At 44.8% G+C, this 106658-nt stretch overlaps 1 protein-coding gene across 3 annotated transcripts; it reads left to right on the forward strand.

The window, feature by feature from the left end:
* The first annotated feature begins 13073 nt into the window (after positions 1-13073).
* On the forward strand, positions 13074-102874 carry RALY (RALY heterogeneous nuclear ribonucleoprotein). Of its 3 annotated transcripts, none has more exons than XM_055544800.1 (10): positions 13074-13209; positions 53690-53772; positions 94760-95024; positions 96355-96427; positions 96616-96663; positions 98622-98788; positions 99474-99587; positions 99793-99989; positions 101216-101264; positions 102522-102874. In XM_055544800.1, the coding sequence occupies exons 3-9, from the start codon at positions 94769-94771 to the stop codon at positions 101258-101260; spliced, it is 900 nt and encodes a 299-aa protein (XP_055400775.1). In that variant the 5' UTR covers positions 13074-13209; positions 53690-53772; positions 94760-94768; the 3' UTR covers positions 101261-101264; positions 102522-102874. The 3 variants fall into 3 exon arrangements, with proteins under 3 accessions (XP_055400775.1, XP_055400777.1, XP_055400776.1); XM_055544801.1 differs by lacking the exon at positions 13074-13209 and adding an exon at positions 48735-48894; XM_055544802.1 differs by lacking the exon at positions 96616-96663.
* The last annotated feature ends 3784 nt before the right edge of the window (positions 102875-106658 follow it).

The following is a 106658-nucleotide window of genomic DNA, read 5'->3' on the forward strand; positions in this document are numbered from 1 at the left end:
GGATCTTTGTTGCATCATGCAGGACCTTCTCTTACAGTGCCTGGACTCTCTAGTTGAGGCACATGGGCTCATAATTTCAGCTCATAAACTTCGTTATTCCTTGCAATGTGGAATCTTAGTTACCTGACCAGGTATCAAAATTGCATCCCCTGCATTCCTGCTGCTGCTGCTGTAAAGTTGCTTCAGTTGTGTCCGACTCTGTGCAACCCCATAGACGACAGCCCACCAGGCTCCCCCGTCCATGGGATTCTCCAGGTAAGAACACTGGAGTGGGTTGCCACTTCCTTCTCCAATGCATGAAAGTGAAAAGTGAAAGTGAAGTCTCTCAGTCGTGTCCAACTCTTCTTGACCCCTTGGACTGCAGCCTACCAGGCTCCTCTGTCCATGGGATTTTCCAGGTAAGAGTACTGGAGTGGGTTGCCATTGCCTGCATTCCTAGGCAGATTCTTAAGCCCTGGACTACTAGAGAAGAGCCTCTTGATGAGAGTGAAAGAGGAGGGTGGAAAAAGTTGGCTTACAGCTCAACATTCAGAAAACTAAGATCATGGCATCTGGTCCCATCACCTCATGGCAAATAGATAGGGAAACAGTGGAAACAGTGTCAGACTTTATTTTTCTGGGCTCCAAAATCACTGCAGATGGTGATTGCAGCCATGAAATTAAAAGACGCTTGCTCCTTGGAAGAAAAGCTATGACCAACCTAGACAGCATATTAAAAAGCAGAGACATTACTTTGCCAACAAAGGTCTGTCTAGTCAAGGCTATGGTTTTTCCAGTGGTCATGTATGGATGTGAGAGTTGGACTATAAAGAAAGTTGAGCGCCGAAGAATTGATGTTTTGAACTGTGGTGTTGGAGAAGACCCTTGAGAGTCCCTTGGACCGCAAGGAGATTCAACCAGTCCATCCTAAAGGAGATCAGTCCTGGGTGTTCATTGGAAGGACTGATATTGAAGCTGAAACTCCAATACTTTGGCCACCTGATGCGAAGGGCTGACTCATTGGAAAAGACTCTGATGCTGGGAGGGATTGGGGGCAGGAGGAGAAGGGGATGACAGAGGATAAGATGGTTGGATGGCATCACCGACTCAATGGACATGGGTTTGGGTGGACTCCAGGAGTTGGTGATGGATAGAGAAGCATGGCGTGCTGCGGTTCATGGGGTCACAAAGAGTCGGATATGACTGAGCAACTGAACTGAACTGAACCAGAGAAGTCCCTGTAGTCCTTTTTTTTTTTTTTTTTTTAATTAAACACACATACACATGCCAGACACAGTCCCAAGACTGTAGAGTTCAAGTCCTGAATCTAGAGCTTTCTAGGTATATGACCTTGCAAATCATTTCACCTCTCTGAATCTGTTTCCTCATCTTTTAAGTGGGAATAAAAGTGTTTTTGTCCAGGGTTGCTGTAAGAAGTAACTGAGTTAAGATATGTGAAACAGTTAGAACTGTGCTAGCAACATAGCTAGCAAGGATAAATGTTTGCTGTTATTATGGCTGCCCATCTCGTTGAAACTTTACAACCCACTCTGGGAAGAAGTTTGACTTCCTCCACTTCTAAACTAAGGGTGATAACACCCACAGCACAATCACCCACTCATGGTTATGATTATGGAAAGTAACACAGGCAAAATAACAATAGCTAATATTTATTGAGTATTACAGATATTATATTGTATGAGTCAGAAATGTGCTTGGCAGCAAGTAGCACAGATGAAAATTAACAGTGGTGCATACTTTTTATGGAACTTTTTTCATCTCACATAAGAAGTCTGGAGGAATCCAGGCTCTTTCTTCTTTAACATTCTTATCAAGTCAATTTTTGTTCCCAAGATTTCAAGAAGGCTGCTGTGCCTCTGTCCATCACATCTGTGTTCCAGGCAGAACATGAAGGTAAGTGCAAAAGGCTGAAGAATATCAGCTGAGTCTGTCTCTTTAAAAAAAAAAAAGAAGAATTTTTCTGGTAGGTAACATCAAGAGACTCCCTCTTGCATATTATTAGCCAGAACTCTATCACCTGCCAAAGACTGGCAGGCTCTGGTAAGGAAGGCACTGGGAGGGAAGATGTGCAATGATTTACTCCCTACTTAAAGGCCATATTTTAAAGAGGCCAGCCTGTCTACTGTTTTGTTAAAAACAAAAACAAAAACAAAAAACACTAATTTGGGGATTTCCCTGGTGGTCCAGTGACTAAGACTAAGGTCCCACATGCCACAACTAAGACTCAGCACATCCAAATAAACATTTTTTAAAAACCTAGTTTGGAGACCAAGTAGTAAGGTAGAGAGTAGAGACAAGGCTCTGAGGGCTGAGCCAGTGAGAAAGGAGACACATACAACCTTGCAGTGACCTTCGAGAGCTTCCTCCATAACCTAGAGCTGTCGGGAGCAAGTGTTCCAAACCTGCCGTCTACTGTCGTGGGAGTCTCCTCATTCTGTCACATGCGCTTCCTTCCCTCTCAGCTAGCATGTCTCAAAGCTGGTGGTCTCACACCAGTGTGTGTGACCTGAGTTCAGCAGGGCAGTGGGCTGGAGCAGTCTGGAGTAGGGGAAACAGAGCAAGGTTCAGGGACAGGCAGAGACAGTCACAGCCTGCCAACTCTTCTTCTTTCTCTTCCTAACAAAGGGATTTCCTTTTTTCCCTTCCAAAGGGAATTTGCTCTGGATAGAGAAGATACGGAATCATGTCTTCCAAGAGACCAACCTCAGGGATGATTCTCTTCCCTTTGAGAAGAAGGGCTCTTGTTTCTCATTTTCTTTGTCATCAATAACAATCATTAGAAGACATTACCATTTCTTGAGGAACTTCCATGTGTTGGGGACAATATATACATTATTTCTAGTCTTCCCAGCAAGTGTCAAGGTAAATATAACTTATGCCCATTTTATAGAGGTGCAATTTGGGATTTAGCTTCAGGAGCTTGTTCAGTAAGAGACAGGTTTGGGGTTGGAACTGAGTCCTGATTATTAGATTTCTGGTTCTGATGACTGAATACTTGGGAGGTCCAGCCTCCTAAGATTTGCCAGCAGGTGCATCCAAAATGAGAAATGTCTTCTCTTCAGGTCTCAGACGCCCATATGGGCAAGGATTAAACTTACACAGTTTTAACCTGTACTAGAGTAGAAATCAAGGTAAGAGGGCTCCAGCCCTAGTTCGGCAACTTTCCTCCTTTCAGTGTACGTGATGTGTGCGGTCCCCTCTCTAGCCTATTGTCCTATCTGTAAAATGGACAAGTGGGACTAAATGTCTCCAAAAGTCAGTTCAGTCCACCCTAACCTGACAGCTCACTAGGGGTTCTTGTTTGTGCTGGAAGGATGCAAAAGTGGACAAGACAGGCCTCCATCCCCTAGCCAAGCAGAACGCATGCTTTAATAGTTATAAAGAAAGGGCAACAAATGTTGGAGAGTGAATCATTTCGTTTATGCTTAGCAAACGGCAAGTGTATCTGGCAAAGGAGATAAGATAGGCTTCTTGGAGGAGGGAAATTCTTCTTCCCTTCTCTGACCATATGGTTCCAACGGGCATTGCTATCTCCTTATTCACGCCACCTCCCTATTTATGATAATTGGTTAAAGAGTAGGCACCTGGCTCAAGGTGGGCCAGTCATAGTACCTGGCCCTGCACCCATGCTGCTGCTACTGCTAAGTCACTTCAGTCATCTCCAACTCTTAGTGACCCCATGGACTGCAGCCCACCAGGCTCCTCCGTCCATGGGATTCTCCAGGCAAGAGTACTGGAGTGGGGTGCCATTGCCCTTCTCTGCCTGCACCCATAGATAACTGGTAAAGGGATGAGCACCCATTCATGTTGGACCAATCCAAGTCCTTCCCTTAAGGAAGGCTTAAAATCCTGTCAAGAGCAGAAGCAGAAAGCTTTGGTCTCACTAGTGGAGCAGCTGAGAGTTCTGAGGGCTGAGAACTGCTGCAGCCAACTGTCCAGCTTTGAGGAGGAAAGCTCACACACAGACAAGGACTGAGGAAAGAGTCCTAGTAATATCCAAGTCCCTGATCCCATCATTTCAATTCTCTGAGCTTGGTTGTCCAGCCTTCCCATCAGTTCTGGGAGCTCCTTGATAACGCTCTTGATAAATTCGTTTTCTCTTTCTGTTAGCCTGAGAACTGAGAACCCTGGCTATATCCTGGGGCTCTGGGGCAATGTGAGTGGGGCTACTCCTCACCTGAGAGGGTTCATTCTCAAGCAGGTGGACCAGAAGGAGAGTGTCATTCCAGTTGAGAAGTGCATTAGCCTGGGAAGCAGGAATCCCTCCCCGTTACTGAATCTTGGGCAAATCATTGTACCTTTCTGAACTTCAGTTTTCTTCTTTGTGAAATGGACCTGGCATAGAATAGGCACGTGTGTGCTAAGCCATTTGTCGTGTCTGACTCTGTGCAACGCTATGGACTGCATCCTGCCAGGATCCTCTATCCATGGGATTCTCCAGGCAAGAATACTGGAATAGGTTGCCATGCCCTCCTCCAGGGGATCTTTCTGACCCAGGGCTCGAACCCATGCCTCTTATGTCTCCTGCATTGGCAAGTTCTTCACCACTAGCACCACCTGGCATAGAATGATGATTCTCAAAGTTGGTTCTGCAACACCCTGTGGAGCAACCACTGTTTAAGGAGGACGGTTGGTGGTTGGGGCGGGGAAGCCTAGAAGGCAGCACTCTGGGTTCCCTGCCCAAACTTCAAACAAAGCCAACTCCTCTCTCATCCATTTATGCGTTGCGTTTCTGTGAAAGGTCTGGCTTAACAGAGGGCTCTGTAGCTTAACAGGTTTAAAGACCCCTGGATAAGATGTCTTTGGAGATCTTTCCTGTTCTACTAGTTTGTGAGTTTATGAGTTATAGGAGAAAGAATAACTTTCACACTGATGATAAAACCATTCTGGGTGTTTTGCTCTATGTGAGGCACTGAATGCTAAGTGCTCTACATACATTTATCTTGTTTAAAAAAAATCAGTATAGCAACCCTATAGTGTGGGGAATTTTAAAAAATTATTTACTTGGCTGCACTGGGTCTTAATTGCAGCATGTGGGATCTTTGATCTTTGTTGCAGCATGCAGGATTTTGTTCCTTGATCAGGCATTGAATCCATGCCCCCTGCATTGGGAGCTCAGAGCCTTGGGCACTGGACCACCAGGGAAGTCCAGGATGTAGGGAATTAATTATCCCCATTTTGCAGATAAGACCCTGGGACTTATTGGTGCAGCCATTATGAAAAACAGTATGGAGTTTCCTCAAAAAACTAAAAACAGGGTTGCCACATGATTCAGCAATCTCACTCCTGGGCATATATCCAGAGAAAACTACAATTTGAAAAGTTATATGCACCCCTATGTTCATAGTAGCACTATTCACAATAGCCAAGACCTGGAAAGAAACTAAATGTCCATTAAGAGATAAATGGATAAAGAAGATGTGAGATTTTATATATATTAAAATGTAAAGGCATCACTTTGCTGACAAAGGTCTGTCTAGTCAAAGTAATGGTTTTCCAGTAGTCATATATGGATGTGAGTTTGGGACGTAAAGAAGGCTGAGTGCCGAAGAACTGATACCTTTGAATTGTGATGCTGGAGAAGATTCTTGAGAGTTCCTTGGACAGCAAAGAGATCAAACCAGTCAATCTTAAAGAAAATCAATCCTGAATATTCATTGGAAGAATTGATGCTGAAGTGAAGCTCCAATACTTTGGCCACCTGATGTGAAGATCCACTGGAGAAGACCCTGATTCTGGGCAAGACTGAAAGCAAAAGGAGAAGAGGGCAGCAGAGGATGAGATGGTTAGATAGCATCACTGACTCAATGGACATGAGTCTGAGCTAACTCTGGTACATAGTGAAGGACAGGGAAGCCTGGTGTGCTGCAGTCCATGCAGTCACAGAGTCAGACATGCTTTAGTGACTGAACAACAACAACAACATATATATATGTGAAGGAATATTACTCAGCCATAAAAAGGAATGAAATAATGCTATTTGCAGCAATATAGATGGACCTAGAGATGATCATACTAAGTAAGTCATAAAGAGAAAGACAAGTACCATATGATATCGTTTATATGTAGAATTTAAAATATGAAACAGATGAACATACTTACAAAAGCGAAACAGATTCACAAATGTAAAGAACAGACTTGTGGTTGCCAATGGGGGTTGAGTTGGGGAGGGAAAGATTGGGAACTTGGGAATAGCAGATGCAAACTATTACATATAGGATGGATAAACAAGGTCCTACAGTATAGAACAGGGACCTCTTTTTAATACTCTGTGATAAACCACAATGAAAAATAGTATGAAAAAGAATCAGTCAGTCAGTTCAGTTGCTCAGTCATGTCCAACTCTTTGCGACCCCATGAATTGCAGCACGCCAGGCCTCCCTGTCCATCACCAACTCCAGGAGTTCACTCAAACTCACGCCCATCGAGTCGGTGATGCCATCCAGCCATCTCATCCTCTGTCGTCCCCTTCTCCTCCTGCCCCCAATCCCTCCCAGATCAGAGTCTTTTCCAATGAGTCAACTCTTCGCATGAGGTGGCCAAAGTACTGGAGTTTCAGCTTTAGCATCATTCCTTCCAAAGAACACCTTATATATGTATAATTGAATCTCTTTGCTGTACAGCAGAAATTAACACAACATTGTAAATCAACTATACTTAAACTTAAAAACAATTAAATTAGAGGGGAAAAAAGAACCTGGGACTTGAGAGGTGAAGTAATTTCCTCGAGAGCACACAGTATTGTTAAGTAGTGAACAGGGGGTTGGATCCAAACTGATTAGAAGGCATGAACTGGCAGCCCACAGGCCAAATTCAGCCTTAAGATATGTGTCTTTCGGCCAGCACCATGCTTTTTTTCTCTTTAAAATTTGAATTAGTTTCCAGCATTTAAAAAACAAAAGATTTTGTGTAAGAATTTGAATTTAAAACTTATTTTTCTCCTCACACCTGGCAACTGCCTACACTGGGAGCTTATACTCCTACATGAGTTGTAGGTACCTCCTTTAGAAGGGGCACGAACTCCAGGCTTGCTACAGACCCCATGACTCCCTGTTATCTTAAACCTGACCACTTTGCTTATTTATGGTACTTGCCTGGCCCTGTAGGTATCTGATCTGGCAACCCCAGTTCTAAACACAAGCCTGTTTCTGCCTTAATTTCTTCCTTCTTACATCCCTCCATTGCCATCTGTTCCTTCTCCAGGTCCTGCTGACTCTCCTCATCACTTCTCTGTCATCTGCTCCCTCCTCTTCATTCGCCTGCTTTTCTCATCTGCCTTTTTCTTTGCCTCCCACGAAGGCAGAGTTCCTCTACTCTTCCATCCCCTTGAATCCATCTTCTTAATTCAGATCTGGGTAGCTCGACCAATGTCATTGTCAAATCTCTGAAAAAGGATTCGCCCGTTCTGGGTGAGCTCAGAGGGCAGAAATTAATTCCAATGGTGGAGACAGGAGGTCATTGAAAGCATGAGTTGGGGCTCAGATGGCCCTGGGTTCAAATCTTTGTTCCTTCACCTACCATCTGTGAGACATCGGCCTGCCACATTTCCTCGTCTGTGAGATGGGGACAAAAACAGAACCTAGAGTCAAATCAGATTGCTTTCAAAAGTTCTTCCAACCTTGACACTTCACCATTTTAAAGCAACTTCTGCTCAGAACCTTTCAATTATTCCCACCTCCTACTAAGTTGAGTGGGGAAATCAGTTCCTCCAAATACTAGTTCTACCTTACTTCTTTTTAAAATTTATTTATTTGGCTGCACCAGGTCTTAGTTGCAGCCTATGGAATCTTTAGCATCTTGTGGCATGTGGCATCTAGTTCCCTGACCAGGCAGTGAACCCAGGCTGCCTGCATTGGGAGCTCATAGTCTCAGCCACTGGACCACCAGGGAAATCTAACTCAGTTTATACCTTGTGCTGCAGAAACCTCAAGCTCTTACATTCCTGCCTTCATACTTGCTATTCCCTCTGTCTGGAGTGAGACATTAATACCTCCACCTGTTGAACCCTACTCATTTGCTTCTGTTAGGAAATCTTTTTCTGTTTTAAGTTAAAAAAAAATTCCTACTCAAATTATTCAAACTCTAACGATACATTGGTGCACAGAAAAGTCCAGAGGCAGGTCAAGCTTCAGGTATGTCTTTATCAGGTCTCTGGCTCATTTTTTCCAGCAATATTTTCTCCATCCTGTCCTCTTCTGTGTGATGGGTTTTGTTCTCTATTTGGCTTCTCTCATGGTGGCTGTGATGGTTAATTTTTTAAAAAACTTAAAAAAAGCCTTTACTGAATTTGTTACAATATTGCTTCTGTTTTTTGGATGCAAGACAGGTGGGGTCTTATTGGTTCCCTGGCCAGGGATCAAACCCACACCTCCTATATTGGAAGGTGATGTCTTGACCACTGGACCACCAGGGAAGTCCCTGTGATGGTTAATTTTATGTGTTAACTTGATGGGCTAAATTATGCCCAGATAGCTGGTAAAACATTTCTGGGTGTGACTGTGAGGGTGTTTCTGGAAGAGATTAGCATTTGAATTGGTAGGCTAAGTAAAGAAGGGCAATGTGGGTGGGCATCTTACAATCTGTTGAAGCCTGAATAGAACAGAAAGACGGAAGGATGAATTTGCTCCTCTGCTTGAGCTGAGACATCCATTTTCTCTTGCCCAGGACACTGGACATTGGTGCTCTTGGCTCTTGGGCTTCTGGACTTGGACTGAATCATACCATTGACTTTCCTGGTTCTCTAGCTTGCAGATGGCAGATCATGGGACTTCTCAAGCCCACATAACTGTGAATCAATTCCTGTAATAAATCTCTTCTTCTATATATCTCAACATATCCTATTGGTTCTGTTTCTTTGGAGAACCCTAATATAGTGGCTAAGAAAAAATTCTGCCACAACTCTAGGCACCACACTGTTCAGAAGGCAAAAGTATATCTCATCTTCATGCTTCACCTTTATTAGACCAACAGTGGTAGATCTTTAATAATCAGAAGGTAGGCAGTATAGTGACTCGGTGTGAAGGTTCTAAAGTTGGACTCCACCACTTATTAACTGTGTGACCTTGGGAAAGTTAACCTTTTTGCCAGTTTCTGTACAGTAGGGATTATAATAGTAAATACCTCATAGGAAGGACTGATGCTGAAGCTGAAACTCCAATACTTTGGCCACCTGATGTGAAGAACCAACTCTTTGGAAAAGACCCTGGTGCTGGGAAAGATTAAAGGTGGGAGAAGGGGCCGACAGAGGATGAGATGGTTGGATGGCATCACTGAGGCAATGGACATGAGTTTGAGTAGGCTCCGGGAGCGGGTGATGGACAGGGAAGCCTGGCGTGCTGCAGTCCATGGGATTGCAAAGAGCTGAGTTGAGCGACTGAACTGAACTCAACATAGGGCTGTTGTGGGAACAAGCTTGAAAAGCACTTAGCAGATTGCCTGGCAACTAGTAAATGCTCCGTGTTAGCTAGTGTTGCCAGTATATTTCCTCAGAAACATCTCCCTTTATACGCTAATCTTCAGGGATTCTTCTGGATGACGCAGAGTACTCCTAGCATTTCTTTGTTGAATTCATAACCATGCATTCAACTAATATTAAATGAGGACCTACTGTTTTAGGTTCTGGGGAATGAACAAAACAGACAAAATCCTTGTGGAGATCACACTGCAGTGAAAGGTAAGGGGGTGGGAGAGACAATAAATGTAATATTTCATGTTGTGATAACTGCTACAGAGAAGAATTCACTAAAAAAGGGTGTGAGGAAGTGCAGAGGAGTAGAGTGCTGCTATTTTAAATGTGGGTCATTTCCTCAGGTTTCCCTAAGGAAGTGACATTTGAGCAGCGACCTGAAGGAGAAGCCAGCCATGCCAGTGTCTGGGAAGAGAGCATTTGAGGCAGACACAAGAGCCAGTGCAAAGGCCCTAAGATTAGCAGTGTGTTTGGCATGGCCAGAGAACAGGATGGAGACCAGTGTGGCTGGAGTAGAGTGAGATGAGGTGAGAGGAATACAATAGGGGATGAGGTCTGAAGAGTAGGAGGGGGCAGATCACACAGAACTTTATAGGCCATGATCATAATCCTCAGTGCCAGCAGGATGCCAGGAGGGAAGATGATGTCACCAGCACAGAGAAGTTTTATAATTGAGGCCGTGAATAGAAAGGGGTGAGTGCTTCAACCTTCCTGGTGGGGGCTGGTCAGAGAGGACCTCTCAGAGGAGGTCATCCCTGAGTTGAGTGTTGAACAGGAGGCATCTGGGCAGAAAGGAAAGAGCAATTCAAGTAGAGAATGTGCTATATCAGAGAGAGCTAAGAGATTGTGGTCTACTCAAACAAACATGGTAAGGCTAATACACAGAGAGGCAAGTGAGGCACCAAGGGGTAGCCAGAAACAGAGCAGAGGAGATTGGCAGGGACTAGATTCATTAACTGGTTTTTGATTGACTCATTCATTCCCTCAAGTGTTTTTTGAACACTGGGTTTATGCACTAGATCTAGTGACACAGTGATATACACAACAGTCTAAGATTCCTGACCTCATGGAACTTACCTTCCAGTGCAGAACATGGGCAAAAACATGTAAACTGATCAATAAATGACAAGACTAAGAAATGCCGTGAAAGACATGAACAAGAGGCCTGGTTTGTCAAAATAGAGAACATCTTTAAGGTGACTGTTCAGGGAAGATCTTTCTGAGGTTTTTTCCCCAAACTTTTTTTTTTGGGGGTGGGGGCTGCGCTGGGTCTTAGTCACTGCATGGGGGGTCTTTTGGTGGCAGCATGTGGGACTTAGTTCCCTGACTTGGGATCAAACTCAGGTCCCTTGCATTGGGAGCACAGAGTCTTAGTCATTGGACCAACAGGGAACTCCCAGGAGGTGATATTTAAGCAGAGACTTGAGGCATAAGAAGAAACCAGAAGTTAGAAGGGGTGGGGGAAGAACACTCTTGGCCTTGGGCTCAGTCATCACCATCTCTCTAATTTGATTTCTCTTCCTTTTGAAGCAAGATACAGAGATCATTAAACAACACAAGTGTAGCTTTAACTGCTGGTCTGGCAGATTCAGGCAGGGTTCATTTCAAACTCTGCTCTGTGCTCAGGAATCCAGTCTCTTAGGCAGGTTCTGGGAGAAGTGATGTGAAAAATCAGTTCAGTTGCTCAGTTGTGTCCAGCTCTTTGCAACCCCACAGACTGCAGCACGCCAGGCTTCCCTGGCTTCCCAGGCTTCCATCACCAATTCCCAGAGCCTAATCAAACTCATATCCATCCCATCGGTGATGCCATCCAACCATCTCATCCTCTGTTGTCTCCTTCTCCTCCTGCCTTCAGTCTTTTCCAGCATGAGGGTCTTTTCCAATGAGTGGGTTCTTTGCATCAGGTGGCCAAAGTATTGGAACTTCAGCATCAGTCCTTCCAATGAATATTCAGGACTGATTTCCTTTAGGATGGACTGGTTAGATCTCCTTGCAGACCAAGAGACTCTCAAGGGTCTTCTCCAACACCACAGTTCAAAAGCATCAATTCTTCGGCGCTCAGCTTTCTTTATAGTCCAACTCTCACATCCATACATGATTACTGAAAAAACCATAGCTTTGACTAGACAGACCTTTGCTGGTAAAGTAATGTCCCTTTTAATATGCTGTCTAGGTTGGTCATAGTTTTTCTTTCAAAGAGCAAGTGTTTTTTAATTTCATGGCTGCAGTTACTGTCTGCAGTGATTTTGGAGCCCCCCAAAATAAAGTCTCTCACTGGGATGTGAAAAATACAATCACAGAATCATGAGTCGGACGATGCATGGAGAATCTTATCTTCCCAGCCTTCAGGGAAGTCTACAGCTGAAGGGCTTACGGTCCTCACGTGCTCTGGGAACCCACCCGGCTGCTCCGTGGAGGTTGCACCACTGATTTAGGTGAGTTTTTGACAGGAGAAATATTCATGAGGCAGGACAAACATCCAGATGGAGATCTACTTATAACATTTCCTGCACCTTGGAAAGGTTCACTCTAATTTAACATTTTTTTTTCAGGTGGAAGTGGCACCTCCTCCCGCCCCTCACGGCGGAGTCTCCGCCCAGTCACAACCAACAGCGTGGACCCTGGCCCTGTCCGCGCACCAGGCTCCCTTGAAAGTGAAAGGGCCTGGCGTTCCTTCCTACTTCGTCTCTTCCGCATTTTCCCGGCACCGCCCACTGGCAACTTGTTTGGACCCCTTCTCCAGGCTCCGCCCACCTCCAGTACTACTTTCCTCCTCTTGCCCCTCCTCCATCGCCCTCCTTCCGGCTCCTCCTCAAGTGGCCACCTTTGGGTTCCCTCCTCCCGGTTCGGCTTCCGGGCCCGCCTCCTTCTGTCCTGCTTCGATCTCTCCTCCCTTTTAGGCTTTTCTTCAGACCCCGCCTCCAACACCATGCCCTAAGGGCCCCTACTTCCCCAAGCTCGCCCAGTCCTCCCTCCCTCTTGACCCCTCCTCTGAGTAGGCCCCGCCCCGCCCACTCCTCCTCTTTTTCATGCTCGCCCTTCCCGGGTCTGCGAGGCCGCCGCTGCCTTCCATACTTGTCTCGCGCGCCTCTCTTCTCGACTTAGCACCCTCTCGGCCCCGCCCCGCCTTACGCGCCGTACTGGTGTAAGAGAGCGTCTCATCCCGCCCTAGCCCCGCCTCCTTAGGCTCCCACCTCAGGCCTTCCTCCCTGTTAGGCCCCGCCCCGACCTCTCCTTTCTTTTCTCCCCGCCGAAGCTCTGGATCTTTCCAAAGCTAGGTTGAGGGGGTGGGAAGAGCAGCTGCGTCTAGGGAGCCAGGCTGTTAGGGCGGGGCTGCGGACGCCGCGCGAGCGTCGCCGGGCTCTTCTCTGGAGACCGAGGCGAGGGCAAGGGGTGGCTGGGCCCAGGCCGGAGCGTCGAGCGGGGCCGAGCTGAGAGAAGCCCCTCCGGGCACCCCCGCCGCCGCGCGCCTCAGTGGTCCGGGCCAAGGGAAGGACTCGCGGCTGCTGGGCTCGCACCGCTGTCAGTGCGGCGGGGTGCGCGAGCAGCGCGGGCGCAGGGTGGGCTGAGCTGAGAGAAGCCGAGGGGGCGACGGGGGCGACTCCCGCGCGTGTACTCAGCTCTTCACGCTGCGGCCGGGGCCGCCTTCTTCCTCCCTCCCTCGCTCCCTCCCTTCCGCCCCCGAGTGCGGCGGCACCGCCTCCTTCCGCGCCGCGCGGCTTCCTCCAGACCTCTAAGCGCGGGTGAGTGGGGGCCGTGAGCCGGGGCGTCTCCTTCAAGGTTCGGGGAGGGGGTGCTCCTGGTTCCTTTTCGGTCATCCATCTCTTCGCGCGGGCCGCTGCCTATTTTTAGAAACTCTTTTTTCCGCCCTTCTGGGAGTCTGGGGAGCCGGAGTAACTCCCAGCCCCCTTTCCCCGCACCTTCCCCTCTACTCGGCCCCGCCGCCTTGGGTCGCTGGCCGGGCCAGCCCGCGCCCGCTCCAGCTCCCGCTCCCGGCCGCCCTGGCGTTCCCTGCCCGCCTCCTCTCCGCGGGCCGGGCCTGGGCCAGGAGTTGGCGGGGTGGGCCCGCGCCCGCTCGGAAGTTGGAGTCTTTTGTGCTCGCGCCCCGCCCCGCCCGCCGAGGGGAGGAGGGGGGAGTGGAGGCCGCGCCGGGGAGGCCTCGGGCGGGCCGGGCCCCGGCTCCGGCCCAGACCTGGGGCATTTTCCGACTCTCCCTCCCGGGCTGGGTCTGCGGGATCCCCGAGGCGCGCAAAACTGGACCCGCTTGGCTCCCTAAGGACCTGAGCGCCTCCTCGGCCCCCGCCTCTCCCGGTCCTGGGCTCCTGGCACACCTTGGGCTTCTTAGAGGAACAACAGCAGGCCCTCGAGCTGGGGCCGCGCGCCGCACTTAACCCAGCCTTTTCTCGGCCGAGCCTCAGTTTGCCTTTCAGTGAACCGGGAGAAAGAAAGTCTTCTTGCAGGGTATTTTGTGGATTCAGGGAGGAAACTGATGTGTGAGAGAGAAGTGTTTAATACCAACAGGTAACATTTAACGGACTTGACGCAGAACTTCGGCAGCCTGTTTCATAGAATGCTCAAGACGGCCTTCTGAGGTTACCCCCATTTACAAAAAGAGAAATCAGGGCTCCGAGAGGTTAAAGAATGTGTTCCAAATCTCAGTGTGTAGTCACCGAAGTGTAAAGCCGTAGTGCTGGTGTCTGTTATTTATTTCTTAGTGTGAGCTTGTGTAATCTCTTAGTGCAGAACGGATTTTGAGTCCCATCATTAGATGAGAGACCTATCTCCGTCCTCTCTGGTTCACGGGCCAGTGTCCATTATGGATGAAATTCCATCCTGGATCTGTGCGAGGTCGGAGGGAAAGGAAGTAATTACAGATTTCTTGCTAATATTGCCCCTTAGAAGTGGATGGATACAGAGGACTCCAGATTTCCAGCACACTTAAGTTCCCTGGGGTTTTTGGCTCAAGGAAGGCGTAGGTCATTTAAAGCAGTGAGGTCCATCTTTTGTTTGTTTATGGCATGTTCCTCCAAATCTTGTCTATTCTGTAGTGTTTAAAGGGAGGGGGAGCAGAAAGTGGCTTAGACTTTCCTGCTTTCAACTAGAGATTTATTTTCTTATTTTCAGATAAGGCCCAGAGGGGTAAAAGTGGACTAAAATTAACTTTGGCAAGTGTTCTAGTTTTCCAGTGTGTTTGATGCCTGGTGTGTAAAGATCAGGCAGGGGTGTTCCTAGGCCAGGTCTTGAGTCTACTGATACTTGCTGTAGTTCTCTGGAGTCTGGAGGATCCGTTTTCCAAGATTGTGGATTTAAGAGTAGTGGTACATAGGACTGCCAAGGGGTCCTCTCTAGTCTTAACTTTTTCCCTTGCCTTTTCCCTCTTTCCCCTTAACCTCGGAAAGGGGAAGTAAGTTGTCTAAATTCACAGACTGCTTTAGTGACAGAATCAGAACTAGGATTTCAGTCTTCTGACTCTGAATATTTTTATTTCTACCATAGTTTGCCACCTTTTGAAAGAACACTAAACTAGTTATTCAGGCCTTAAGACCCAGACTCCGGAGTGAATGAAGTCACCAGGAAGTTATTTAGTCCCAGCATTAAAAGGAAGCCAGGTTTTGTGCGCTGCAAAACAAATCATGCAATATTTGTCCTTTTGTGACTGGCAAAGCAGGCACTCTCATAAGTTACCACTTTTGTTGCATAGTACTTTGTTTACGTTTTATAGTTCTCTCTTGTAACCATTATCTGATTTCATTTCTCATCTAGTTCTGTGAGGTAGCTTGCAGTGTTTGGTTTATATTTCCTTTTTTACAGCTCTAATTGAGAATTGAAACATAGCAAGGTTTAGGGCACTTGCCTTAGATCACCAAATTAACAAGTGGAGAGGACAGGACGTCTCTCATGGGCATAGCATTTGATTTGCTGTGGCACCATTAACTTGGCTACTCATTGTAATTCTCTGAGCCTCAGTTTCTTTATCTGTAAACTCTCACAGGGTTGTGTGGGGCCTATGAGAAATGGCTCTGAAAGTGCGTTGTGGCAGTAGGCTAACACATATTAAGTACTTTCCATGTACCCGTCACTGGATTAAGGACTTTGTGTGGTGTATCTCCTTTAGTTCTCAAGAGCTACTGTGTGAATTAGGTACTATTATTAAACCCGTTTTGCAGAAGAAACAGTTTATATGACGTGCTCAGCGTCATGTAATTGATAACTGCAGACAATATAATTTTAAAGCTGGTATGCTTTTTTTTGTAAAGGTACACATAAGATAAAATTTTACCATTTTAACCACTTTTACATGTACAGTTCTGTGTCATGGCATATATTTACATTGTTGTGCAACTATCACCATTTGTGTCTAGAACTTTTTCATCTTCTTCAGCTGAAACTACATATAAACACTTATTTTCCATTCCTTTCTCCCTCCTAGCAACTATCAATTCTATTTTCTGTCTCTGTGAATTTGACTACTCTTGGTGCTTCATATAAATGGAATCATGCAATATTTGTCCTTTTGTGACTGGAAAGCAGGCACTCTTAGTGCCTCCCTTAAGCCCAGAGTGCTCTGTAAATGCAAAATGATGATTAGGCCTCATCTGCAGTAGGGTGTGGCATGCAGTTCCCCCACAAGGACCCAGGCCTGCTTATACCCCTTTGGTTAAGCTTCCCTACCCCTTTCCCCCAACTCTGCAGATTAAAGTTCCTTATCACTGAGGCCTTTTTTTGAAGATTTCTGCTTGCCCCTTCTGTGTCTTCTAAAGGGAACTCCTGCTCTTGAGATAGAACCCAGGGGACTTCCCAGCTTCTCCTTGTTTGCATCTTCCTTTCTGGCCATCCTGGGTTTGGGCGTATGGGGCTACAGTGATCAAGAATAGCAGTGCTATGACAGCAGCTCAGATCAGAACTGCTCGGGATGATTAAATGGATTACCTTTATGAAATGCTCCCTCTCCGTGCCCTCCTCTTTCCATAAAGGCACACAAGAGGGATTAGTTTTTGGGTTTCTAGGGTATTTACAGAGAAGACAGTGGCACCCCACTCCAGTACTTTTGCCTGGGAAATCCCATGGACAGAGGAGCCTGCTAGGCTGCAGTCCATGGGGTCGCTAGAGTTGGACACGACTGAGTGACTTCACTTTCACTTTTCACTTTGATGCATTGGAGAAGGAAATGGCAACCCACTCCCATGTTCTTGCCTGGAGAATCCCAGGGACGGGGAAGCCTGGTGGGCTGCCGTCTATGGTGTTGCACAGAGTTGGACACGACTGAAGCGACTTAGCAGCAGCAGCAGCAGAGGGTATTTATGGATCCTCGTTGCTTGCAGGTGGTTAAGATGGAATTAAATGCTGCATTTAGTTTTTCAAAATTCCCTTTGGTTTGACTGCTTCTGTGTCTTTGTGTGCTTTGGGGGGTGTGGTGGTAGCATGTGGTGTTTATGTTTGTGAAGTGTAGTTGGAATTTTGTCTTGAAGCCAACAGAGGGTTAGGTTGGGAGGTGTTCCAAAGATGGATAATAGGGCAACAAAAACAGATTTGATCATGTTGCACTTGCCTTAAAAATCTGATGGCCCAATATTGCTTACATATTAAAGCCCAAACCCCTGAGTATGATAATAAAGTCAGAAAGTACTGAATTGTTTATTGGAGAGAATCTTTTATAGTTAAGGGACTTAAAGTCATAGACCAGCTGGCCACCTGGCCAACATTTGAGTAGGCTACCTGTTGAGATTCTGTTTCATTGGGAACCTCATTATTGGAAAGTTTTCCATTTACAGAACAGTTATTAAGCATCTGCCACACATAGCACTAAGCTTGGGAATTTGGGTATCTCGGGGAAGACAGACAAAGAAACAGGCAGTGTGAGAAGTGTTGTGACGGGAACAAGCACTGTCAGAGAATGGAGGAAGGAAACTAACCCATCCGTGGATGGTAAGGGTGGGAGTTCCTTGTAGAAATTGTTTAAGCCTAGACTTCAGAGAAAAGACTAAGCCAGGAGGAGAAATCTGGGGAGCTGAGGAGGAGACAGGTAAGACTGTTTTCAGTTCAGTCACTCAGTCGTGTCAGACTCTTTGCAACCCCGTGGACTGTCGTATGCCAGGCTTCCCTGGCCATCATCAACTCCCCGAGCTTGCTCAGACTCATGTTCATTGAGTCGGGTGATGCCATCCAATCATCTCATCCTCTGTCATCCCCTACTCCTGCCTTCAGTCTTTCCCAACATCAGGGTCTTTTCTAATGAGTCAGTTCTTTGAATCAGGTGACTGAAGTATTGGAGCTTTAGCGTCAGTCCTTCCAATGAGTATTTAGGACTGATTTCCTTTAGGATTGACTGGTTTGATCTTCTTGTAGTCCTGCAACACCACAGTTCAAAAGCATCAGTTCTTTGGTGCTCAGCTTTCTTTATGGTCCAGCTCTCACATCTGTACATGACTATTGGAAAAACCGTAGCTTTGACTAGAGGGACCTTTGTCGGCAAAGGGATGTCTCTGTTTTTTAATATGCTGTCTAGGTTGGTCATAGCTTTTCTTCCAAGGAGCAAGTGTCTTTTAATTTCATGGCTGCAGTCACCATCAGCAGTGATTTTGGAGCCCAAGAAAATAAAATCTCTCACTGTTTCCATTGTTTCTCCATATATTTGCCATGATGTTGATGGGACTGGATGCCACGATCTTTGTTTTTTGAATGTTGAATTTTAAGCCAGTGTATCTTTTGGAGAGGTGTTTTCTTTCTTCCGTTCTCTTCCCTCCGTCTTCCCTTACCTCCCCTTTTTTCCTTAGGCAGTGGTAGGGGTGTAGAGGTGGAGATAGGATTTTCACATGAGTGACTGAAAACCTAGTTTTAATTCAATTTTAGCTTTATATAGAAAATGTACAACTGGAGGGAGGAAAATGGCAGCAGTAGTGTTAGCCTGCTGTCCTTACAACTGCCCCCTTGGTACTGTAAGGAAAGTTTCAGATCCATGGTGGGATATAGCTCACAGACTTGGAGGACGAGAAAGAAGGGGCAGTGGGGTACCTGGGAGTCTAGTCGTGGGCCTGAAGATGTTTGGTCTAGTCCTTGGCTACTCATTCAGTGCATGGGATTGGCCAAGCCCCTTTCCTTCTTATTGCTTCATAAAATAATCAGAGGGCTGAAGGGTGAGGCCTGGTGACAGAAAAAGGATTTGACGTTCTTTTAGTGGAGAGTAACTATCAAATAACCTGAGACAGGCATCTGCTCAAGTATTGTTAGTTATCTCTTTTGTTTCTGCAGCCCTTCCATTTTCCTCAGTCTTTCTGTCACTTCATAATGGCCTCCATGTGAATAAATGTGCTGTGCCTCCGGAGGAGGGGAGGAAGGATTCAGTATTATCCTTAGGTTCTAGTCTGCATCTCCAAGAAGCCATTCAAACTGTTTGCTTCTCCTGCTCTCTATGTTGGGGTAGGGGTCGGGAGTTTGTGGTTGAATATTCAGATTTTCTTAGGCTCAGACACATGTATTTGGAGTGTTCCACTGACTGAAGTGCAAATCTGACTATTCTCCCACCATGCCCAGTGCTGTTCCGCTGGGGGAGCAGGGATAGCATTCAGTGAGCTTTCGACACTTGCCAAACTCACGTTAACTGAGTATTACCTAATACTCCCTGGATCTTAGTCTTCCTGTCTATAAAACACAAGGGTTGGACTGGACAATCTTGGATCATACTTTTACCTCTCAACAGTCTGAATGTCTGGTTTTATGGGAGTAGCTTGAGAATTTATCTCTGAAAGGAGGAAGGGCTTTGTGAGAATATTGAGAGTATCTCACAGGGTTAAATTCTGGGTTCATAGATACTTTCAGTGTATAAACAGATGGATATTGCTTTTTAGAGTGGACAAATTGCTGAAAAATTGCTTGTGAGATGAATTTACCAAATTATCTACTGAATTCCACTATAAGCTTGGAGCTGTTGTCCCATGGGGCAAACTTGAATCCCGTGACTAAAAAGTTATATTCAAAAATGTAGCAAGCTGTTTAAAATCATAGAATAGAAGGAAAGTTGAAAAAACACTGTAAGATTCCCAAACACCACTAGGACTGGAAAAACACTGGACCAGAAATTTGCATTTCCTTAGAGCTTTGGCTTTATGAGATAAAGTCTGCTGAGGTTACCTGGCCCTTAAAATGCCATCTGTAGAGACTGAATAGTTCTTTTTATTTGTCAAGGTAAGAATCATTGCTTTATTCCAAGTAAGTATTTTCATTTGGAAGGTCAGATTTAGTGTTGTTGGCCAGGTTTTCATTCTAGAGGCATTTATCTGATATTTAGCTATCTCCTGTTTGTTTGTTTTATGAAGGATTTCACTAAGCCTAGTTAAAGGTAGTGTTTGCCTAGTGTCTGTTGATCTGTTTGTCTAGTTTTCCTTCACAATTCTTCATGCTAGTGAAAGCAAATGCAGTAGTAGATTTAAAAGAATTGTCTCCATAACTCATTATTTCTCTAGGTCTGCTCTACATCTGGGTTTCCTTTCTGGAAGGTATGATCATGCTGCACTGAGAAGTCAAATGTTGTTCTCTGCTTAACACAGACCATGTTAAAAGGCCTTGAGACTTTGTTCTTCCAGATAGCAGTAAGCTGGCTCTGAGAAATGGTGCTCTCAATATAATAATGATAGCTGTGCCTGAATCACTTGAACACAAGAATAACTTTTCTTCATACCTTAAAGGCTCATCCTAAATTGATTTTCATACCAATTAAAAATAACTTTACTAAAATTAGGGTCTTGGGTAGAGTTACCATGATAAATAGGTTACCTAGCTGCTGTAGCAAGGTTATGTCAGCTGCTTTCCATCCCTAAGTCCAACTATTTGTTCCAGGAATTTGGAGTACCAACTATGAGTTCTCCTTATGGAGAACATACAAACCAAACAGGACATGATTGCTGCCTTCAAATTACATTCAGATAAATACAACAGGTCCTAGCTTATACTTACCTCTGCTACCTTGGCCTGGATATTTTGGTTGAGGGTTCAAACTGAAAATAGCAGAATTGATGGATGTAGCATTAGGCCAGGAGGCCGATTTTGAATATCTCACTTTGAGTGTTTGAATTTGTTTTTGACCTTCCCTCCCTCTCTTCCTTTCTGCCTGTTAGCTAGATTTTCTCCTCTGTTGCTGAGGTGTCTATCAGCCATTGTGTAAAGTCAAGAACCTTAGGGTAAGAGGCGAAATTGTCCTCCAGGCTTGGGGGTGCAGATGCCTGCCTAGTGCTTGCCCTGTTCTCACATCAGTTCTTTGACTGGTTTCCATAGTTGATAATGTCTAGCTTCTTATTTGAGGGCTTCCCTTGTAGCTCAGTTGGTAAAGAATCTGCCTGCAGTGCAGGAGATCCGGGTTCGATCCCTGGGTTGGGAAGATCCCCTGGAGAGGGAAATGGCAACCCACTCCAGTATCCTTGCCTGGAAAATCTCATGGACAGAGGAGCCTGGTGGGCTGCAGTCCATGGGGTCACAAAAAGTCGGGCATGACTGGATGAAGAAAATTAAGTTTCAGACTTAATTTTAAGTTTTATATGCAGTTTTAAAATAAGATAGCTCTCTGTTTTGCTTTCGCGTAGAATTGAGGTCTGGTTTCCGGCATTAGTTGTTTTTTGTGTTGATTTTGGCTGCATCATGCAGCTTGTGGGATCTTAGTTCCCTAACCAGGTATTGAACCCAGGCCTTCAGCAGTGACAGTGCAGAGTCCCCACCACCAGACTGTCAGGGAATTCCCATTTGATCGATGTTTGACTTGTTAATTACGACTAATTGGTGGTTTTTGAAACCCATTGCTACTGCCTCTGCCAGCCTTCTTTGAACACTTAGCAGCATGGAACCCTACGAAATGGAGGAAATGTTGAGCTTACCCTGTCTTGAAGGGCTCTTCCTCGTCTCTTGTCCCTTCCCTCAAAAAAGAAATGTTATTTGGGATGCTGTGTTTTGTTCATGATTTCTTCCAACAATTTAGCATTGTCCGTGAGGTCTGGAAGAAAAGGAAATATGCCTGTGTTCAGTCTCACAGTTTGGGGACAGTATTGAAATCAATCGGCCAAACTGTATGGCGCTCACTGAGTGCCTCCCTTGGTGCTGTGAGGGATGTAAATGTGTAAAACAGTCTCTTGTCTTCAGGGAACCTGTGGTCTCTGGGGAGATAAGGTAATCATGAAGTTGTAGCTGATAAGACAGTTTGGTTTAGAAGACTAAGATCTTTTGTTTCCTGGAACTAATTTGGTCGTAAAAACTGGAATAAGTCATTGTCTCCTCTGTGGAACTTCATTTTCTCATCTATTGTTGTTCAGTCGCCAAGTCGTGTCCAACTCTTTGTGACCCCATAGACTGCTTCATGCCAGGCTTCCCTGTCCTTCACTGTCTCCTGGAGCTTGCTCAAACTCACATCCATTGAGTTGGTGATGCTGTCCAACCATCTCATTCTCTGTTGCCCCCTTCTCTTCCTGCCCTCAATCTTTCAGTATCAAGGTCTTTTCCAATGAGTCAGCTCTTTGCATCAGGTGGCTAAAGTATTCAGCATCAATTGATGAATATTTAGGGTTGATTTCTTTTAGGATTAACTGCTTTGATCTTTTTGCTGTCTGAGGGACTCCCAAGAGCCTTTTCTAGCACCACAATTCAGAAGCATCTATAAAACAGGGTTAATAATCTATATCTTGCTTTCCTCACAATGTATTGTGAGGAGCAGGTTAGATGTTACTAAAACTACATTATAAAACCAGATAATACAGTTTATATATGAAGAACCCAACTTGTTTGTCGGAGTTAATAGGTAAATAGCAGAGTTTTCTATAGAAGAGGAGATCTCTTTGGGCTGGAGTGACCAGGAAGAGTGGTCTGGATCAGCCTTGGGTTGGGAGAAAGAATGCTGGAAGCATTTTAGACAGAGGCAGTGATGGAGCAAAGGACTGTGGGCAGAACTGTTAAGGGGAAACAGTGAGTGTTTTCCAACCACATAACTCAAGTCCATAGAGTTCAGCTTTAGTGGTTATTGACAGTTTTCAGAGGCACACCAGATCACACTCATCAGTTGTGCATGAGAAAATTCCTTTTGTTCCATATCCTTGTCAACACTTAGCATTATCTGTCTTTTTCATTTTTTGTTATTCTGGTTGGTGTGTAGTTACACAAGTAACTTGTAAGAACCACAGTATGAACTCTTAGCAGTACCGTAAAGGGGTAAAGTGATAGGGAAGTTCAGAGGAGGGAGGGATTGCTTCATTTGTGGTGCCTAGGGAACATTTTTGGAGAAGCGAGCATTTATACTGGGCCTTGTAGGACAAAGATAGTGACCGTGTATTATCCAGGACCATCTTAAGTTCTAATATTCCTTCTGGTTGTGCTTATAATATGAAACATCAGTGTTTCTGTGTTTGGACCAGATCTCCCAGATTACCCAGAAGGAGCACCCAGATACCTTTTCTTACGCGGTACTTCTCTCCTTTTCCCCTTTGTTTCCAGAAAGTATGGTCACAGGTGAATTAGGCTCTGGAGATGGAGAGGGGATACTGTATGCAATGGGAGCGACTTGAGCAGAAATGGAGATGTGTGACTACTCATAGATCAAGTGGCATCCATATTCCTGCTGTTGATCAGAGTGGGGAGGACATGTCCCATAATTTGGAGTGGGTGATACCCTCTCATAGTCTCCTAGAGCAGGTAGAAAAAGTAATAATATTCCTAAGCCAATTTGTACTTAAATTGATAGAAGGATTAGAATGAGCTCTTTGTCTATAATTTTATCGTTTCAAGGAAGCAGTTAATCCAGCAAACAGTCATACTTGAAGTATGTTGAAAAAGAGTTTGTCTTCTCTTAAAATATAGGGGGTAGGAAGGAGAGTGCGAAGACCTAAAGAGCTAGTCTCTCAGCACTCATCTGTTACTTGTATATTTGCTCAGGGAAAAATTGCCATTTCTTTGTCAGCTCTTATCCTGCATGGTGCACCTTAGCTGGGTGTTATTTTCTAAGGTTTTACCAAATCACTTTGAAGGCTGGTGTGAACATTGATCATGTCCTAGAGCCTTTATTCTTTGTTCTGTCAGCAGATATTAGGAAATGTATCATAAAATACCTGGTTTTGGTGAACAAGGTGGCCCTGCCTGCTTCCAGAGAAGCATGTTAAACATTAGTCAGCTCCTGATCCTGTATTAGGTTCTCTGGTATTTGTCAGGAGACACCGGGGATGTTAGAGTTGCCAGTGGGTCATTGACCTGGTCTATCAAGGAGATGTGTCAAATACTTGATTAAAAATCTGGCCTGGGTTCTAGACCTAACTCTGCCATTTATATTAACAACAGCTGCCATGATTTGGGTGCCCATTGTATTGAGACACCATATTAGTACCTTGTGTTCATACTAATAGAACTGATACTTACTGAAGGTTACTGTGTGCTGGGCCCTTTGTGTGTGTGTTACCTAGCTAATATAAATTTATATATAACTTTAGAGAATTCATGTATATAATATATTTACATATAAGATTTTAATATATTGTATATAATTTTTAGCTATAATATGTCTAAATATAAAAAAATCATTCTCATCTCAACTCTAGAAGTAGGTACTATTGTTCCTCATCATATAGATAAGAAACTGAGACATCAGTAGGTTAAGAAATAAGCCCCACAGCCACAGTGCTACTAAATGGAGTTGCCAGGATTTAAACCTAACCGAATCTTCTTCATTTTTAAATATGGAAAATTTCAAACATATGCAAAGTAGACAGAGTAGGTTAATGAAGCATGTTGTACCCATCATTCAGCTTCAGGAGTTATCTATTCATGGTCAGTATTATTTCATTTATGCCTTTATCTCTTTTCCTTATCCTGTGCTTTGAAATTTTACCATCATCATATTTTGTCCTTAAGTATTTCACAATGTATTCCTTTTTAAAAAAATTTTGAACTTTTTTTTATTGTGGTAAAAAATACATACAATATAAAAGTTACCACTTTAGCCATACAGTGCAGTGGCATTCTGTATGTTCATACCATTGTGTAGCCATCACCACTCCAGATACTTAAAAGTTCACTTTCCCCCCTTTATTTTATTCATATATCTTTGGCTGTACTGGGTGTTTATTACTGCACAGGCTTTTCTCTAGTTGCAAAGAGCGGGGGCTACTTTTTCCAGTTGCAGCACACGGGCTTCTCATTGTGGTGGCTTCTCTTGTTGCAGGGCATGGACTCTAGGGCACAGGCTCAATACTTGAGATGCATGGACTTAGTTGCCCTGCAGCATGTGGGATCTTCCCTAATCAGGGATCGAACTCATATCTCCTGCATGGCAGGTGTATTCTCTACCACTGAGCCACCTGGGAAGCCCTCCCCACTTTATTTGTGGAAGGAACTGGATTGTTTTTCCTGTAGAAATTTTGCTCATTGCCTTATCTGTGGTGTGTTTAATATGTCTCTATACTCTGTATTTCCTGTTGATTTGTGGTTGTATCTGAAAGGTTGTTGTTGAATCACGCGAATACACCGGGATTCTTGGCCCCCGGAGGAGAAGAATTCAATCCGGGGCCAGAGACGAGGCTTGATCGCTCAGAGCTTTTGTGTAATAAAGTTTTATTAAAGTATAAAGGAGATAGAGAAAGCTTCTGACATAGGCATCAGAAGGGGGCAGAAAGAGTACCCCCTTGCTAGTCTTCAGCTGGATGTTATATACTCACTAGCAGTCTGTTAATGAAAGAAAGGAATGTCTTATAATTCAGAATAGCACCAGGCCCCTCGCCCATAAGATGCATTTTGGGATAATCTTGGCACCAAATGGTTTATCTTGGGCCATAAAATAATTAACTTGAATCTTAAAGAAGGGCAGACCACCATACAAATAGTTTCATTTACATAGATTAGGGGAACAATATCTGAGTATAACATACTGGTTTGTCAAGTAGGTTTTGGGCCAAGAGGCGGAACCGACTTGGAGACCGAGTTTGGGGTAAAGGCGTAGTACATTAGCATAGCTTAAGACAAACATTTCCATAAGAAAAAGGCATTGGTTATCTCTAGGCTCAAGAATAGCTAATTTCAGGTGAAACCAGGTGTCATTATGGCAACACAGTATTTTAAGAGAAACCTCTCTTTAAATTTGTATAGAGAAGGAAAAAAATATTGCTAGTTTGTTTCCTCCTGCCGCTTAAGAGAGATAAAAATGTCTGACACTTGCAGGCTATTTCCTCCCATTTGGAGACCCCTGGCCTTCCTGCCTGTTACCCTCTCATATCTAGAGGGCAGTATCTCTTAGAATCCTCATAGCAGCCCTACAAAAATAGACTGAGAAAGGTTGGGTAATTTGCCCAAGGCCTCACAGCAGCCTTGGATTTGAACAGACCTTCTTGTCTTCAAAGCTTCTGCTCTTTCCTTTTCACTGTTCACCCATTCTGTGACTTTGAGCAAATCATTTTCACTTCTCTGAGCCTTTAGTTTCTTTGTGTGCACTGAGGGCCCTTACAGGAGTAGCATTCTATGTTCCTATGACAATTTTAGTGCCCACCATTTGACGGCATGATACTGGATGCTGTGGGTGATATTCATATGAATAACCTTGTTTTCAAGGAGCACATAGTCAGCCAGAGACTGAGCACCATAACCTGTTTCAGACATAGAGCCAGTTTTGGCCATTGTGGGGCTATAGGATCATTAATACCCCTTAGGGTTCCTAATTAACTTCCCTGCACCCTGTCTTGCCCTTTTCTAAGCCATGTTTGTCTCTGCTGTCAGGTGCGTTTTCCTAAAAAAAAATTTTTGTTGTGTTCTCCCTGCTCATAAATCCAGTTTGAGGGATCTGATAAATAAGAAACAAAGTTTTTCCAGCAATAAACCTTCCCTCCTCGGATTGAATTACTATTTCAAGGGCAGCTAGTCTTTTTTTCTTTTCTATTTGGCCAAGGTGTGTTATTGCTTTTATGGAAATAGAATCTGGAGATGATAGAATAATGATGGAGTGAAGCTTGGGGAATGCCATCCTGATTCAGAGGAGAGCATACATTGAGCATTATACTGTTTACTTCCAAGGACACCTGACTGTAATGGGGCAATAGTGCTGTTTTGCAAAGAAAAGGAACTTCTAGTTGTGGAGTCCAGAGAGAAGAGTCTTAAAGGTATCCTCTTGAGATACTTTCATCTCATTGCTGAACCTTCATCTTACTGGCTAACCACATTTTAAAATGAATGTCATATATAGGAGTAGAGTCCAGCAGAGCAGTGTTTTGGGTCTGTAGTAATTTCGGTGGCAGGCAGATGGAACAGGAGTCCAGTTTGATATACAGCTAATATAGGTAGTAAAGTCAGATTTCAGGAGAAGTATAGTTTAGGGCTTTTGTATCACTGGAGTGTCTTGAATATAATAGCTACCCAGGCAAATTTGGTCTTGGAGTACAGAATGAAGCAGGGCAAAGGCTAATAGAGTTTTGGCAAGAGAACGTACTGGTCATAGCAAACACCCTCTTCCAACAACACAAGAGAAGACTCTGCACATGGACATCACCAGATGGTCAATACCGAAATCAGATTGATTATATTCTTTGCAGCCAAAGATGGAGAAGTTCTATACAGTCAGCAAAAATAAGACTGGGAGCTGACTGTGGCACAGACCATGAACTCCTTATTGCCGAATTCAGACTGAAATTGAAGAAAGTAGGGAAAACCACTAGACCATTCAGGTATGACCTAAATCAGATACCTTAGAATTATACAGTGGAAGTGAGAAATAGATTCCTGGGATTAGATCTGATAGAGTGCCTGAAGAACTATGGACGGAGGTTCCTGACCTTGTACAGGAGGCAGGGATCAAGACCATCCCTACGGAAAACAAATGTAAAAAGGAAAATGGTTGTCTGAGGAGGCCATACAAATATCTGTGAATAGAAGAGAGTTCAGTTCAGTAGCTCAGTCGTGTCCGACTCTTTGCGACTCCATGAATCACAGCACGCCAGGCTGTCCATCACCAACTCCCGGAGTTCACCCAGATTCACGTCCATCGAGTCAGTGATGCCATCCAGCCATCTCATCCTCTGTCTTCCCCATCTCCTCCTGCCCCCAATCCCTCCCAGCATCAGAGTCTTTTCCAATGAGTCAACTCTTCACATGAGGTGGCCAAAGTACCAGAGTTTCAGCTTTAGCATCATTCCTTCCAAAGAAATCCCAGGGCTGATCTCCTTCAGAATGGACTGGTTGGATCTCCTTGCAGTCCAAGGGACTCTCAAGAGTCTTCTCCAACACCACAGTTCAAAAGCATCAGTTCTTCGGTGCTCAGCTTTCTTCACAGTCCAACTCTCACATCCATACATGACCACTGGAAAAACCATAGCCTTGACTAGATGGACCTTTGTTGGCAAAGTAATGTCTCTGCTTTTGAATATACTATCTAGGTTGGTCATAACTTTCCTTCCAAGGAGTAAGCCTCTTAATTTCATGGCTACAGTCACCATCTGCAGTGATTTTGGAGTCCCCAAAAATAAAAGTCTGTTGCTATTTCCATTGTTTCCCCATCTATTTGCCATGAAGTGATGGGACTGGATGCCATGATCTTTGTTTTCTGAATGTTGAGTTTTAAGCCAACTTTTTCACTCTTCTCTTCCACTTTCATCAAGTGGCTCTTTAGTTCTTCTTCACTTTCTGCCATAAGGGTGCTGTCATCTGCATATCTGAGGTTATTGGTATTTCTCCCGGCAATCTTGATTCCAGCTTGTGCTTCCTCCAGCCCAGCATTTCTCATGATGTACTCTGCATATAAGTTGAATAAGCAGGGTGACAATATACAGCCTTGATGTACTCCTTTTCCTGTTTGGAACCAGTCTGTTGTTCCATGTCCAGTTCTAACTTTTCTCAAGAGGCAGATCAGGTGGTCTGGTATTCCCATCTCTTTCAGAATTTTCCACAGTTTATTGTGATTCACACAGTCAAAGGCTTTAGCATAGTCAATAAAGCAAAATAGATGTTTTTTCTGGAACTCTCTTGCTTTTTCGATGATCCAGCGGATGTTGGCAATTTGATCTCTGGTTCCTCTGCCTTTTCTAAAACCAGCTTGAACATCAGGAAGTTCACGGTTTACATATTGCTGAAGTCTGGCTTGGAGAATTTTGAGCATTACTTTACTAGTGTGTGAGATGAGTGCAATTGTGTGGTAATTTGAGCATTCTTTGGCATTGCCTTTCTTTGGGATTGGAATGAAAACTGACCTTTTCCAGTCCTGTGGCCACTGCTGAGTTTTCCAAATGTGCTGACATATTGAGTGCAGCACTTTCACAGCATCATCTTTCAGGATTTGAAAGAGCTCAACTGGAATTCCATCACCTCCACTAGCTTTGTTTGTAGTGATGCTTTCTAAGGCCCACTTGACTTCGCATTCCAGGATGTCTGGCTCTAGGTCAGTGATCACACCATCGTGATTATCTGGGTCATGAAGATCTTTTTTGTATAGTTCTTCTGTGTATTCTTGCCACCTCTTCTTAATATCTTCTGCTTCTGTTAGGTCTATACCATTTAGAGTATAGACCTAACAGAAAGGTCTATAACAGATGACAGAATGATTTCTGTCATCTGTTATAAAGATGGGTCCTTTATCGAGCCCATCTTTGCATGAAATGTTCCCTTGCTATCTAATTTTCCTGAAGAGATCTCTAGTCTTTCCCATTCTATTGTTTTCCTCTATTTCTTTGCATTGATCGCTGAGGAAGGCTTTCTTATCTCTTCTTGCTATTCTTTGGAACTCTGCCTTCAGATGCTTATATCTTTCCTTTTCTCCTTTGCTTTTCGCTTCTCTTCTTTTCACAGCTATTTGTAAGGCCTCCCCAGACAGCCATTTTGCTTTTTTGCATTTCTTTTCCATGGGGATGGTCTTGATCCCTGTCTCCTGTACAATGTCACGAACTTCATTCCATAGTTCATCAGGCACTCTATCAGATCTAGTCCCTTAAATCTATTTCTCACTTCCACTGTATAATCATAAGGGATTTGATTTAGGTCATACCTGAGTGGTTTTCCCTATTTTCTTCAATTTAAGTCTGAATTTGGTAATAAGGAGTTCATGATCTGAGCTACAATCAGCTCCTGGTCTTGTTTTTGTTGACTGTATAGAGCTTCTCCACCTTTGGCTGCAAAGAATATAATCAGTCTGATTTCGGTGTTGACCATCTGGTGATGTCCATGTGTAGAGTCTTCTCTTGTGTTGTTGGAAGAGGGTGTTTGTTATGACCAGTGCATTTTCTTGGCAAAACTCTATTAGTCTTTGCCCTGCTTCATTCCGTATTCCAAGGCCAAATTTGCCTGTTGCTCCAGGTGTTTCTTGACTTCCTACTTTTGCATTCCAGTCCCCTATAATGAAAAGGACATCTTTTTTGGATGTTAGTTCTAAAAGGTCTTGTAGGTCTTCATAGAACCATTCAACTTCAGCTTCTTCAGCGTCACTGGTTGGGGCATAGACTTGGATTACTGTGATATTGAATGGTTTGCCTTGGAAACGAACAGAGATCATTCTGTCGTTTTTGAGATTGCATCCAAGTACTGCATTTCGGACTCTTTTGTTGACCATGATGGCTACTCCATTTCTTCTGAGGGATTCCTGCCCACAGTAGTAGATATAATGGTCATCTGAGTTATAAATTCACCCATTCCAGTCCATTTTAGTTCGCTGATTCCTAGAATGTCTACATTCACTCTTGCCATCTCTTGTTTGACCACTTCCAATTTGCCTTGATTCATGGACCTGACATTCCAGGTTCCTATGAATAGAAGAGAAGCGAAAGGCAAAGGAGAAAAGGGAAGCTATGCCTATCTGTATGCAGAGTTCCAAAGAATAGCAAGGAGAGATAAGAAAGCCTTCCTCAGTGATCCATGTAAAGAAATAGAGGAAAACAATAGAATGGGAAAGTTTAGAGATCTCTTCAAGAAAATGAGAGATACCAAGGGAACATTTCATGCAAAGATGGGCTTGATAAAGGTCAGAAATGGTATAGACCTGACAGAAGCAGAAGATATTAAGAAGAGGTGGCAAGAATACACAGAAGAACTATACAAAAAAGATCTTCATGACCCAGATAATCATGATGGTGTGATCACCAACCTAGAGCCAGACATCCTGGAATGTGAAGTCAAGTGGGCCTTAGAAAGCATCATTATGAACAAAGCTAGTGGAGGTGATAGAATTCCAGTTGAGCTCTTTCAAATCCTGAAAGATGATGCTGTGAAAGTGCTGCACTCAAGATGCCAGCAAATTTGGAAAACTCAGCAGTGGCCATAGGACTGGAAAAGGTTAGTTTTCATTCCAATCCCAAAGAGAGGCAATGCCAAAGAATGCTCAAACTGCTGCACAATTGCTCTCGTCTCATACACTAGTAAAATAATTCTCGAAATTCTCCAAGCAGGCTTCAACAGTACGTGAACCGTGAACTTCCAGATGTTCAAGCTGTATTTAGAAAAGGCAGAGGAGCCAGAAATGAAATTGCCAACATCCGCTGGATCATCAAAAAAGCAAGAGAGTTCCAGAAAAAACATCTGTTTTGCTTTATTGACTATACCAAAGCCTTTGACTCTGTGGATCACCACAAATTGTGGAAAATTCTGAAAGAGATGGGAATCCTAGACCACCTGACCTGCCTCTTGAGAAATCTGTATGCGGGTCAAGAAGCATCAGTTAGGACTGGACATGGAACAACAGACTGGTTCCTAATAGGGAAAGGAGTACGTCAAGACTGCATATTGTCACCCTGCTTATTTAACTTATATGCAGAGTACATCATGAGAAACGCTGGGCTGGAGGAAGCACAAGCTGGAATCAAGATTGCCGGGAGAAATACCAATAACCTCAGATATGCAGATGACAGCACCCTTATGGCAGAAAGTGAAGAAGAACTAAAGAGCCACTTGATGAAAGTGGAAGAGAAGAGTGAAAAAGTTGGCTTAAAACTCAACATTCAGAAAACAAAGATCATGGCATCCAGTCCCATCACTTCATGGCAAATAGATGGGGAAACAATGGAAATAGCAACAGACTTTTATTTTTGGGGACTCCAAAATCACTGCAGATGGTGACTGCAGCCATGAAATTAAAATATGCTTGCTCCTTGGGAGAAAAGTTATGACCAACCTAGATAGCATATTAAAAAGCAGAGACACTACTTTGCCAGCAAAGGTCTGTCTAGTCAAGGCTATGGTTTTTCCAGTAGTCATGTATGGATGTGAGAGTTGGACTATAAAGAAAGTTGAGCACCGAAGAATTGATGCTTTTGAACTGTGGTGTTGAAGAAGACTCTTGAAATCAGTCCTGAATATTCATTGGAAGGACTTAAGTTTAAGCTGAAGCTCCAGTTCTTTGGCCACCTGATGCGAAGAACCGACTCATTTGAAAAGATCCTGATGCTAGGAAAGATTGAGGGCAGGAGGAGAAGGGGATGATAGAGGATGAGATGGTTGAATGACATCACCGACTCAGTGGACATGAGTTTGAGTAAACTCTGGCAGTTGGCGATGGACAGGGTGGCCTGGTATGCTGCAGTCCATGGGGTCACAAAGAGTCTGACACAACTGAGTGAGTGAACTGAACTGAATATATTTTTTAAGTCTTTAAAGAAAATACTTTGACACTAGATCAAGCCAGAGGAATATGTGTTAGTCACTCAGTCATGTCCAACTCTTTGGGACCCCATGGACTGTAGCCCGCCAGGCTCCTCTGTCTGTGGAATTCTCCAGGCAAAAATACTTAGAGGGGGTAGCCATTTCTTCTCCAGGGGATCTTTGCAAGGCAGGGATTGAACTGTGGTTTCCTGCATTGCAAGTGGATTCTTTTCTGTCTGATCCACCAGGGATGCCCAAGCCAGAGGAGAAGGCTCTGAAGTCATGAATTGTTAAAGCTCAGGATCCAAGTGATCTAGGACCCTCGATAGCTCCTTGCAAAAAAAGAGGACTCCTAAGTCCTTTCTGTTCTAGATCTTTTCAAAGGATCTTACCTTTTGGATCAGAGTTTGCAGACTGGCAGCATCTTAGACTGTGTCTAGCCTATAGTGTACGTACTTTGAGGTGGAACCCAGCCTAGGAGTATTAGGGCTTTCAGTGGAGATAATGTGTATGAGATCACAGGCCCTGGCATGTGACTGGTTTCTCCTGAAGAGGGAGTAGGACTTTTGAGGAAGTAGCAGGGGCTGGACCCAGATGCTGACCAGGAGCATTTTCCTGTTCACACGAGTGGTAAGAGTCCTCAGCTATTCTACAAGGCTTCACTCCCTGAGCCTTCCACCAGAGGCTCCTTATGTTATAATTGGCCAGATACCATTTTGGCAGAATGCTTGAGTTTACAGAATCATGTTCTTTGTTTCTGTCTCCCTCATTCCACATTCTGCTTTCTTACTGGCTGACTCTCTTAGGTAGAGAATATTAATTCTCAAGTTTGTCAAAGCCCACACCATTTCCTGTTGTTTCTTTGCTACCCAAGTGCAGTGCTGGTTGCCATTTGTCAGAAGGCTAGCACTTTTTTCTTTGAAACACTTGGTCAGCTGTACTTTTGCTACCTGCTTGGTCCCTCTGGGCCAACTCAGCCAATTCTCTAATTTTTAAGGAACTTCACCGAGTTACAGTCTTAGTCCATGGGACTAGGTGGATTATCTTCATTTTGCTAGTAACTTTTGGTCCCCCTGATGCCTAGAAAGTCTTGTCTCCTGGGTTCTTTTAGGATTTCACAAGGACAACGAACTAATCAAGGCCCAGTGAACCTTGTCCTTGTAAAATTGGCTTTTTTTTTTTTTTTTTTTTTTGCATCTAACAACTCACAAGCTGGGATGAAATCTGTTGTCTCAAGGAAGAAACCACAACATCTAATTACAAAGCAACACTGTTTTACTTATGAATTAGTTCCTGCACCCGCCCCCCCCCCCCCCCCGCCCCCCCCACACACTGTGCTAGCTTCTATGAGAGCAGCTCCTATGTGTTGAAAGCAGGTGACTTTTTGAGTAAGTGCCTGTTCTTGCTGCCGGTTCCCTTTGGTTTCTTGTAATTACTGTAACATCATCGTCCAATATGTGGAGCACTATGGTAATTTCCATGACAACTGATCATGATTTCCCAGATAAAGGGAGGAAGCTAATAAGTGTTAGGAATTTGAAAAGGGTATTGGGCTAAGTTTTTATGATGCTAGTAGAATTTGGAGCTGGAAAGAACTTTGAGCAGCAACTGCCTAATTAAAACTTCTCCATTTATAGACAAAGAAACAGGTCTAGAGAAGTTAAACAACTTGCCTTAAGGGGTCCCTCGGTTGTGGAATATACTTGAGATCCTCAGTGTAGTGTTTCTTTGTGCCTCCTATTCTATATGGGTTCATCCCATTATATACCACTGGGCCATGAGCTCCACGAAGGGAGGATCCACACCTATCTTGTTAATTAATGTTTTCCCAGACTACGAGCAAAGCTAGTGGAGGTGATGGAATTCCAGTTGAGCTCTTTCAAATCCTGAAAGATGATGCTGTGAAAGTGCTGCACTCAATATGCCAGCACATTTGGAAAACTCAGCAGTGGCCACAGGACTGGAAAAGGTCAGTTTTCATTCCAATCACTAAGAAAAGCAATGCCAAAGAATGCTCAAACTACCTTACAATTGCACTCATCTCACACGCTAGTAAAGTAATGCTCAAAATTCTCCAAGCCAGACTTCAGCAATATGTGAACCGTGAACTTGCAGATGTTCAAGCTGGTTTTAGAAAAGGCAGAGGAACCAGAGATCAAATTGCCAACATCTGCTGGATCATCGAAAAAGCAAGAGAGTTTCAGAAAAACATCTATCTCTGCCTTATTGACTATGCCAAAGCCTTTGTGTGAATCACAATAAACTGTGGAAAATTCTTCAAGAGATGGGAATACCAGACCACCTGACCTGCCTCTTGAGAAATCTGTATGCAGGTCAGGAAGCAAAGGTTAGAACTGGACATGGACCAACAGACTGGTTCCAGATAGGAAAAGGAGTATGTCAAGACTGTATATTGTCACCCTGCTTATTTAACTTATATGCAGAGTACATCATGAGAAACGCTGGGCTGGAGGAAGCACAAGCTGGAATCAAGATTGCTAGGAGAAATATCAATAACCTCAGATATGCAGATGACAGCACCCTTACTGCAGAAAGTGAAGAACTAAAGAGCCTCTTGATGAAAATGAAAGAGGAGAGTGAAAAAGTTGGCTTAAAGTTCAACATTCAGAAAACGAAGATCATGGCATCTGGTCCCATCACTTCATGGGAAATAGATAGGGAAACAGTGGCTGACTTTATTTTTGTGGGCTCCAAAATCACTGCAGATGGTGATTACAGCCATGAAATTAAAAGACGCTTACTCCTTGGAAGGAAAGTTATGACCAACCTAGACAGCATATTAAAAAGCAGAGACATTACTTTGTCAACAAAGGTCTGTCTAGTCAAGGCTATGGTTTTTCCAGTGGTCATGTATGGATGTGAGAGTTGGACTGTAAAGAAAGCTGAGCACCGAAGAATTGATGCTTTTGAACTCTGGTGTTGGAGAAGACTCTTGAGATTCTTTGGACTGCAAGGAGATCCAACCAGTCCATCCTAAAGGAGATCAGTCCTGGGTGTTCATTGGAAGGACTGAGGTTGAAGCTGAAACTCCAGTACTTTGGCCACCTGATGGAAAGAGCTGATTCATTTTAAAAGACCCTGATGCTGGGAAAGATTGAGGGCAAGAGGAGAAGGGAACGACAGAGGATGAGATGGTTGGATGGCATCACCGACTTGATGGACATGGGTTTGGGTGAACTCCGGGAGTTGGTGATGGACAGGGAGGCCTGGTGTGCTGCGGTTCATGGGGTCGCAAAGAGTCGAACACGACTGAGCGACTGAACTGAACTGAAGTACTTACCACAGGACCTAGGTATTTTTTAAGTGAATGAATGTACTGTGTTGGAGTTCTCAGACTGGGACGCATGAAATCACAGGATAAGTTTCGGTATGCTCAAATATTTTTTTGTAGTTGGATTAGTTTAAATATTATTACGTGTAGTTTAAAAGTTTATGTTGTTATGAAATGGATGATTGTTGTTGTTTAGTCGCTAAATAGTGTCCAACACTTTAGCGACCCCGTGGACTGTAGCCTGCTAGGCTCCTCTGTTTGTGGGATTTCCCAGGCAAGAATACTGGAGTGTGTTGCCATTTCTTTCTCCAGGGGATCTTCCTGATCCAGGGATTGAACCTGTGTCTCCTATATTGGCAAGCGGATTCTTTACCACTGAGCCACCAGGGAAGCCCTAAATGGATCATAAGTTAGCATAATTTTTTTAGATTAAGTGAGAAGTCATTAAATAAATTACAGGATTATAATAGGCCCTTTGACCTTCACCACAGAGGGTCTAATTTTGCTAGATCTTTGTTATTTTTAAGAGAAGATAGAAATCTAATTAGAAAGAAAGAGATCTGATTTTAAATGTTTGCAGTTAACTCTGTTTTTTTTGTTTTGTTTTTTTAACTTGTTTGGGTCAGAGAAAACAAATTCTTGGGCCTAAGCATCTTTTTGTGACCTACGAGATAAACAGGTCTGGGCAGGAACAAGTCTTTCCGTTCAGTTCAGTCGCGTCCGACCCTTTGTGACCCCATGGACTGCAGTACGCCATGCCTCCCTGTCCATCACCAACTCCTAGAGTTTACTCTTTGAACAGGGCTGAATGGATGATACTGTCAGGGATTGCTGCCATTCTGAGTCTGGCTTCTTGGCTTCAAACTGGTCATAGCTTGGAGTAGAAAGAATGAAGTTCAGACTATCAAGTTAGGTTGGGACAATTCCTACATGAAGCATCATGCTCTGTGGGTAACAGCTTCTGTAATATCTTAGCCCTTGGAGAGCATCATGTTTACTCCCCTTGTTTTTCTGATGAGACTAAAATCTGGAGAACGTAACACAGCTTTCTGCTAGGATCCTAAGCAGCAAGGCCCCCTCTTCAAACTGCAGACCTTTGTTTGGTGCTTCCTGCCTCATTCTCTGAGAGCATGGGCTTGGGGTTTCTGGCATACTTTGGGATCGTTGGTAGAGCTGGGTGAACACCCCTACTTAGTACAGTGCTATCCTAAGCAAAGGGAGGGTTGAGGTGGCAGTTAGTAATATGCTCAGCTGCATCGTGGTGCAGAGGGTCTGTTTCTGTCACTAGCATCATGTTGACCTTATTTTTTCTACCTGGAAAGAGAAAGAGGACAACTCAGCAACAAAGAGCCTCAATGCCAAGATAGATCTGTGCCTTCGCTGCCCCTTCTCTTCTTCCTCTTTTTCTTCCCTTCCAGCTCGTTCCTCCTTGAGCCCTACTTCACACTCTACTACCTCCCTCCTGCACCCGCTTTCTTTTTCTCCAACTGTTGGCCCTTCTCCATGGGAAGTTCTTATGATGCCACTGCAATAGGCAGAGCCAGGGATTGGACTTGTTTTTTAGGAGTTTTGGGAGGACTTGCTCTAAAGTAGGGCAACTAAATAAGGGAGATTATATGTATTTAAAGTACCCCCTCTTCTTCTTCACCTCCACTCCAGGTTGGAAAGGATTACATTTCAACTATGGGCTTGGCTACAAGGCTCATCTAGTCTGGGGCCGCCTCACACTGCCTTTTGTTAGCAGCACAGTGTTTTGACACCCACTGTTTCCCTGTACGCCTGTTCAGTAGAATGACTTTGTTTTGACTGTTCCTCTCAGTAGAAACTCTTCAGCTCCTTCTCCTCTTTGCCTGACAAATTCCTACTCATTTTTTCATACCAGTTCAAATGCTGCCTCCTCAGTGAAGCTTTGCCTGGTTACTCCATAAGCAGAGTTAATTTTGATCTTTTCTGTACTTTGCTTGTACTTCCATAGTTGTCCTTCGGTGCTGTGTGACCCCTGAATCCACTCTCATTCGTGAAATTGAGACCTTGTGGGCCAAGGGACAGTGTGCTATTTATCTCTGTTTCCTTTGTGTCTCTGAAGCAGGCCTGGCACAGATAGTACTTGCGGGATGAATGACAGAAATACGCGTGCACAGATTCCTGTGGTATAAGATTGAACGTTAAATGCTGTAGGTGCAATATGACAAAGTGCTCTGGCAGTTTATGGGAGTTCTTGAGAGAGAACTTCTGAGAGAAATCTTGGAAGCCTCTAGAAGCTGGTACCATTTGACTATTTCTTTGAAGATTTAGAAGATCAGTTGGCAAAGATGGTGGGAAGAACATTCCAGATGGAGGACATGGTTAGAGGAAAACCAATGAGGAAGTGCAGAGGTCAGACCCCACTTATTAATTTACCCATGCCCAAAATTCCAGGCTAGCCTAAAAAGGAAACTCTCTTCTGCCCTCTTCTACCTTTTTTTTCTTTCTATTCTCCTTCCTTCCCTTCTCCCTCTCTCGAGATGCCCTTGTCTTTTACTTTTGGTTTCTTCTCAATCCTTTCCCTTTCATCTTCCCAATTGTCCAGTCTTTTGTTTTTTCAACTCTGCTACCTTTTTCTACCTACTTTCTTCTTTCTTGCCCTCTTCCCCAGGCAACCCAGTAAATCCAGACCTTTGGGTTGAGACCTGAATCAGCTACACAATGTTTAACTCCAAATAACACCTCCTCTTGTGAAGCTGAGAAGTAATCATGGCATAATTGCGTCTCATCTGTCTCTTATGTTTTATTGGCATTGATTTTTTTTTTTTTTAACCTCCCACGATGCTGGGGGTGGTGTTATCATTTTACTTTTTTAGTAGTTGTCAGAGTGTCAGTTTTAATGAGGATTTCTGCAGACAGGCCTGCCCTTGAGTGGTATGAGCCTTCAGGCAAAGCTCAGGCTAGATGAGTCAGAAACGCTCATGGATCTGTTTATTCATGCATACAGGTGTCTGGGTCACACAGATACACACACGTTCCCTTCTATCCCTATAGGTTTATATGCTTTGCAACACATAAACACACAATTGAGTTACAAAGGTGCACATATTTCTTCTCTTCTGTCCATATCCATACTTGCCTTCCCTTATACCTTGAGGTCATCTTACTTCCTCCTCCTGTCATGTACCCACACACTTGTCCTCCCATACCCTTGTCCCACTGTTTCCTGCCTAGATACCCAGAATTGTGTGTGCTGTGCAGATATCTGCAGACCTGTCTTACAAACACGACTCTGCCCTCTCCCTTATGTATCCACACAAATACTCCCCTGCGTACACACTGACATCTGCCCATGCCCCAGTGCCACACATTCAGCACCACACCATTTCTCACTATTTCTTCAATCTCTCTCAGTAAGTATTTCTAATTTTTATAAGAGACATGTTAGTTTCAGACTAGTTTTGAAAGGAAATGTCTTTGTTGACAGCCACGCTAGCAGACTATTAGGAAGTCAGAACCATTTATGACATGCTTTGACTAAGCCCTCTAGAGTAACTTACTATGGCGGGTGGAGGAGGGCTGGATCAAACAATAGTGGATTGCTTCTAAATGATACTGTTATGTGCCAAGGTGTATTTCAGTCTAGTTCCAAACTGGATCCTGTGATATCAGGGTTCACTTCTATTGAGAAGTGATCATATACTGGCAAAAGAGCCAGAGCCACTGTAGATGTTCCAAATTAGACTTTCTAGGGTGGGGCTGGGAGAACTGTATTTTTAATAAGTCCCCAGAGTCCTTCTGTTGTGCAGCTAGGCTGGGAAACTGATAGAGAGGAAGATCTGCATTACCTTTCTGTACCACCTTGGACAAGTTATGTTTTCTGGACATTTGCCTGTAATATAACTGTAATATAACAAAGCTCATGCTCATAGAGGATCTTTTCAGCTCTAAAATTTCCTGCTGGTTTATGATAAGTTCAATCTGGGATACTTTTCTACCACAAAAGTGTCCATTCTCTGTCCACCCTGCAGGGCATTTTGGGCTTTGGCTAGAGGCCAGCAGAGGCAGCCTAGGTCCTGACCTTCTGTCAGAAGCTCTGACACAGATCCTAATTAGAAATGGATCGATATGGGCCTGCAGCCAGGCCTGCGGAGCCTGGGAGGAAGCTGGAGGAGTGTTCTAGCTGGGGAGAATCTGATTACTGTGAAGTAGATCTGGTTATGCTTGTCGACACAAAGATCCTGCTGGTATAGCCCTTTTCCCTAGGGACCAGCAGGCAGGGCTGTCCTGAGCAAATGGGGAAATGCTTAATGTGTATCCCCCTTTGATATATTTTCCTCACCTGTATAAACTCATGTAATATAGTGCTAGGTACATAATACAGGCCCCTTCCTCAGATGGAAAAATCATTTAGTGTTAATGTTGATAAAGCCTCTTTGTATGTTCATTTCCCCTAACTCGCCGGGATAGGTTGAAAAGGAAACTGGAGCTCAGAGAAGTGAAGTGACTTGGCTGCCCTGTGTCACATAACATGTTCTCTGTTGTACTGCACTACAGTATTTTTGAGCATCTGTAGCACTGATTCCAAGTTGATGGAGTTTTTTTCCTAAACCAAGCTGATGGACTTTTTTTTTTTTTTTTTTAAACCAGGGGGGTGTCCCTTACCCTTCTGTAAACTGAACTGGAGCTGAGACCTTTTTCCTGAAACCCTTCAATTGTTGTTTAGTCAGTAAGTTGTGTGCGAATCTTTTGCAGTGCCATGGACTGTAGCCTGCCAGGCCTCCTCTGTCCATGGTATATCCCATGGACACTATCCAGGGAAGAATAGTGGAGTGGGTAGCCATTTCCTTCTCCTGGGGATCTTCCGACCCAGAGATCGAACCCAAATCTCCTGCTTGGCAAGTGGGTTCTTTAACACCGAGCCACCAGGGAAGCCAAAACCCTTCGAACAGTGGAGGAAATTGTTTAAACCAGTGGTTGAGGAGGATAAGGGGAGATGCTCTGCTTGCTTTGACTTTCTCATCGCCTTTCCAAGGTCCCTAAAGAGTGAGTAGGCTCTAATGGGAGAGATCAATCATCATTTGGGATCAGTGGGAGGGCTGAGTCAGGTTTCTGTACTAGCCCTGTGCACAGAGGGAGAAGGGACTCATGACCAGCTATTCCTGTGCATTGTAGAACCCAGGGGCTCAGTATGCTCAGCTGCTAATGTGCTCAGATCAAATTCCCCTCTCCCTGGAGTTGGTCATCCAACAAATATTTGTTAAGTATCTCCTGTGTGTCAGGGCTTGTGCTAGTGCTAAGGATTCCTAGATCAAGACCCAGTCTCTGCCCTGAAAGACCTCACAGTCTAACATCAGAGTTAGAGAAACCACAATATTCTTTGTGTGCCTTAATAGAGGCGTATCCAAAAAAAAAAAAAAAAAAAAGAGGCGTATCCAAGGTACTCTGGAATCACAGAGGCATGAAGGTAGGTTTTTTTCCGAAGGAGATAACTTTAATCTGGCTCTGAAGGAAGAGTAAGAGTAGGGGCACAAGGAGAACACTCCAGACCAGGGAACAGCACAAAGGAAACCACAAAGGTGGGTCCAGGAACAGTTGATAAGGGGGGTGGGGGTAGGCATTAGAGTAGTGCCCAACACGTAGCCAGTCAGATTGACAGCCCTGCCCCTTACTAGACTTAGGACTGTCATAGTAGCCACTCAGTGGTAGTAACACAGGAGCAGATGGGGAGAAGATGGGTGGGTTTACTAGCAGGCGCTGACTGAAACAGTTTTAGAGACGAAACTAGGGAAGAAAGCTGAAGAGCAGCAGCCTCTGCCCTCTGGGCCAAACCTGCAGAGATGCTGGGGGTTCTTGGCAGTGGTTTGAAAGCTTGTCCACCCAGGCACAGGGCTTTACTTCTCTGATGCCAAAATCCTCTGCATGCCTGCCCCTCCTTCCTGTGTTCTTTTAAAAAAAGAAATTAATGGAATCTGTTCAGAATACCCCTGAAATGAAATTACATTTTTAACTCTAATTACCCTAATTAAAACTTGACAGCTGTAATCCTGGAATGGCAGATATGCTAAGTACCCCATGCCTGTGACAAACTTACTTACCTAGATGGAATGTTCTGTTCTGGGCTTAGGAGAAAAATTCTTCTGTGTATTTGTTTTGTTTTTCCCTATCGGCCATTAGTCTTTGACCTCACAGCTTCCTCAAGCTAGGATAGTCTGTCTTGTGGGCTACAGGACCCCTGAATTTCCACAGCGGTCCCTTTGCATTCAGAGGTGTTGCTCCTGATGATTCTTACCACATACCTTTGAGTTCTCACTTCTGTTGAGGTTGGTCTGCATGCCCTGAGCCTGTCTCTGGGTGAAATCCCCTGCCTGTGGGGGACCTGCACTTTTTAGAGGGCTGTCTGCTGATCTAGGGCTACATCTGTGTCTGGGATCAGTTGATGGCTGGTATTAAGGTTACAGTTTGAGGTCAGGGACAAGGGCTCTGAAAATAGGATTCCTCTTCTCTTCACATGTATCAGCATAGGCTAGAAGCAACTTAGCGAAATGCCTGGTCTTGACCCCTGTCTTGATTAGTTACCTGGACAGACAAGGAACATGGGGAGGGAGGGAGACAGTCCTTGAAACAGCCTGAAGGCTCTGTTGATGCTGTGAGTAATCTCACAGTTCTTTTAGGACCAAAGATTCCCATGTTCTGTTACTTTCTTGTAGCCTGAAAGCCTGTTCAGTCAGTGGACACTGGGTGTTAAGTACTGCAAAGGATACAGAGTTGAATAAGACACACTCTGTGCCCCCTGAGAAGCTTAGAATTGTGGGGGGGAGTAGGGAGGCAGTAGTGGATGAAGGACAGCCATATAGTGACTAGTTACATAAGACAGAACAAGGTAAGATTTCCCACAGGTGTTAGCGTTTGAACTTGACCCGAATAGGTAATATTGGCAGAGGAATGGAGAGGGGCATTGCAGGTTTTAGGGAATAGCGTGATGGAAGATAGGAAGTTGCTAGGTGACAGTCTGCTGTGATTGGAATACAGTGAACAGGGAAGGGTACGAAAGAGTATGAGATTAGGGTTTAAACTATCCTGTAGGTAAAGGGAGTCCGTTGGGGCTATAGGACTGTGATAGGAGTATGTGTGGTGGATTGAGAGGGTGATTGGAGACAGTAGATTAGTTAGAACAGAGGTCAAGTAAACTATGGCCTATGGGCTGAATCAGTCTGCTGCCTCTTTCCATGAAGTTATACTGGAACACAGCCACACTCATTTGTTCATCTATGACTGCTTTCATATTACCTTGTGGCAGAGTCAAATACTACAGAGACTGCTGGCCCTATACAGAAAGTTTGCTGATCTTTGAGTTAGAAAGTAATTATGAAAGTTCCGTAAGAGGAGATAAATATCAGGAGTAAGCCTGAAATGAATTGGAGGTGTCAAATGAGACAGCAGAAGCTGAGACAGTATGATTTAACAGAGAACACCTGCCCTACCTACCTCTCACAACTTTGTAAGAGTCAAATTTTCTGAAGGTCACGATGTCACAAAGGACACAGGACATGGGTAAGTCCTGATTTACCCTTATTAGCTGTGACCTTGGGCAAATCACTTAACTTTCCCAAAAGTTTAGGTGAATGTGTTGAATGAAACAAAAGAACCAATCAGGTTTTTCCTCATGACACAGAACTCTTATTCTGCTACTTATCTATGCTTCACCCCCTAGGTTATGTCTGGGAAAGACAGATATCCTAGAAAACTTGGAACATAGTTTATAGTTTGAGTTGTGAAGTTGGGGACAGGTGGGCGGAGGTTGTGGGAGAGGGGCTCATGATAGTTCGAGGGCATACTGTGCCCTTCCCCTTCCCTAACTGCTGGCATTTGTTCTGGCCAGATATTTCTACCCTTCAACTTCCAGAGTATATTAGGTCCCTGCAAAACAAAAGGCTGAATTGATTTATTTCTTAGTCAGTCATCTTTCAAAGCAGGAAACGACATAAGTACCACTTGGCATCTCTTATGTTCTCCCTGCCACTACCCTGAGCCCCCAGTGCCTCACTCCCTTTTTCCTAGGACTATGTGTGTCTACCCTGGAGGACAGGAAAAATCACTAGATGGGAGACTGCAGTGGTGGGTTCCAAACTCCTTTCTCCCTTTGGCTTTCTCTGTGACCTCAGCCAATTTGTTTTGGTCTCTGGCCCTTCAGATGACTTTAGCCACCTCTTAGGATCTGGACTTTCTTCTGTAAGACTCCACCTTAGGATCACAGTCTTTTCCCTTTTTTTCCCTTTTATCCTGTGTACCGTTCTTTCAGTCTGGAGTATTTGTGTAAGTACACACCTCATTTGCTTCAAATTCACTGCCTTTGACTATGAGGAGAATAGTCATATCATTAGCTGTGTTTATTGACAAAGTTTCAGTAACTGGCACTCAGTCTAATTACTGGAGTGGAATAGACACTGGAGGTCAGGTCCAGCTGACCCTAGGGTTCAGTGAGGCATGGTGTGTCGAGGATGGGTCATCTAGTTCAGTACAGGCAAACATTTGGCCCTGACATCCTTGATAGAGTAGAGGAATAAGGGCAAGGCACTGATCCAGGCAATTTACATTTTTTGTTGTTGTTCTTTTTCATAACTCGGAGATAGGTGATATTATCACAGATAGCATTTTACAGATGTGGGAACTGAGTTTTAGAGGATCATTCAGTAGACAGTGACTGACTCATTGAGGATACAGAGGAATACCTAAATATTCCCTCTCCCCAAGTAGGGGAGAATGGTGGAAAAAACAGATATCAAAGCTCAGGAAGGCAGTTAAATAATAACGCCTAAGGATACCCAGTTTAGATGGCCAGATCCAGGGCTCAAACCCAGATCTGTATGCTTGCTGTTTCCATGCTGCCTAGGAGAGCAGGGAGGAAGGGTTGATGTCCAGGCCCTATGGGTAGGGGATGGGAATTAAGTATTTCTTGCCAGGAGTCAGAATTATTTGAGGGCTGAATTTGAGTTGCTGAATCCAACCTGAGGTGATAGAGCTAGGATAGAAGTGAGAGAGAAGGGAAGAGGTTTTAGAGACTGACAGGAGATTGTCTTCAGGTTAAAAAAAAAAATTAAAAATTTTGTTACGATTTTGTAGATTATTCCAGTTTAAAAACTTGAACCATTTTCTTCTCACCACAGCCTTTGTGAATGCTGGCTTTTTCCCCGGAGGCCCTGTCTTTCTTTTTTTCTGACCATGGCTAGGAGGCAGGTCATGGCTAGCTTTGAGCCATAGCATCTTTCAGTCTGCTGCTTCACCCTGGGTCTTTGCCTGTGATGCCTCCAATAGTGCTAGATGTGATTTCTTCATCTGTCAAATACGAGGATTGGACTAGCTGACTGAGGTCCTAGTGTTCCTTTAAAGTGGTCCTTTATCCATCAGGCCTGAAATTCATTCTTAAAGTTAGTTCTGACCCCATCCTTGGTATCTTCATGTAACTGCAGTCTTCATGTAACTACACTGAATCTCAACTAAAATTCACAGATTGTGTTTTTGCCTGACCATCTACTTGTGGCTTAAGATTTGGGGTACAATTGGCATTGTCTCTGAGGTCCTGGCCTTCCACCCCAGAGCCCCAGTCCTGGGGCTGAATCCACTTCTGCAGAGCATTGTCATTGCTTTCTAAATACCTATTTGGAAACTTATGTGTGAACTTGAAATGTGCATTTCCAGGTTCCACATTCGGACTATAGGAAGTCCGAATGATGTGGGAAGTGCTCTGGTTAGAAGTAAGGAGACTGATTTGGGGCTTGCCACTGCCTGCTTGCCTTCCACCACTTTGGACAGCTCTCTCCTCATTCTGGTCTTAACACCCCTTCTGTAAAATGGTGGGGCCTCTTCCAGCTGTGGTCTCATCAGGGACAAAAGGCCATCTTCTATACCATTCATTTGCAGCGCACTCTCTGGCCCCAGCTTTGGTTTGTTGGTTACAGATTGTAAAGCCTTAGATTCTCGCTTCCAGCTCCGGAGGGGGAAGGGGAGCCATCCAACTGTCTCATTAGCATGGAGAAAAGAAAACAGTAATTACTTGTGCCTCCCTTGATGATTCCTGCAGGGTTGGTTTTTCGGGGAAGGAAAAGGGGAAAACTGGAGACAGCTTCGACTGAGGAGGGAGAGATGCTGTTAGCTGCCCAGAAAAGCAGAGGCAAGAATGATTGTCTCGCATGTCTGTCGTATTCTCTGGACATTCCTCCAGGGAGCCTAGAGACTGCCTGGATTGAGTTTCATCTATTTATGGCATGTATAGTGTTCTCATACATGGACATGAATTGGGCTCGAGAGCCCTAACGTCACCTGTCATTAAGAAAGCAGCTGCCCTCCCAGGCCTCTCTTTGTGATATGCTGTGCATCCTGACACCTGTCTTTATTGGGGAGTAGAAGAGGGTTTTACTGAGCCATTTTGTGACTTGGCTGCATTTTTATTATGTTGTGAGGTCATCTTTTTAACCCCCACAGCAACACAGCCAGTTGGTTTATTATACCGGGGCATAGGCAACACACAAGAGAGCCAGTCAGAGTCAAGGTCAGGTATTCTTGTCTTTGGAAGGAGTTTGGAACTGCAAGACCTTGGGGTTTGGTCCAGGCTGGGAAGAGCTGACCTCACAAAGATTGAGGCAGTTAGAGTTTTGAGGCCAAGATGTTAGGGGGCAGGCTGAACAGAACTAAAATAGATTGGCAGATGTGGCTCCTGGGACAAAAACTGTATGCTCTGTGGCCAGTCTCATACTCCTTGCTGTCTGGGCAGCTGCGCACCTTCACGTGCTGATGGTAGCAGAAATGGGCCTGAGACTCCCTACAGGAGAGCCCTGCCTAACTGGACCTGGAGCTGTTAACGCTATGATTGTGTCCTGTGACTGCTCACTAGTGCCTTGGTTGTCACCCTGGAGGCCTAGAGAACTAGCTTCCATTTTCCTTCCTCTATCCCGAGGAAGATGTCACTTCAGAAACACCTTTTCAGTCTTCCTGTATTCCCTGGAGTTTGCTGTACTCTAAACAGCAGGGATTCTGTAGGGATGTTGTTCAGTCACTAAGTCATGTTTGACTCTTTGCAGCCCTGTGGACTGCAGCATGCCAGGCTCCTCTGTCCACTGTCTCCCAAAGTTTGCTCAGATTCATGTCCATTGAGTCAATGATGCTATCTAACTATCTCATTCTCTGCCCTCCCCTTCTCCTTCTGCCTTTAGTCTTTCCCAGCATCAGGGTCTTTTTCAATAAATCAGCTCTTTGCATCAGGTGGCTGAAGTATTGGAGTTTCAGCTTTAGCATCAGTCCTTTCAATGAATATTCAGGGTTGATTTCCTTTAGGATTGACTGGTTTGATCTCCTTGCTGTCCAAGGAACTCTGAAGAGTCTTCCCTAGCACCACAACTTGAAAGCATTAATTGTTTGGCACTCAAGCCTTCTTTATGGCCCAACTCTCACACCTGTACAAGACTACTGGGCCTGGCATAAGTGACTCAATGATAGGTATTTTTTTTTCCATCTAAGTACCACAAAAGATGAATCAAACAATAAAAAAGACTTAAGAGAAAGGAAAAATGTACTTTTGCTATTACTTATTATGTATCATTGGGGCTTCTCTGGTGGGTTAGACGGTAAAGAATCTGCTGACAGTGCAAGAGACCCGGGTTTGATCTCTGGATCTGGGAGATACCCTGGAGAAGGGAATGGCTGCTCCCTTCAGTATTCTGGCCTGGAGAATTACACAGACAGAGGAGCCTGGCAGGCTACAGTCCATGGGGTCAGGTCAGTTCAGTTCAGTCGCTTAGTCGTGTCCGACTCTTTGTGACCCCATGAACCACAGCACACCAGGCCTCCTTGTCCATCACCAATTCCCGGAGTCCACCCAAACCCATGTCCATTGAGTCAGTGATGTCATCCAACCATCTCATCCTCTGTCATTCCCTTCTCCTCCCACCCTCAATCTTTCCCAGCATCAGGGTCTTTTGAAATGAGTTAGCTCCCCGCATCAGGTGGCCAAAGTATTGGAGTTTCAGCTTCAACATCAGTCCTTCCAATGAACACCCAGGACTGATCTCCTTCAGAATGGACTGGTCGGATCTCCTTGCAGTCCAAGGGACTCTCAAGAGTCTTCTCCAACACCACAGTTCAAAAGCATCAATTCTTCGGCGCTCAGCTTTTTTCACAGTCCAACTCTCACATCCATACATGACCACTGGAAAAACCATAGCCTTAACTAGACGGACCTTTGCTGGCGAAGTAATGTCTCTGCTTTTTAATATGCTGTCTAGGTTGGTCATAACTTTCCTTCCAAGGAGTGAGCGTCTTGTAATTTCATGGCTGCAGTCACCATCTGCAGTGATTTTGGAGTCCCCCTAAAATAAAGTTAGCCACTGTTTCTGCTGTTTCCCCATCTATTTGCCATGAGGTGATGGGACCAGATGCCATGATCTTAGTTTTCTGAATGTTGAGCTTTAAGCCAACTTTTTCACTCTCCTCTTTCACTGTCATCAAGAGGCTCTTTAGTTCTTCTTCACTTTCTGCCATAAGGGTGGTGTTATCTGCATATCTGAGGTTATTGGTATTTCTCCCGGCAATCTTGATTTCAGCTTGTGCTTCCTCCAGCCCAGTGTTTCTCATGGTGTACTATTCTGCATATAAGTTAAATAAGCAGGGTGACAATATACAGTCTTGATGTACTCCTTTCCCTATTTGGAACCAGTCTGTTGTTGCACGTCCAGTCCTAACTGTTGCTTCCTGACCTGCGTACAGATTTCTCAAGAGGAAGGTCAGGGGGTCTGGTATTCCCATCTCTTGAAGAATTTTCCACAGTTTATGGTGATCCACCCAGTCAAAGGCTTTGGCATAGTCAATAAAGCAGAAATAGATGTTTTTTCTGGAACTCTCTTGCCTTTTCGATGATCCAGCTGCTGCTGCTGCTGCTGCTAAGTCACTTCAGTCGTGTCTGACTCTATGTGACCCCATAGACGGCAGCCCACCAGGCTCCCCCGTCCCTGGGATTCTCCAGGCAAGAACACTAGAGTGGGTTGCCATTCTCCAAAGCATGAAAGTGAAAAGTGAAAGTGAAGTCGCTTAGTTGTGTCCGACTCTTGGCGACCCCATGGACTGCAGCCTACCAGGCCCCTCCATCCATGGGATTTTCCAGGCAAAAGTACTGGAGTGGGGTGCCATTGCCTTCTCCGTGGGGTGCCATTGCCTTCTCCGGATGATGCAGCAGATGTTGTCAATTTGATCTCTGGTTCCTCTGCCTTTTCTAAAACCAGCTTGAACATCTGCAAGTTCACGGTTCACATGTTGCTGAAGCCTGGCCTGGAGAATTTTGAGCATTACTTTACAAGCATATGAGATGAGTGCAATTGTGCGGTAGTTTGAGCATTCTTTGGCATTGCTTTTCTTAGGGATTGGAATGAAGACTGACCTTTCCCAGTCTTGTGGCCACTCCTGAGTTTTCCAAATTTGCTGGCATATTGAGTGCAGCACTTTCACAGCATCATCTTTCAGGATTTGAAATAGCTCCACTGGAATTCCATCACGTCTACTAGCTTTGTTCGTAGTGATGCTTCCTAAGGCCCATTTGACTTCACATTCCAGGATGGCTTGACTCTAGGTGAGTGATCACACCATCGTGATTATCTGGGTTGTGAAGATCTTTTTGTATAGTTCTTCCCCTCCCCCTACCCCCATTCAAATCATTGGATTTTGAGGTAGAAAGAGCTCCAGAGTTTATCTGGTCTTCCTTTCATGTTGCTACATGAGTAAGGCAGATCATGAAGCAAGCACATAGACTTTGGTGTAAAGTAAAGCAGACCTAGGTTCAAATCCTAGCTCTGCTGCTTACCAGCTATTTGACTGAATGATACACTTAGCCTCCTCACCCATCTTCAGTTTTAGTCACTAAATTTTGTCCAGCTCTTTTGTGACCCCATGGCCTGTAGCCTGCCAGGCTCCTCTGTCCATGAGATCTCCCAGGCAAGAATACTGGAGTGGGTTCCTTCTCCAGGGGATCTTCCTAACCTAGGGGTTGAACCTGTGTCTCCTGCACTGGCAGGCGGATTCTTTACCACTGAGCCACCAGGGAAGACCCATATTCAGTTACCTTTGCTATAAAGTGCTTGCTTCACTTGAATCACTTGTTTCACAGGGTATTAGGATCAGGAGGGTTGCCAACATAACACCTAGTCCAGCAGTAGCCCAGGTCTTTCTGTCACCCTGCATCAAGGCCTGGCCTAAGCCGTTGCTCAAATGAAGCTTCTGAGGCCACTTCTAGTCAGACTGATTCCCACACCACCCCCCACCCCCCCACCCCCCCGCCCCCCACCACTTTTACAATACATAGCACTCTTGAAACTGTTAGGTTGTGTGTAATATTCTTTTTTTTTTTTTAAGATTTGATTTATATTTGATTTATAAGGTTGTGTTATTTTGTATTAGTTTCTGGTGTACAACAAAGTGATTCAGTTATATGAATGTGTATTTTTTGTATTCTTTTCCAATATGATTTATTGTAGGATATTGAATATAGGTTCCTATGTTATACAATAGGACCTTGTTTATTTTATATATAGTTTGTATCTGCTAATCCCAAACTCCTATTCTTCTCACATCCCCCCTTCCCCTTTGGTAACCATAAGTTTGTTTTCTTTGTCTGTGAATCTATTTCTATTTTGCAAATATTCATTTGCATCATATTTTAGATTCTACTTATAAGTGGTATCATACAGTATTTTTGTTTCTGGCTTATTTCACCTAGTATGATAATCTGGGTTCATCCATGTTGCTGCAGATGGTACTGTTTCATTCTTTTTTATGGCTGAGTAAATCACTACAGATGGTGACTGCAGCCATGAAATTAAAAGACGCTTACTCCTTGGAAGGAAAGTTATGACCAACCTAGATAGCATATTCAAAAGCAGAGACATTGTTTTGCCAACAAAGGTTCGTCTAGTCAAGGCTATGGTTTTTCCAGTGGTCATGTATGGATGCGAGAGTTGGACTGTGAAGAAGGCTGAGCGCCGAAGAATTGATGCTTTTGAACTGTGGTGTTGGAGAAGACTCTTGAGAGTCCCTTGGACTGCAAGGAGATCCAACCAGTCCATTCTGAAGGAGATCAGCCCAGGGATTTGTTTGGAAGGAATGATGCTAAAACTGAAACTCCAGTACTTTGGCCACCTCATGCGAAGAGTTGACTCATTGGAAAAGACTCTGATGCTGGGAGGGATTGGGGTCAGGAGGAGAAGGGGACGACAGAGGATGAGATGGCTGGATGGCATCACTGACTCGATGGACATGAGTCTGGGTGAACTCCGGGAGTTGGTGATGGACAGGGAGGCTGGGTGTGCCGCGATTCATGGGGTCGCAAAGAGTCGGACCCGACTGAGTGACTGATCTGATCTGATCTGATCTGAATATTCTATTGTGGTTTTATTAATCATTGTAAAGATTCAGTGTTGTCTTGTGGTGACATAGGCATATTTTCAAGAGGTGACAGAACTCACACAATGAAGACAGGTCTGGAATGAGACCATAGTGGGATGAGATCTTTCCAGTTACCTGAGTACTGCTGTACTAGGCTGTGTGTATATGGAGTTCTTCAACCGAGGCCTTCAAGGCAAGTCAGTTGTGCCATGTTGGGAGGTAGGGCAGTGGAAGCTGGATCAATGGAAAACTCAGCTAGCTATTTATGTTAGATCCAGCTTTTAAAACACAAGTCTTCCAAACTTTCTGAAGAAGGCATACTTTCTTATCTACCCTTTGGCCTTATGTCTGGCACCTGTATCCTTGATGTTTTTTTTTTTTTTGATTGTGCTGTGTCTTCGTTGCTGCATGCAGACTCTCTAGTTGCAGTGAGCAGGGGCTACTCTTCTTTGTGGTGCCTGGGCTTCTCATTGTGGTGGCTTCTCTTGTTGCAGCTCACAGGCTCAGTAGTTGTGGTGCACCGGCTTAGGTGCTCCATGGCATGTTGGATCTTCCCAGACCAGGGATCCAGCCTGTGTCATCTGCATTGGCAGGTGGATTCTTACCCAGTGTGTCACCAGGGAAGTTCTAATGATTGTTCTTTTTGACCTGTTTTGGATTTTTAAAAAAATAACAGGAAAAGCAAAAAATAAAAAAAAGTTCCCGTGTGTGTGTGTGTATACAAGCCACACCTTTCATGTCTTGGCTGTTGTAAATAGTGCTGCTATGGACATTGGGGAGTGTGTATCTTTTTGAATTAAGAGTTTTCTCTGGATATATGCCCAGGAGTGGGATCATACAGTAACTGTGTTTTAGTTTTTAAGAACCTGCATACTGTTTTCCATAGCCTGCCTAATATTCTTAGTATATTTGTAGGAAGTTGACACAGTCTTGCCCTGGACTCCTAGGAGCCCAAGGATAAGATTTGTTGTCTTTCAACCCTGCATCTGCTATAATCTCCAACCCAGAGTTGAAACTGTGGCTGACTAGACCCAGGAATTGTTTTTTGATTGATTGGATAGAAGACGGGAGGATTTGCAGCTGACAGAAAGAGCTGTTAAAGATTTGTCTGGGTCTCCCACCTTCACTCTTCCTCTTTCCTCTCCTGTTACAGTATCACATTGATTCTTAAATCCTTGTGTTGTAGACAGGATGGGAATTGTATCTCGATTTTGTAATTAAGGAATCTGAGGCTCAGATTAAAACTCAGGTCTCTTATTAGGAGATAGATCCATAGTAAGAGTAGTAGAAATTTGAACAGAAATCTTAACTGACTAGGTCTTCATCATCTAGAAGCAGTAGTAATGTTTACACGGAAGAAAAACAGAGGAACTGTTCTGAAGCCTTAGTGGATGGTGAGGACAGAGCTTTGATTGTAGTCACAGCCAGAGGTATTTTCAAGAACACAACAGAGAGGAGAGGAAGGGTTCAGGATAACTTCACCTACTTGCTAGGCCTTGAAGATTAAGATGAATTTGAATATGAATAAATGAAGAGAGTCATTCCAGGTGAGACAACAACATGGATAAAATATGGTAACTGGAAGGCCCACAGTCGTAAATGATGACCAGACCCGTGGTGTAAGAGTCTAGAGAGCAAGGCTGAGGTGATTGGGAGCCATGCCATTTTTTTGAGCAGGGGAAAGTGTGGGCTCCAATAGATCGGAGTAGAAGGCGTGGGGGAAGACTAGTGAAAGAGAGACCAGGGAAGAGGCTACTCTTAACAGCCTGTCCTTGTAATGTCAGTAAATTCTAAGAAATATTCCAGCAGTGCAGGCAGGAGATAATGAGATCCTGAAGCAATCCTTCTTGGAATGGCTGTCATTCCTTCTTGTAAATAAAATAGTACATGTAAAGTGCTTAACCCAGTACCTAGATGATTTCAAAGTGTGCGTTAAATGTTAATGGCAGTTAAATGACTGTTGTGGTGGTGGTGATTTTCATAGCTTTGTGCTCACAGAATCCTCTGGAACTACCTGGCTGAAGGACTCAGGAGTCAACTGGTGTTTAGTAAAAAGCCTGGACTGCAAGTAAATGGAGAGTATCCCAGGGTCGGGTATAAATGAGGGCTCTGAGTCATGTCAGCCAGGACTAGAGCATGCGTTTTCTGTCTTTTTTCTTCTGTTTTTTGAGAAGTGGTATAATGTGTGATTAAGAAGGCAAGCCCTGGAGGTTGAACTCAGGTTGAAGTCCCAAGTCTGCCATCTATTAGCTGTGTGACATGGGGCAAATTTACTTATCATCTCTGTATCTGTTTTCCCTTAGAAAAAGTGAAGAATGTAATATCACACCAACCTTACAAGAGTTTGTAAAGATTTAATGAGTTAATATAACCAAAGTGTTTACAACAAGGCTTGGCACTGTGCTACTATTCTCTTTACCCCAGTCATTTCTACCCCACATTCCAAGTAATATATAGGAGTTTCTCTGTCCCAACAGAGGACGGGGTAAGTGGAGAAAACTGAAGTCAGCCTCATAGTGCTTGGAAGTTTCCCCCATCTGGGTTCTAGGTTTTGGAAGCCTGGAGGGGAACCTCTTTCTTTCCATCACTACATTCTAGTTCTGTAGACTTTCTTGTTCGTAGTGTAACAAGCTTCCTCTTGCCCATTATTGCCTCAGGGCTTTTGTGTTTATTTCCCCTTTCTGAAGCTCTCTTCCTCTGATCTTTGCAGATCTCACCCCCTTACTTGGGTCTCTGTCTAGTGACTGCTTCTTGGAGAAGTCTTCTTGACTTTTATCTAAAATAGACCTCATTTCACTCATAGTCGTTCTTTCTTTCCTTGCTCTGCTTTATTTTTCTTTATAGCCCTTAGCACAACCTAAAACTGTTTATTAACCTGTTTTTTGCTAGGTTGCAAGACCTGTAAGGGCAGGAACTTCAAATGCATGCATTGACCTAAGCTCAGGCCTGTTTTGAGCAAGACCCTGACTGACTTCTCTCTGTTCTAGGTGAGCCCTCTTCCCTGAGGCAGTTGGTGCTGACCCTGTAACACAAAAGAAGAACTTGCCGGCTGAGCTCAGCCTTGATACTGGTGAGTGAGGGTACCTGGGCAAGCTTGGGCCAAGATACAGAGTGACTAGTTTGGGGCTTATTTTTACCCTTAGTACAGATAACTTACAGGTAATTACTCTCCTACTCCATGCCTAAGAGACTGTCATAGGCAGACAGTCTGGGATCACTTGCCATGAATAAAGCAAAAGCACGCTCAATTCCTTCTGGCTTCTGCCTGCTACTTTCTGCTGCGTGGTATCCTGGACCTGGCTAAACCCATTCTCCCACAAACTCTCTTAACATGACTTCATAGTCCTTCATAGACTTTTCTGATTTCAGTCTTGAGTGTGACCTACCAAGCCCAGACTCGGTTTTGGGAAATCCTGTGGTTTTTATCAGTCCTGCAGAATATGGATCATCAGTGGAGCTGGGGATGGAGAGTTAGAGTGGGGCTTTGTGAAGGGAAAGTCCAACAAAATTTAGAAGGAAGACTGCAGATGGTGAAATAAGATGGGAAATCAACATATTAAGAATCAGTTGTGTTATGGATCTCATTTATACTATATAAAATCCCATTTTATAGATGAGGAAATTGAGGCTTAGGAAACTGAAGTAATATACACAGGGTTTACGCCTGGAAATCCATAAAGCTGATCTTAGAATCCAGGTCAGTCTGTGAATACCATTCTCTCTGACTTGGCATGCTTTCCTTGGACTGCTAATTTCCTTGGAATCATGATTTTTCTTATAAAATTCAAGAAGACAGACCTTCTTAGGGGTTCAGGAAGGAGGCCTAGTTATTTGAAAGGCCCAGCAAGGCAGGCAAGAGGTGGGGGTCCCTTCTGAGCAAGGACATTTTTAGTGAGGTGGGCCAAGAGGCTGGAAGGAAGAGCCTCCAAGCAGGTGGAGACCCAGGCTTAAATATGAGTGGATGGAGAAGAAAACATCTGTAACACTTGGGACCCCATGAGCACTTGGGCTAGCATAGACAGGGACCTGGTGAGCTGACTTGTAGTTAGAAAACCTGGGGATTTATTGTCTCTCTCAATAGTTAACCTTTGGATAATCTGTTTGCCTATTTTTAAGTTGTTAGAGTGCCTCCATGTACCTTCACATGTTTATTTTGTGTATATCAACCATATAGGGTGTTGTAGAGAATCAAATGGGAAATGCAAGTTGGAAAGCTTTGCGAATTGTAAAAACTGAAGTGAGAGAAGTGAGAAGAAAGCGTTACAGGTGTCTCTGGCATCTCAGTCCCTGATCTTTAGCCACCCTGCTCCCCAAAGGCAAAAGGGAAGGCTTTGCCTTGGAAATCCACACTGTAAATTTTCTCCCATGCCCTTTTCTTCCTCTCCTCCTGCTGCATGCCCTACCAGAAAAAAGTTGAAAAGTTCCACAAATTCAGTCTTTCCAGGGCACAGAGACAGAACCAGGCAGCATTGGCAGCCATCATTTGCAGTGTGTAGTCTGCGGAGTACAGGTTTAAATGCACTCTCACAGCCTGGCTCCAAGTCCACTGCCAGTACAGATATTATGGTTGTTTTCAGGAGTCCATCCACAGCATGTGTCTGTATTCACTGACTGCTTCCACTGTGATGTTGCTTTGTTACCTTCTGTTATCTTAGACCAGGAGGGCTATTCCTATTTTGGCCCTGGGTTCCCCACCTACTGCCACCCCTCACTACTGTTAGTGAAAAACTCATGTATACTGTAGCCTCATATCCTATCAGAGGCCGTGATCATTTCACTTTTCCCACCATTTCTCTTGTCCTTGGCCAGTGATAGAGGTCTTCATACTCTCTTCGTATTCTGTAGTAAGGGACATTCTTTTCTTCCCGCTGCCCGCCTGAGGGTGCACAGAGGGATCTGTGCCCCCCACCTGAGGCTCCTGGAAATCTGCTTTGACCAACCTTCCCTCCTTTTCTAAATCTCCAGACACTTGCTGTCATCTCTTTTTGTCTTGGTTAATCTAATGTTCTTTAGCTTCTGGCCTTTACATGGCCTGGGCATCAAGCTTGGATTTTATTGTTCTTATGACAGCTGCCCTGCGAAGTAGTTCCATTGTTGATTCTTGTAAAATACGAATGCTGCTGCTAAGTCGCTTCAGTCGTGTCAGACTCTGTGCGACCCCATAGACGGCAACCTACCAGGCTCCCCCGTCCCTGGGATCCTCCAGACAAGAACACTGGAGTGGGTTGCCATTTCCTTCTCCAGTGCATGAAAGTGAAAAGTGAAAGTGAAGTTGCTCAGTCGTGTCCGACCCTCAGCGACCCCATGGACTGCAGCCTTCCAGGCTCCTCCATCCATGGAATTTTCCAGGCAAGAGTACTGGAGTGAGGTGCCGTTGCCTTCTCTGAAAATATGAATGGTTCCATGTAAAAAACTGTGTAATATACTAATACACATATAATAGCTTATTTATCTAACATCCTCAATTTTCCAGAATCCAGCTAAAAAAAAAAATGTAGCAAAGCATGTGTCATACCTTGCACAGTGCTAATTTATTCCTATTTTTATGTGTTGTTGTAACAAGCTTAACAATCTGGTTTCTGAACCCCCAGAAGATTAAGTACAGGGCATATAAAGGGGAGGAGGAGCTGCTATATTAGCAGCAGCAGAGGTGAGAGCTGAAAGCCAACTGTAAGGGAGGTATAAAAGAAGAATGATAAGGCAGAAAAGTTAAAATGGGTATGAAGGCCATACTTTAAGGGCAATAGCCCTGTAGACATCTGTACACTTCAGTAAGGTAGGGCTAGGTAATTTTTAAGGTAGTTCTTGAAGGCCAGTAGTATCAAAGAATGTTTAATTATTTGCAGTGTCTTCTATAGTATCAGATACTATATTGAATGCTCTACATAAATTGATTTTGTTTTCATCACACCTTGAAAGGTAGGTGGTGATATTCTCATTTTATAAATTATAGAGACTTAGAGAGGGACACACCCACTCCAGTGTTCTTGCCTGGAGAATCCCAGGGACGGGGGAGCCTGGTGGGCTGCCGTCTGTGGGGTCGCAGAGAGTCTGACACGACTGAAGCGACTTAGCAGCAGCAGCAGAGAGGGACACACAGGCAGTGACTGGAAGAGCTAATAAACTTAGAATTTAGAAGAATCTGGTTCTAAAAAGCCAAGTTTTTTCTATTATTCTGCACTGACTCTTCAGCCGTGGCCTAAAACCTCAGTCCTTCCCAGCCTCTTGGGACAGTTGTTCCCTCCACCCCCCGGCCCCAACCCTGCCTTTATTCATTCTCTTGAATATGAATGTCTTTTCCTTTTAAAGATATCCATTCATTCAGTGCCTATTTATTGAGTGTCCACTATGTGCCAGGCACAGTTTCAAGTGTTTGAAATGTAGCAGTGAAGAAAATAGTTTTCTCTCCTGTAGCCTAAATTCTAGTGGAATATAAACAAATGAATATGTATGAAGAAAAATAAAGCAGGAAAAGGGAATAGGGAGGGACCATGTGATGAGAGAAGGCCTCCGTGAGAAAATAAAATCTGTACAGAAATATGTACAAGATGCAGTAGTGTGAACTGTGTGTATATCTTGGGGAATAACATGCCAGGCATAGAGTTCAGTAAGTTTGGAGGCCCTGAAACAGGAGCATGCTTAATGTTTTGAGGAACAAAGGAGGCCAGTGTAGCTAGAGATGAATTGAGCAATAGGAGGAGTGGATTATGGAGAAGTCACAAGGGTAGACAAGGACTCAGATCACGTGGGGCTTTATTCTCAGCGAAACAGGAAGCTGCTGGACATTTTTGAGTAGGTGAATGACATAATCTAACATCCATTAAAAAAAAAAAAAATCCCTCTGCATGATTGTATCGGCCAGGACCTCCAATATGTTGTTGAACAGAATTGGTGAAAACACACTCTTACCTTGTTCCCAGTTTTAAAGAGAAGGGATTCAGTCTTTCTGAGTACTTAAGTGTGATACCAGTAAGTATGATGTTTGCTGAAGGGCTTTTTGGTAGACTTCTATTTATCAGGCTAAGTAAGTTCTCTATTTCTACTTTTTTCAGAGGTTTTATTATGGATGGATGTTGAATTTTGTTTGTGTGGTTTTTTATCCTTTATTCTACTAACATGGCACTATGATAATTGATTTTTGGATATTAAACCAACATCATTCCTGGAATGAATCCCACTTGGCTATAGTGTATAATCCTTTTTGTATGGTCTTGATTTGGTTTACTAATATTTTGTTGAAGATTTTTGCCTGTATTCATGAGAGATGTCGGTCACTGGTTTTCTCGTTATGTCTTTGGTTTTGGTGTCAGGGTAATACTGGTCTCTTAGGCTGGAGAGTCTTCCCTCTGTTTTCTGGGAGAGTTTGTGAAGGATTGTGATTTCTTGTTTGAATTTTTTAGAAACATATTTCTTACTTTAATTATTCTCGGCTGCGCTGGACCTTTGTCGCTGCACTTGGTCTTTCTCTAGTTGTGGTGCATGGGCTTCTCTCCTTCTGGAGCACGGGCTCTAGGCACCTGGGCTCAGTAGTTAAGGCTTATGGGCTTAGTGGCCCTGAGGCATGTGGAATCTTTCTGAACCAGGTGCTGAACTCAAGTTCCCTGCATTGACAGGCAGATTCTTAACCACTGAACAACCAGGGAAGTCTTTGATTTTAAATGTTTGATAGAATAAGCCATGTGGACCTGAACTTTTCTCTGCTGGAAGATTCTTAATTACTAATTCAAAAATTCTCATGATAGGTCTACTCAGATGTACTGTTGTTGTTTTTTTTCTTTTGTGTCGATAATTTGTGTGTGTCTAGGAATTTGTCCCCTTCATCTAAGTTGTTTAATTTTGTGGCTTAAAGTTGTTCATAGTATTGCCTTATAATCTTTTTTAACTCTAGAAGGTGATAACCCTTTTTTCATTTCTGATTTTGGCAATTTGTATTTTCTCTGTTTTTCTCTTGGTCAGCCTTACTGAAGGTTTAATTTTGTTGATTGTTTTCAAAGAACCAGCTTTTGGTTTCATTGTTTTTCTGTTCCACTGATCTCTTACTTTAATATTTGTTTTTCCTAACTTTAGCTTGCTTTGGATTTAGTTTGTTCTTTTTCTAGTTTCTCAAGTCTTAAGTTACTTTTTTAAGGCACTCGCATCCGAAATGAAACTCTTCTTCAGGCATGACTGACCTGCAGACTGTCACATGCTCCTCAGTAGTAGTCTCTGGAGAACTATCTGGAGCTTCAGGGAGGGCCTGACTCAGACACAGTGGGGGAGACAGGTGGTCCACAGTGTTGCGCCACCAGTAGGAAGAAGGGGTCTAGGGCTTGACCCATAGCACACAGCAGCCTGGATCCTGCCTGCCCCAGGTGCCCCACCACCACCTGAGATTTGTGTGGGTGGGCCTGAGATCCCTCACCCTCATACAAAGGGTGTGTGCCCCCATGCTGGCTGGGGCAGGCCTTAGATGGGGACAGTTTACTCGGTAGTGATGTGATACGTGGAAAACCAAGCTTTCTTCACTTTCCTAGGAGATTTTGCCTGATACAGAGCTAGAGGAGACCACGGCCCACCTCACAGACTTCAGAGACAGATGGCTTTGGAAGCCTTACCAGGTTTCTGTTAATGACTGAGATTCTAAGCAGAAATTTGATTGCATCAAAGATACAAGGCTTAAAGGCAGATACCAAATAAGTACGATTAAAAATGAGGGTACTTATTTGTGGCCCTTAAAAGTTTCCTCAATGTCCAGTTCAGTTCAGTTGAGTCGCTCAGTCGTGTCCAACTCTTTGCGACCCCATGGCCTGCAGCATGCCAGGCTTCCCTGCTGCTGCTGCTAAGTTGCTTCAGTCCTGTCCGACTCTGTGCGACCCCATAGATGGCAGCCCACCAGGCTCCCCCGTCCCTGGGATTCTCCAGGCAAGAACACTGGAGTGGGTTGCCATTTCCTTCTCCAGTGCATGAAAGTGAAAAAACAAAGTGAAGTTGCTCAGTTGTGTCCGACTCCTAGCGACCCCATGGACTGCAGCCCTCCAGGCCCCTCTGTCCATGGGATTTTCCAGGCAAGAGTACTGGAGTGGGGTCCAGGCTTCCCTGTCCATCACCAACTCCCGGAGTTTACTCAAACTCATGTCTGTTGAGTCGGTGATGCCATCCAACCATCTCATCCTCTGTCGTCCCCTTCTCCTCCTGGCTTCAATTTTTCCCAGCATCAGGGTCTTTTCAAATGAGTCAGTTTTTTTCACATCAGGTAGCCAAAGTATTGGAGTTTTCAGCTTCAACGTCAGTTCTTCCAGTGAATACTCAGGACTGATTTCCTTTAGGATTGACTGGTCAGATCTCCTTGCAGTCCAAGGGACTCTGAAGAGTCTTCTCCAACACCACAGTTCAAAAGCATCAGTTCTTTGGTGCTCAGCTTTCTTTATATAGTCCAACTCGCACATCCATACGTGACTACTGGAAAAACCATAGCCTTGACTAGACGGACCTTTGTTGGCAAAGTAGTGTCTTTGCTTTTTAATGCTGTCCAGGTTGGTCATAACTTTCCTTCCAAGGAGTAAGCATCTTTTAATTTCATGGCTGCAGTCACCATCTGCAGTGGTTCTGGAGCCCAGAAAAATAAAGTCAGCTACTGTTTCCCTATCTATTTCCCATGAAGTGATGGGACCAGATGCCATGATCTTCGTTTTCTGAATGTTGAGCTTTAAGTCAACTTTTTTACTCTCCTCTTTGACTTTCATCAAGAGGCTCTTTAGTTTCTCTTCACTTTCTGCCATAAGGGTGCTGTCATCTGCATATGTGAGGTTATTGATATTTCTCCCGGCAATCTTGATTCCAGCTTGTGCTTCCTTCAGCTCAGTGTTTCTCATGATGTACTCTACATATAAGTTAAATAAGCACGGTGACAATATACAGTCTTGACATACTCCTTTTCCTATTTGGAACCAGTCTGTTGGTTCATGTCTAGTCCTAACTGTTGCTTCCTGACCTGCATGCAGATTTCTCAAGAGGAAGGTCAGGTGTTCCGGGATTCCCATCTCTTGAAGAATTTTCCACAGATTATGGTGATCCACAGAGTCAAAGGCTTTGGCATAGTCAATAAAGCAGAAATAGATGTTTTTTCTGGAACTCTCTTGCTTTTTTGATGATCCAGTGGATGTTGGCAATTTGATCTCTGGTTCCTCTGCCTTTTCTGAAACCAGCTTGAACATCTGCAAGTTCACGGTTCACGTATTGTTGAAGCCTGCTTGGAGAATTTTGAGCATTACTTAACTAGCATATGAGATGAGTACAATTGTGCGGTAGTTTGAGCATTCTTTGGCATTGCCTTTCTTTGGGATTGGAATGAAAACTGACCTTTTCCAGTCTTGTGGCCACTGCTGAGTTTTCTAAATTTGCTGGCATATTGAGTGCAGCATTTTCACAGCATCATAGCATCGTCTTTTAGGATTTGAAACAGCTCAACTGGAATTCCATCACCTCCACTAGCTTTGTTCATAATGATGCTTCCTAAGGCCCACTTGACTTCGCATTCCAGGATGTCTGACTCTAGGTGAGTTATCATACCATCATGATTATCTGGGTTGGGAAGATGTTTTTTGTACAGTTCTTCTGTGTATTCTTGCCACTTCTTCTTAATATCTTCTGCTTCTGTTAGGTCTGTACTATTACTGTCCTTTATTGAGCCCATCTTTGCATGAAATGTTCCCTTGGTATCTCTTATTTTCTTGAAGAGATCTCTAGTCATTCCCATTCTATTGTTTTCTTCTATTTCTTTGCATTGATCACTGAGGAAAGCTTTCTTATCTCTCCTTGCTATTATTCTTTGGAACTCTGCATTCAAATGGGTGTATCTTTCCTTTTCTCCTTTGCTTTTCATTTCTCTTCTTTTCACAGCTATTTGTATCGCCTCTTCAGACAGCTATTTTGCTTTTTTGCATTTCTTTTACTTGGGGATGGTCTTGATCCCTGTCTCCTGTACAGTGTCACGAACCTCTATCCATAGTTCATCAGGCACTCTGTCTATCAGATCCAATCCCTTGAATCTATTTCTCACGTCCTCATCTGTAGACATGAAATAACAGTTTCTATCCAGCAGCCGTGAAAGATGCATTTCAAATAAGTGCTGTATGAAACTGTTAGATACTATATGCATGTAAGGGACTGTTAATGTTAGTAATTATGGTCCTAGGGACTGGAACAGTCTGAGAAGGGGCAGGAGCAGTGGCAGTACACTATTGCCCTTCAAGGTGTGGGTCATGAACAGTTGACCAAAGTGGATTTTGCAGCTTAATGTAAAGCGGGGGTTCATTGTCTGCCAGTGTAATTATCCAATGGCTTCCAGGGGTTTCTGTGGAGAAACTCTTGAGTGAAGCCCTGAGCGCAGTTCAGCTTAGATGCAGCTATCTCTCTTCTCTCCCCATTCAGGAATTTTGCCCACATTTTATTACTTTGGTTCCAGAGGCAGCTGGCTTTCTTGAGGGTTACTGTCATAGGAAACAGGAAGGTCAAGCTCACTTAGAGGGAAGGAGTAGTATGCAAAAGACTCTGGGTCCCGTTAGGCCCTGTGTTCCCCTCCTTCCCCAATTTTCATGAAGATTAAAGAGGATCTTTCTGTCCCGCTGGAGCAACAAACTTGACAGAGGAGGGACTGGCAGCTACTAGAGGGAAATTTTAAGGCCATTGACTGTGGCAGAGAGGTAGGATCTGAGCTTAAAAATAAGGCCAAGAGATCAAAAACTCAAGCTGGGAAATCATAAATCAGGAAGCCAAGGTCCATCAGCAGATGTGATGCCGGAATCATGAGATGAGTAGGACATGGAAAAAAGGGACTTACGACTTAATGGGGCAGATGCGGAAAAAAGCCCCTAAAGTATTCTACAAAAGATCACATTAACACAAAAGCAGAAATTGCTTCTTTTAAACTATCCATTATTTTGTGTTATCTGGGTCTCTACTGTTAACCCTCTACCTTCATCTCCCTCCCCATGCCCCCAGTTAGCATAATATGTCAAGAGTTATTTTACTTAAGTGCTTAGGGCAAGAGACAATGTTATCTACGTTATAACTGGTCTTCAGGAAATTTAATTAACTGCATCTTTCCCACCATTGTAAATCTTGAAAATCTCAGGCTACATGCTGCTGGGGAAAGAGAGGAAGCTATAAAGCCAAAGATTTGAATTTGCTGGGACATTCATTTCCTATGTGACTAACCTCTCTGAGCTGTAGTTTTCTCTTCTGCAAAATGGGAGGAATGCCTATACAGTTATTGTGGTGCTAATAGGAGATGATGAAAAAAACGCCTGGCTTGGATTGGTGTTCAAGCCACTGGTGGTTGAAATACATTCTGATATTACGTGTTGTGTCATATTGTAGTAGAAAGTGAGTATTGTGACCCAGGTTCTTATATTTCTACTAACTCAACCTTGGGAAGTATTTAATATCTCTGTACCTTAGTTTCCTCAGCTCCAAAAAGAGGGAATGAAGCAGAAAGGTGTTCTATAATTGGTGGTGTATCTCTTCCAGTTCTTTGCCTCCAAAGGCACTTGGTCTGTGGTTCAAAAAAGGAGTCGGGGGTGGGGCAAAAGGGGAGGCTCACCTTCAGTCCTGCTTAAGGCTTCAACAGGGACAGTTAGTCATTATCTGAGTATGATGAGAAGTGTCTGGGAGTTGCCTGCAGGGGCAGTAGCCTATCTCTCAACATTTGGGGGAAGTGGGGAGGGTGAAGAAAACAATGATAAAATCAGAATGGCCTAGAAGGTTGGAGACTGAGTTGTTATCAAGTATGAGAGAGACCATGAGACACAGAGCCCAGCTTATGGTCTGTTACCTGCTTTCTGGGTGTTGCCGTGAAGCTGTTTCTCTTTTTTTAGCCTCCATATCCCCATCTGTAAAATGAATTAGGCGGTGTATTCTCCAGGGGCCTTTTAGGGCTTCCTAAAATTTCATCATCTGCTCTCTTCTGGCTCTCATGTTAGTTTGTATCCAGCTTGTGCCCTGGGTGTTGAGGATTTCATTTACAGAAGGCTTCTTAACTTGCCAGGCTAGCACTAGAGTAATATTTAGAATGCTCTTGAAACCACTGTTTCAAGCCACTATGAATCATACAACTTTCAAGTCCAGAAATGCCTTGGTCCACCTGGTCTGACCCCCTCATTTAACACTGAAAGATGATGCAATAGAGTAGAAAGACTACTAAGGGACTTCCCTGACAGTTCAGTGGTTGAGAGGCCACATTCCCAATGCAGGGGGCATGAGTTTGATCTCTTGTTGGGCAACTGATATCCTGCATGCTGGCTTTGACAGCAGACTTTGACTTCAAATTCCTGCCAGTAATTAACTTAATCTCTCTGAGCCATAGTATCAGCATCTGAAAATGAGGATAGTGATAAGAGAGTAGGCACATAAAGAATTGTTATTATTTGGAAAAGAAACAAACAGGCCTGAGAGATGATATCACCTGCTCAGAGTCAAGCTCAGGCCAGAATCTCTGTCTCTTGTCCAGAGTTTTCTTGTCCTCTAGAGCCAAGGTCAGCTACGTATGTAGTAGCAAAGATTGGAACTGAAAGCATGTCAGCTTTCTTAACATCTCTGCCAACAGTCTTCTCAGTTCCCCTGGGGTGTGTGTCAATAACACAGCCTGCACTTGTTTTAGAAACAAGCTCTTCACAAGTACTCCTGTTTGATTTGCTTTGGCTGATACAGGATCCAGATGCTCTTAGAATAGCACAACAGACTCTCCAAATCAGCCCATTCCCATTCTGAGCCACTCACAGCTCTGATCTGCTGCTGGCTGGGGTTTGGCCCCTAGGTTCCCCCCACCCCCACCTGTCATGTGAATCTCTTCAGTCATCTTTTGCTATTGGTTCTTTCCCTCTTGAAGGAGGTCATGTGTATTGAGTGCCTACTATGTGCCAGGTATTGTGATAGGTGCTTTACATTAAAACTATCTTTGTTAATCTTAGTAACTCCTTAAGTTATAAATAGCCCCAGAAGGAAAAGCTGAGGCTCAGTGAAGTAAATGAACTTGTCAGAGGTCATCTACCTAGTCTGTGAAAGAGCTGGTGTTTGAACTCAGGTCCTCCTGCCTCCATAGACCCCATGCGTTTAGTACAGTAAGCTCTTTCCTGAGTATCATACTGCCTCTGGCCTCTGCCTTTCCAGGAGGGTAAAGTGTTCATGAATGCCCAGAAAAGGGGATTCGGTGGCTTTAGAAATTGGCAATTGGGAATATCTCCATGCCTTCAGTGCATTTTCCCATTAATTTCTTCTGCTCTACTTTGCCTCAGGTAGAGGCAAGGTACTCTACCAAGTTCTCTAGGATCCAAGTGTGTGGCCCAGAGGTCCGATCACTAAGTGAGAGGCCAGGTTTCCATCTTCAACATGGAATGTGGATTCTCTAGTAAGAAGTGTCCTTGTCATTTTCAAAGTGGAATGAGTGGAATACTCAAGTAATGAGCCCCTTGTATGCCCAACTCTGAAATGCAGGGGGTGTGAGTATCTCAAGTGTGATGAGCTTCCTTCAGGGACCTGGCAAGAGAGGAGGCAGAGGCATACATATATAAAAGAGTTAGGAAGATTGCTCTAATAGGTCTTGAAACCTGTCATCACTTTTCAGTTTACAAAGTGCCTTATAGAGATCCTTCCTTCCTTGTATAAGGAAACTGAAGGCATCTTCCTTTATTTGGCAGAGTCAGGGGCTAGAGTCCACATCCTTAGTCTTGATAAGGTCAGTGAGTCTAAGCCCTCCTGAAAGAGTTCTTGTCTGTGGCCTTGGGTCCCCATCAGTCTTCATTTGCAAAAGGAGGAGGTCTTTAGTCTCTGCCCTTTTCTGAGAGCCCTCCTCTGCCCACTGGTCCCCTGCCTCACTCCTTCCTACTCAGCTGCTAGGGCCTTCTTAATGAGACCCTCTTCTAAATGATACGTTTTTAAGTGTAGGCTAAGACAGGAGATATTTTCCCCAAGATCATTTGCCATAAAATGATGGGATTTTATGGCCAGTAGGAAGAGATCTTAACAGTTGCCAGTTTTTTTGAGAAGTCCTTTATTTAAACACATAGTTCAATGTCTCAAACAGAGCTGCTCTGTTAGAAGTGGTAATGGTGGCCCCAGAGGCCACTGGTCCAGCCTCCCCCTTACCCTCCTCAGAAACAGCCTTAGGCATCTGACATCAACCTGCAGGGTTGCAATAAAACAACACTGACCTCGGTCAGCTTTCCCATTTTATAATTGTGAAATTGAGGCCCAGCACAGGGCAGTAATAGGCCCAAGGTTACACAGTGAATTAGTGGCAGGTCTTACGCTCAGCCTTGTGCCCTCTTTGCAACACTGAACTTCATGTCATTTCATAAGTGAACACATGTTCCCTTTCACTAACATTCTGTACCTAGATGTCAGGTGTCTTTTGCCTCCTGGCATCTGATTCCTATGAGATAGGTGGGCAGGCCTGTGGATGTGTGTACCATGTCAGGGCATAATTCTCATCCACGTGGTGAGCGTGTGTCAAGTTGTCTTTAACTCATTGTGGGAACTAGCAGAACGAGAATTGCTGAGAAACTGGATTTATGTTGGTAGTGGAAGAAGGATTAAAATGAGGTTACTAAATGAGATCCAAAATTAATGTCCTAATGAAAACGTAACATTTCATGTTGTCTTCTATACTTAAAAAAATTGCACTTTCTCAGTTTTCTATACATTAACCTGTAACTTGGCATTGGGCCCTATTTGTGAACAGTAAGTCCAACAAAATTCTCTTCTCCAAGAGTATCGTGTGACTCTCAGATGCATACTAAAAGAAGTCCTAACATGACTGTAAGGGTCACACAGTTTTCTTTTGGCCTTACTTCCAGTTTTTGAATAATTTTCCTTAACAAAACACCGCTGAACATGATCAGAGTCTCTGGCATTAAAGCTGGTCAGAGCTCTTCCAACTCAGGAAGGCATCTTTCTGCTCAGGGCACAGACCCAACTTCTTTCCTGAAGCTTCTGCAGCTGGCAGCCATCAGCAGGACCTTAACCTGTCTCCTACAACCTTGGTCACTGGCTTGGAGTTTGACCTTTGCTAATCTTAGACTTGCTTCTTCCCCTTCACCCAGTCATGGAGACTTTTTTCCCTGTTTCTGGTTACCCCTGGGACCATCTTGGATGCAAAGAGGTCACGGAGTTCCACCCGGAGGAAGTTTGTTTTGAGCAGAGTTTTACTCGGGCAAAGTAGGCACCGGCTTTCATTATGAGTTTTTGTGTCAGCTGTTATGCTTTTCTCATCCCCAGTGCTATCATCCAAGGCCAGATTTTAATCCTCTCTCACTGACTTTTTAATTGTTAACTAATTTGCCTCCCCACTAATTTGCCTCCCTGGGTTCCCTCGTGGCTCAGTGGTAAAGAATCCACCTGCCAGTGGAGTAGACTTGGTACCTACTGCGTGGGTCAGAAAGTTCCCCTGGAGAAGGAAATGGCAACCCACTCCAGTGTTCTTGCCTGGAATATCCCACAGACAGAAGAGCCTGGCGGGCTACAGTCCATGTGGTCACAAAAGGGTGGGATACAACTTAACAACTCAACAACAACAAACTTGTCTTTGCTAGTGAAATATAACTTCCTTTTTCTGAGTAAAACTCTGCTCAAAACAAACTTCCTCCAGGTGGAACTCTGTGACCTCTTTGCATCCCAGTGGCCCCGGGGGTAACCTACCTCCAATGTTGGCCCCTGAAATATAACTTCCTTTTTTGCTCCATAGGTTTTAAGATACATATCTTTTTCCTATCAGTTTCCTGCTCATAAAACCTCTGAAATAAAATCCAGTCTCCTTAGCATAACATTCAAGGCTCTTTAAATAGTATTTCTCTTCTTTCCTTTCAGCTTCTTCTCCAGTCCCATAAGAGTTCATATTAATGGGTAGAAGTATTAGGGAAGTATTGCACAACTTCAGGACAATATGAAGGAAGACTGACCTGATCCAGTCTGCCAGTGAAGGTTAAGAAGTGTTAGTTTTGGTGCCATGTTAGCCTTCAATATGATAAGCATTTGTGCCAGGCACAGGGATAGGTCCTTAGGGATAAGGAGAAGGCAAACAACATGGTCAAGACCTTTGGAACCCATAGCTGATCAAGGAGAACAGGTAGGTAAAGTAAGTAGGTGGCAGTGATGATCACTATAATGGAAGCGTGTGGAATGCTTTGGGAATATGGGGACTAACTGCCCTGCCCTCCTGATCAAGAAAGGCTTCACAAAAGAGATGATATTTGAGTTGCATTTCAAAGATGAGATATTTGATAATCTTGAAAGATGAAGTATTTGGCAGTTGAGAAGGGTAGTCTATAGCTTCCAAGCGAAGAGACCAGTGAGGGCCAAAGTTATAGAAGCCTCCATGTATGTCTTAGAGAAGAGTAATCAGTCCAGTGTAGCCAGAGCATAGCCTTTCAGGAATGGAGTGTGGTTAGGGTTAAAGTTATCAAAGTAAGTTGAGACTAAACTGTAAGGCCTCATTTTCCACATTAAGGAAATTCTGTGTTTCATACCTAGCATTGTTGAATTCAGTGACATATAGTTGTCTATCTGTGCATGAGTGTAGTTGTGTGTTAGGATGTGATTGTTACATTTGGAGATGATTTTTGAAGACCCTGTGAGGCAAAGCAGATATCAAAAATTGGAGCCAAAAGGACAGGTTACACTTAAGTTCATCCAGGCTTGAATTTCGAGCTTCTGAGTTCTCTAAGCTCATAAGTTAATCATAGGGTGCCAAGATTGAAAGAGACCTTAGAGATCAGTAGTTCATACATTGGTCCATTCAACAAGTGCCTGCTACTTTTTTATTTAAGATTTTTTTTTTGAATATGGACCATTTTTTAAAGTCTTTATTGAATTTGTTACAATATTGCTTCTGTTTGATGTTTTGGTTTTTGGCCCCTTAGGGGTAAGGTTGGAGAGGGGACAGCTGAGGCCAGATACAGGACCCTGAGGTCCATTTGGCCTATGGGAAAATGAGGCTAATATTCAGGGACATGTAGCAAGTTAGTAGCAAGGCCAGAATGGTAACTTTCCTGGTACAGCCTCCCTTCCCTTGCCTCCCTGCTCCCGTGCAGCTATTTATCCAAGGTTAACTTGGATCCCATTTAATTCCTTTATTCTCCTCTCCCTCATTTAGCTCTTTCTCTATTGGATAAGTTAGTTGACCTCAGAGAGCAATTTTCTTATCTGTAAAATGGGGGTTTATCTTGAAATTAAAATTTTAAAAATATTTTTAAGTCACTGATCTCATTTTTTCTGTATTATTCTTGCTCTTTGCAGATACAGATACCGCGTTAAGTTTCAGTATATGCCTGTGTTACAGTTGTTGCTATTTTCTAGCTGTGTAAATTTGGACAAACTGTCTTGACCTCACTCTTAAGTGTTTTTCCCACCAGAGTCCTAAAATTCCATTTCATAACCATTTGGAAACTTGACTTGTTTACTTTCTCACCCTGGAGTATGCTGCTGTTGATGACTTGCAGTGGCAACTGGGCTGGCCCTGTGTGATTTGAAGAGGACAGTATGAGAGGCAAGACAACTGGGTACCTGGAGGGTATTAAATCAAGGATTGGCAACTCCTCGTAAGTCAAACGATTTCTGGGGACTTCCCTGGTGGTCCAGTGGTTAAGAATCTGCCTGCCAAAGCACTTAGTTGCCATGGGACAACTAAACCCATGTGCCACAACTACTCGAGCCTGTGAGCTGTAACTACTGAGCCCAAACGCTCTAAAGCCCCTGCTATGCAACAAGAGAAGCTACTGCAATGAGAAGCCACTGCACTGCACCTAGAGAGTAAACCCTGCTCATAGCAACTAGAGAAAACCCCCCTGCAGCAAAAAAGATCCAGCACAGACCAAAAAAAAAAATTTCTGGGATAGGAATCTGGGTTAGTGTCAATGGTGAATTGATTTGGATTGTGTTCTGGGAATAAGTGAGGTTGCCAGCGCCACTGAGTGGAAGAACCAGCAGTGCACAGGCACTCTTGCTTGTGCCCTGGAAAAAGACAAGTGTGTTGGTGGTAAGTGTCCAACATGACCTGACTGGCTGCCCACAGGCCATCTCTGCCATTCAGGACATCAGCCGCTGGCCCTGCCAGCCCTCTGGCAAGGTTGCTGTGATTTGATAGAAAGAGCCCAGTCTCTGGATTTGTACAAATGTGAGTTCAAATCCCTGTCTGCCAACTACTGATTGTGTTCCTTGTCTAGTTCTTCAACTAGTTCAATAGTTCTTTAAAATTCTTAGAGCCAGTGCCTCTGTCTGTAAAATAGTGTTGTTGAGGGAATTCCTTGGTTGCCTAGTGGTGAGGATTCTTGGCTTCCACTGCCATGGCCTGGGTTCAGTCCCTGGTCAGGGAGCTGAGATCCCATCCTACAAGCCTCACGGCATGGCCATAAAAAGAAAATAGTGCCTTTGATACCTACTTTGGGGGTTGTTGTGAGGATTCAAAAATACCTTAGACAAATAGGTCTCACACAATACCTGATACTTAGTTGGATGAATAGCAAGTTGATCTACTGCTGTTAGCTCTTTGAAGACCAGTATCCTTGGGATGTGACATTCAAGTCAGTGCTGCTCTGATTCCCTCACTACCTCCCCACTCACCCCCAGAAGTCGACTTGACTTCTCCTTTCCTTCCTCAAGTTCAGACCCCAGAAATATGAGGCAGTCTGTCTCACCAGGTGGCATATCTATGAGTAAGCAAGATTGTTACACAGCAGACATACAGGGCCAGGGCAAGTAGCTCAGGCAGCAGCTGATGAACAAAAGGCTTCTCTCTGTTCCCAATAAATTGGTCCTTGGGGATCCTAGCTTTGAAATTCTAATTGACACAGGAAGGAAAAGATTCATTAGGCTCTGGACTCATTAAAATGCTCTGCTGCTCACCTACGATTTATTCTTGGCACTTCATCAGGAGGAATTAAGTAAACCAACAGGCTGGGAGGCTGCTGACAGTACAGTTCATATACTTTGCTGGTGCTGCTCATGGGGTGTGGATATGGGGCCTCCCGTACTCTGGAGGACACAGCTGGCCTCAGAGGTTTCTCACCGTTAGGACCTAGCATGAGTCTAAGTCTCATCTATTGTCAGTTCTGAGAGGACCTTTTGAGATCATTCATAGATAGTAGCTCATTCATAGATGGTCCACAGAAGAAGAGGGGCTTGCCTGAAATCACTGAACCACAGCAGTGATGGAGCTAGAATTAGAAACACTCAGTCCTCCTGACTTCCAGGCCAGGAGTCTTTCCCCTGCATCACCTTTGGATTTCTAGATCCAGTATTTCATTCATTCAGCCATCAACAGATACATATTATGTGCCAGGATTCTATGATAAAACAGATGGGGGGTGGGAAGAGGGGTGGAGAGGGAATACCTGAACCAGTATTATGGGTGACTAGAAAGGCCTCCATATCTGAGGGGTGAATAGGAATTAGCTTGGCAAAAAAACATATGAAGAGTAATCAAGCCTGAGGGATCACTGCCTACAGAGGCTGGGAGACTCTTCAGTAATGGAAAGTCTTGTTAGGGTGGAGGAATTGAAGAAGGGATGAGAAGATGAGTCACCCTATGAGGTTGGAGTCACTTTCTCTTAGAACTCTATACCTGGAATTAGGAGTCCTGGATGTTCTAGATGTGTTTCTGCTGCCAGTATTTATTTAGCGTCTTTTTGGTGTGCCAGTGTTGGACACTGAGATACAAAAATGCATAAAATATATGTAGCTGTATCCCCTGAGATCTGTTAGTTTAATGAGGCTAACAAACTAATAAATAACTCCTATAATAAATGAAAGGAGTAATTACCTTTGTTGGAGGAAGTCAGAGTTGAGCTGTGTTACCATCAGGATTTTCTCTGAGTTTGATGATCTCACCTGTCAATTTAGTGATAACCATTGTCCTGTGTTGCTAATGAGCTGATGGGAAGACAGCTCTGTAATGACTGGTGTTTGTGTGGTATTTGTGAGTTACAAAACACTCTTTCATCATTAATTGAATCTTAACCCTAACCTTATAACTTGGGAAATTTCTCGGCAATTTACAGATGAGAAAACTTAAGGCTGAAAGAGGTTGAGGCTTGTTTATGGTTTTATAGCTTTTGATTAAGAAAAGGTAGGGATTAGAAACCCAGATCTTGTGCTCTCTTTTGTAGTACAGTGGCTCTGAACAGATATTGAACAGTAGAAAATTGGCAGCTTTTCTGTTGCATACTTGTAAGCCTGGTTTCCCTTTCCCTTCACTTGAAATGCAAAGAATGACTTCACTATGAGAAAAAGCGACTTAAATTGGCTGGGAAGAAAGAAAAAGAGCTTATTTCAAGTCTTCCTCAGATTGGGCTCTGAACTTTTAAAATGACATGTTCCAATGTTCTTATTGGCTCCCACTATTCCATCTCATGCCATTTACAGAGTGCTGTCTTAGCTACTATGTCATTGGCTACAAAAGGCAATTTGTGGGGTAGACAGAACCTGCTTTACAGGTGTGTAAACTGAGGCCCACAGAAATGAAACATTTTACCCAGAGTCACTGAATTATTCATGCCAGAATGTGGATGGACACCACAGGTGCTCCTAAGTCATAGAAGAAAGCTCCTCTGATTCATTCATTTCACACAATTCTTGAATATACCCTATGAGCCAGAAATTTTATTTTACGAGAGAACCTCTGGTTAGGCTCAAACTATCTTGATGCAGTGCCTTCCTCTAAGAGCAGGGACTTTTGCTATTTATTTATCTGTCCCCAGCCAAGGCCTGGTTCCAAGAATGCTTTGCTGTTGTTTTTGGCCTTATTCCACCAGAAGCTGAAGGGAGCAGATGGCCACAGCATTGTGGATTATAAGGGTGTGATCGCATTCTGGGCTAGAGGATGAGTGAAGAGCCCTGCACCCGTCTACTGCTGTCTATGCTCAGGTCCCTGCCAAGGTATTTTCCATCCCAGAACAAGTGAAGCTGGCTAATCCTGCCCCTTCCTCCCTCTGTGTACAACATCCTTACTGATCTTCTGGATAGATTTCATGCAAAGGATTCTATGATCTGTCCCAAATGATTCTTTGGACCTATTTCCCAGGCATGTTTGACGTTTTACGGGGAATCTGGCATCGCCTTTATCTACAGATCTCCCAACACTCCCCACCCTCTCTGCTGTTTTTACTTCCAGCTCCTTAAGCAGATTGGCTGCTTAGTGTGACTGACAAATAGCTTAAAGAGTAATCAGTACTGAGAAATTGACATGTTTTCTGTTTATCTGAAATCCTAACTGGAAAAGTCTAAGGAACACTATTTTGAGGGAGCAGGACTATAAGGTGGAGTAAGGACGATTGACTTCATGATGGAAAGCCTGCAAGAACCTCAATTACCTCAGAAAATCATGAAAGGAAATATCAACATTTGTTCACAATATTTCACCTGCCCCTTATATATTAATATCTTTATATATTACAGAGTGCTTTCATATCTATTATTGCCTGTGAGTGTTAGAGCAACTCTTTGAGGGCAGCAGTGCAAGGATTCCTTTGACAGTTGTGACCAGGGAAGGTTAGGGAAGATTAGTGGTCAATTGCCTGGTGCTCATGGTGGCAGAGCCCCAAACAGAACCAAGATTTTGGAGCCACGTAGTCCTAGGTTTGAAATCTGGTGTTCATCACATTCTAACTGAATGATCTTGTGCAAGCTCCTTAATTTCCTCGAGCCTCAGTTTTCTTCTCTGTGATAAGAGGATATTATCAGGTTTACAGTATTTATCTCCTAAGAATTAAAATATATAATGTATAGAAAAATGCCAACACAGTATGGAACAAGTATTAGGACCTTAGCAACTGCAGGTTTCCCATCTTAGTGTTTTAAGTGTCTTGTATTCTGAATCATTGAAAATTAGTACTCGACAGTAAAATGAGCTACATATAATACATTTCTGTAAGCCAGAGTATCATTTAAGTGCCTCACTGGGTTAAGAAAACTGAATTAGTGGGAAGCAGGGGTGCTCCAGGCACTGGCTGAGTACTTCTAATACAAATCACAGTGGGTTAGAGCTGACAGAGACCCTAGAGATCTGTTCTGGTGTGTCTTCCTCAGAAGATATGTTAATAATCTCAGAAAAGTCAGACTGGATAATGCAAAGTGCATTTCTTTACTTTTGACTTCTCAGAGCCTTAGTGTGCGTGTGACTGGGGTGGGTGGGGAGGAAGGGATGGAGGAGGCTAAGTTTCCTGTTTTTATTTGACCTGGGAGCCCTTAACATCTTGAAGAGCACTAGTTTTTCATGAAAGAGTTCGTGTACCACTAGTCTGGTTCGGTTCTCCATTTTTTGGATCAGGCACTTAAGGTCTCAGCCAGGTTTACAGAGCCAGTCCACAGTAGAACCAAAACTAGAGTTCAGGGTGCCTGAACCTCTCTTGGGCCACACCACCATTTGTACTCCATTGCTCTTCCTCTTCTAGCCAGCAAATCATACAATTACAGAGGATTCTGCAAACCACTAATCACAGAGCATTGTTAGAGCATCAAGCTTTCTGTTTTGATGTGTTTGTGCCAGTAAGCAGGAAAATGCGGAAACAACAGGCTTAATGGCTGCCAAATGTTTCCAAACAGTTGAAAGACCAGAGATCAGGTAATTTTAGCTCAGGGTCTGGAAAGGTGCCTCCGACCCACAAAATTTTAAGTCTGTTCTTGTTTTATTAAGTTTCAGTTGCAACCAAGGGACTTATCCAAGAGGCCCGTAGTGTAGTTCCCTGTGATGAATACTGACACCAGTGATTATGGGAAAGATCCTGAGAGGAATTTGAAGAGAATGTGTCAAATTTCTGTTCTTTCATCACCATCTTCCATGGCATTCAGTGGTTAGGAATGTGCTGCTAGTTTCTGTCCAGAACCTGGCAGAAAGAGTTGTCTGGCATTTATTTGGTGAGGGCTATCCTTGCATTTACTAAGCCTTCTAGTAAAAAATACCACCTTTACCTTTGCAAAGTTGTGCAGTAAACTTTTCAAAAACACATCTGATACTCAGAACAATCTGATATAGAAGTTATCTTCCACATGTCTAATGAGGACACTGAGGCTCAGAGAAAGGGGTAGTGACTTGTCCAGGGTCTGACAGCAAATTAGTGACAAACCTTTATTGTATTACAGGTGCCTAGTGCAATCGTGACATATAGTAGATCCTAAAATATTTATTAATAGAAAAATTAGTACTTTCCCAAGGATTAAACATTAGTAGACTCTTTGCCCAGTAGTCTTTCCATGAAGCCAGCCTAGTGGGGCCCAGTGGTTGGGCTCATCTCAGGGTCAGCAGATAATTTAGAGTGTGGACTGGGTCTCCCTTGCTGTGTTGATTTCTGACAAGGATGGCAGTTTCTAGCTGTTGTTGCTCTGTACTTGGTGAGGACCCTCTGCCTCCTCCCCACCCTAGAGAGCTTCAATTTCAGCAGTTTCTGGCCCGGAGATTCAGCCTCTCTTTTGAACCCCTCCTTGGAGTCTGCTGAACAAAGACACCTCTGGTCCCCAGCTTCTCACTCTGTCCCTCCTTTGTTTTCTGTCTCATCACTGTTTTGCTTATCCTTCTGCCCTACTGACAGATGAGGGACTTGGGTTCGACCTGTGAACATCAAATACACAGTTCACTCTTAAGGAGCTGCTTTGTCAGGAACACTGGGAAACCATTGACTGAAGCAGTGCCCACCTAGGATTCTGTCACCTGTTAGCAGAAATTCACTGAGCATCTACTGGTTGTCTGGGTAGTGCTGGAGGCTGGGATTGCAAAGATTAATAACAGAGTCTCTGCCTTCTAGGAGTTCAGAGTCTAATGGAGAAAGACAGGAAGGTAAATACAAAGGTGCAGCAAATGTTGCTGCAACAGAGGTCAGTAGAATGTCCATATCAGGATACAGAGGAGGGGGGATGGAAAACAAAGGCTGTCCTGAAGAGTTTTCATCAAGGGCATGACACCAGTGACTTTGTGTACAGAAAACCCTTCTGGCCCCAGATTCCGTCACCAAATCAGAAATTGGTTCTGGTCCTGCTTTATTGATGAAGTAGTCTCTCTCTCTTAATCTCACTAAATGTTAAGAGTGTGATATTTGAAGCCATCTATTAAATGGGACCAGTGGTAACAGTAATTTCATTTAGAAAATTCCTGAATGCTCCACTTGCAGGTATATTACCTGACCAAATTCTCACAACCTTATGGGGAAGGTACTGTGATACTATTCCCATTTTATAAATGAGAAAGCTAAGGCACAGGAATTAAGACATTTACCCAGCATGATACTGCTGATACATGGCAGAGCTGGGGTTTGAACCCAGGAGTTCTAAAAGAAAAGTTCAGAAAGGGCCATTGGGACCTTGATAAAATTCTTACCTCAAAAAAAAAAATTCTTACTTAAAAGGGTTGTAAGAATGAGAAGTATAATACTTAGTAATGCATCTACCACAAAAATAAACAATTAATAGATCATAATGATCATTTATTATATTGTAAAACAGCCTTTCCTAAAGGCTGGAGTGGATTGGGCTTTTGCAAAGATGTCTCCTTTCTGTCTCCCAAGTCTTCTGGCTTCATTATCTGTACTGCCTGTTTCTTTGTTTCTTAACAAGCATGAATGAGGAAGGGAACGGGTACAGTGGTACATGGAATTCCCATCAGCAGATATTCCCTGAGCAACCACTCTGGCCCAGGGTCTATGCTGAAAGGCCAGAGGGATGCTGATATTAAATAGATTGTGGTTCCTGCCATGCAGGAACTCACAGCCTGGGAGGGAAGATGACACAGAAACAGATGATTTAAACACTGCCTCCTCAGGTGGATCTTAGGCAGCACATCAGACCCTCTTGCCCCTGGCTCATGCCACTATGAGCAGGGCATGAATGAATGGCTATTTTATTAATTGTTGAAATAATCATCCTGTTAATATCCTTGTCATCATTAAAGCAGATGTTATTAATGTAGAAAGTAGTAACACCTTAGAGAAAGTCAGCAGCTATTCAAAGGAGACTTCTAACACATTCAATTGGAAAAACCTATTTTATTTTTATGGTGGTGGGGGGGTTGTGGTAGCACACCTAGACTGCCAGTAGGGCTGAGGGAGTCCTTGGCTTGAGGAATATACTGTGGGGAAGGATTTATGTCCCTCAGAGCTCCCCGATGGCCACCCAATATGCTCATTAGTTATCACATACTCTGTAGTTTCTTATGCTGTGCTTAGTCGCTCAGTTGTGTCTGACTCTTTGAAACCCCACTGAGTAGCCCACCAGGCTCCTCTGTCCATGGGGATTCTCTAGGCAAGAATACTGGAGGGGGTGGCCATACCCTCCTCCAGGGGATCTTCCCAACCCAGGGATGGAACCCAGGTCTCCTGCATTGTAGGCAGATTCTTTGCCATCTGAGACACCAGGGAAGCCCATAGTTTCTTGTACCCAGGCACATTTTTTTTTTTTTTTTTAGCAGAATGAGCAAGAAGAGGGGAGATAGCTTTCTGAGGCAGTACATCTGCCAGGAGAGGCAGTGACTGAGCTTCTGAGATTGGCAGGCGCTATGCCAGGGCAGTAAGGGTTTCATGAGTATGTATATTATTTCACGAGCTGCCTCCAGTGAGTTGATCTGTGAGCATTGTTGGAGCCCTGCCATGTGCCTAGCAATGTAATGTGCTCAGGTGATGTGAAAAATACCCTAGAAGTTCTGCACTGCTTGGCAAGAGAAGACAAACATATGAGACAAAAGGAGTTAACACAGATGGGATGCTCTGATTAAGAGTTGACTTGTGTTGTTCAGACTCTCAATACCTGTGGGGACTTAGAGTGCCTTCTTATTGAGCACTCTCCTACACGTGCCATAGGACTGGGTCATGACTACCATGATGCCTAAGCTCCTCAACAGCCCACAACGGCTTTCTAATCTGACCTCTTCTAGGTTCTCTGCTGTCACCTCTTGCAACATCCAGTCTTAGATTCTACACTCTAGCCAAACCATGATGCATATTATTATTCACTCCATATGGAAGCACTGTCCAGCTTCCACAACTTTGCTTATGCTATTTCCTCTTTTCTGTTTTCTCTCATCTTCAGTTCAGTTCAGTCGCTCAGTCGTGTCCGACTCTTTGCGACCCCATGAATTGCAGCATGCCAGGCTTCCCTGTCCATCACCAACACCCGGAGTGTACTCAAACTCATGTCCATCAAGTTGGTGATGCCATCCAGCCATCTCATCCTCTGTCATCCCCCAATCCCTCCCAGCATCAGGGTCTTTTCCAATGAGTCAACTCTTCGCATGAGGTGGCCAAAATATTGGAGTTTCAGCTTCAGCATCAGTCCTTCCGATGAATACTCAGGACCGATCTCCTTTAGGATGGACTGGTTGGATCTCCTTGCAGTCCAGGGGACTCTCAAGAGTCTTCTCCAACACCACAGTTCAAAAGCATCAATTCTTCGGCACTCAGCTTTCTTCACAGTTCAACTCTCAAATCCATACATGACCACTGGAAAAACCATAGCCTTGACTAGGTGGGCCTTTGTTGGCAAAGTAATGTCTCTGCTTTTGAATATGCTTTCTAGGTTGGTCATAACTTCCAAGGAGTAAGCGTCTTTTAATTTCATGGCTGCAATCACCATCTGCAGTGATTTTGGAGCCCCCAAAAATAAAGTCTGACACTGTTTCCACTGTTTGCCCATCTATTTCCCATGAAGTGATGGGACCAGATGCCATGATCTTAGTTTTCTGAATGTTGAGCTTTAAGTCAACTTGTACACTCTCCTCTTTCACTTTCATCAAGAGGCTTTTGAGTTCCTCTTCACTTTCTGCCGTTAAGGGTGGTGTCATCTGCATATCTGAGGTTATTGATATTTCTCCCAGCAATCTTGATTCCAGCTTGTGCTTCCTCCAGCCCAGTGTTTCTCATGATGTACTCTGCATAAGCAGGGTGACAATATACAGCCTTGACGTACTCCTTTTCCTATTTGGAACCAGTCTGTTGGTCTATGTCCAGTTCTAACTGTTGCTTCCTGACCTGCAAATAGGTTTCTCAAGAGGCAGGTCAGGTGGTCTGGGATTCCCATCTCTTGAAGAATTTTCCATAGTTTATTGTGATTCACATAGTCAAAGGCTTTGGCATAGTCAGTAAATCAGAAATAGATGTTTTTCTGGAACTCTCTTGCTTTTTCCGTGATCCGGTGGATGTTGGCAGTTTGGTCTCTGGTTCCTCTGCCTTTTCTAAAACCAGCTTGAACATCTGCAAGTTCATGGTTCACGTATTGCTGAAGCCTGGCTTGTAGAATTTTGAGCATTATTTTACTAGCGTGTGAGATGAGTGCAATTGTGCAGTAGTTTGAGCATTCTTTGGCATTGTTTTTCTTTCGGATTGGAATGAAAACTGACCTTTTCCAGTCCTGTGGCCACTGCTGAGTTTTCCACATTTGTTGGCATGTTGAGTGCAGCACTTTCACAGCATCATCTTTCAGGATTTGAAAGAGCTCAACTGGAATTCCATCACCTCCACTAGCTTTGTTCATAGTGATGCTTTCTAAGGCCCACTTGACTTCACATTCCGGGATGTCTGGCTCTGAGTGATCACACCATAGTGATTATCTGGGTCGTGAAGATCTTTTTTGTACAGTTCTTTTGTGTATTCTTGCCACCTCTTCTTAATACCTTCTGCTTCTGTTAGGTCCATACCATTTCTGTCCTTTATTGAGCCCATCTTTGCATGAAATGTTCCCTTGGTATCTCTAATTTTCTTGAAGAGATCTCTAGTCTCTCCCATTCTGTTGTTTTCCTCTATTTCTTTGCATTGATCACTGAGAAGGCTTTCTTATCTCCTTTTGCTATTCTTTGGAACTCTGCATTCATATGCTCATATCTTTCCTTTTCTCCTTTGCTTTTTGCTTCTCTGCTTTTCACAGCTACTTGAAAGGCCTCCCCAGACAGCCATTTTGCTTTTCTGCATTTCTTTTTCTTGGGGATGGTCTTGATCCCTGTCTCCTGTACAATGTCACGAAGCTCCGTCCATAGTTCATCAGGCACTCTATCTATCAGATCTAGTCCCTTAAATCTATTTCTCACTTCCACCGTATAATCGTATGGGATTTGATTTAGGTCATACCTGAATGGTCTAGTGGTTTTCCCTACTTTCTTCAATTTCAGTCTGAATTTGGCAATAAGGAGTTCATGATCTGAGCCACAGTCAGCTCCTGGTCTTGTTTTTACTGACTGTATAGAGCTTCTCCATCTTTGGCTGCAAAGAATATAATCAATCTGGTTTCGGTGTTGAGCATCTAGTGATGTCCGTGTGGAGTCTTCTCTTGCGGGCTAACATCAACTTGACTGTGGATGAGATCAGAACTTTTTGATGACTTCTTTCTTTTCCTTCCACCCTGTCCCTTTGGTAAGTTACATGCCTCTGAGTTCCCACATATTCCTGTCATAGCTCTTATGAAGATGAAAGAGATGAAACATAGTTTCTGGTTTTCCTGATATCCTTACCACTGGACTGTGTAGACTGTGAATTCATTTGGAGGCAGGGATTATACTTTGTTCATTTCTATACTTTGTACAGTGTCTGACAGAAACAGGTGCTCAGTAAATGATTTTTTGATAAATGAGTAAATAAATTTTCAGCATATTATTGCTCTGCTTAAGAACCTGCAATAACTTCTTTGGGGCAATCAAAATTCTGTAGATTCAAAACTTGGTGTAATAATCGTGGGAGACTGTTGTTTTTATGTATACATGAAAACAACAATGAAGATTTGTTTTCCCTGTTAACTACCACCTGCTCCCTGCACCACCACCCCCGCCCCCACACTAATACAGTGTATGATTCTGGTAAAGTTGCCATGAAAGTGGCATTCATTGGTGATAGCAGTGTAAATTGGGACAGCACTTTGGACCATAAAAATGTTTGTACATTTTGACCTAGTAATTCCATTTCTGAGACTCTGTCCTTAGGAAATAATCCAATATACAGAATGAACTTTCCCTCAGATGCTGTTATTTATAATAGTGAGAAATTGGAAGAAGCTTAAATGACCACCTGAACTATGACCAGTCTAAACTATGAGAAATCCACTCATGGGAAAATAGTAGGTTATTAAAAATGATAATATTTAAAAAATTGTGCTTATTGAAAACTGCAGCAGTAAAGCAAATATGTTATATATAATGTGTGATAATGTTAATTGAAAGAATTATGTTACAGAACTGAATGAATGACCTAACTATGTAATCCAAATATAATACATAAGAAAAAGCACTGGAAGGAAATATACCTGGATGCTAACAATAGTTATGTTCTATAGAGGAGTTGGGGTTTAGGTGATTTACTTATGATAATTCAAAAAATAAAGAACAGACACCAAAATTAATGACCAGAAATTTTGAAATAATAAAGCAAAACTTTGATTTCAGGCAATGGAATCATGTAGTGATATTGTGACTGTGTGGAGGGTGAATTTGAATGCTAATATGAATGGACAGAGAAGGGCTGCATTTTTAAAATATTCAGGGGGCCAAATCAGCAGGGCTTGGTTTTAATGTGAGAATCAGGAAGTGATTCAGTATGTGGAGGGAAGAAGTACATGCCATTATACGCCTAGTGAAAAATAAAGAACATAGGCTCGAGGAGTTTCATGACTTGTCCAAAGTCGCATAGTACATAGTAAGTAAATAAGTGATCCTTGTCTGTCTCTGTCTAGAGCCCCTGCTGTTGATCCTGCAGCTGAGACATCTGCAAAAGTTTTGGGGAAATTTTTTTTTTTAAACTAGCTATTGCAGTGTAGAAACTTGTTTAGTGAGGGGAAAGAGGGCCAGAAAGGGTTAGTGAATTCTAAGAGGGTGATGGAGGGAAAAAAACCATAGACACCATAGCTGCTTCTGTCATCAGTTGAATAAATTAGAAGAAGTTCATTAGGTATTGGGCATGTTATGCTTGTTGGTTGCAGGGCTGGCCTCCCCCATCCCGACCCCCAAGATGTTGTGATCCGTTGGTTTACTTTTATACTCATGGCCTCCAGAACTTAGTTATGCAAATGTGTACCATATTACAAGAAAATGAACATTTTGGTCATTATGCCAAGTTTATCAATCATGCTGTGAGAGTGAGAGTTCAGATTGGCATTTTCCAACAAAGGAAGCGGAAATGAAAGGGTTTGCCTGGGCAATAAATGTCCCATCCCCATACTGCATCACATAGACTAGTCCAAGAAAAGATGATTGTGAATTCGAGTCTATACTTTGGAATCTGGTACCTAGCCCTTAGGGAAGAAGTCAGTTCATACCATCTTGCTCAGTATGTCACCTTAGGCAACTGCTTTTGTCTTTGTGCACTAGGGTTTGCTCATTTGTAAAGTGGGTGTGGCTTATAACCTCTTAGAGGATTGTTGTGTATGGATTTCGTAACCTTTAGTGAAGGGACTTGTAAACCACGTTGAAGGAGTTGGGCTTGATTCTTGGTGGTGGGAAGCTGCTGAAGGGTCTTAAACAGGAGACAGGGACAGGCTTGCTCAGTGGTTCACTTAAGAGGCAGAGCCTAGTAATATTTATGAAATTAATGTTACCAGAGGGACAGAGTGGCATCATTCTCAGTGGTCCTTTTAGGGTCAAACATAAAGCACTGTGGGATGGTGCTTAGAGCCCTGAGTTAAGTTTAGATCAGCACCCTGGAGAGAGGTCAGCTTTCTTTTCCTGTCTGAATGTGGGAAAATAAATAATATATATTTATTATGTCAAATGCATACGCTATTGGCTGGATCAAGCCTTTGCGAGGCTGTGAGGGATGGCATTAGGTGTTCTCAAGGAGAAGGATTGTGGTAATGAGAAAAATATTGATTCCACGTGAAAGGATTTTAATCAACTGCCCTTACACCTGAGGGGCACAGTGCTTGGCTGCAGTGCCAAATTGTGCACTATCCACCGCCTGCTTCCAGCCAGCTGGCTCACTGCCAGAATACCTCCGTCTAGGAAGACGTGCAGGAACTGTCCATCCCAGGTAATATTCCTGTCCACATTTTTGTAACAATCTCAGGTAACAGTGTCCTCCCATATGTTATCTCTTTTGACCTGCTAAACAGCCTGGATTGCAGGTGGGCAAGGCAAGAAGTTTTATTCCCATTTTAACGACGATTAGTCTTAAACCTCAGAGAACTGACGGGCCTTCTCAAGTTCACACAGCTATTGGAAGTGGGTTTGGGGACCTGGGACTCCACAGGCAAGCAGCATTTAAAAACTGATAATACCCTATGACTTTTTTAAAAAGTATACTTCACTGTTTTCTGTCCTGTCTGGTTACATCTATCTGGCTGCATCGGATCTTAGTTGCAGCACTCAGGGTCTTCATTACATCATGTGGATCTTTGGTTGCAGTGCAAGGCTCAGTAGTTGTGGAGTGCAGGCGTAGTTACCCCACACGGATCTTAGTTGCGCAACCGGGGATCGAATCTGCATCCCCTGCATTGCAAGGCAGATTCTTAACCACTGGACTGCCAGGCAAGTTCCTCCCCTATTAATATTTTTTTTCTTTTTTGAATTATGAATCCCCTGTTAGTGTTTTAACTTAGGGCAAAACCTTTCTTGGGAGGGGTTAGGCTGCCCTTTCCTTGTTCCTCTGATATAGTCTGAAAAGTGGGGATATACGCACTACCATGGTACAACCTACAGCAGCCTTATTCAGAATAGAGTAGCCACAGAATGTGGGGGTTCCTTCGGAGACACAGAACACTGAGCAAGCAGAGGTTTCTTGCAATATCAGCCCTGGTAACCCTGCTCAGAAGGGGAGTCCACCCTGCCTTCTGGATCCTTGAGATACAAAGAGGCCTCTCTGAGAACTTTCACTTAGGGGCCTCTTCCCAACCCCCTTCTCAAGTTGTACTCTCTGGGGACTGCTTTATTCTATATACTTATTTCTTTATATTCATTTAACGCTTAATGAGTGCCTACTCCTGTGATTTCCTTTTATGTTCAAGGCACATTTCCAGATACTAAAATTTATTGCATCACAGTGATAGTACTCTTTCCTTGATCACAGTTCAGTTCTAGATTATGTTACAGTAGAACTCACCATCTTTCATACTCTTGAGAAAAAGTTCTGGGTTCCAACAATAACAATACTAATAACAACAGCATACTTTGTAATGTGCCAGACGTTCTAAATGTGAATTAGGTAGTTTTATCCTCTAACAACCCATGAGATACGTGTCACTACCCCTATTTTATAGGTGAGATAACTGAAGCATAAAGAACTTCAAATGCTTACTGAAAGTCATGTCACACAGCTAGTTCAGTGGCAGAATGTAGGCATTTTGGCTTCAGAGATTACTCTCTTGACCATATTACGTGGCCTCTCACATGGCACTAAACGTGTAGGCTTTGGCTTTTGCTTGATGGCAGGCCCCTATTCACAGGAGCCAGCCGTGCCTCTATACACTGCATCATATGACCTACTCAGCTCTGGGTTGTGCTGAAAAATAGTACTACCACATTAGTTCAGAACAAAATGAAGTTTTGTACACCAAGGAGAATTTAGCCGGGCACCTGGAAGCTTCCCGATACATTGTTATGTCTTGGCACACTGGTGAAAAGCTACTCATCTGCCCCAGCCAGTCTTACTCTTGGGTGTACAGTGGCACTCAGGAGTGAACTGTGAACCTGATATCCATCTTGCTGTCAAGAAACTCCCTAGAAGGAGAGAGAAGCCATGATAAAAGCCTGAAAACTAGAAATACCAAAAAGAAGAGTTACAACATGCTTCCGCTTCCTGGCTGGTTTCTTCATGTCCTCTAGTGTGGGGCAAGAGGGTCTCAGAGTACTAGTCTCTTCAGGAATAGACCTGCCTTTCAGATCACCAGGCTTCAGGAAGGGTGTTAGTCCTCAGTAAGCCTAGATCATCTTGGCTTGCAGGATATAGTATGACCTGGAGCAGATGACCAAGATAAATCACCTCCTGAAATATTTGGTGGCAAATCCTTGAACTCGTCCCTGGTCTGCTTACCCTCTTCTCTCTTGAGAAAAAAGAAAAAAAAGATCAGAATAGTTTTTTCTAAATTAGCGTAACACCAAACTTTGTAAGAAATCAGCGTAAAGGACTCAAAAAAAATGAAATAAACTATACTTTGTTTTGGTTTGCTTTTTATAGAGTTTGACAGAGCTGGGTGAGCTTCAGTTCAGTCACTCAGTTGTGTCCGACTCTCTGCGACCCCATGGACTGCAGAGCATGGCTTAGAGCTGTGCTATTCAGATTGTAGCCCAGTGAATAGATGAATGCTAGTTTGCAAACTTACCTCTTTGTGATGAGTACAGAAATTGAGACTAAGTGCTTAGAGACTTTACAGTAATTTGACATTTTTGTCGTATTTTACAAATGTATTGGTCTGTAATGGATTGGGAGTTTAAAAAGCCAAACAACAGAAAACAGATTCTTTACCACAAGTAGTTTTGAGAAGTACTGGCTTAGTGTGTCAAAGTGAAATAGAGCTTCAGTCTAATTGTCTGTAAAATCAGATTAATAATGCCTACCTCAAATTGTTTTGAGCTACTGGACGTTAAATAATATCTTGGATACTTATTATGTGCCTGCCACTGTGCACTGTACATGGATTATCTTACTTAATTCTCACCACACACTCAGCTAAGTTTTGTTATCATCCTAATTTTTCTGGGACTTGGATAGGTTGAGGACTTGTCAGAAGTCCAGCTCTGTAGTAAGTGTGTAGTTGGGATGTGAATGGGAGCTAGCACTCTTGACTGTTATGCCATGTTCTATGCAAAGAGCCTGGCATGCAGGAGGGCGCCCTGTCATTCCACTTTCTCGACTTCCCTGGAGACCTGCTTTCTCATTCCATCACTGACGCTAACTTATTTTGTGACCTTGGTCAAGTCACTTCTTTAAACCTTAATTATCTCATCTACCCTCAGTGGTAGGGAGTACGTCAAGGCTGTATATCGTCACCCTACTTATTTAACTTATATGCAGAGTACATCATGAGAAATGCTGGGCTGGAGGAAGCATAAGCTGGAATCAAGATTGCTGGGAGAACTATCAATAACCTCAGATAGGCAGATGATACCACCCTTATGGCAGAAAGTGAAGAAGAACTAAAGAGCCTCTTGATGAAAGTGAAAGAGGAGAGTGAACAAATTGGTCTAAAGCTCAACATTCAGAAAACTAAGATCATGGCATCTGGTCCCATCACTTCATGGGAAATAGATAGGGAAACAGTGGCTGATTTTATTTTTTTGGGCTCCAAAATCACTGCAGATGGTGATTGCAGCCATGAAATTAAAAGACGCTTACTCCTTGGAAGGAAAGTTATGACCAACCTAAACAGCATATTCAAAAGCAGAGACATTACTTAGCCAGCAAAGGTCCGTCTAGTCAAGGCTATGGTTTTTCCAGTGGTCATGTATGGATGTGAGAGTTGGACTATAAAGAAAGCTGAGCGCCGAAGAATTGATGCTTTTGAACTGTGGTGTTGGAGAAGACTCTCGGGAGTCCCTTGGACTGCAAGGAGATCCAACCAGTCCATCCTAAAGGAGATCATTTGAAAAGACCCTGATGCTGGGAAAGATTGAGGGCAGGAGGAGAAGGGGACAACAGAGGATGAGATGGTTGGATGGCATCACTGACTCGATGGACATGGGTTTGGGTGGACTCTGGGAGTTGGTGATGGACAGGGAGGCCTGGCATGCTGCAATTCATGGGGTCGCAAAGATTTGGACATGACTGAGCAACTGAACTGAACTGAACTGAACTGAGCCCTCAGTGGTAGGGACTATGTTTTATTCATTTTTGGCTCCCCAGCATTTAGCTGAACAGAACTTAGCATAGAATGGGCATTGAGTACTGAGGCAATTGATTGTATTAGATGATCTCAAAGGTTTTTTTAGTCTCTACTCTGAACATCAGAGCTGTTTTGTCCCCTTCCACTTGAGCATCATATTTCCTACCTACTCCACCAGCAGCATGACCTTATTTCCTCATGTCTGTCTATCTCAGGCAGTCTTGATTCTGGGTACTTTGAGACAGCCCACATGATTTTTTGAAATGTGTCTAGGATAAACCCACCAGGGGTAACACAAGTATGAAGTAGGGGGGCTGACTCACAAAGTCAGGAACCTGCTCTTCTTCCATTCTTAGCCTGTGAAGTCTGGGCCTAGGGCAGCCATGCTGGCAGTCCTGCCAGGTCTGAGTAATGGCTGCAGCCTGGAGCAGGGTTTTCCATGGACTTCGTCGGGGTCTCCAGTAATTGGAACATGGCACCTTCCGCCTTGTAATGGATGGCAGAATGAGAGGGGCATTTGTCACTGCCTGACTTCCCTGCGGGAAAGAGGCTCATAAGTCACAGCTGACAAACCCTTTGATGACTTTTAAACTTCATTTACAGAAAAGAATAGCTATAATCAACCAACAGCAAGCAGTGACTAATCTTGCCACATTATCACTATGAGGAGTCGGCCCCTAAGGTGTGAGGAGGGGGAGGAATCCATCCCCCAGGCTCACAGTGAGTGCTTATTGGCTCTTGGACTTGAGAGTATGCCCTCAACAAGGCTTCATGAGTTTCTCCCCAAAGGATCAGAAGGTGATAGAAACTGATGTCTTGGTAGGTACAGTGCACGCTTACAGAAAGCCATTCTGGGCCAAGGTTGAGAACATTAGCTCTCGTCTTATACAGACCGGTCTCAGCTCTGCCATTTCCTAGCTTGTAAAGGGCCAAGCTCCAGCCCTTACTCATTTGTGAAATGGACACAATATAAGCCACCACCTACCTCAGCAGAAGACGGAGTACAATACCTGGCATGTGGTAGGTGCTCAGCAAATATTGGTAATGATAAACCATGGAAGGGCCCTTTGTGGTCACATGCTCCCAAACTCACAGTCATATGGCACATCAGCCACAAAGGCAGGGCCAGTCTTCCTATTGTGGGGTGGAGAGAATGACCTCTTTGGCAAAAGTAAAAAAGTTGACAATCATTTGTAGCTTCCCAACTCTTAACTCGGGATTGGGGGGCCAAGTTTGTGCCTCCCCACTCTTTGTTGCCTTTCTCTCCATAGCTCTACGTAAGAGCTGCTTGTCTCAAATGCCAAACCTCAGCCTAAGGCCATAGGCAGGGGTGGGAGTACAAGATGGGGGGAGGGGGGTGTTCATACTCAGACCACACTGTGGGGAGAGATGGCTGAAGCCCCAGCTCTACCTTCTGTTTCTGCTTTGAGGTCTCCCTTCACTGCCTAAGAGATGCTCATACAGAGTGTAAGACTAGAGACCTCATGGTGGGACTCAGAGGTGAGTCAGTGGTTCAGCAAGGCCTGGAACTCCTCCCACCAGTGTTCTTTCCTCTCCCAGGCCCATGCAGTCATAGGGAAGGGGGCACTCTTACAAAGTTTCTAGGTTTGGTCCAAGATACTAGGACAGGGGAGCGAGCATGGCCTTTACCTCTGACTATCTTATTCTCAGGCATGTTAAGAGTTGGAGCATTGGGAGACAACGTGGGTATCAGGCTTTAGAGCTGGAATGTGGAGGATCCAGACTGCCAGGCTAATGCATCTCTGCACAGGACATTGGGCATTTGAATTTCTTATGTAAATATCTCCTGGTCACAGCCGTTATACTGGGCACTTGCCACATATTGGTCTAATCCTGGGAGATGGGTACAATTCCCATTTTGCAGTTGAGGAATCTGAGGCCCAGGGAGGATAAAGGACATCACTAAGTTTATCTCTTGTAAGTGGTAAGGCTACAGTTGGAACTCAGTCCTCTCTGATTGCAGAGCCTGTGCTGTTTCTACTGTTTCATGTGCAGTGTTTTGTTTTAGGAAATGGTCAAGGAACAGGTACCTAGAGAGAAGTTTTTCTTAAAAAGCAAGTAGAGGACAAGGCCGGTGGGCACTGTTTCCCAGCACCTAGTGAAGGGGTTAGGAGTTTGGTAATAATAGAAATAAGTGTAATCCCCTATTTGTCTACAGTATGTTACAGAGGCAATAGAGAACTTTCACATCATATTGAATTTGAAAGGTAATCAGGAAAAAGATTATTTCTGTTTTTATAATAAGGATGACAAGGTTCCGAGAAATCTCATGACTTGTTGCAGGTTACATGACTGAGCAGCAGAGCCAAGCCTCGTGGACATGTAACCTAGACCCCTTACACTCCCTCCCATCCCAGGAGCCCTCAGTGTTCAGCTTGATGGGAGCTAGGGTTTCTCGTGGGAGTGGGAATAGTCAGGAACTAAAGAGCACTCCTTGGAAAATTAGTCCTGTCTGGCCAGTAATGATCATTTGGGCAGTGATAATGAGCTGAGGCCTGGTGAGTTTAATGAGATTAATAGATGTTCTGTCATCCCTAGCTGCCTGGTAACCAAGGAGGCTCTGGACCAAGGAGGTCCTGGGTACTGATCAGTACAATTGCTTGGCTTTCTCCAGAAATAGTCTCCCCATTACTGATAGCTGCTTTCCTCCAGAGTCACCCAGATGTCTCCAGGTTTATCTAAGGGTAGAGGTCTGGCCACAGGCTGGTGTGACCACTCATCTCCAGGCTTGGGAATAAGGCTGGAGCTGTCCAGCAGAACTGGCCCAGACAGAGGCTGTAAGTAGCACTGGGTGGATGGGGGTGAGCAGTGGAGGAGGGTCGGGGGGGTATGGCGGAGGTAAGGACCACGAGCAGCGGAGATCCAGTGCTGAGGAGGATTTATAGAGTTGGGGAAGGGACTGTTCCTATGGTTGTGTGCCTTAGAGGTCCGGCTGAAGGCTAGGTCCTGATAAGCAGCATTGAGAGGCTCAGTAAGGCAGAGCCAGAGAGTGCTTAGGCCAGTAGAGACAGTGGCAGGTAGAGTGTCACAGGAAGCCTGGATTCAAGTCTCTAGCTACTCCCTTCACCAACAGGGGGACCTTAAGTAAGTCATGTATCTTTGGTGATCCTCAGCTTTTCCATCTATAAAGTAGGACTAACAGTGTCAGGACCAAGAATAGAAACTAGCTTTCTTCACTAAAATCCTATGCAGATGGGGAGGCATTGTAGTAGAAAAGGGAAAGGGGTAAGGACCAAGGAGACAGTGACTGGCTCAGGGTGACATTCTCACCATGGGAATCAGTACCCAAGACATCTCTGTGCACAGGTTTTTTGGAGTCAGACCTGGGTGCAGGTCTGGTTTTGTTCTGTTCACTAGTTACTTTGTCTCTCTGAGCTTCCTTTCCTTATCTAAATGACCTCCTCATAGGGCTGTTGTGAGAGTTAAGTAAGGTGAGATATGTAAAGTCTCTTGACAGCTTGCAGTCAGTAATTAGAGGCTATTCTTAATGTGATGCGCCTCTGGGTGGCTCAGTTACGAGTTCAGGGGTGCAGGTGCTTTTTAGGGCTTCTGCCTTTGGAAAGCTCTGGCACTTTACCACCTTTAGGCTTGACTCTTCCACAATACAGCTTCCATCTGAAATGTTTCATCTGGGAAAAACGATTTGTTTTTTGCCAAATTTCCTCTATTCTTATTAGCCTAGAGGAGTGAGCCCGTCTCTTTGAGCTGTAAATTGCATTTCAAAGCCTGTGTTCCTAGTGGGTTTTAATTAGCTTAAGGGCCCAGCTTTTATGCAGCAGTTGTTTCAGCAGGTAAAGTGAAGATGTTTATTTGGGAGCCAGTCTGCAGTTTTCTCAAACATAGCATTTCTATATTGTCTCTTCCAAGCTCCTCATTATCCTGGGGGCTTGTCTGTCAGCAGCCCAGAAGGAACAATGAAATATGAGAACCCAAGACTTAGAGTCAGAGGGACCCATGGGGTTCTTGGCCCTGCTGCTCACTGGCTGTGGCATCCTGGTCAAGTCCATTCCCCTCTCTTCCTCAGAATAAGGGCATATGCTCCATGCTCATTAAAGTCCCTGCTAATCTGACATTGCAGAAGTCTCTGGGAACAAGGTGGGTTCTTGAATCCATCCCCAACCCCTCCGACCTGACCCCCACCCCCCCACCTCCAAGAACAATCCCTCTCCCCACCTCTCCTTAGCTCATCGCTAAGCATGGGGCCTCTGGGACTGCAAACACCTTGCTTTCAATTACACAGCTAATCTGTGAAGCAGAGCTTGGCCCAGGGGGTGAAATAGCTTATCAAGTCAAGCAGCTTCTGCTGAATAGGATGTCGGTATTTTCTAGGGCTCCCACTCTTAACTTAGTGGGAAGCCTGGAAGAGCCAAGATAGAATTGTGTGGAGAGGATTGAGTTGGGGATATTGGTGTGTGGACCAGGGTGTTTATGTCCTAGGCTAGAAAAAGGTGCCTGAGAACCTCAGCCTCATGTAGTCTCCCCCTCGTCTTTGCCCCTGTTTAAGGGCCACCGTGAGCCCTTCTCACCACCTTCTGGGATATCATCCTCACTGCTTCCTCCTAACATTTATTGAGCATTTACTGTGCAACTTTGTCAGGCTTGCCTCTCACATTTGAAAGGTAGAACAGGAGTACAGATGGAGATCCACGTACGATGTGTCTAAACATTCAAAGGTTATAACTTATAAATGAGGTTAACAAATTGCTATGTTCATAACACCCTGGAAGACCATATCTGAATTTGGGATTTTGTACCTGAACCTAGCAGTTCCAGGAGAGCTAGTCTCAGCACACTTTTTTTTCATTTTGCACCCCCAACTCCATTCCTCTGAACCTCCAAAGGTACCTGCCCCTTGAGATTATGCACAACAGCAGCACAGCCTGCCCTCTGAAGAATGTGCAGACCTTGAAAGCAGATTGGGAATACAGCCTGGAACATGCTTCAGGCAGACATTTCTCCTTGACTTTGCAGAGCAGCCACATATGTACATTCCCTAAGTCTCTTCTGTGTGGATCAGAAAACTGACCCCCATTTGATACTGCTTCTGACCTCTTCTCCTTGGCATTGTACAGAATGTGTTCCAGTCTGACCTTGACTCTCATCTAGGATGAGCCTCCAAATGGCTGTGTTAGTAGAACAGAGATGTTCCAACTAGTCAGAGTAAATTTTTCATATAAAGAACTTCAGAGTTTGTAAAGTCCTTCTGTATACATTGTCCCAAACCCTAGGTGATGAGAGCAAAGACCGGGTAGAGCCAAACCCAGAGGACTTGGCTCACCAGCCAAGGGATGAATGCTGATCCCGCTATAGCATCAAGCACAGGTGCGCAACAGTGTTTCCTGTTCAGTAGCGGTAGAGGTCATTAACACTGCTGAACAGGGAGAAGTCCGAGGGGACCCAGTGATGGTCATGTCCCTGCCAGGTAACTGGCAGCAGCAGCAGTCACCAGTAGACCTCTGAACTGTCATCCCCGCTTCTTTTCTTTCTGTCTTGGTTCAAACACCTGACCTGGTTGGCTCCCTCCAGCCAAAAGCAGGTGGCATCTCCCTGGACCAAAACTTCATGACTTTGAGCTGAACCAACGAGGAGAGTTATCTGATGCTCACGGAGGAGCCCCACAAATTTCTTATATACTCATGGATGCGCAAGGAGTTAACCTTTGAACCTTGAACCTGGCTTGTCATCCAGGTAGGAGAGGGATTGTCAGAGAACCGTGAGGTGGAACCCACATACATTGAGCATTTCCTTCTTCATACAAACAGTATGTTAAGTGTTTTCGTGGGTAATCTCTTTATGTGTCCCTCACTGGTTAGGTTGATAAATATTGACGATTGGATGCAAAGGCAAACTGAGTAACAAAAGAGTCTGTCCTTCCAGGCTAGTTCCAAAGCTGGCACCAGGCTCTTCATCAGTAGCAGTGCCGTCTCAGCCCATCATCTTGCCCTGTGATGATGCACTCTTGACCCCAGCATATCCTTGCTACTGTTAAGAACTACTGTAGGCAGGTTCTTCTCCAGAATCTCTGAAGCCCAGCTTGCGGTTTCCTTGCAAACAGTGCCATCTGCTGGTCAGAAAGTGACAACTTTTAAGCTGGGAGGATTAAGGAGAAAGGGCCTTTTTACCCTAGTGGGACAAAAGATACAGATCTCCCAGCTTATACTCAGCGCCTCTCTAATTCACTAAAAAGAAGTTCCCTCTTCCCCCCAAATATTAAGTAAATAGGCAGGTGTTTATGGTTAGTTTAAGCTGACTTATGCACACTGGTTGGTGGTTCTTTAGCTACTGCTACTGCTAAGTCACTTCAGTTGTGTCTGACTCTGTGCGACCCCAAAGACAGCAGCCCACCAGGCTCGCCCGTCCCTGAGATTCTCCAGGCAAGAACACTGGAGTGGGTTGCCATTTCCTTCTCCAATGCATGAAAGTGAAAAGTGAAAGTGAAGTCGCTCAGTCGTGTCTGACTCTTAGCGACCCCATGGACTGCAGCCTACCAGGCTCCTCCGTCCATGGGATTTTCCAGGCAAGAGTACTGGAGTGGGGTGCCATTGCTAGCCAGGCCTAATACCATGGCCCCAGCCCTTGCCCTCGGCAATGGTTCACACCCTGAAGAGTGGCTTCTCTCTGGATCCTAACAAATCTACCTCTTACGCTTTGTCTCTCAATGAATTTTTGCAATGAGACACCAGAGCCTGAGTTTCGGCCGGGCTTGAGTCCCGGGAGAGAGCTGAAGGGCAGGAGGAAAAAGCAGTGGGAAAAATGTGCCAAGGAATCCCCTTCATAGCCCGCCGGAAAATTTGCTAAATATCTGACCGGTGCTCACAGTTTCATTGGTCTGATCCTTGGCACAGAGAAGAGAAAGGACAGAAGAATCTCCACCAGCTTGGGTAACAGCTACTGGGGCTCAGCACTTTATCCGATAGTTTTAGGGTCAAATTCAAGATAGGAGTGTTCCAAAAGGGAGTTGCACCAACCCATGCCAGTGAGCAGAACACTGGGCCAGGAATATAAATGCCAAGGCCTTTCCTACTGGAACCGAACCTCCTTTTCCCTTTTCCTTTGGAGCCTGTGCCTAGATTCTAACCTGTCCAGAAAGGGGAGTAGGAGAGATTTGTACAACCCTTTGGGATAAAAAACATTGCCTGAGTGTAGAGAGCAAAGGGCAGAGAAAGTATCATCTGTAAGCAAAGAGAACAGAATCTGAATAGTAAGTGTAAAATGGATAACTCCAAAAATTAATTTGTTAAAAACAATTCTCAGATAAATGTGCTGACTTACTGTAGTACAGTCAACCCTTAAACAGTACAGGGTTTAATTTGTGTATAATTTACAGTCTGCCTCCTCCATATCCACAGTTCTTCCACACCTGTGGATTCAACCAACCACGGGAACCATGAGCCATGGGCAGTACTGTAATATTTACTATTGAAAAACATTTACATAAAATGGACCCATGCAGTTGAAACCCATAATTGGTTCAACTGTATTTAACTTGGATTTAACACTGGGAAGGAGAGTGATAAATTTGATACAGATGGGCTTTATGGACCAGTGACCTAGGTTTGAATGCCTATTCCTGGCAGGTTAATGAACTTGCTGGAGTCTGTTTTTGTAAAATATGAATGATAATGATATCACTTATGGAGTCGTGTAATTATTCAATATTGCATGCCACCCTTAGCGCTCAGTGAGGTTTAACTCTCTTTTTAAAAATGGCTGATTCCAATAAAGACAGCCATGGTCCATGTCTGGATCAGACTGCACATAATATGATACTGTTTTAGAGCAAACATTACTTGCAATTACCCTGTGACCTCTTTGGTGTGGTTCTGCATTGAAGGAACAGAAGAAAAACTGTGGGAGATCTTCAAATTTAGATCCTGCAAGGGGCAACATTCAAAATTAGCCTTAAAGAAGGAGTGGGTTTGAAAGAATTGAAGTCAATATGACATTTTTGTAATGTTATAAACCAATGTGTAACCTTAATTTAAAAAGAAGAATTGAGTCAAGCAGTCAGGGTTCAAATTCCTGTCCTGTTATTCACTGGCATTGTGACCCCTGACTGCATTTCCTCCCATGTAAAATGTCCCGGTTCTGCTCATCACATCAGCACCATATAATAGAACATAGGTAAAGCACCTGTATGAGGTCACCAGCCAGTGAAACAAGCACAGATGGGGAGGTTGGATGTGCTGGGGCATGTGCATAGGAAGGAACAAAGCCATCCAGTGTAGCCAGGTTGTGGGTCATGAGCAGCCCATGAACCCAATTCAGATCCTAGCCTCACAGTGGCTTGCTTTCTTCAGGTGGCCAACATGTCCTTGAAGATCCAGACGAGCAACGTAACCAATAAGAATGACCCCAAATCCATCAACTCTCGGGTTTTCATTGGAAACCTCAACACAGCTGTGGTGAAGAAGTCAGACGTGGAGACCATCTTCTCCAAGTATGGCCGTGTGGCCGGCTGTTCTGTGCACAAGGGCTATGCCTTTGTCCAATATGCCAATGAGCGCCATGCCCGGGCAGCTGTGGTGGGAGAGAATGGGCGAGTGCTGGCCGGCCAGACCCTGGGTAAGCATCTCTTCATGGCCCTGCCCCGGGATTTCTCCTGGGCAGGTGCTGACCCGCGTTCTTTAGCTCCCCTCTTATCCCATTTTCTGTCTTGTCCCCCATAACCCACTACCCCTGTCTGAGATGTTTTAACTTAAATAGTTAATAAATTAATTATATTTAAGTTATGGCAGTGCCTGTATGGAGAATTTTAGAAGTTTCAGGTGAACACTTCTGTCCCTGTTTTCACAGTGAAAGGGTTCCACTTAAAAAATGCAGATTCTCCAGAGAAAGGGGAGAGTGGACTAGCACAGCTTCTTACATTGGGCTGCTTTTGGCTTGGGTTAGAACCTGTTCTGAGAGCCAGGAGGAGGGGAGCATAAGGTGAAGCTTGGTCTTGGTGTTACAAGCGTGTGATGTGGCTACATTGGAAGCATGTATAGCGTTTGTATATGTTCACTTACTTCTGTGTATTTGTGTATGTTTGAGAAGGGATATGTATATGTGTATTGCTGAATATGTGGTTTGTGGATGCAACTAGTCACGTGGAGAACATATGTGGAAACACTCCTTACTTTCCGGGTATATATGTAGTGCCCAGCCAGCTTTTTTTCAAGTATCAGAATGTACTTCAGTGTGGAGCCTTGTAATTATTCAATATTGCATGCCACCCTTAGTGCTCAGTGAGGTTTAACTCACTTTTTAAAAATGGCTGATTCCAATAAAGACAGCCATGGTCCATGTCTGGATCAGACTGCACATAATATGATACTGTTTTAGAGCAAACATTACTTGCAATTACCCTGTGACCTCTTTGGTGTGGTTCTTCTTTGCTGTGGTTCAGATGTACGTATATTCATTTACCAAGTGTTTATTGAGTTCCTGAGATTTGTTGAACTCTACTCTAGGCATAAAGATGTTCAGTGAAAGGTTGGTGTGAATGTGCACCGGCTTATTTGCATATGGGCAGTTACATATGGGATGCTGGAGCCAAGTGTGAATGAAGTTGAGTGTGTGATCTTATTTCCTGGATACGTGAACATATGTGTGAGGGTGTGTGTGTGTGGTGTCTGTGCTTATGTGAGAGAGCTTGGGAATGCATATAATTTGATGTACATTGTGTGTATGCATGTATGATTGTAAGCCTGCATGTGTCTGAATGTATATGAACATGTTATGTGTATGTAATGTATGAGTCTATTTGTGAAGACCTCTGTTGTCCATGTTAGGGAGTACAGTCCATGTGCATCTTGTGTAAACACTTACATTGGTGTACATGTCCATGGGGGTGATGGGTGTATGGGCACTGACAATATATCAGCATCTGACTCTGCCTCTTCCCTCCATACAGACATCAACATGGCTGGAGAACCGAAGCCCAACAGACCCAAGGGACTAAAGAGAGCAGCATCTGCCATATACAGGTGGGGCGCTCTGTCTTGTCTGTCTGTCTCTGTCTAGGTGGGATTGGTCCCTCTTTCCACAGAGGGAGATTTGGTGGTAATGGGATGCCAAGCCTAGAATTTGGGGAGGTGTTTGGAGATGAGGGCCTGTGGAGAGTGGGCTGAGTGGCCATCTCTAAGCGCCGGCCCTCTCCCCTTTGTCTCCCCAGTGGCTACAGCTTTGACTATGATTACTACCGGGACGACTTCTACGACAGGTGAGCGGGGGAGGGGCGTGCCCAGGCATGAAGCAGCCAAGCTGGAAGGGTTCTGAGAGATTGCTGGTGCAGCCCACTCAGTCCTCCAAGTGGGAACTGAGGCCGAGAGTTGTGGATAGTCATCTTCCCAGGGGTGCTCCACAAATTGGTGGCAGAGCTGGGACTAGGGTCCAGTTGTGTAGGTGCCCAGGCCAGAGCTCTCCCCGGCCCACGCTGTCTCCTAGCCCTCTGACTGCCCCTCCTCCTCCTGATCTGGGGTGAGACTTGATGGGACTGTACAGCCAAGGGACATATAAATGTAGCAAGTGGGAGTACAGAACCAGGTGCAGGGAATTTGAGCCCTCACACTGCTGTGCAGTTTCCTTATTAACTCCCTGAGTGCCCAGCCAGCTGAAGGTACCTCAGAACTCAGCCTGAGCCACTTAGCCTTGTATTTATACCCAGGAGGCCAGCCCTCCTTGGGAATTCTGAATTAGTGCCTGGTAGGCTAGACCTACCCCCAAACCCACCCAGACCCCAACCCTCCATGGCACCAGCCACATTCTTGTTGAAATCATGGTGGGGGCTGGCACAAACTTCTCCTTCCACTTCTCTGTCTCCCTCCCACCCTCTCAGCCTTCCCCAGGCTGTCCAGGAAGAACAGAACCTCTCTGAGCCTCACTTTTCTCACCTGTGAGAGGATTCAGGAGACAGTGCAGTGTGGTAGAAAGTGCTCTTGCCTAGGAGTCAGAAGACCTGGGTGCTAATCTCAGCTCTGCCACTGAATGAATTACATGACTTTGGGCACATCCCCTCCCAGTCTGAAATGGGCTTGCATCAAGTGATCCCTCAGGGCTCTTCCAGCTCTGGGATTCTGTGGTTCAGAGATTCTGACCAAGGCCAGAGCCGCCCCCTCCCCTTAGGGGCAGAAATGCAGGGTCTGGGACTGGATCCATTCCCAGAGACTCTCCATCTCCAGCCATCGTCACCCCAGGGCAGGAGCTCCCTAAACAAAGGAGTTACCCAGGCATGGGTCATTGCATTACATCCTGTCGGCAGGTTTCCTGGCTGTCATCAGAACAGTGATCCTGCAGGGAGGTGGTAGGAGCAGCAGTGGTGGGAGAAACCCCTACTCAGCCTACGGAGCTTCTGAGGCTGGAAAAGGCTCCTCCTGGAAAGGGCTGGGTGATGGCGTTGGGGGGCGGCATACTGTCTGGGACAGAGGGTCTGACTGAGCTGCTCAACCTTGATACTCCCTTGGGCCTCCAGCCCCTCCATCTCCTAAGTGGAGTGAGAAGGATATGGTGATTTGAAGCCCAGAATGAGGAAAGGGGCTTGGAGTCCAGCCTCATGCCTCTGAGGTCATAGACACTCGATGGCCTTTCACCTATCACACGTTCTAACATGTGTGTTTTAAACTAAGTTCTGTCATGTTCTATCCTCACGGCAGTCTTGTGGGGATGTGGGAGGACAGAATTTGGGGTGGTCATCCTCACTAGGCATGTGGGAGAACTGAGGCTCGGGCAGGCTGAGTAATTGACTCCCACTCCTACACCTCTGTCCAGCTGGGCATTTGTACTGCTTTAGGGAGATTTGCAAACTGTGACCAGAGCTTAGGGTGCAGTTGACTGAGCAGAAGGCAAGTCAAGTAGTAGAGCAGGCCTTAGGGTGATCTAGGAAGTCTGTCTGGGGGCAGTTCTCAGTTTGTTCCTCTGTTGAATGGGGCTGTAAACCCCTGTCACCTCCCCTACCCTTACTCAGCCTGGATGGTAGGAAAGGTGGATGTCGTAAGGATTCCAGTAGCTGTTGAGGTCCAGAAAGGCCTTCTTTTCACCCTCAGGACTTAACTGGGAGCAGGCAAAGGTATGCAGTGCAGGCTGCCCAGCCCTTCACCAGCCCTACATGCGTTGGTCTAAGGCCACAGTGCCCCCTGCTGGCCACAGGCCATGCTGCAGCCTCTGGCCCATTTGCTCTCACAGGCTCTTCGACTATCGGGGCCGCCTGTCACCAGTGCCGGTGCCCAGAGCAGTCCCTGTGAAGCGACCCCGGGTCACCGTCCCCTTGGTCCGACGTGTCAAAACCACCATACCTGTCAAGCTCTTTGCCCGCTCCACAGCCATCACCACCGGCACAGCCAAGATCAAGTGTGAGTGACTCTATCTTCTTCCTAGATAATTTTCATTTTGTCATTAGAAAAATAATAGAATCGCATTTTTTTACATTGGAAAATAGATAAAGGAACAAATCTCCCACAGTTCTGCTGCTCTAATACAACCAAGTGAGTATTTTCATGCATTTCTAAGAGGAAAAGACTGACATTTGTGGAGGTGGGGCTGTGTCCAGTGCTGTGACTTGCAGTTCAGTGAGGAAATGGTGTCATCTTTTAGTCAGGACAAGGACAGGTCCACACAGGCTCGCTACTCCACAGTCATTCTGGTGTGCACATGTGGTCAGGCACTCAGGAAATCTGATTGTAAAGCACTCACATTTATACACCTTGAAAGACAGATACCATCCTGTAATATAAGCAGAGAAACATTCTTGCTCAGGTGCACACAGAGGTACACACCACACACCTCCATTTTATCCATCCCTGTCCCTTTCATGGGGGTGGGGAGGAAATCCAGGCCGGTCACTGTAGGAATGGCCTTCAGAAAGTCTCAGGGTGCCACAGGCAGCTCTGGCCTCTCCCTGGCGAGAAAAAGACCATGGACGAGGACCGTTTTTGCCATTGGCCTATCTTCCTGCTTGACAGAATGGGGCTAAGGTCTAGTGTTAGCGTCAAGCTCCCAGCCCTCAGTTGACATCCCTGTACTTCCCTCCACTCTCAGTAAAGAGCAGTGAGCTGCAGACCATCAAGACAGAGCTGACCCAGATCAAGTCCAACATTGACGCCCTGCTGGGGCGCTTGGAGCAGATTGCCGAGGAGCAAAAGGCCAATCCAGGTCAGCTTCCAAGGGTCCTTGCCCAGATCAGTGAGCAGGGTCACAGGGCAGGATGGGGAGGATGGTGCACGGGGCAGAGAAGGGGCTGTGGCCTCTGATCCCACCTGGACCCACCTTGTTGAGGCCTTGGTTCTACCAAGGTGCTACCCTGGGCAGGTGCCCCCGGTTGAGTTTTATTCTCCCTTCCTCATCCCTTCCCCTGAAGATGGCAAAAAAAAGGGCGAGAGTAGCAGTGGCAGCGGCAGTGGTGGTGGCAGCGGCAGCAGCGGTACTGGTGGCAGCAGCCGGCCGCCGGCCCCCCCGGAAGACACAGCTTCCGAGGCAGGCACGCCCCAGGGAGAAGCACAGGCTCGAGACGATGGCGATGAGGAGGGGCTGCTAACGCACAGCGAGGAAGAGCTGGTGAGGGCCTGCCTTGGGGGGTGGCTGGGGCTGGTTTGTGTACCTCTGGTTGCAGGAGGGCTGCAGGGAGTGGGGGGGCACCTCTTGACTGCTTGGCTGCCCTGTGAGCTCCCTCCTTCCTTGCCAGGGGTTCTAATCCTGTGAGAAAGAGGGGGAAATGAACAGAGAGTACTTAGCTCTTTCAGCTGTCAATGAGAAACCCCACAGAGGACTGTGGTGGACCTCTCTCTATCCCAAGGCCCATTCTAGACTCCATCTTCCACATGAGTTGAAGAAGAGAAGAGTCAAGGGCTCATGGTCTGCAGAATTCCAGGAACAGGAGAAGGGGGATTGCCTGGGGAAGCCACACGCAGTGCAGGGGTCTGCTCCACCTGAGGATTTTCTAAAAGCCATTGTTGCCTGAGCTTGACACAGGCTGTCTCAAGACGGGGCGAGCAAGCTTCCTGTTTGGTATTGGAATTCTTCAGATTGAGGCAAGGAGCTCATCTTAAGTGGAAAGGTCGACCAGATTCTGAAGGCGAGGTGTGCCTGCTACTCATCTACCTCATACTTAGTGAACACCAGGCCCTGTAGTTCACAGTTTTTAACTTCATTTGACCTGAACAGTAGCCCTGAACTGTTCAAAGTATTACTCTTGTTACATTTACCCCATGAAGAAGCTGAGACTCAGAGGAGTCAAGTAGCTTGTCCCAGGGCTTTGTGGCTAATGAGGGTGGAGCCAGGATTGGAGCCTGGACGTCAGTGGGTCTTCATGTGGCTGGGTCTTGGTATGAGGATAGATGGGTTTTGTGGACATAACAGTGGAGAGAAAGGTCTTTGTGCCCAGCCTGTCTCTTCTTATTTGAACCTAGCCAGAGACCCCATTTTACTCTTTTGAAGCATAGTCTCCATAAAGGTCCTAATGAAGGCTTAGATGTTCCTAAGATGGGGAGCTCAGCAGTCTACTAGGCTTTCAGTCTGCTCCAGTCTGAGAAGATCTTTCTATGGAGAATGTGTCCCCTGCCACGCCTAGAACTTCCTTGACTGGTCCTTTCTCTCCTGAGGGGCCTTCAAGACTGTCCTGTTGGAATCCCGAGGCAGCCTTATTTATTCAAACTGGTCCTCTAGTTATTCCCTTTGACTGCCCCTCCCCCTTTCCGAATGTGGCCTCCACATATGCTCTGGGCCCCAGGGCAGGACAGACTTGCCGTGAGTGATGTGTGGTCCTTGTTGTCTCCTCCTTTCAGGAGCACAGCCAGGACACAGACGTGGAGGATGGGGCCTTGCAGTAAGCAGGTATGGGGGTCCTGGTGGGGAAGGGTGAAGTAGAGGGCCTGCCATGAAGTAGACCTGGCAGGGTAGTACTGTGTCCATCAATGAAGGCTCTCTGGTCTCCCGCCATCCCGCCATGCCCATTTGTGCTGGGGCTTGGTGGGTTGTGGAGCAGGAATCGTGGTTGGGCTAGCCAGGTCTGCCCAACAGGAGTTCCCTCAGCACATGCCCAGCCGCATTGCCTGTCCCCACTTATAAGGAGCTCTGAGTCTAGTGGAGGAAAACAGACCGTTACCACCCAGTGTGAGCAGAATGACAGGGACTGGAGAGGCAGGGGGCAAAAGAGGGGTGCGGTGGAAGAGGTGATGTGTAGCCGAGCCTGTTGAGGACTGAGGGCAAAGCATCTAAGGGAGCACCTTCAGCAGAGGCAGAACGCCTGCCATCCTTGGTGTGTGGGAAACGGGCCAGTCTCCTGCAGCTGCAGTCCCAACTCCGCCCAGTAGGGACAGGGAGCTGCTCGTCCTCAGAGGGTGATGATTATGCCAGACTTAGAGGCTGGGGTTGGATCCTGTCGGGAGGAAATGTCCTGTGTGTCCCAGCCCCACAGGGTTGTGACTGTGCCAGTGTAGTGGATGTAGAAGCTGACACTGCAGAGGGCAGGGAGACAAAGCCCATAGCCCACAAGATCCCAAGGTGGTCACTGGTGGAGCCTAGATTCTAACCTATTGCTGTGTGGCCTCAAAGCTCACCCTCTGGTTGGTATTTATCACCCTGCTTTGCCCCACACTAGAGGGAAGCCAGGCCACACCAGCTCTGCCCCATTCCTTTGGGGACCCTTTCCAGGGTATGACAGACTTGGGTGGAGGAAGGTCTTAAACAACAGAGGTATCCTTATGCAGGACACACTCGTGCTGTGAGTCCGTATGTGTAGGTATCTTTATGTAGGACACACGCGTGCTGTGAGTCTGTATGTGCTCCACCACACCTTGAAGTTTAGGCAGTCTTCGTGGTTTGTTTTACCTGGGAGGCTAAGTTGTACCTTGTTCAACCAGTTTGAAGGAGAGGTGCTGGGGACTCATGTGAGGACATGGAGGCCTAGGGAAGGAGGAGAGTCACCCAAGGTTTCATGGCCAGAAGGTTAGGAAGCCAGAGCGAGGGCACAGGCATACCTGTGTCTGCAAACAGCAAGCGCCATTGCACTCTCTCGTCTTCCCGGACCTTGTTACCTAAAGCACAAAGGGGCTCTTCCTCTCAGCCTTCGTTCTCTCTTGTCTCTCTCAGTCTGACAGGAGCGATGGCCACCAGCAGGAGAAAGGCGTACACTGTACCAGGCCTCAAGCTGGGCACCCACCCCTGGATAGCACCCCCAGCGGGTCCCAGAGGAGAGCTGGCAGCAGGCACCACCTCCCTCACGTGTATCAGCCAGTGGCGCATTCTCTGCAGGTGGAGTTATCAGCATCCCTTCCTCACGTACCCTCCCTGTTGGTACTGCCCAGGCCAGAGGGCAGAGCACAGTCTCCCTATACTCGCCTCCCCTCCCCAGGACATTCCCAGGCTTGGGGTTTTTCTATAGGTTTGGAGGGGGGTGGGGCCCACAGGGAGGGGACCTTGACAATAAAGAGATTGGATCCCAACTTGCTCTGAGATGGGATGGTTGTGTTTTTTTGTGAAGGAACCCTGGGCCTCCTGTCCAACCAGAAAGCAGGTCTGCTGCATGCCCTTCTGTTCTCCCCTTCACTCCTCCCTGCCAGAGAGCGTTGTCCAGGGTGCCAAATACTGATCTTCCTGGGTGGTAGTGTCCCTGGCTAAAATGGGGATTAAAATGACCAGTAGTGTTGTTGGGGAGGGTCAAATGTGTCAGTGCGCTCAAGAGCACCTTCATGGTTGAAGTACCAAACGATTTTTGATCCTCTTGGTCAGGCAGTGGTAGGTTCAGGCCTCAGTCTCAGTAAGTCTGGTCTTTCCCAGCTCTAAAATGGTTCTACAGTTCACCACTTTCTCCTCTTCTGTGTCCTGGTTTAGGACACTTGATTTTTCACAGGGATCTTGGGCAGCAAGAGGAGAGAGGATAGTAGCTGAGGCTATGAGTCAGAGATCCAAACCTGGACTGAGAAGTAACCCTGAGGAATTGGTCAGTCTGGAGAGATGAAGAGGGTGTCCAGAGGAAAGGGTCGCAGGGAGCGCCTCTACCCTTGAAGGGCCCTTGGTGCAGCATAGTACTCCGGTCCCTAAACCTGCAGTCTGTTCTTGCACCCAGAATGTCAAGCCCAGCTCTTGCTGACCCCCCTGCACATGTCCCTCTGTTCAAGGCAGGGAAGTGCTGCCCTGGACTGGGACTTGGGCAGAGTCTAAAGGGGTTTTGGTGCCTGGTGAACATGACACAAAGACTGACTCCATGTTCCTGTGTCCCCAAAGCTTAGTGCTGTGTGTCCATTGTACTGTATATAACACTTCTAGATTGCACAGGGCCTACTCAGTATGCTAGACTGAGGCACTCACTTTTCAGAGCTGGGGGGACAGGTAGAACAGCAGGGGCCACGTGCTTGCTTAATATGCCAGGTGTAGAGGCCACCAGAAAAGCAGAGAAAACCCTTGCCAGGGTTGGAAGCATCTTCCCTACCCAGAGGCCCTGTTTAATCACCCTGGGACCAGGAAATACCCTGGACATGAGTGGGAATGGGATTCCCTAACCTGGCAGCCCAGAAAAGCCCCAGAACTACTTCAGCCACTAAAAACGCCCAGACTTGGGCCCTTGAGTCCGGAGGTTCGCATCCACAAAACCCTGCACACACAAGCCTGTCCTTCCCTGTCTGGGACCAGGAGAGCTCCGTAGGTTTCATTTTTCTTTCCAACCTTTGAAAAACAAAAGATCATGAAGAAACGTGATACCTGATTCTGCCCAAAGGACTGACATTCTCTAGATATTTTCAAGATTTTAAAGTATGAGTTGTGATCCTAGTAGATTCCTACTGCTAGTGGGTTTCCTGGATTGGGAACTAAGACTCTCCCCACTGTACTGCTGCAAGATTTGTGACCCTAGCATTTCTTTTTCTTTGCCGGGTCTCCGTTTGTTCATCTGTGTGAGGGGTTGGCCTAGACAGTAAGTGGGCCTTATTTCATTTGTGTAACAAACCACTCTGAAATTTAGCACCTTTCAGTTAAGTTCAAGTCACTCAGTTGTGTCTGACTCTCTGCGACCCCATGAATCCCAGAACGCTAGGCCTCCCTGACCACCAATTCCAGAAGTTTACTCAAACTCATGTCCATCGAGTTGGTGATTAGTGAACATTAATTTGCGTCTGATTCTGTAGCTTGGCGATTTGGGCTCTGAACCAGCTGGGTGATTGTTCTGCCTATCTCATCTGGGCTCTCATGTGGCTGAAGTGAGCTGGCAGATTACTGAAAACTGATTGGTCCCAGATAACCACACACTTGTCAAGTGGTTGCACAGTGGGGGCCACATACTCCTAGTATCTAGCCAGCAAGACAGGTAAGCACTGATATGTAGGTGCTCATCAAGCTCCTTGCTTGTGTCATGCTTGTAACATTCCATTGGCTAACACAGATTGTATGGCTAAACCCAAATTCCTCTTTATGACCGTAATTTGTTTTTAACCTACCTCAGGCTTCATTTCACTTGTCAATTCAAAACATTCAGTAGCAGCTGCTAGAGTGCTTTATGAGGATTTGGAGGAGTTTTTAAAGACTATTAGGAAGTAGTAATATGATAGTTTGGTCATGTTTTTTATGGTCAAGGAATTGAAGAATGGGTCTGTGAGTGTCAGGTGTTAGCCCACCCCGGCCAGGTCGTATCTTGTCCCATGTGCTGTGCCTGGTCGCTCAGTCGTGTCCGACTCTTTGCGACCCCACAGGCTGTAGCCCGCCAGGCTCCTCTGTCCGTGGGGATCTCCAGGCAAGAAGAGTGGGTTGCCATGTCCTCTTCCAGGGGATCCTCCCAACCCAGGTCTCCCACATTGCAGGCAGATTCTTTACCGTCTGAGCCACCAGGGAAGCCCCATAAGGACACTGTATATGCAGTGGGCCATCTGATAAAACCACAAAAATCCAAATAGAACAGCAAAAGATTCTGAGCCAGCTGTTCTGAGTTTGAATCCCATTTGGGCCATTGATTGGCTTTGGGTAAATCAAAATCCCTCTACCTGTAGCCATAGTCTTCATAAGTAATTATTATATAACAACAGTAAACCACTCTGAGGGTCTGTTATTAATCTAAAAGGCACATTTACCCTTAGTTAATCTCCACAGCCACTTTTTAGGTGGATGTAGTGTGAACTTTGAAATTCCTCTCCCGATTCATGTGACAAGCCTCTTCCAGCTCTCCTCCTCTACATACTCAAATTTCCTTTATTGACTCTTCCTCTTATGCTGGCATGTTCATCATTTTTCTGTATGAGTTCCTGGCTCACCAAACCCATGGCTTCAGACTTTACATTCATGCCTCCACCATCTCTACCTCTTAACTCAATCTTCCCCAGGAGTGCCAGGGGCCATACACAGAGACCCAGCTGATAGCTGCACTTTGATGTCCACAAGGACCTCAGTTGAGCCCTGCCCTCCCCATCTTTGGGCTTGCCAGGTGGTGCAGTGGTAAAGAATCCACCTGCCAATGCAGGAGACACAAGAGACTCAGGTTTCCATTCTTGGGTTGGGAAGATCCCTGGAGTAGGTAAATGGCAACCAACCTGCTCCAGTATCATTGCCTGGAAAATTCCATGGACAGAGGAGCCTGGCGGGCTATTATAGTCCATGGGGTTGCAAAGTTGGACATGACTGAGACACACACATGACGTCTTTATTTTCATGAATCCTGCATCTTGGAGAATGGTGTATTTGTTTACCCTGTTGCTCATGTCAGCATCATGTTAGTTTTTTCCAAGGTATGTCTTAGCTCTAACTTGTTTTTTGTCCCACTCCCTTAGTAGGTTAAAGCCCCTTTTATCTCTTAAAGACTTTTACAATAACCTAACTAGTCTTTCACTTTCCATCAGTCTGCTCTTTCAGTTCAGTCCAATCATTCAGTCATGTCTGACTTTTTATGACCCCATGGACTGCAGCACACCAGGCTTCCCTGTCCATCACTATCTCCTGAGTTTGCTTAAATTCATGTCCGTTGTTTCAGTGATGCCATCCAACCATCTCATCCTCTGTCACCCCCTTCTCCTCCTGCCTTCAATCTTTCCCAGCATCAGGGTCTTTTCCAGTAAGTCAGTTCTTCGCATAAGGTGGCTAAAGTATTGGAGCTTCAGCATCAACATCAATTCTTCCAATAAACACCCAGGACTGATCTCCTTTAGGATGGACTGATTGGATCTCCTTGCAGTCCAAGGGACTCTCAAGAGTCTTCAAAGGTTCCTAGAACAGGACCTCACACAAATTAGGGATAGTACTTAGGCAGTA

Source organism: Bubalus kerabau, chromosome 13 (genome assembly GCF_029407905.1).
Source record: "Bubalus kerabau isolate K-KA32 ecotype Philippines breed swamp buffalo chromosome 13, PCC_UOA_SB_1v2, whole genome shotgun sequence".
Classification (NCBI taxonomy): Eukaryota; Metazoa; Chordata; class Mammalia; order Artiodactyla; family Bovidae; genus Bubalus; species Bubalus kerabau.

Excerpts from the sequence above, each read along its gene's own strand:
- RALY (XM_055544800.1), top strand. The coding sequence starts at position 94,769 with ATGTCCTTGAAGATCCAGACGAGCAACGTAACCAATAAGAATGACCCC. Across the intron at positions 96,428-96,615 it reads GCAGCATCTGCCATATACAG|TGGCTACAGCTTTGACTATG; the intron begins GTGGGGCGCTCT and ends TTGTCTCCCCAG. Across the intron at positions 96,664-98,621 it reads CGGGACGACTTCTACGACAG|GCTCTTCGACTATCGGGGCC; the intron begins GTGAGCGGGGGA and ends TTGCTCTCACAG.